This window comes from Epinephelus moara, chromosome 12 (assembly GCF_006386435.1).
Source record: "Epinephelus moara isolate mb chromosome 12, YSFRI_EMoa_1.0, whole genome shotgun sequence".
NCBI classification, from domain to species: Eukaryota; Metazoa; Chordata; class Actinopteri; order Perciformes; family Serranidae; genus Epinephelus; species Epinephelus moara.
Window position 1 is genome coordinate 3,927,534 of NC_065517.1, and position 144,179 is coordinate 4,071,712.

A 144,179-nucleotide genomic window follows, 5' to 3' on the forward strand; every position below is an offset into this window, starting at 1 on the left:
CAAGGAATTCTTGAGATATGAAATTCACAAAATGAGATGGAAAATGATGCAGGGTCACAGTGACCTTTGACCACCAAGGTCTAATCAATTCAACATTGAATCCAGATAGATGTTTGTGGCAAATTTGAAGAAATTCCATCCAGGTGTTCTTGAGATGTAAAACAGGTCATCCTTGACTCAAAGTGGATATTTGTGCCAAATTCAAAGAATCTCACAAGAATGAGACAATCGCAAGGTCACAGTGACCTTGGCTTTTGACCTTTGACTTCCAAAATCTAATCAGTTCATACTTGAGTTTAAATGGACTTTTGTGCAAGTTTTAAAGAAATTCCCTCATGGTGTTCTTGACATATTCCCAACTTTGGGACAGACAGGCAGATGGATGGGCAACCTGAAAACATAATGCCTCGACTCCAGCCTGGGGCCCTTTGCTGCATGTCACTCCCTCTCTCTCTCCCCCCTTTCATGATTGATTCAAAGAATCCATTGTATTGTGATAAAACGTGTTATTTACTCCCCTATAAGCTAACAGAATGGTGTTTACTGCGGCAGAATGAGACCACCTTACCTCATAGCCGGTGTAAGACTGTGTGGAGTACTCAAAGTCTGAGTCCGGTCCACCAGGACAGTAGCTGCCAGAGTGAAGAGTGAGAGGTGCTTTAAATATAACAACAATAAAACAATCAACATGTGACTGTGAAAAACAAAGTGTTCTAAAGAAGCAATAACATCTGGAACCCCTCTTAATGGTTTTATCTACATCTCTTACAGGTTTGGTTCTTTGACCTGAACATGTACATGTGCTAATTAACACAGTCATGCTCTGTTCACGTCTACAGTTCAAAATTTTCAAATGTAAAAAATCTGCAGCAAAATCGGGTATTCCCTAAATCTGTGAGTGTTTAGATTGGAGGACACTTACACACAGATATTTCCTGTGAAGCTGATGTGTGGACATCGATGTGGTTTGCACATCACAGCCACCACTGCGATCTGAAGAGAAGACAGAAGTATTGACTTGATTTACTGAATATAATCTGTATGAAAATAACTCTGACAATCACAACCACTGTCAGTGTGTTGTAGCTTTCATGACTTTCTTTACACTGTTTCATATTCCCAGAAAACAAAACCTTCATGTAATTTCAAAGCTGAACTCCATCACCTGAGCTGACTGAATACATATTTGCAGCATCTCATCCGTTTGAATATTTATTAATCAAGAATGTGAAACAACTCTGCAATTTAGCACCAGATTCATAAGCAAATCACTCTACACACATCGCAGGGATGTTGCAGTGTCTATGAGAAGTTACTGTATTATTTAGTCTGAAGTTAATTCAAACAACTAATCCAAACAGCACCCTATGCATAAACTTAAACTGATTACAACTTTACAGAGCTCAGGATTTAACTGCAGACCCCAGGTCATAGTGATAGACAGGGACTTCATATGAGGACTACATACCCCACTGGCAGTCCGGATAGGTTTGGCCTTCAGTTTGGGCACCAGAGCACGACGGTACTGTGGTGGAACAGCAGCAATGATGTCTACCAATCGAGGCTGGGCTTCAAGTCCATATTTAGCTGAAGTCTTAGTCTTCACTCTTTCAGACAAACAGAATCATAAAAATAGTCTAGTGCATAATATAGGAGGTGAGCATCTTTTTCATTATTTGTAATCCTCCCATTGACATTAACAGACATACAAAGGCAATTTAAAAAAACTTAACACAAACTCTGCATCTGTGCACTATGCTGGGTTCTTGAGAGAATTCATCCAGCATCACTGCTAGTTTATAATTCTCCTTCACTGCATTCAAATCACTGTAAGAAGTGGATGATTTAATAAAAAAAAATACTGTTTTATTTCTAATGTAATCTGTGCAGAACATAGTTTTCCATCTTGCATGCAACTGTTATAAAAGGCTTGTGTGGTGTGTAGCTAGAACTTAAAGGGGAACACCACCTAAATTAGGAATTCCTGGGAGAGTTCAATCAATATTTGGGAACATGAGCTACTCTCACTCAAAACTAGAGGGAAGGAAGTTTTGAACCTGCGATGTCATAGGTCATGTGATGTCATACAAAGTCTTGAGCTGTTCCATAGACAATGAACAGGAGCCTGATTTTGCGAACTTACAGAATGTTTGTTTTCTTTTTCCATACCAAAATGAGCTTTATTCTTTTGTACTGTTCTCAGCTCTGAAACAGAAAATGTAGGGTGCATTCATAAATCCAATGTGATGCTCTACACTAAAATGAGAGCCCTGTTGTTCTATGAAACAGAGCGTTCTATTTCTACATGAATTAAAGAACAGTTAATTTGGTCACACATTCACTCCACTTGGTGCTGTGCTGCTCCATCTCCCCAGACACAGAGCTCTGCTGCTCCGAGAGTCTGGTTTTCTGGATAAACAAACGCTACATTCCAACAGTGCTCTGAATTTATCAACAGTCCAGGTTTTGCCAGAGTGTGCTCTAGCACTTGGAGTGAGTATTTCTGAACGAACCCACAAGTGTTTGCTCAGAACATTACCCTGGGCAGTCTCAGTATCATCTAGAACACCTTTCCCCACTCATTATCTATGAAACAGCTCCAGACTGGATACCCTATCACAACACAAATGTATGTTTTAGTACTCTAGCTTTTGAGTTTTTGGATTTGGGAGAGGGATGTTCATTATTGCTAATATTTTTGGACTGTCTTAAACCATAGGAATAACATGTACGAACTTAGAAAATGGGTGAAGTTACCCTTTAAATAAACAGGTTATCATGGGCTGAATAAGTACACTGGCGAAGACTTACTTGTTAAGATTGATGTCTTTGCCTTCTTCATGGGCTTCAACCAACTGCTTGATGACATCAGCAATGGTCATCATCATCAGCTCAGCTCGGCTGAGATCACCTAACAAAGATAATCAATATAGTCACATTACTTTTTCTTTAGTAACGTTACTTCAGTGCAGATACGTGGAGTTCAAAATACTGAAACTACTAGCTAGCTAGACAATACATTACAGATCATTACAGGTTATCAAAATATATTGTCGGTAACTGGATGAATTCAGACTTTACCACAGAGGATTTTCAAAATACGTACGACTCGCTTTTAAAATTGAAAGTTATACACAACAGCATTACGTTATTACATCATGTCATGGGATTAAAAAACTTGCAGTTAGCATTAGCAACAAGCTAAAGCCAGACTTGCCGGTTTAGAGAGTCATTTCAGACATTCTTAAGACATTGTCACACACTCACTTTTTTTCTTTGGCTTCCCCATTTCTTCCTTTAGGCACACAGTTCAAATTCCAACGGGTGGACGCTGGTTTGCGGGATTACATCTGTTTTTAACCCGGGAGGACTGTCAGAGAGAGTAAACAACTCCACGTTGCGTCCAAACACGGCTTCTGTCGTACGGCAGTTAAAACTGTCGTAAAATATCGTAAATGCGCCTTTACCCGTATTATTTAAGTCTCTAAAAGGTTCCGATGGCAAAACATTGCGACAGTTTTACCGCTGTTGAATCCATTTAAAATAAAATCGGCTGATGATATTTTACTAATATTTTTCTTAGGGACTGTTGTCTACTTAACAGAACATAGGGTTGGCTGGAGTGTGACTTCGTTTTTTATGGGGTATGATTCTCCCTTAAAGACCAAAGTCAACTTACTGTAAAATTTAAAAAATATTTGGATATGATTTTATCATTTGCAGGATGATGAACCAACACACTGTTGAGAAAAATAAATTGGTGCAGTAGTACATTTTGTTGCCATAGCACAAAAATGAAAATGTTGTAAAGGCCCCTGTCTGGGGCAAGAGGGCTCTGCACTACAAAATGAGCTGTGTGTTTGCCCCCTCTCTGAGAGGGGCGTCTTGCCCCAAAGGGTCTAACTTAACATTTTTACTATAAAGGTTTTTTCTTGTTAATTAATAAATTGAATTACTTTCCCCACAAATCCCCCATCATCATGTATTTATATCAAAGCTTTTCATATGCACCTTAATATAAATACAAAGATCACAATTTTTCAGTGATTAAAAGTTAGTTATTGGTTTACCCTAACACGTTTCTGGTGGAATAATTAATCAATCAATCAATCTTTATTTATAGAGCACTTTTCATACAATAAAATGCAGAACAAAGTGCTTTACATGTTAAAAGCAGAGCCCCCCCATCCCTAACAAATCCCCCACAGACCCCCTCACCTCCCTCCCCCCCCCTCCCAATGTGATAAAAAAGAGGAAAAATAGAGGAAATATAAGATGAAAAAATAAGGCTAAGCACGGAAGAACGAGAGAGGAAACACCATCACATGGAGCCGTCCGCTGCAAACTGGCTGCCAACAGGAATCCGCTTCCCGGCTCAGGCAGGGGAAGAGCCCAGCGTCACTGCCAAAAAGCGATGGTCTGAACCCTCCACCCCACCAGGGGAGAGCAGACCCCAAGCCAGCACCACAGCAGCCAGAACCAGCGGAAAAAAGCATGGGGCCTAGGACTGAGCCTTGGGGCACACCGCATTTTATTTCATGGACCCCTGAGGAGTATGTAACCATCCTTACCATAAATTTTCTATCAGTGAGATAGAAGTTGAACCATTTGAAAGCAGTGCCAGAGAGGCCAACCAGGTGTCTAAGTATGTTTAAAAGAATAGGGTGATCTACTGCATCATAGGCTGCACTTAGATCCAGTAGCACCAGGACTGAAATCTCGTGTGAGTCCAAACTGCACCTGAGATCATTTACAATCAAAGGCTGTCTCTGTACTGTAGTTCATCCTAAAACCAGATTGATATTTCTCAAAAATGTTGCTTTTAGTTAGAAAGTAATTCAATTGAATAAAAACAAGCTTCTCTAAAATTTTGCTTAAGAATGGCAGGTTGGATACTGGTCTGTAGTTATTAAAAATATCACAATCCAAATTGCTCTCCTTCAGGAGGGGCTTCACAGCTGCCGTTTTAAAGGCTGCAGGAAAGGTGCCTGTCTGAAGAGAGCAATTCACAATGTTTAAAAGCTCACTTTCAAAGGATCCATAAAATGTTTTAAAAAGTGATGTTGGGATTGGATCTAAGAAAATCTAAGAATGGAGCAATTAAGATAAATTATCACCATTCACCATAACATAGCCATTTGATGAATGTGTTGAGAGTAGACTTAGTGCCATATATTGGTTAGGAGAGGAATTAAGGGGGTAGGGGCGTCTTACCCTATATTTTTACATTTTTCCCAAAGCCTCCCTGAGTGACTGGCAGAACATGCATGAAACTCCCTTTACCATAGATTAGTTGTTAGATTTTTAAAACTTACACTTTAATGTTTGAAAGGTAAAAGTTGAACACAAAATGCTTGAGTTGAAAAAAGCCTAGGTTTTTCACTCTTGTTGTGACTGTTGGTTAGCAAGGAAGGATTACTGACCAAGCCTACCAGGCACAGGCCCAGGGGCCTCCTGGCCCTCACCTGCTAAATGTCTCTCAAATAAACACGTACTGACCAGAAAAAAATATTTAAAAAATCACCTGACAGAGATGCAAAGGAACTGCAAAGAGACACAAAATAACTACAAAAGGTGAAAAACAATCACTATGTCTCTTAGTGGTTGTTTTGCACCTTTTATTTTGTGTCTCTTTGCAAAATGACAAAAAACACACTAAATTACCTCTTAGAGACACATAATTACCTCTTAGAGACACACAACGACTAACAAGAGATGACTACAAAGAGATGCAAAATAGCACAAGAAGAGGCTATAAAAGCCACTATAATTTTGTGTGTCTTGCCTCTATGTAGGAGAGGTGGGGGTCCTTTTGCATATCTTTGCCCAGGGGCCCACTGTCTGCTAATACACATTGGTAACTTTGTGCAAATGTCTATTTTGTCTATTTGTCAAATTCTATTTTGCCCCAGATTTTAAATGAGACGTACATTAAAGTGATTTTGATGACAAACCACTAGTTTAACCTCAGACGTGGTTGGTTTTTTTTTTTTTTTTCAGGTTGACAGTGTTCTTCCGAAATGTCAAAATCCAGAGATAATTTCTGCTTTCCTTTGCATGTTTTTTTTGAAAATCTATGGTAAGATCAATATAAAATACAACCATTTAAATTTGTATGCCCCTCCCCTAAGCCAAAATAAAAAACATTTCCACCAGCCTCTCCCCGCTCACAAGTAACGAACGGTCCCTTAACACCTCCGGGACAAATCTCCTTGAACGAAAAGCGCAGACTTGTAATGCATGCGGATCCACACCGTGGCGCTGAATTCCCTCTTAAACCAACCTTGCAAGTGTGTGCAGAGCTGCAGAGCGCGACTGAAGGCTCCCTAAATCTCACAGCAAATCCCTTTAGCTGCGAGCTGACATGGCTTGACTGGTCTCTGAGGGAAGTTTCAGGAAATGCAACAGGTGGAACAGCCGAGGGAATGAACTGTGTACTGTCGTAAGTGACTTACAAATAGAAACCAGAGTTTACAATACACTGTACTGGGGTCACTTGCATTTATCAGCGGTCATTATGAAAACATTTGCTTTGACCCCTCTTTGTATGTTCTCTCGTTAGCGTCCCAGGCTAGCTGCTGTGTTTAACGTTCCTTAGAGGTGCCTGTGGGAGTCCGACAGAGAAACAACTGCGCACTCTTCCACACGGTTAGTTCGCTTCTTTTGACAATATACGTCGTACTTTAGCTTGTTTTGTCTTCGTGGAGGTTTTTACAAGCTGCTTGGAGTTAGGTTGAAGTATAAATAGTGTTAAAATAAGCAGGAGTTAGTAGCTTACTGCGTTTATTTATAGATATTTGTATCTCACGCACTGAAGCTGTGTTCAGGTGTAAAACGAATGTAAGATTTTGTTTCAAGAACATGCAAAGTGTACTGGTTTCACAGGTGTCCATTCATTCCTTTGGCACAGGTCAGGTGGCATAATGGATGATAACAGCCTCAATGACTCCAATGTAAAGGTCGCTGTTCGTGTGCGACCTATGAACAGGAGAGGTGAGTATATTAAATGTCAGAGAACCTTGTGATACATTTAGCAGTTATGAGTTGGACCATGCAGCCGCTATTAGCCTGTTTTTCAAGGGTCAAACAAAGGCATTTTTGAACAACTCTGCCCAGCTCCAAAGGGGCTCTGTCAGTTTGTACAGCCAGGGTTAATTTGTAGTTTTAGACAAACAATAGCAGCTTAATTTCTGTCTTTTACAGAATGTTTCTCCCGGTCAGGCTCTGAAAAGGTATTGTCTACCCCTCTCTGACAAAGTTTTGGCTCGGGTGCTGTGGGAGTAGAAATGGAAAAATATGGAAGGGACTATAATGCATACAGTGTCATGTTTAATGCTGAGGAGGACTGGAAGATATCGCCTTTCCAGTAAGGTTTTCAAAAGGTTTTTAAAACGACAAATGTGCCTAATTAAGCATAACAGTGGAAAACCTAACAACACACTTGCCCTAATTCCTGCTCCGACAGGAAGTTCCAGCACTGTCCCCGCCTTTAAAACCTTGTACAAGAGTTAGGAATGAGGAAGAGTAGCTGTGACCCTGCTTTTCCTTATAGTCTGCTCAGAGAGTAGTGAAGCGGTTGTAATGTTTGCACAGGCAAGTCCTGGATGAATCACCATCAATAAAACAATTTCCTGCCTCTCCATGTTGTGCTGTTTGTGTTCCGATCACGAGGAGCTGGCACACACACAGTGTATGCCACCTGTTATTCTGTGATGACAGTTGTGTCAGTGACTACCAAGTAAAGTTATGATGACCAGTGCATACAGTACATGCTCTTTAAACTGTTCAAATAGTACATTAAAATAATGGGAGAGCCTTTTTGCCAAAACAACTTGGTCCACTCTACATTTCACAGTTGTTTTTGTAGGTCCAGAAATTACTACATTAGACCAGTTAACCTTACAACAGTCTGGTGCCAACTGCAGGGAAAAGCACATTATTCATGTTTTTAAAAAACAAAAAACAAAAAAAACAACAACATTCATTTACTCAGTGACTTCTGTTTCAATCCAGAAAAAGACCTAAAGACAAAATGTGTGGTGGAGATGGAGGGGAACCAGACAATTCTACATCCGGCTGTTGCCAGCGTGAACAAAGGAGACCCTCGGTAAGCTGCAGTTTCACACGCTAGTCACACACGTACCATCAGCTTAATGCAAAATAAGAATAAGAATAATAATAAGAAAGCTGGGTCATTTTGTAGTTTACTTTTTTAAATTTATTTATTTTTTCCCGCTGTAGCAGGTGCTAATCTTTTTTTGGTCCTGGGCTACCCACAATGAGTCACCAGGGGTGCCACATTTTGGTTTGCTTTACCTCTTACTCATGAGACATTTTTCAAAGATTATGCCAGAAGTTTGGTCTTGAGTCGCATGACTAGGACTCATATCAGACTCAGTCAAAATTAAGAAAACCTAATTCTGGTGAGGGGCACATAATCACTTGTTAATGTCTTAAGACAATGGCTTGTTGGTCTTGGCTGGGCACTTGATTTAGAACTTGGTCTTTGCCTGGTACTTGACTCTGTACATGTTGGTCTCTTGACTTGGGATTTTACTTGGGACTTGGTCTTTACTCTGGACTTGATTCAGGAATAGTTGGTCTTGACTTGGAATTTTACTTGAGACTTGGTCTTTACTCTGGACCTGACTCAGGACTTGCTGGTCTTTTCAGGACTTGTTAATATTAACTTGAGATTTTATTTGAGACTAGGTCTTTACTTGGGACTTGACTCAGGACTTGTTGGTCTTTACTTGGGACATGACTCAGGACTTGTTGGTCTTGACTTGGGATTTTACTTGAGACTTGGTCTTCACTTGGGACTTGACTCAGGACTTGTTGGTCTTTACTTGGGACTTGACTCAGGTTTTGTTGGTCTTCACTCCGCACTTGGCTTGGGACTGACAGGTGAACATAGAATTGGAGGTTTCTGCTGGACGCTGTCTTTAATTCATTTATTTGAAGTTTGACAAAAGAGTGCCAGTCAGGGTCTTTGTTTTGTCTTGAAAGTTAAGCAAACTGGTTTCGTTTTTTTCCACCAAAAGTAGTACGTACATGGGGTTTTTGAAATGCAAGAAAACCCACAAAACATAAGCAATAGACTCCTTTTCCATTTTGCCAGTAGACCAGAGCAGTGTATGAGGCCATTTTCTTTTTTTTCTTTTTTTACTGGTGTGTCATATTGGACACAAACACACTGGAAAACAGTGTTAGTAAACAGTAGAAAGCAACATGGAGGCCCTTCAAAATGTTATAGTGGTTACTTCTTTTTTATATGTGTTACTTATTCAGTGTCTCTTTCAAACTCTGTATGGACTAATTTGGAATGGTGTGTGAGTACTGCTTGGACAGAGACAGACAGAGTTCTTGAAAAGTTACATAAATTTTAAGTCGATATAACTGTGGTTGGAGCAGCTACATGACCTGTCCACCAACTACATGACTCGCCCACCATACCTACATGTCAGTTCATGATCAGCTCCCTTTGCCCCTTGGTCTGGAAGCAGAAACCCTGAAGAAAAATGCTAAGTTAGCATGTAGCAAGCTATAAAGTGTTAGGTTAAAAGAGAGGCGGTTGAGGTTAGGGTTAGGGTAAGGGTTACATTTTGTTTTTGGTAAGGTGAATCCCACCTTCATACATTGATTACAGTGTAGGATTGCAGGCAGAAGAGACTCTAACCAGCCTGTCTAGTTAGCACCCAGTTGCTTGGAAGAAGCTCTGCTCCAACCCTCACCCCGCCCATCCTCCTTCTATTGCTCCTTTCCATTCTTCCTCCTCCCTCTGTGTCCTTCCTGCATCGTTGCTCTCTTTACAAAGGGCGTATCTGTTCCAGCTCAGTCCTGCTCAGGTAGACAAGCCATGATTTAAAGGAATAACAACAAAAGAGCAGTCACTGTCAGGATTTAAGACTCAGAATTTAAGTTACAATTTATACATCCAGTCAGTGTAAACATTTGTATTTAGCTTGATATATAATATCAGAACTCACATCAGTATAATGCATTAGAATAGTAACAAAATGATGGATGTTGTGGCTGCAAAATGTGCATTGATTGTGTTTAGTTGAAAATGTGCCACTGGCATAGACTGGATGTAGTCACTGTGTTGTCACCCATTTGTGGACTCCTATTTTGAAGCAAGGAGTTAAGCATTTTAGCTGTCACTAGCTGACATTTGTAAAAACATTTTTATTTGTTTCTCAGAGAGCAAAAAAGCCATGTGAATAAAAAATTCTATTTATGAGTGGTAAACAAATGCAGTGGCTAGAAATATGACATTTAAACTTTAATTAGGTGTCATTATTGATCACAAACAGCAGCCAATCAGAGAGTGGTAATTTTGCACTGATGCCAAAAAAAGAAGCATTCCTATGAACTGTTGCAAAGAAATATGGAGAGCAGTCTACCAAGGTAAAAGTCTGAGGCTACTGGAAGCAAAGCAGAATGATATGTTGGCTATACATATGAAGTGGGGAGGTCTGGGGGCCCTCCCCCAGGAAACTTTTGAGTGTCAAACACTTCTTTTCCTGCGTTCTGGTGGATTTTAATGCAATTCTAATGGAAATGTCTTTTTTTTATGTAAAGGAAAACACCAAGTAGTAATTCAAAATATAATGGAATAGAGTGCATTAAGGCTCTCAGACATTCTGTACTGCTTTCAAATATGTATTCTCACTTATTGTTTTCTCTGCTGAGTCAGCACACATGTAGGCACGATTATCTCATCAGTCCTTATTTGTGTCTTTTGTTTGGGAAGGTAACTTATTTAAATGTTCATGTGGGGCCTTTCCTCATCAATGATAAATTAATTCATTTTAATTCAGTTTTAAACCCTTGGACTTTAGCTTGTGTTTAAACAAGATTTCTGCTCATGTTCAAAGCTTTCTGCACATTCAAAATGTATCCCACTTATCTGTGTTCTCTGATAAGTCCAGAATAAAGTCGTTATATTGTGAGGAAAAAAAGTCCTGACCCTTAATCTGTTGTATATTATGTTATCACTCTGTGCTTTAATATCCCATCCAGACTGTCTGACAAACACAGGGCCCCCTTCGGGACTCTATGGGTAAGACAAAGTTTAGGGCAGTGGTCGTGCACTGCTCTTCATCAGAGGAGCAGTTCACGGAGCAAGGAGAGCTGCAACACCACCCTTTCACAAATATTCCGGAGGGGCAGTACCACCCCCGTTGAGAAACGCGTCCATTTACAGCCATAGTAAATAGAGATAATGCTAATGCTATTTTTTGCCATCAAAAAACAGGCTTAAAACCATCCATCCATCCATTTTCATAACCGCTTCATCCTCTTGAGGGTCGCGGGGGGGCTGGAGCCTATTCCAGCTGACATTGGACGAGAGGCAGGGTACACCCTGGACAGGGCGCCAGACTATCACAGGGCTGACACATAGAGACAGACAACCATTCACACTCACATTCACACCTACGGAGAATTTAGAGTCACAAGTTAACCTATCCCCAACCTGCATGTCTTTGGACTGTGGGAGGAAGCCGGAGTACCCGGAGAAAACCCACGCTAACACAGGGAGAACATGCAAACTTAAATGGAATGGCTTAAAAAAAACATTCAAACAAAATGTACTTACCGTTCAAATCTGAATGTCCGACTCCTCAGGGAGTCTTTTAGTTCAACCAAATACTGAACATTTTTAGGCAACCAAAATGTAATAATTACCTTTCATGAACTGAAAACACTGAAATAGTGACAGCTACGGCTACACTGATACTTTGCAAATCCAGGGTTACGTCATGGTTAAGTTACCAAACCGACATTGTCATTGTTGCTTCGCTCAAAGCAGCTACAACCTAAGGGACCGTACACATACCATGTTATTTGCGCCCTCAAATTTATTGCTTTCAGTGTAAAAGCATGGCAGGTGCGCTCAAACGCCAGAGCAGCGCCATTGCGGCGCACACGCGTTCTCGAGCACCTGCCATGCTTTTACACTGAAAGCAGTTAATTTCAGGGCACAAAAAATGCAGCATGTGTATGGCCCCTAAAGTCGTAGCTGCTTTGAGTGACAAGTAGGTACTATTTGGTAACTTAACCATGACGTAACCCTGGATTCGCAAAGTATATGTGTAGCTGTCACTAAAGGTAATTGTTTATTAGGATATGATGGCTGCGCTCTGAGATAAACAAACTTCAAGTTTCTGTGCCAATTTTCAAGAGTGCAGAGGCAGGCTGTGTCTGAGGTTGCTAAGCAACCTTAATAAGTACGATATCATAGCCTAGTGACCTGAAATCCTGAGTGCAGAGCTGATCCTCTCCCAGGCGCTGTTTGTGTGTAGACCGATTGTCAGGGACAGATGTAAATCTCTGGACAGCCCTGCACTAAAATGATCAACATCTCCATATTTATCACAGACTGATATTTACAGAAGAAGAGAAAGATGTCAGTCAGCTGTGATTGGTTGTCCCTCATCACATGACGTGATGTGCGCTGCTGCGTTACAAAAGTCAGTCTATCTCAGGGCACAGCCGTTGAGCCCTGAAAAATAGGCACTCAGGAATGTGTGTGTGTCGCAACAGCGCCACTCTGGCGTTTGAGCGCACCTGCCTTGCATCTACTTTAAAAACTATGGATTAGAGGGTGCAAAAAATGAGGCATGCATATGGCCCCCAATACACACTTACAAAACAATGCCTGGAGGAAGATCAGCTCTGCACTCAGGATTTCTGGTAAGCAGGCTATGACTCAGTGCTGGTTATGGCTACTTAGTAACTTCAGACTCAACCTAACTCCATGCCCTTCAAAGTTGGCACAGAGCAGGCACAAGAGAAGTGCCAGCGCTCAACCTCATGTTTTCCACGAGGTTAAAGATGCGGCATGTGTACGGCCCCTTAATTTTGTGTAACTTTAAGCCTTTTAACATTTAAACAGGGGAGTTATGTAAAAATTCACCCCCCATACAGTTGTCATGAATGTTGAAATTAGCTCTACAGACCAAACATGTTTTTTGTACCAGGCCTAAACAAGTTTATTTCTGCTGTATGGTTGGACATTTTAACATGGGGGTCTATGGGGATTGACTCACTTTTGGAACCAGCCTCAAGTGGCCATTAGAGGAACTGCAGTTTTTGGCATGACTTCATTGCCTTCAATTTTCAGCCTCAGAGGCTGCCGCTTGGCCACTGGTCATGTGTGTACCTCTCCAGTGTTTGCGATTGACAAAGCAGCCCAGTCCTGTTCTCTCCTCTACTCAGTCAGCCAGGCAGTGAGTCAGAGCAGTGCAAGTAGATGCTCCCTGGAGGTTTTGTCCCACTCTCAGGTTACATTGTTCAGTAAATATGCCTGAGGGCAACCCTGTCCAGCAAGACAGAATAGGAATCTTTGTCTTTGTAAGTAGGGGAGAGAGTTTCTTATTTCCTAGTTATGCTATGAATTTTTGTGTGTGTATGTATCTGTTTGTGTCTGTTCTGCCCTGACATGCTTCAGCTGCGGTATGCTTCCCCTTTGGGGCTCAATGTGAACAGGTTTTACAGGCTCAGTGCAACACAGACTTCTATGATCCCAGAGCAGCCTGAGGGTCACAGAGAAGCACAAGAGGAAGAGGTAAACAGATTTTGAGCAGCCAGTGAGGAAGTATTTTCAACTGGAAAGCACCAATTTCTGCATTAAGGCACTCTTGATTAGTTTCCCAGCAGACTGTATTCTATTATGAGCATAATATGTGTTACAGAAAAGCTTTGTTTGCTGGGGGAGTCAGTCACCAGCCAATTCCACAAGGTTTGTGCTTAGTCAGCTCACTGCCTGACAGGTTTAACTGAATTGCTGCATGAGCCTCAGGGGCTGTTAATATGTTACGGTACCCTTGGTAGCTGCAACCAGGAATACAGCAGGAGCTGTCAGACCCTCAAGATGGTAGAGATTAATAAAGCCTCGGGCTTGCTTTCATAAATTTGGAGCCCACCAATAGTCAGCAGGCGTGTAAAACAATAGTTTCATGGATCCCATTTTACTGCACATGCTGTAAACAGACCTTGAATTGTTGTTGGGATATTTATCAGCCCCTGCAGAATAATGTTTAGAAAATGAAAGAGAAATTGTGAGCCTTTCTTATCTGAACTTGGCTTTGATAAGAGCCCCACTTTGAAGAGGTTTTTTATCTGTTTATGACATCACAAATGTTTGCTTATTATTTATCCTTGGGAACGTCTGAGTACAGAATCTGTAATGCAGAATCTACCCAGAAGGGCTGTGTGTTATCAAAGCGCTTAAATGTGTAATAGTCTAGTTGTGTAGGCCTGTATGTTGTTGGTCATAGACTTGCTGACCCACCGTCCTCCTCCCTCTCCTTTAGTGACTCCTTGGAGCTGTGAGGCTCTGCCAGTTATCTCAGGAATGTCCTTGCCAGCCCAGGAGAGGACAGGACTTAATGTTGCTCTTTCATGGACCAGCCAAGTCTCACATAGGGAGGCCTTGTTTCATTACAACCCCCCACCACCCCCCTGTTTGGCCATGACTAAATTTGCAACCTTTTTTTTTAAACCCCAAAATTGATATTTCTGCCTGAGTGAAGGCTGTGTGTTTTGAATTATGTATGGTAATCCCCGAAGATTGACAATTAGTGTTTCTCACGTTTTCACATTTGGGGTAGCCAACTTTAATAGATTTGCCAAAAAGATTTTTTTTGTAGTTAGCATTTCATCCTGTTAAATGGTTGTGGGGAAATAAGTTTGAAAACGCAGTTTGCATCCCTAACATTGCTCACTGGGCATCCACCGCAAATACATTTTCATCTTGTAGAAACATGGATTAAAGAACTTTGTAATCCTTAATCCTTTTGCAGTGCAATATTTGTCTTTACTTTAGTTTAGCCAGCTTTCAGCTCATCTCTCTGAGGCAGTTTTAAAATACTATGTAGTGGTTAGATGTCCTTGCTCAGCAGTCTGTGAGGAGTGAGGACTGTTGCAGACTGAACTAGCATCACCCTGAATGCTTGACAGCCTCTGCAAGCAATTTGCCAGAGCACAGCTTGCAGAAAAACAATTAATTTAATGAGCAGAAAAGAAGTAAAGAGCTAAATGCAGACTTAAGGATGATATAAGTTTTTTTTGGGCCACTTGGGGGCAGTGGAAACAAGCTGTAAACACAACATTGCTTTTTACTACCTTTTTAGGTTTATATTGCAAACTTGCAAATATAGTTGCCTATTTACACATCCAGCTGACACAGAGATCAACATTATCATTCAATTTGTTTCTGACATAGACTGTATGAAATAACAGATGTACCCAGCATGAGATCACCTTTTGGTTTGTGGACTTCGGTTTTGAAGCCCCGAGTTTGGCATTTGGGCTGCCGCCATCTTGGTTTCTTTTAGCCAGAACTGACCATATTTGGATCAAAGGATAGACCTTACTGTAATGCCAGCTGCTAGCTTGGTTATCACATTGCATTTACAGCTATGGTTATTTTTTACGACTCTTTTCTGAATCTTTTAAGTTCAACCAAATGCTGAACAAGACTTTTTTAGACCGCCAAAACTTTATGATGAACTCTCACAAACTAAAAACACACTGTTATAGTGACAGCTATGGCTATGCTTAAACTCTGTTAATCTGGGGTTGATTCATGATTACGTTACCTAACCAACAATGTTGCCATGTAGCAACTTGTAAACGGACGATACCCTGTCACTCTGAAGGCTAAAGCACCCCAGTGGCGAATGCCGTGTGTCAAATATATGCCCTATTTCTCTCAATGTACAGCCCCACACTGGTGGCTAGACGTGCATCAGCACTGCTGAAAGTGTCGTCCCACAGCGATCTATGCCACTATCCTATTTCCAGCCTCGTCACCCCCTGAATTTCATGCATTTTTTCCCCACCTGCTCTCTGCTTGTACATACCAGCTCCCGTAGCAGCTCTTCTTCTCTGCTCCTCTGGTAGCTCGACTCCTCTCCTCACCATGGATGCATAAACACACCTCTGTTGCTGTTGCTGTGTCTCGTGTGACAAAGACTGGATGACGAGAGATTTGTTGTTGAGGTTGAAAAATATCCTGAGCTAAACGAGGCACAGTCCTGTCATTATGAAATCAATGGCCAAAAAGACATTGCTGGCGAATTATAGCTCTGGATAATGGCTCTTCGGGTGAGAAATCAAGGGCCTTTCCACATATGATTTTAAGATAACGTAGAGGTGAAAGAGGTACAGAAGTAGGAAGAACTTTGTGTGGTCATCTGTGTTAACGCGCTGCAGTGTGACACGTCCGGTGTGTGCTAGGGGCGGCACTACTTGACGTTACATGATGCGCCACGCTGCACATAGATGGGGAAATTAGCTATAGAGACCAAAATAAGTTTTTGTACCAGGCTGTAAACATGTTTATATCTGCTGTAAGCAGAGCTGGTCATTTTCACATGGAGGTCTGTAAGGATTGACTCGGTCTTGGAGTCAGCCTCAAGTGGCCATTAGAGACACTGTAGTTTTTGGCACTTGTGTGTTGACTTAATTTTTCCTCCTGGAGGTTGCTGCTTGGTTTCTGGTCTCCTGTTGAAAGAAATTTCAATTTTCACTCTATTTTTTTTCTCTTTTGTTGGTTTCAACCAACTTCATGTAGAAACTATTGAGCTCATAGCGGCTAAATGCTTCACTATGTTCACAAAGAAACTTAACTAGTTGCTAAGTTTTGTCTGTCTGCTATAGTGTCATATGGTGCTGGACAGTTGTATTTTTTTTAATACTATATATATAAAAAATAATGCATGAGAAATAGGGGATCATCTCATTCCACCTATCTACATATATGGAAAATACTTATGCAGATATTTATACAGGTATAGGCAAGGGGGAAAAAAACGAAACTTCGTTAGCACAAGATAACACTACGTGACAATGAGATTGCAATGCATTAGCAAATAGATCATTATAAAGACTGTGTGAGGATTGTGATCATAGGGGTTTTTTTGTTTGTTTTTTTCCTTTTCTAATTTTTATTCAGATAATTAATCCATTTTCCCCACTTTCTTTCAAATGCTGTCCTATCCAGTCTCAAATTTAAAGTTAGTTTTTCCATTTCAAAGATTTCAGAAACTATTTTAAACCAGTTATATATAGAGGGGGGGTCAGAGTTGTATCTTTTTTTGTTGTTACAAACAGCTGCCTGGTTCGGCCAATAAGAACAATAATAACAGTGTTGTAAGTGAACCAAAACAGAAAAGATGTGGGCCGGAAAACCAAAACAATGAGCTTAAAGAGACTAAACCACTCTGTAGGGTTCAGGGGAACTGCAGAGCTGGGTGATAATTCTCTATGGGTTCATCACCAGGAGGGACCTTTTCTACATACAGGTAGTCACGTGATCTGTCGTTAATATGGAAATATTAATTATAGCTGCTTTTAACACCACTTACAAGTACAACAGATCCTATTTTTAACTGACACATGACTAGTGCTGGTTTCATTAATGTCGCTTTGCTGATGGAGGACACCATGAAGCTGCATTGAAACATAGAACATCTTTGATAATTAAATTTGACATTTGCTTGTTGGAATGTGGTGATGTTTTGCTGACTGATGCATGGGATACTATTGTTGGCTGTGCTGGGATGAACTAAAAATGCAGTCTAGTGTGTTTTAAGTGTGCAATCTGGTAAGATTGCAGAGATCTAGGCTTGGCCTGTGTCTCAGGGACACTGGAAGGCTCTAATGTTAATAGTGGTGTGTCACGTTCTCTCCTTCATTCACAATAAGCCAAAGAGGATTAGTCACCTTAACAGATTTTCAAGCTTCTCTACGATTACAACACCTTTTACCTTTTATTCTTTAAACTCTCCCTTTTTACTCCACTGACTTTGACCTGGGGTTGTGTCAGATCTCCAGTATTTGCTAGCACTGCTCCTCCTGCACTGTAGTGTTGCTTGCTCTACTTTTATGAAGTGCCACAGTTAGTGAACGTCAAGTATCTGTTAAATCACAGCAGGTGACTGTGTTGATATACTATTCATTTTAATTATAGAATGAGTTAGAACTTGTCCAGGGAGACATACAGTAGTTAGGATCATAGTTGGACTATTAGGTAATGCATCCATGCAGCTAAGAGCTAATTTTTCTGTGCATTTGCTGGCCTGATGTAAACTTTATTTTTCTGTTTTTTTATGCCTACGCGCTGGCAATAGCCGTGGCCAGAGGCATTATGTTTTCAGGTTGTCCGTCTCTCCATACGTCCGTCCGTCCGTCCCATTCATGTGAACACGATATCTTAAGAACGCCTGGAAATTTCTTCAAATTTGGCACAAATGTTTACTTGGACTCTACGATGGATTGATTAGATTTTGGTGTTCAAAAGTCAAGTCTATGTGACCTCATCTGTCTTATTCTTGTGAACGTGATTTCTCAAGAATACTTTGAAGGAATATCTTTATATTTGGTACAAACTTTTCACTTGGACTGAACAATGAACTGATTGGATTTCAGTGGTCAAAGGTCAAAGTCAATGTGACCTTGCATCGGTCTCATTCTCGTGAACATGGCATGTCAAAAACACCTTAACGTAATTTCTTTAAATTTGACAATAACATCCTCTTGGACTGATGATGTGTTTAACACCGGGAGCAAGTGAATTACATGTAAAGGCAACGTAAAGACATGATTAGATGAAAATTCCTGCTGGGCAGCGTGATGAATGCAAAGTCATGATGCGAATGATGTGGAAAACGCAAATCAAGTGGCGAGCATTAAGTGAGCAGTGTGATTTTGCTGTATATGCTTATTCAATAGATCTGGAAAATCGGAACGTCAGCGACCAATGCGTGCAGCAATAACCAATCAGCACTGAGATCCTTTGTATGACGTAGGACGTATGATGCAGAAGACGTACCGGTGGAAAATGTATTCATGGATTCTGCGATTTCACACCCGTATGATGTGAGTTATTTGCGTGTATGAAGCAAGTCACCACAATATATTCTAGTGTTCAAATTTGCATTGCGTTTGTTGTGAACACAACATGAAGAATAGACTTCAACCTTGTGGTCGCAGGTCAAAGTCATTGTGACCTCACAAAATATGTTTTTGTTTATAACACAAGAATTCATACTTTAATTATGAGATATGTAGGAGGGTGACTGGTGGCTCTAGTGGGTAGAGCAGGTGTCCAATATACAAAGACAGTGTCCTTGCTGCAGCGGCCACTGGCTCGATTCCAGCCTGTGGCCCTTTGCTGCGTGTCATCCCCTCTCTCCCTCCCCTCTTCACGTTTAGACTGTCCTATCCAATTAAGACAAAAAGCCAAAAAAAAACAAAAAAACCTTAAAAACCCCCCAAATGTCTAATAGGATAAAATAATGAAATGATGACATTTTGTATCCAAAAGGTCAAAGGTCAGCTTCACTGTGACATCATAATGTTCTGAAATAACACTTTTCTGGCCATTAGTCAATGTCATATCTCAGAAACAGAAGGGGAGACATTTGGTCAGATACTGAATTGTTGACTAATGTTGAAACTGTACTGATTGTATAGATGTTCTGTGCTGTCAGGGGGACAATGGGTGTGAAGCATCCATGTTTTCACAGACATGGATGTAAACTGCAAGAGAAACTCGACTAGTGCTCGGAGGCTCACAACCGCAGGGCGGTAATTCTAGTTTTTTTTTTTTTTTTCTTAATTCATGATCTATGAATAGTGATGCCTACTCATAACTCTCGTGACAGAGTGCTAAACAGTTCAACCAGTTTTTCTCCTCTTACTTTGAGTCATTTAATGAATTACAAGATGATGCTTTGAGGCGGGCAACAGTAAGTATTTCACAAGAAAAACAAAAACAAAGTAGTTATGACTCTGAAAAGTAGACATTATAATACATTTGTAAATGTTTTTTTTCTGCTAATCCCCGAGACATCTAACAACCAGCTAAAATTAGCTTGTGACCTAAAGGTTGGGAACCACTCACTTACAGGTTAGAGAAGCAGTCTTGTGAGCAAAGGGTAAATGGGCCAGGACTCCCCAGACTGTCTGGGAAAATGTTGGTGGGAAAAAAGAAGAAGTAATGCGGACTCTAGCTTTAACAGCTACAGTGCTACGGGGGCAGCAGGACTCTGCTTTGCTTTGAATCTTACAAAGTTCTTCCTAAGGACCATCATTTCAGATGAAGAAATGTTGTTAGTGTTGATGGTGTTGCCAATATGAATAATAATATTTGCACATGTTCTTGTCTCTGGTGTGTAAATCCACAGGTCTGTGTTAGACTGACAGTAAGATTTAAAGCAGTTTTGAGGTTGGGTGACATATTCATGTACTTAAACACCAATAATTAACTGATATCTTTATTTCTTCTCTCTGTTGCTCTCAGGAATCAGGCCAAGGTGAGTACTCAGTTTAACTCTGAATTAGATTTTACAGTGGAAACTACTTATAGTGATCACAGTTTAAGTGATCAACCACTTACATGCATCAAATATATTGGGACAGCGTTATTCCTGTATAATTGCTGTTTCTATAATTTGCTTAAAATAATCAAATAGTTTGCTTACAGTATTCATTTCTATACCCAACAACATATGGATATGGTTCGTCCATCTGTCCAGCCCATTCTTGTGAACTGAATATCTTAAGAGGGCCATGAGGGAATTTCTTCAAATTTGGCACAAATATCCACTTGGACTCAGCGATGAACTGATTAAATTTTGATGGTCATATGTTTAGGTCAAGGTCACTTTGACTTGGGCTGTCGCATTCTCATGAACGAGATATCTTGAACACCTTAAAGGAATTATTTCAAATTTGGCACAAACGTCCACTTGGACTTAAGAAAGAAATGATTAGATTTACTGCAAAGGTTCAAAAGTCAAAGTCAGTGTGACCTCATGAAACATGTTCTAGCCATAACTCAAAAAGTCATACACTACTTAGGACACAGTTTTACACAAATGTCTAACAGGATAATTTGATGAATTTTATATCCAAATGTCAAAGATCAGCTTCACTGTGACATCATAATGTTTTGCAAAAACACTTTTCTGGCCATTAGTCAACGTCATATCTCAGGAACAGAAGGGGAGACATTTGGTCAGATACTGAGTTGGTGACACTCATCTTGGGTGCCCACCTTGAAACTGTGCTTATTGTGTAGATCTTATGTGCATCTTATGGGGTAAGATGTGTGTGATGCATCCATGATTTCAGAGACATGGGCATAAACTGTAGCTGCAACTTGAGTGGTTCGAGGAGGCATACAACCGTGAGGTGGTAACGCTAGTTTTACTTTACTCTTATGATACTTTTCCTTGCAGTAACCTGTATGCTTCCAGCTGGCTACCTGAGGCTGGTGCTGCACACACATTGAAGTTAAAGACAGTAAAAAGAGTCATTTTCTCTCATGAGTAACATAGTCTCCTCAAAACTTGCCAGAAATGAGATGAAGCGGCAAAACATGGTCTTCCTCAGGCTACCTTGTGTAGTCTTAAGCCGCCCTCATCATGTGGGTTGATAATGCTTGGTCACCCTTGAATGAGCTTTTTGTAGCAAAGCTGTTGGTTTCATTACTTTATATTCATGTAATAAATATGCACATACCACTTAGATGGTAATCTGCATGAGAAATTTTGAAATAATGCTCTTAGTGATCATTTTAACTGGGTCAGACTCGATCATTATAAGAAGTATCCACTGTATTTAATATTAAAGTAATACAATGTAATTTGCATTGCAGAGATTCAGTCTGTGACTATATTTCCATTGCAAACATTTGTTGATTGAATGCTTAAAATTAGTTGTTTTTAATTAAAATCCACCCTCTTGTATTTTGTGTGTTCTCATCAGGTTTTTGCTTATGACCACTGCTTCTGGTCAATGGATGAATCTCAAAAAGACAAGTTTGCAGGTTGGTATATTCCCACATTGTCTCTTTGTTTTGAACTCTATTTTGGTCCCGTTTTTAGCTTGTGTGTAACTTCACTGCTCGATGACTCATTTCTCAAACTTAGCTCCTGACAGAATGTTTCCTGACATTCTGAACTATTTATAGAGTTGAAGAAAGGGACTGTTGAGGGGGTTCAGATGAAGAGTTACACATTGTTTACCTCTAGATGTATTCTGTGGTCCTATATGTTGTAAAGGGATAGAACAAAACCATTGCCAGGGGGTTTCTTAACTATGTGAAGGGTATTAATAATTCAGCAGTGTCAGATGTATTGAATCTGAACAAAATGCCAACCATGTCTATTCTGGGCTGTAAGTCTTGTCTTGTGTAGAACGAGAGAGAACTCTAAGTCATGTCTGTATGAAGAAAGTGTCTCTGTATTTTTGTTTCCCTTTAGGATCTCCTCAGCTTTGCTTTGTTCCTAAAGTTATCTTGTAAAAAGAAAGTTTAGTTTATGTTGCAGTCTGCACTGTGAAAAGTTGAAGTATGTTGTGTGATGTTTGTGCAGGTCAGGATGTAGTGTTCCAATGCCTTGGGGAGAGTCTGCTGGACAACGCCTTCATGGGCTACAATGCCTGCATCTTTGCTTACGGACAGACAGGTAACATTTAAACATGCAAACATTCAAACATCACACTTATGGGTCCTTGGTAATATTGATAATGGTCCTGTTATAGAAGATATGTTGAGTTTTATTCATGGTAACTTGTTTGGGGGAAAAAGGCAAATTGGATCGCCTGGCATTACTGCTGCTAAACTAAAGGAATTACTTCTGTGGAAAAAGACATTTGGCTTAATTTATCAAGACAAAGGTTTAGGTAATGAGCTTTTGCATTAGCAGTTAAATGCAACTTTGGTATTTTTAAACCTGGACACTATTTTCCCATGTTTTGTCTAAGTGGCTAATTACAACAACATTTTTCAAATTTGGTCAGTATTAAGGTAGACCGCTTCAGCTGGTAGTGGCGAAGCAGGCTGAAATGTAACCACTCAGGGCATGTTCTCACCATCAATAAAAAATGTAGATTTTAAAATATATGTTTATAGACTCTCACACAATTTGTGCAGCATAATCCAAGTCTCATTTATCCAGTCACATGCTCAGTACTTCCCAAACAGACAGACCATTCTGACAGGGAACTGAAATGAAAGCAAAACTTACCTATGCTCTCTTCTAAGTCAGACTCCATTGACAAAAACAGTAATTTTACCTCCCTGAACACAGTATCTCCTGGTTTATGGCTGCTTTAATCAGTTAGTTACCTTGTGTTATTGTGTGACTTGCATCCGAACTAACAGCAGCCACTGACCAGCAGCTTTTGTACTCAGCGAGGTAAAATTATTGTTTTTGTTAATACAGTCTATCTTTGAAGAGAGCATAGGTAAGTTTCACTTTCAGTTCAGATTTCTGGTGGAAAGGGCCATACTGAGCATATGACTGGATAAACGAGACTGTATTGGTATACTTTGCAAGTTGTGTGAGAGTATATTGAACAGATGTCTTGATATAGTTTTGCTGCCGTTACACACAGTCCCCTTTTACTTAAATTCATCTGGAATTTTCTCCTGTATGGATTCTTCGTTTACTGTGGAGGCGTACAAGAGAAAAAAGTTTTCTTCACTAATTCACATATTCCTTTAACACTTGTGCTTTTCCTGCTATGACAAGTCAAAATGCTTTGAGTAAGGTCTATTAATCCACAAGCTTTAGAACCAAGCAGGACCTCTATTGCGTTATTTAAGGCAGTTACACTGATAAGGTTGACAAGGTATGTTGACCTTTCCAGGTGCCTTATTCAAGATGTAAGTCATTTCCAGTTAGGGTAAGGCCTTCTCTAGCAAAATACACAATACAGCATGAATATTTCCTGTCTATCTCTGACAACATCTGTATCTTTAAGTCCATTAACTTTGGGAACTTCTGAGAACATTTTCTGACTTCGGTTTGAATCACCTTTGCTCCTTAACAGACCACACTGCCATCCACTTGGAGACTGTAAATGTGAATGTCATCACATTTTCAGACTGTCTCAACAAGCTGTTTAATTAGCTCTTTATTTGAGGGTGTCTCACTTTGCAGTGCTAACTCATCAGAACCTCTGCCTGTCAGACACGTATTTTTCCATCTCATCCTGGAGTGTTAACTCATCTGTATTGAATTTGCATAAAGGCTTAAGAAGTGTTGTGGTACATCTGTTTATTCAGAGTCAGGCGTACAGCTTTTTTTCAGAATCATTAGGAGCACTCTCCAGATCTGCATTAATTTACTATATGATTGAGTCTTTTTCATCTTTCACTTGCTTCCATGCCTCCAAATCTCTGAAATCTGTCATGTCTTGACAGAGAAGCATGGACATAAAGACCATATCTCTAAATTGCCTTTTTCCTTTTTTATTATGTGTTACACTTTTTTATGATAATGGGACCTATGTGAGCAGCTTATGAAGCTGTATTCATTATGCTGTGTTGATGGACTTCTTTAACCAATAACACAGAACCTGACTCTCTGTCCTCCTTTCTTCTTATTCCCTCTTTAACATTACTTGGCTCTTTTTCAGCTTGACATTTGGATTAGTAAACTCTAGCTGTGTGTCTCCAGGCTCTGGGAAGTCATACACCATGATGGGCTCGGCAGAGCAGCCAGGTCTGATCCCTCGGCTCTGCAGCTCCCTGTTCAGCAGGACTTTGCAGGAGGCCCAGGAGGGAGAGAGCTTCACAGTGGAGGTGTCCTACATGGAGATTTACAACGAGAAGGTCCGAGACCTGCTTGACCCCAAAGGGTGAGGAACTGTTTGGGCCAGTTAACTTTGAAACAGGGAGTCGTGCGATAAATGTTTTATTTTCATGATCCTGCATTCTTACTAGTGTATTTGGGATTCTATGCTGGGAACTGTAAAATGTTGTAGTTTTGCAATCATTTGAGTCTTCATATTTCTGTCTTACCTTCTGATACAGTTCTATGAACATAGCATATAGCTGTACATCGTGATCTTAAAGGGAAACTTTGGTATTCTTTTCAATGTGGACCCTATTTTCCAATGTTTTTGTGTCTAATTGACTCATGGTAACAGCAATATTTGTCTGGACAGAGAGGCGAGGCCAGCCCTATAAATGCAGAAGTTTTTCTGTGAGTGACTGAGTGAGTTATGAGATTATACCACTGGTCCAAGTGAGTGATGACGTGAGAGTTAGTGTTTCACCATTGGTCATTGCGCTTTTGAAATAAACTCCAATCCAAACTGACAGATTGTTTAACAGATGCTATGTATAACACAAACCTTAAATTTATTTAAACGCTGTTGAATATTACATGTTACAATATCGGAACATACAGTATGCTGCCACCATTATGAGGAGAAGGTGGTATCTCCAGAGAAAGCAGCTCCCTTCAGCTGTGTGACTGTGTCTAAGTGTGCTGTTCTTTATTTTAACATGGATTTACATTAGTTTTTGGGCTGGACTGTAACAGCAGGACCAGCTCTGTAAAGCATAAGTCAAAGTAAATGAAAGTCTGGAGAGGTATATGCGGACCACCTCCTCTTTCAAATTTAAAGTTCTCCTTTATAGTCCAGCCATATACTAGGTTTTGACCCAATATTGTTGAAATTGGTCCAGTATTGATTGAGGCTGCTGCTGTTTGGTGGTAAAACAGGCTGCAATGTAATCTCTGCGGGTAAATGAGCACCATCAATTTATGTCCACTAAAAGTGTTTGGTTTTGCCATTGACAGGCTCAGATTATTATTCTTAGTGTCTGACAACATTGTTGCATAGATCCCTACAGAAATAGACATCTTTGGTAAGGAGCAAGATCCTTTTTGTTTAACCAGAAGCAGCCCCAGTATTGCTATCATCAAACCCACTAGACTCCATTTAAATACACAGTAATTTTCTCATTGTAAAACACTCTTCTGTCAAAGTCAAGAAAAATAAAACTCAAAAAAGGTGTCTTGGTTTCTCTTTCCACTTTTCCATCACCAACTCTGATTTGGTTGAAAAAAATAACATATTTATCCAGTTATATGTGAAAATATGCTAGCTTTACACACACTAAAGTTAATGTTTATTTATATGATAGGTTTGGCAATGGTAATATCGGGGTTAAACAAAAAGGATCTTACTCCCTAACAAATAGGTCTGTCTCTGTAGGGATCCTTTCTATAATGTTAAACACTTAAAATAACAATCTGAGCCTGTCGGTGGCAAAAACAAATACTCAAGTGGATGTTAATTGATGGGACCTAATTGCCTGCAGGGATTACTTTGCAGCTGATTTCACTGCTGCTGCAGCGCTTTCTCTCAGTACTGGACCAATTTAAAAAATTGTTGATCCCATTAGTCACTTCCGCACAAAAACTTAAAAATAATCCAAGTTGAAAAATAGCAAATTTACCCTTTGTACCCTTTTCATTCTTTCTTTCTTTGGTGGGGGATGAACACAGCCGTGTTCCTCATCCTCATGTTTGCAGTTTGGTGAGATAGAATAGGACTGAAGGATACAGGATTAATAACTGTCTCTTTTCTGTAGAAATCGACAGGCGCTCAGAGTGAGAGAACACAAAGTTTTGGGGCCTTATGTTGATGGCCTGTCTCGCCTGGCCGTAGCCTGCTACAAGGTACTTTATGAACTGCATCTAATTTCTGCTCTCATTTTCTTTAGCTTTTATGACAATGCGTTGCCAAGGGAAACAAGTCATTTCATAAAGTACGGGTACAGACAGGACGTGTGTTTGTTTGTGTCTCTGACAGGACATAGAGTCTCTGATGTCAGAGGGAAATAAATCTCGCACAGTGGCAGCCACAAATATGAACGAAGAGAGCAGCAGATCTCACGCTGTGTTCAACATCATCCTCACACACACACTCATGGACCTGCAGTCTAAGGTAAGAAACATCCACACACACACACACACACACACACACACACACACAGACACCAAACAGGTTATAACTTTTATTTTTCCAAAATAAGCCTTTTACATATGATGTCCTCTGACACCCTCTATTATCAACACACCTGTATAAATGATATTGTATGTTGCTTGGCATTATTTTTTCTGATCACTTGATTTCGCTGGCAAACAAATTCCTGTTTCCAGAGAACCAGGTTATAAGGCAAGGTGCTTGTTTTATCCAAAAAATAATACAGCACCCAAAGACATTCAATATACTACGATAGAAATCTGAGAAAATCAGAAAATTTTCACAAATGTGAACCTACAAAAAAATAATGTTTGCCATTTCTGCTTGTAGTTTAAACAACATATATAATAATTGTTGTTGATTAATTTTTGTTGAGTCAATTAATCTACTAGCCTGGAAATCCAGACCCAAATCTAGAAAGATTTAGGGTCTGGCCATGAGTAATGAAAATGGCCCAACTCGAGGGGCGGCACCAAGCATGCATTTGAAAATATCACTGCACGCAATTGGATAACACTACGACCAATCAGAACAACACACGGGGTGACATATCCAGAGTTTAGCTACCAGCGGAACTAACTGGTAGATTAGACTCTTGCCGTATCCGGTCAGCAAAACAGCAAAAACGTCCTTCTTGCAATCCGGTCAGCAAAACAGCAAAAACGTCCTTCTTGCAAAAAAGCCAAGTCTAACTCGGTCATTGTAGCGGCCAAAGCCGTTTCAAACAACTGGTGTTCATCTGTAGCCATCTTGCAATGTTTACTGACTGATTCCGGACTTCGTCATCGCAGCGATGTCGTCATCTGTTTAGCTCGCCTCTGGCCCGCCTATATCAGATACACCGATGTGATTGGTGCAGCTCGGCTCCAACGGCATGGGTAATGACCATCATTACTGATTGCCAGAGTGACTCGCTGAGCAAATTCAAATTGTGCTCTTGCGAGAACTCTGGATTTCCAGGGTATTAATCTATAGCTTTGATTCCCAAAAGTGTTAGGCTATGTAAAACATAAATAAAAACAGAATTAAATAATTTTGAAATCCTTTTTGACTTATTTTCAACTATAGTACAAAGACAAGGTATTTAATGTTCAAACTAATAAACTGTATTGTTTATGAAAATATACACTCATTCTGAATTTGATGCCTGCAACATGTTTCAAAAAAAGTTGTGACAGGATCATGTTTACCAGAGTGTGGCATCACCTTTTCTTTGAACAACACTAAGTCAGTGTGTTTGGGAATTGTTGAAGTGCAATTCTTTCGCATTCATGCATACTGCATAATGTGCCACACATGTTCAACAGGAGTCGTGTCTGGACTGCAGGCAGGTCAGTCTAGTACCTGCACTTTTTAGTCTTTAAGCCACGTTGTTGGAACATGTGCAAAATGTGTCTCGTTGTTTTGCTGTAATAAGCAGGGACGTTTCTGAAAAAAAGTCTTCTGGATGGCAGCATATGTTGCTCTAAAACCTGTATGTATCTTTGAGCATTAATGGTGATTTCACAGATGTAAAGTTACCCATGATGCCATGGGCATTAACACACCCCCTGATACCATCAAAGATACTAGCTTTGAACTTTGAGCTGGTAACAAACTGGACGGTCCTTTTCCTCTTTAGACTGGAGGACACGACGTCCATGATTTCCAAAAAAAAATCTGAAATGTGGACTTGTCAGACCACAGCACACTTTTTCACTTTGTGTCAGTCCATCTCAGATGAGCTTGGGTCCAGAGAAGTTGGCGGTGTTTCTGGATGTTGTTGATATATGGCTTTCACATGACAGGACATTCACATGAGCCTGAACGTTGTTTACTGACAATGGTTTTCCAGAGTGTTCCTGAGCCCACGTAGTGAAAGCCTTTATGCATTTGGATTACTGTAAATGTATTATGTTGATCTGTTCTGTACGACATCTATTGCACGTCTGTCCGTCCTGGAAGAGGGATCCCTCCTCAGTTGTTCTTCCTGAGGTTTCTACCATTTTATTTCCCCGTTAAAGTTTTTTTTTGGGGCAGTTTTTCCTTATCCGCTGTGAGGGTCCAAAGGACAGAGGGATTTCGTATGCTGTAAAGCCCTGTGAGGCAAATTAAATTGAATTGAATTGAATTGAATCGAATCATGTTGGTTTTTAATGCAGTGCAGCCTGAGGGGTCAGAGGTCACCAGCATTCATTGCTGGTTTTCAGCCTCGCCCCTTACATGCAGAGATTTCCTCAGATTTTCCAAATACTTTGATGATATTATTGATATTGTAGATGTGAAATCCCTAAATTGTTTTTGATTGTGTGTTGAGAAACATTGTTCTTAAACTGTTGGACGGTTTGCCAATGCAGTTTTTCACAAAGTGGTGAACCTCGTGCTGTTCTTGCCTGTGAACAGCTGAGCCTTTCAAGGACGGCCATCTCATGCCCAGTCATGATAAATTTTGAGATTTGCAACTTGCCCTCAGCAAAGTTTCTCTCTGCAATGGACGAAAAGATGGAGGGATTTTAGAATAAAGTCTAACATCATATCCATTTCTGTGTGTCGGCTCCAGACAAGTGGAGAGAAAGTGAGCAAGCTGAGTCTGGTGGATCTGGCTGGCAGCGAGCGGGCAGCCAAGACTGGAGCAGCGGGGGAGCGTCTGAAAGAAGGAAGCAACATCAATAAGTGAGTCAACAGAAAATAGATATTTGGCTGGACACTAAAGACTTGTAAGATTGTTCTTCCAAGAACTAAATTAAGTGACCGAGCTGCATTCCTCAGAGGAGATTGCTGGCTGGGATTGTGTTTGTTTTCTGTCTACGTACACTCACTTTTGATTTTGGTCATTGTGGATCCTTACTGCTGGACAGGAGGTTATTTCCCTCAAATAATACTGTCACAACATAAAAAGTATTTCACTTATTTATACTATACCCCTGTGAGCTTGACTGAAATCCAAAATTGCCTTGATGATTTTTGGTCTGTTTTCTTCTGTTATATTCTGTCCTGTAAATACTTCCCTTCTTCCCTCTTAATTCTCCCCATCCTTCCCCTCTCTGTGTCCCTCCCTCCAGGTCCCTCAGTACTCTGGGTTTAGTTATCTCTGCCTTGGCTGATCAGGGAGCAGGGAAGAACAAAAGCAAGTTTGTTCCTTACAGAGACTCTGTGCTCACCTGGCTGCTTAAGGTACACCAAGAAATCAACAGACTTACAGAATTACAGATTCCACCACAGACAAACATTTTCAGCTTCAGTTCCTTTTGCACTTTATACCCACTTTAATACATCATAGCGTGCTAGCACAATATGCATTTTTAAAACCTAAAGAACTGGACTTTAAAGTACAGTAATTAATTTTTTGGTGTGCTTTTTGTTATTTTGTGCATTAAGTTTCAAGGCTCTGTTGGTTGTTTTCATTAGCTCTGCTCTGTTGGAGAAATGCTCCTTTTGCCAGCTCTGAGTCTTTAATTTGGGGTTTTAAATTAGTCTTAAATTAGTCTCCTTGTAGAATTGTAATTGTGTTAAATGTAGCTTTCTAAAACTTGCATAAAGCCTAATGACCCTCAAACAGAGCATGCCCATAAATCATATGCTTTTCACACATTTAGTAATCCTGTCTCTGGATCAAAGCAATGGATTTTCTTTATTTTGCACAGTGCAGTCTGAGACTTAAAGGTTTTTTTTTTTGTTTGTTTGTTTTTTTAAACCCGCAGGACAGCCTTGGAGGGAACAGCCGCACAGCCATGGTGGCCACCATCAGCCCGGCTGCAGACAACTACGACGAGACGCTGTCCACCCTGCGTTACGCCGACAGGGCCAAGAGCATCATCAACCATGCTGTGGTCAACGAAGACCCCAATGCCAGAATCATCCGAGAGCTCAGAGAGGAAGTGGAGAAACTGAAGGAGCAGCTCTCTGAGGCAGAGGTTCATATAACTTCAGCCCATACCAGTATTGTGATTCTTGAATATTAAATGAATAACACAGAAATATGTGGAGTGTAATGCAGCTTCTGTCACTGTCAGTCTATGAAGGCCCCCGAGCTGAAGGACAGGCTAGAGGAGTCTGAGAAACTGATCCAAGAAATGACAGTCACCTGGGAGGACAAACTCAGGAAGACTGAGGCTGTTGCACAGGTAACACACACACACACACACACACACACACACACACACACACACACACACACACACACAAATTCACTCTCCACATCAGTTTGCCCTTGTAGAGATCAGTAGGAAAAAACGTCATCTTATTCTTGTTATGCTTAAACTGAACTTGGTTAACATTTCGGTCAATTCCTTGCACTCAAATAAGCGCAACAGACACATTTAATCAAACTGAGGAGATAAAATTAAAATGTGAGTCAGTGCCAATTGATTTGTTTTCTGTTCATTCAGTGTGCCTTAATTTAACTTTAACTCAAGTTTATTCACTGAGTTTTCTTCAATATGGGGGTTATTTTTAGCTCAGCTCTTCTCTTTTCACTCTGGCATTTCTTTCATAGAGCAGCTAAAGAATAGAATAATCAGCTAATCAATGCATGTATTAAATATGTTTCCTGCAGGAGCGTCAGAGGCAGCTGGAGAGTCTGGGCATTTCCCTCCAGTCTTCTGGAATCAGAGTCGTGGATGACAAGTGTTTCCTGGTCAACCTTAACGCTGACCCTGCCCTCAACGAGCTGCTGGTCTACTACCTAAAGGTATTGGATACACACATACAGTCGAGAGCTGCGTACTATACATATAGAGGCGCACAAATTAATACATGCACACATCATGTTCTGCAACAGTGTATTTTGTCTATGACCATGTCTCCTCTGTGTCCCGTGTTCAGGAGCACACACGTGTGGGCTCAGCCAACTCGCAGGACATCCAGCTTTGTGGGATGGCCATCCAAGCTGAGCACTGCGTCATTGACATCACTGAGAACAACGGCGTGGTGCTCAGTCCTCACCGCAACGCTCGGTATGTACTCAACCTGAATCAGCAGTACCGCAAGTCTTGTTTGATTGATGGCTGTGACTTCACAGAGGACCTCTCTGTGCACTGCTCATTTGCTTTCTTATATTTATGAGTATATATTATACACTGCTACATGTCCCATCAGTACTAAGAAATCTTTTTTTTTTCCTCAGAACGCCAAGTAGATGATAAAAATACATTGTTTAGCACCAGCAAGCCTCTTAAATGAAAACACTAAGGGGAGTTTTCAAGGTTGATTTTAAAGCTCTGCTCATGGATATGTTAGGTTAATACACAGCTGTGCAGGGTTCCCACAGTCATGAAGTTCTGGAAAATTGTTTTCCAGGTCTGGAAATAGTTTGGAATTAACAGAATGAGTTGGATACGTTTTTAAAAAACAGTATTTTAGCTGTTGTTTAAAATCTGTTCATAAAAATCTCAAAACATGTCAATATTATGCAATTCAATATTATGTGAAACATGTTCCTTGTATTACTTATTTAAATTCTAGTGCTGCTCTGCATGACAGTTGAAACATCACAAATATTACGTGATACATAGACCAGACTAGCAGTGCATCATCCCCAAGGCCATACACCCTGTAGGGGGAAAGAAACATGATGTTACTAAAAGAGAGAAATGCAAAAAAGCTGTTGTGAAGCTGGTTAACCAAGGCTTTCACACAGAATACTGAGGATTTACTGTCAGTGAGGCAAATGGTTAAGTGATCCAGGTGACAGTTACTACTGATGGATAGCTAACTTGAATGAGAGGCTGCTGCAGTCAGTCATACAGTATAGCAGCACCAGGATGTCACCTTCAACTAAATCTCAGCCTATAGATGATACCTGTTGATTAAATCAAATATGTATAGATGAGCAGATGTTGGGTTTTGGATGGAACAGATTGACAGGAAATGATGGCAGTCAGCCTTCGTTTATCTCGGGAATGCTCAGGTTCAGGCAATGTTGCAAAACAATTATCAGACATGTCCATAAAACAAACGTTGGTGTAACAAGAAATAAATGCATACAGGAGTGTCAAAATTAATCAGGTTTTCACTCAAGGGTGTGTTTTCACGTCATTTGTGGCACAACATCATGCGGTCAGGACCAAGATGCTTGCACTAAGGTCCGTAAGCATCACTGAAGTGACATTAAAACACACCCTCAAGTGTAATATAGCAATGCTACAACTATTACCAGCAAAGTAAAGTATTTAATCAAAATATATTCATGTTCAGGGGCAATTAGCTCTCAGACCATTGTCTCCAAGCTGGTATAGCACTGTGTCAGCGGCACAGCTGATGGAGGATGCCAGATGACGCTAAACATTTCCAATATCTCAAGAGCATTGTAATGTCCAAAAGTCAAAATTAACTGAAAAAACACATACATACACACATACATATACAACATATTTTTATCTAATGAAATATTTAACTTCAATCCATATCTGATGGCATTCAGCCTCTCATAAGGCAACTTTTTCACTGCCGTGGTGTTCCGGCCTGCCTCACTTCATTGAGGCACACACCTGCACTGACGAACAGCGCCATCAATTATTTTCATTTAAGAAAGCTGATTAAATAAAAAGTAGACTGACTTATTTAATCCAATGAATCTTAGCCTTTAGCCTTTATAAGTATGTTGGAGAACTTCTGCAAACCCAGTAGTTAAGTTCAAGGTATGAAATTGTTTTAATTAAGTTAATTATTCTACAAATGTTCTATAACAGCTGCAAGAAACAGGCTATCATGAGCATTTGTTAGATCATTATAGGATGTCTTAACAACCCATTTTTAGGTGGCTTTTTGTTAATCCACTTTTCAGCTCATTTGGAATAAAGAACAAAATTTTTTTAGATTTATTAATTTAATAATTGGTGGCTTCCAGTGAGTTTATTAACATTTATTTACATATTAGGCTATATATTTTCAGGATTGTGGTGAGTTTTTCTTTAGACTTTTAGCCCAGGTACACGGACATGTGTGTGTCCAGTGGCAGTTACAACAGTATCATGGAAATGACAATATTTTTAGTGATGAGCCATGTGTGCTGTTATGCTGTTTGAGCACATTCTAAATGTCTTGTTGACCAATCAGATTGCTTGGTCAGAACTGATTGTATAATTATAATGCAAACACACATCAAATTGCCTTGACACCTACAGGATCTTTGGTTGAAATTGAGTAAATATTATGGAAAAGTTTTGAAAATTCATAACATGTAACAATGTGTGGGAAACTTTGGCTGTAAAATGGTTCACTTCTTACCTTACAGGAAGATGTCTGGGATGTTGAAAGGGTTATATCAGAACCTCAGGATATTACAGTACATGTGGGTGCCACAAGTTTCTATTCTAGGGCCTCTTTTGTTTATTATGGATATAAATAATATGTCAGCAGCTTTAAAATACAAGCTCTTGTTGTAGGCTGATGTTTCTGCATTACTGGTATGTGGGAATGATGTCAGTGAAATTGATAACGCTCTCAGTGATGAACTGGAATGTGTAAGAGAATGGCTCATACATAAGCTTTCGATACATTTTGGTAAAACCAAGTCAGTCCTGTTGGGAATGAAGAGTAAGCTGTCAAGAATAAATATGTTTAAAGTCTTTTGTTATGGAGCTGAAATTGCATCTCTGACAAGTGTCTCATATTTAGCAGTAATATTGGAACAGTCACTCTCCTCTGATTCTACTGCTGCTAAAATGTTACCTAAGGGTGCCAGCAAACACAGGTTCCTGTTTCATAGAACAGGACCTCCACTTTTAGGTAAAAATCACCTTGTGTCATCATTGATACAGTATCATCTTGATTATGCATGTTCTGCTTGGTGCAGTTGTTTGTGAGCTAAATTCAGGAACAAAGTACAGGTGATACAAAATACTATTGTTCGGTGTTAATTAAATGCATCCCCTCAAACTCATGTTAGTAGTGATAAATTCAGAAGGATGGGACTGCTGCTAGTACAGCTCAGAGTAGAATAACAGAAGGTGAATTATATGTACAATATTTACAATGGTTATGCCCCTCAATATTGGTATTGTCAGATAACAATGGTCCATACCCAGTGTAACTATAATACCAGGGCCAGTGTGTGTTCATGTTAGGTGCCTCAAGTCAATAATGTAGCCAGTGGTGCCATACTGTGGAGCAGCCTTCTGCTTCACATCAAGGGGGGTCATAAGGACAGAGGGGTGTGAGGGTCATAAGGACAGAGGGATGTCGTATGCTGTAAAGCCCTGTGAGGCAAATTGTGATTTGTGATATTGGGCTTTATAAATAAAATTGATTGATTGATTGAACTCTTTAAATATGAGAGGGGCTGACAGGAGTCAGGTCAGGGGTTTTTTATGGAACAGGGTAAAAGATTTATAATGACATTTTACAATGACATTGTTACTTTAGTTGTCCTTGTTTTTATGATGTGGGAGTTTTTAAATTTTCTTTAATTGTGGTAGTGTGTTTTTTGAATCTTTGGTTTAAATTAGGCACAAACGCCCACTTAGACTTGTTTTTGCCTCATTCTTGTGAACACGATATGTCAAGAAGGCCTTTGAGGGAATTTCTTCAAGTTTGGCACAAACATGCGCTTGGACTTAAGAATGAACTTATAAGAATATGGTGGTCAAAGGAGAAGGTTGCTGTGTCCTCATAAAACATACGTTTAGTCATAACTCCAGAATTTCCTTACTATTTATGACAAAATTTCACATAAAAGTCTAGTAGAATAAAATGATTAAGTGGTGACATTTTATATCTAAAAGGTCAAAGGTCAGCGTTATTGTGACATCATAATGTTCTGCAAAAACATGTTAACCTTAAAACTGTGCTGATTATATAGATCTTCTGTGCTACCAGGTAAAAGATGTGTGTGAAGTGTCTATGTATTAGACTATGTAGCTTTTTTGTTGCAACATCCATATTTGAAGCATTGTCCACTGTCATGGCTACATATGAGTCTGGACAGACATGGATGTAAACTGTAACTGAAACATGGCTGGCTTGGTTATATTTCCACTATCACCTTTTCTCATCTCATATGTTGTCTCACGTTGTATGAATGCTTTTTCCACCTGTAGAACATGTGTAAACGGTCCTGCAGTCACCAGTCCAGTTCAGCTTCATCATGGTGACAGAATCCTGTGGGGAAACAACCACTTCTTCAGGTTGGTGTCACCTACAGAGTGCTCACTTCGAATCTGTATCCATGCAGTGTTTAACAGCATTTATTTACATGTCATCACAAACTCTTCATTGTATCTCTTCCTGTTTTCACAATATCACACTTCCTCTTTGTGTCACTCTCTTTGTCACATACATCCATACACTACCACCACCTACTCATGCACACACACAGGATCAACCTGCCCAGGCATATGGTCCATGCAGGAGCTGAGGATGAGGAGGGTGGTGCTGCAATGAAGACGTGTATAAGCACCGACCGGCTGGAGGTAGACTTTGATGCATCCAGTGACGTGTCAAGTGAGCTGAGCTTTGGCTATGAATTTGCTCAGGCCGAAGTCATGATGAAAGGCATGGGCAACAACGGTGAGTCAGGCTGAAATGTCAAACAATGACAAAGTTGCGCTTTGAATTTTGTTTTGTGTTTCTACCATTTTTTTTCCCTGTTAAAGGGTTTTTCTGGGGAGTTTTTCCTTATCCGCTGTGAGGGTCCAAAGGACAGAATGATGCCGTATTCTGTAAAGCCCTCTGAGACAAATTGTTATTTGTGATATTGGGCTTCATAAATAAAATTGAATTGAACTGAATTTGTTGAGAAACAAAATGTACAACTTGTTTATTTAATATTGTACAGTAAAATAAATGTTGATGTGTCTTCGCTAAGGAGCTTCCTCAGAGCATGTTTTTACTGTGGCAGCTGTGGTTAATAAAATGACAGTGTATTACTCATCATTTTTACAGTTAAATAAGAACTCTTACTCTGAAAATGAAGAAGTTTTTCTGTCCTCCTCACCTGATCTTCAAAAGGCATGAAGTTAAAGATGACACATTTCTTTAATATTTTAAGCAAGATTGCATTTTATTTTCAATCTTTTGCAGTTTCAAAATAACAAAAAAGGAAAAGGTCTTGAAGCAAAAGTTTGGGCACCCTGCATGGTCAGTGCTTAGTAGCATCCACTGACACACTGACAAGTATTACAGCTTCTAAACACTTTTTGTAACCAGCTAAGAGTCTTTCAGCTCTTGTTTGGGGGGTTTTCACCCATTCTCCTTGCAAAAGGCTTCTAGCTCTGTGAGATTCTTGGGCCGTCTTGCATGCACTGCGCTTTTGAGGTCTATTCACAGATTTTTAATGATGTTTGGGTCGGGGGACTGTGAGGGCCATGGCAAAACCTTCAGCTTGCACCTCTTAAGGTAGTCCATTGTGGATTTCGCAGTGTGTTTAGGATCATTGTCCTGTTGTAGAAGCTTTTTTTTTTTTTTTTTTTTTTTTTAAACAGATGGGATGTTTGCTTCCAGAATTTGCTGGAAATTAACTTAATCCATTCTTCTCTCTACCTGTGAAATGTTCGCCATGCCACTGGCTGCAACACAAGCCCAAAGCAAGGTCAACATGTTCTGCTAAATCTTTCTGCAGGTCTTTTGCAGTCAAACGGGGGCTTTGATTTGCCTTTTTAATAATCCTTCGAGCAGCTCTCTCAGAACGTTTTCTTGGTCTTCCAGATTTTAACTTGACCTCCACAGTTCCTGTTAACTGCCATTTCTTACATTATGAACTGAGGAAACAGCTACCTGAAAACACTTTTCCATCCTCTTACAGCCTTCTCCTGCTTTGTGGGCATCAATTCAGTTTTCAGAGTGCTAGGCAGCTGTTTGGAGGAGTCCATGGCTGCTGATTGTTGGGACAAAATGCTAAAATGCCAAACTCAAGGCTTAAAAACAAGAGTCCACAAACCAATGGGTGATGGTGGCTACGTCCCTTATTTTATACGGTCCGTGGGTCCACCCCTGCCTCGATCAGTAAGTTTTTTTGTATTACTGCGTGTCTTTGGTGTTTTAAAGGGTTTGTTTGGAATTACCAAAGTCACACAATAACACAAACAAACTAACTGATCGATGCAGCGACAGCCTTTATTTGGTGGCTAAAATCCTTTTTGGTGCTGCTACCATTCACAGCAGTATATTGCTGAGCTTCTGCGGCAGTACTCCTACGTATGTACTTCTCCAAGCTAGGAGCATGCAGACCACCATCTACTGTAGTTAATTCACTGACTATGGAAAAGATCCTCATACAGCCCCACCTAAAAAATCCAAACTATCCCTTTAAGGATAACGGCTGTCAGCGTATTCCAGAAAAAGACCAAACAACTCAATTTGTTCCCTACTCTGTACCCTAGCACTCAGCCCCAAGTCTATTTGTTCCTGAAGATGTAAATCTTAAAAAATGAGTCAGAAATATTATCATTATTTTAAACAAGACTAGGAGTCTAAAACCATGACTCACTGAGGTGCTTTTAATAGCATTTAGACAACAATAGAGCTCAATGGCACAGAGGAACAAGATATATTAGGCTTTGGAAACACAGACAATACTTGTTAACAGCATGGCCTCATTGTTTGTTTTGGTCATTTTCTGACATTAAGAATAAAACAGAAAAGTTGTATGGTTTAAGTTAACCACTCCAGTTTTTAGAGCTTTACCAAAAGCACAGGATTTCCATGAAGTCACTCCAAACAGCTTGTGTGCAGTATAATCCAAATATTTAGACCCCAAATGATTCCACTGTGGGTCCACAGGTTCAATATTTACCCTATAATCTATATTTTCCTGCAGTGCTCTGACAGAAGACTCTGCTTGCCAAATAGAGATAATGAGGTAAATATTGGATTTTTGGACCAGCAGCGAGTCCAGTCATGTGAAGCAGTTCCAACTTATTTGGGGTTGACTAACAATGACAGAGTTTTAGTTTTAGGATGAACAGTTCTTATAGATGCTGATTGCCACTCAATAAGAAATTAAAAACTTACTCCTCCTCTCTGTCTTCCTCTTCCTGTTTTCATCCGTCATCACGTTCCTCCTCCTCAGACCCTTTGCAGTCGGTGTTACAGACCCTGGAGAGGCAGTATGAGGAGGAGAAGCGCTGTGCCCTGGAGCGGCAGAGGCAGATGTACGAGCAGGAGCTGCAGCAGCTCCGCCGCAGGCTCAGTCCTGAGAAACCCTCCAACCTGCTGGACCCAACAGGCCTGCCTCCCAGTGCAGCTGCTGCTGTTGTGATGTCACCCAGCTCCAACAAACGCATGCGGCGCTGGAGCGAGGACAGGTAAGATACAACGAGACAATGTGAAACCTTTACTGACTTCTAATGGCAGTCTTTGAAGGAGAAAAAGATTCCATAGATGCTTTGTTAAACTTGTGTTTTTGTGGGTTCAGAGAAGCAATGATGACCCGCAGCCTGCGGCGCCTGAGGGAGCAGATAGTTCGGGCCAACCTCCTGGCACAGGAGGCTGGCTTCATAGCTGAGGAGCTTAGCAAGAGGACAGAGTACTTGGTCACTCTGCAGATACCTGCTGCCAACCTGGATGCCAACAGGAAGGTAGGGTGTGTGTGTGTGTGTTTGTGTATGTCTATGTGTCTAAGAGAGATTATTAAAACAAAATCCACAGAAATCCAAAGTTAATCAACAGAACAGCCAAGGAACAAAATTTCAAAGTACATAGCATTCTCAGTGATTGACAAATTGTACTTGCAAATTCAGGTACCTGTAGGAAGCAAGTTTAAAAGCTCGTGTTGATTTTCATTCGGTAGTGCAGGAGTTTTCTGTCGAAAAAATTTAAAAGGTTGAGTTATGTAAAAATTTACCCACCATGCAGTTGTCATGTATGTTGAAATTGGCAAAAGACCAAAACGTTTTTTTTGAAAACATGGGTGTCTATGGGGATTGACTCACTTTTGGAGCCAGCCTCAAGTGGCCATTAGAGGAACTGCAGTTTTTGGCATGTTCATGTTGGTTTCTTTTTTCAGCCCTCACTCAGGCCAGTGTTATAGTACTCCAGATCGGTCTTGGTCTTGAGATGAGTCTTGTGCTCACATTTTGAAGGTCTCATAATCGACCACATTGCTCCTTGGTCTTGTCTCAGTCTCGGACAAAGAGAACTAAGGATTTTATTTCAATACCGGTTAAGAACACAGCTGTGGGTATATCAAACTGCCTGTACAAAAAAGAAGCGTTGAATAAAGATTGTTACAGTGATTGCAGCTCCTCAGTAGTTATATTTATATGCTCATAGAAAACAATGGAAAATTCTGGTGCATAAAGTTCACCTCTGCAAAGCCTTTTGATTATTTTTATCAAGACATTTCTCATGGTGCACCTATACATACACACATATATGCAGTATAGGCAAGAAAGGAGGTGGATGAAGAGGAATCTTCATTTGTTTTCTGTGGATGTTTTTTATGGGAATGTGGATTTTTCAGATCAGTTTGAGGAGTACCTATGGTTTGCATGTTTCACATTTTATCATAATTGCGTCATCTATGACCAGAGGCATTATGTGTTTGGGTTGTTTGTATATCCGTCTGTTACAGTACTCTCGATTCATTCTTTTGGATGCGATATCTCAAGAACGTGTTGGAATTCCTTCAAATTTGGCACAAATGTCCACCTGGACTAAACAATGAATTGATTCGATTTTGATGGTCAAAGGTCAACGTTGGTGTGATCTTACATCCGTTTCATTCTCATGAACACGATGTCTCAAGAACATTTTGAGGGAATTTCTTCAAATTTGGCACAAATGTCTACGAGGGCTCTATAATTAACTTATAAGAATTTGACAGTCAAAGGTCACTGTGACCTCACAAAACATGTTTTTGGCTATAACTTAAGACTTCATACACTATTTATGATAAAATATCACAAATATGTCTAACAGGAAATAATGATGAAATGTTGACATTTTATATCCAAAAGTTCAAAGATCAACTTCACTGTGACATCATAACATTCTGCAAAATCACTTTTCTGGCCATTGCTCAGTGTCATAACTCAGGAACAGAAGGGGAGACATTTGGTCAGATACTGAATTGGTGACACTAATCTCGGGTGTCCATCTTGAAACTGTGCTAATTGTATAGATCTTCTGGGTTGCTGGGGGGGAAGATGTGTGTGAATCATCCATGCAACTTGACTGGTCTGCAGAGGCATACAACTGCAAGGCTGTAATTCTAGTTTGATTTGTTTATGATTATTGTATGATGGACATTGGAGATAAGAATGTCCCCAGGTAACGAGGATAGGTAGGAAATTGCACTGTATCTAAAATCTATGTATCATGTCTGTGTGGTCAGATTGGAGTTTTGCCTCTGAGGAATACAGACTGATACAAATTGAAGCAATCAGGCACTGAGGGTTTTAAAGTACTGTACTTGCCTCACAGCCATTGCTGCCACTTCCACTGATGACTGTAATGATTAGTGTGCCAAATCAGCAGCCAAAATACAATAAAAATCAATAGTATGCTCCCAGTGTATGGTTGGGAGAAGGGTTGGCTGTAATATAAGTGATATAACATGTGCCTACTTGGATTTTTCAAGCAAACATGAGTAATCAATCCTCTCTCCCCCTTTTTATAGCGTGATGTAGTATTGAGTGAGCCAGCCATCCAGGTTCGCCGTAAAGGTAAAGGGAAACAGATCTGGGCTCTGGAGAAGATGGAGAACAGGCTTGTGGACATGAGGGAGCTCTACCAGGAGTGGAAGGACTTTGATGAAGACAACCCTGTGAGTGAAGAACCTGTTAAATGCACAGTCCCGAGCCATCAAACTGTACAACTCTGCACTCGGTGGGAGGGGGAGGGGTAGCAGGAGGAGAGGGGATGGGGAAGATGAGGAAGGAGCGTCAAACATGAACATTTAGCTGTAACACTGAGCTGTCTCCCTGTGGGGCGGGAAATCCCGTGCAATTCCTTATGTGCAATTGTTTTTCTTCATTATCACTGTCTTGCTATTGCTTTTTATTATTATATTCTTATTGTTGAAATTGCTTTTTATATTTGAATCTGTGTGCTTTTTTACTGTACTGTCGGTGCTGTGCTGCTGCTGGAACCTCAATTTCCCTGAAGTAACCCTCCCAAGGGATTAATAAAGTACTATCTAATCTAATCTAATCTAATATAATCTAATAAAGTTATAATCTGTAGATCATTTAGTGTTTTATTTAGTTTTGTATGTGCAGATATGACAGCTGATCTGTCAGACTTTATCTGCTTGCTTTCATTTATTCCATTTTGTATCCCTGATTGACAAAAATGTTAAAAGAAGATATACAAAATAAGCACAGTGGGGGAAAAAAGAGCAGACAGGCAGGCAAATATGCTTAAATCAGTTTGTTTAAGGGAAATAATTAGAGGTTTACACCCAAAAGTCTATAGGGATAATTAGATTTCCAACCATGCGTGGTGAAAGGTGCACAAATCTTGAGGAGTTCAGGAAGACCCTGAAGCCAAACAGGTGACTTATTTAGCAGTCTCACTGTGTTCTCACTCTTTCTTCCTAACCCAGGTGATGCGGTCCTATTTCAAACGTGCAGACCCGTTCTTTGATGAACAGGAGAACCATAGTCTGATTGGTGTGGCAAACGTGTTCCTGGCCTGCCTGTTCCACGACGTCAAGCTGCAGTATGCAGTGCCAATCATCAACCAGAAAGGAGAGGTAGGAGCCCGCTGGGAGCAACAGAGGAGTTTGTTCTTAAAACTTGGATGATCAGCTCATTGTTTTGGTTTTCTGGCTGCAAAGTGTACTGTTCTAGGTTACTCTCACTGCCCTCATCAGCAGCTGCTTTGGGGGAAGAAAAGCTCCAAAACCTACTGTGCTTTACCTGTTCAGCACCAATGAGCAGAGAGCCACAGGTAGAGAATAGCTGTAGGGGTGAAAGGAAAAAATCGATTCTTAGATGCATCATGATTCCCTCTTGAAAGATTATGTCTTGATGCAGAAATGTCAGTAACCCGTAATTTAAAACCCAATTCTCAACATTATGATCACCTATAAAAATCTGTAAGACTGGGCTGTAGGTTGGTTATGGCAAGTGTTGTTTACATGCTACTACTATTGTATTAGTAACAGGTAATGGAAAAGATTCCATAGAAGCCCCCCCATCTAAGTGAGGATTAGAATATATGCAGCTCACCCAGTCCGGTAAAAATTATTATATAACTTGAACGCTGGAAGATGCAGTCGTTACTAAAAGTGTATGTCATCCAAGAGAGACAATAAAAACTAATGGAATGGTCAAAGTTGTTATATTGAAAATTAAGGTGTGTTGATGGTTTCACGTCGTCAACTCATACATTGAGTAACATAACGTGTAAACCTTCCACCTTAAAAGTTGCCTGCAGTCGGCCCAGTGAGTTAAGTTATTTTTTTCTCAGTCTACGCCTGCTGCGAGAGGCAGCACAACATCCTTTAATTTTGTAGTTATAGTTTACTTTAGTAAAACTTGCCATGCCATTAACAGTGGTTACATAAGCTTAAAAACCAGCCACAACTCAGCCCTGAGCAAGAGTGACTGTCCGGTATTGACCAATCAACGGACTGCAGTGCTCACAGCTCCACCTTCTAGTGACAATGATAATAACATGAGTCCATCTTTATAGACTCATTGATTAAAAGCCTCACAGACCAAGAAACCTACATTTGACCAAAGAACTCAAAGTTTAGCTGAAATGAAAAATGTTGTTTTAACCATTTTAGATCACATCCCCAGTTTTGGGGGATCATTGTGGTTAACAATGTACCCCCAAAACATACAAAATATCAGTTTCTATATATTCTAATATCAAAATCTAATCATATTGTCATCCTGTTAAACAAAACATTACGTGGGATGTACGTTAATATCGCTACGTCATCAGTATTGGCCGATATGTTTTTTTCTTATTTGTTACAATGAATGAATATTACATACACTGAGAAGTATTGTATTTTATGTCTCCATCTGCTGGTGGACCATTGTGATAAGAGTATACATGCATAATGTGATCTTAATTCCACTACAGAAGAGACCTGATGATCACTAAACTTAGGTGGGAAATAAAGCAGGTATTTCGGTACTGGTATCGTTTATTGGTCAAATGAGTTGTTATGTATCGGCAAAAAATCCTTTACTGAAAATACCCTCATGTAAGCTAATACCAACCAATTTCAATCAATACTACATCCATCTATATCTAGTACTTTACCCCTTACCCATCAATCCCAACTTTTAGCCACACAGAACTAACATCAAATAACTAGCAATAGTGTGCTATGTTGGTGTGTCTTCTTTCCCCAAAACAGTTATTTAAGATATGCTGGCTAGTGACTAATAGAAATGACACTCTACTTCTGTCTGTCAGGTGGCAGGTCGGCTGCATGTGGAGGTGTGGCGGGGTACAGAGGGCTCTGAGGAGGAAGGTCCAGGACAGTCTGACGTTCAGCAGAGCAACACAGATGGAGATCCACAGGAGCGCAGACTGGACTGTGTGGTGAGAACATGCACATGTAGCTTTTTTAACACATGTTCATCAACATGACTTCGTTATAAATGAACCTAACCCAGTTTGATACCTGATTATCTGAATCACTTACGTCCTCTCACTGACATGAGTCAGGATCCTACATGCTGTAGCTGTGCATATAACTGAGTGGTGTCAGTGTTTCAGTCGCCTCTGTTGCCAGTGGGAAAATAGTTCCAGATTAATAATGGATCTGGCAGGCAGTCAGATTGTTGTGTCTTCTCTCTGTTGTGAGTTTCTGCAGCTCACTGTACTGTGAAATGTGACAAGTGTAATTAACTCTGGGTTGGCTTCATATCCCGTCTGTCTGTTGCTTCTGGTTTTTTATGATGGAATAAAAGGAAATCTGTGCCACTAATTCTTCCTTAGTAACCTAAGGCATTTTTCCCTATGTATAAAAAATATTTTTTGCCTTAAAGAGAGAGCCAAACTAAAACTGAACAGACCAACATGTTTCTTAACCAACCTTAAGATACAGAAAAATTCAGTTTATGTCTGTTCTGCATTCTTATGTCTTTTTTATGTAATTTTTATTGTGCATGCGCCCGTCTGTCCGGCCTATTCTCATGAACACGATATCTCAAGAATGCCTTGAGGAAATTTCTTCAAATTTGGCACAAACATTCACTTGGACTCAACAATGAAGTGATACCTTTTTGGTGGTCAAGGGTCTCAGTTCAACATCGCTGTGACCTTGCATCAGTCTCATTCTCGTGAACGCAATATCTCAAGAACAGCTTGAAGGAATTTCTTTGAATTTGGCACAAAATTTACTTGGACTCAGTGATGAACTGATTAGATTTTGTGGTCATAGTTCAAAGGTCAAGTCTATTTGACCTCATCTGTCTCATTCAGCAAGATATCTTGAGAATACCTCTAGAAAATTTCTTCAAATTTGGCACAAAGGTTCACTTGGACTCAGTGATGAGCTGAGGCAATGGGTGTGAAGCGTACCTTTTTTCACAGACATGGATGTAAACTGTAAGACAGGGGTGCCCAACCTTTTTTGAACCAAAATCTACTTTTAAAGTTGTCAGCCTGTCGAGATCTACCAGTTCACATAGGAAGCCGTATCCAATGCCAACAGCCTATCTACGCATTTAATATGCACACAACAAACAGAAAACCCATCCAGATATAATAAAAAGCAGTTTGTGAGTTGCAAAAAAGTTGCATAAATGTATTTCCCTACCTCAGTGGGATCTCTGGCACTGGGAGGAGGCAGCTAGTTTCTCGAAGTCAGGGCAGTAGGAGCTGGTTGCCAGCCTTAGGGAGGCCACAAGGTGGTCATCTGTCATTGTGGATCTGTGCTTCGACTTGATGATTTTCATGTGAGAGAAAGCAGCCTCGCACAAATAAGTTGATCCAAAAAGTGCTGTTAAGTTCAAGGCACATCTTCTGAGGTTGGGATATTTGTTTTCCAGCAGTAGGTTCCAGAAGTCTCCTTTCATGCCAGGTGTCGCCCTGGATTTGATCTCAATGTCATTTTGCAGTGTGAGAATCTCGCTCTCAACAGCAGAGCTATCCAGTTGAAACAGTGATGCTACTTTGGAAGCAATGTAATCCACATCGATACCCTCCCCAAATGGAAAACACAGATAGCTGGCAACAGGCTCAATGGATGTAAAGTCAGTAAAACGCTTCTCAAATTCTGACAAGATGCTCTGAACTTGCTCCTTATAACGTGCACTGTCAAGCTGTGCAGAATCTTTGCCCTGACGCTGAAGTTCTGCTTGCATGTAAGGAAAGTTTCGCAGGTCACAGCGTTGCAGCCTACTTGAAAGCAGTTGCAGCTTGCTTTTAAATGTGTTCACTGAACTAATCATGTTGATCACATGTTTATCCTGACCCTGGAGCTCTAAATTCAAATCATTGAGCATTCCAGTGAGATCTGTCAGGAACGCTAAGTCCAAAAGCCACTGGCAGTCCTCTAGCTGTGCATATTCTGCATGTTTTGAAAGCTTCAGAAAATCTTTGATTTCAGGCAACAACTCACTGAACCTTGCCAAAAATTTACCTCTGCTAAGCCATCTCACATCTGTGTGAAGCAGCAGGTCTGTATGTTCTGCACCTGTCTCCTCCAAGTGAGCCCTGAATAACCTTCTCTGTAGACTCCTGGCCCGAACAGAGCACACTATCTTCATAGCAACATCCATCACTTCTTTCATGTTTAAAATCTTCCCACACAATGCTTGCTGGTGAATTATACAATGATAATTAAGGATGTCCGGGAAAGATTCACTTTTTTTGCACAGTGCAATGAACCCACTAGTGTGGCCTACCATCGCTGGAGCACCATCAGTTGTGATGGAGATGAGCTTGAAGAGAGGCAGTTGGCTCTTGTTAACAAACTCCATGAAAGCGTTGAAAACATCTTCGCCTCTTGTATGTCCTTTCAATGGCAGAATTGTGAGTAGCTCTTCTTTGGCACTCATGTCGTCAAAAACCATTCTAATGAAAACACATAACTGTGCCACATCCACCATATCAGTCGACTCGTCGAACTGGAGGGAGAAACACTCACATGCGTCAATGTCCTTCTTCAATTGCCCCTCAACATCCTCTGTCATTGCCTCACACCGCCGTGTAACAGTATTCCGGGATAACTGCACGTCCTTAATAGCGGCAACGATCTCCGTTTTGTTCTTAAACTCATCAAAAAGTGCACCTGCAGCCTCAGTGAACGCTTCTTTCACAACTTCGCCGTCCTTGAAAGACTTTTTGTGTTTAGATAGAACGTGACTGACTCGATATGATGCTATCGTTGCCGCCTTACCCTTGGTGTTGGGCCTGGTAAAAATAGACGGCTGCGCTGCAAGCTGACTCTTCAATTCCCGCACTTTGCGAGTGCGTAGAGCAGTTTTACCAGGAAAATCCGTCTCGTAGCTTTTGTGCACTGTTTTGAAATGCCGCTCCAGATTGCCCTTCTTCGGTATGGACACGCTGGCATTGCAGATGAGACAGATGGACTTCGAAGTTGAGTAAAGAAAAAAATAATCCTCCTCCCATTCTGAGTGAAAATGGTAGGTTTTCGATTTTTTGGCTTCTGCCATCTTTGTGGGGCTTTTTTAGCCGGATAAACTAGCTAGCTTTGATAACGGCCATACACCTGTCAACCTGGTCTGACTGCGCAAGGGAGTGGAGGGACCTGACACAACGGAAAGGGGCGTGGCTTGAGGCACAAGAGGCCGCAGCGCAGCCAGAGAAATAGTTCTATTTTACAATTCTATTTATTTATTGACTATGTATCTCACGATCGACTGGGAATCAGTCCGAGATCTACTAGTCGATCGCGATCGACTGGTTGGGCACCCTAGCTGTAAGAGAAACTTGACTGGTGCATGGAGGCATCCAACCACAGGGCAGTAATTCACACCAACAGAAACAGAACAAATAACACTGTTTGTATATCATTATCTGTGTAGGTGAGCATATTTTCTTATCTTCTCTCTTAGGTGAAAATCCTCCATGCCAACGGTCTGCCTCGTCATCTGTCCAACTTTGTCTTCTGTCAGTACCACTTCTGGGGGCAGGAGGAGTCAGTGTTTATCGCTCCAGAGATGGAGCCATCCAGCTTGTCCTCTGCCTCCAGAGACCCTCAGTGCACTGTGGTGTTCGACAGCACCATGGTACGCACGCACGCGCGCATCACACTTACGTACTCCCTTCAACAACCACATAACCAAGGGGGTCCACAACATTCACTCTATCAGTATGTTATATGTATCACTTACACAGTTTGGTTTTGATATCCATATTTTCTGTTCTCCACTTTTTTTTTTTTCTCCACTTTTTCCACGTTTTTTGTTGTGTCACATTTCACCACTTTAAGTAAAAGTTTTGGTAAACAGCATCAAAGGAAATGATGAAACAGCAGTGGCGAGATGATCATCAGTATGGACGATGTGAAATCATGTCTTATTTTTATATTGTTTTAGGAGTTCTCTGTGCCAGTGTCAGAGGACTTTGTGGAGTTTTTGGCAGAGGGGGCAGTGGCCATTGAGGTGTACGGCCACAAGCAGTTGAACCATCGCAGGAACCTAGCACTGTGGGACCTCGGAGTGATTCAAGCCAAGACCCGAACCCTCAGAGAAAGGTGCAGTGACACAGCCATGCAGTCATCTGAATGATTCAATAAAAGCACATAAAATACACAACCTTTACCTCTGCAGATGCTCCAGGCTTAATACAATACAGTTCAAGCTCTCCATTGTATAGTTGCACCTTCTTAAACAGGAGGACATAAGACCTTGTAAACCCAGGGGTGGGTTATAATAAATACATGTTGGGTTGCATCTGTTTGTCTTGTATTGAACTTTGAAGTAATGGACTTTGAACTGCTAATTTCAAATGTATTACTGAGTTAGAGGGTGTGATACAGGCTAGTGGTCACAGTCAGATGACTGGAGGAGTGCTGCATGCTCGACATATAGTTTCACAGCCTTTTCCCTTAGGAGCCAGGGTCAAGGAGGATGCCGGCCCCCAACAAGAGAGGCGTCAGCCTGGTTACCTCAATGAGTGTGACCTCACGTTCCCCAGCTTTGTGGCTAAACCCTTAGTACCCTTAGCTCTCAATCTGCTATTGGATGATCAGCGCATGCAGGGACAATCACACTAACACTGCCCGATGCTGCTACCAGCTGGAGATAATTGCTGTCTGCGACCAGTACTTCAGCCGCCACCCTCATGTTTAGTTATTAGTTATCACCAGAGTTTGGGGACTCGAGTCGCAGGTTTGACCCGAGTCCAACTTGAGTCATAAATTTGAGGACTTAAGACTTGCTTAACTAACACTGATGAAAGACTCGACTTGACTTTGACTTGGTATTCATGACTTGAGACTTGACTTTGACTTGAGACAGATGACTTGAAAGTACTTGACTTTTTTAGATAATATTTATATTTTTCTAGATGTCAAGAAGTTACATTTTGGGGAGGACCCACTGGCTAATATTTGTGCCCACGCTATGAGAGTCCTCCTGCCCGCAGCTCTCGTCGGAGGAATGGCACTATGTGCAGCGGCATTATGAGCTTCACCATGAGCTTTTATTCAGTTCTATCTGTGTGATACATGTGAATTGGGTTTTTAGTAACTCATTCAGTATTGAACGTGCCTTAGATAGACTCACTAACTGAATTATCAAATAGACTCAATAATTGACTCAAAGTTCCAGCTGTACTTTTACATTTTCATATACTTCAAGTGCAAAATTCTACTTTGTAAAGTAACTAGTACTAAAGCGGTCAGATAAATGTAGTGGAGTAGATGGTGGCATGAGAAGAACAGACTCCAGATTTGTACCTAAAGTACCTGAGTAAATGGGTTTAGTTACATGCTACCACTGGGTGCAGTTTATGTTGTATTATCTTTTGTGAGAATGACTTGCCTTGTGACTTGCTTGACTTATAGCAAGGACTTGAGTTGACTTGCTTAATTTTCTCCGCAGTGACTTGGGACTTGCTTGAGACTTGAAGGTTATGACTTGAGACTTGCTTATGACTTAGGCGTGAGTGACTTACTCCCACCTCTGATTATTACCATTGGACAGAGCTGGGCCTTTTTTACAATTTACATATAGTGAGTAAAAATCTAAAAATGATTTGCCATTATAGTTCCAAAATAAAACCGTGACCTTATGAGGTAATAATTATTAATTGTTTAAACTAATGACTGATAAAGTTGTATCCTCAATCTCTTTAACTGTAAGGTTATCTGTCCATCTCTAGATGAGTATAGTCTCATGTTATCTGTCAACACAGTGATGCTAAACATGATTTTGTGTCTGTTGACGAATAGTACATACAAAGTTGTCCTAACATATAAATGTGTACGTGCTGTACCTGCAGGTGGAGTGAGGTGACCCGACACCTGGAGTTGTGGGTGCAGCTGATGGAGCTGAATGAGGCAGGAGAGTTCACAGCTGTAGAGGTTCTTCCTGCTAAAGACGTCCGCACAGGAGGAGTGTTCCAGCTCAGACAGGTATCATGGATCAGCGTTTGTTTGTAGAAGTGGAGAGAATTAGTATCATATCATATTTGTATGTGAGCAGATGGATAAAGTGAGATCAGAATATTTTATTTTGTTCTGGAATTCTACCAGCTCCATTTTCTGTGGCATTTTAAGAAGGTGCCAGTTACTATTAAAGCTGAGGTTGGCAGGAATCTGGAAAAGGCAAAGAAAAAAAAAGAAGTCAGAATTAAAAAATGTACCCTTCTCCTGCAGCTCTCCCCTCTCTGTCCTTAGCCCCTCCCATCAGATGACCACGGGCACATACGCGCACTTTATACAGTAACCTAGTGTTTCCTATACTTATACTTAGGCTAATTTAGTCTTATTTCACTGCAGAGTTGTACACAGTGCGCAACTCCCCACTCTCTCTGTCATTGTTTATCAGACCACAAATGATGCCTCGCCAATGCAAACCCATCGGCGCAGGGTGCTACAGCATCAGTGCCAGGTCTAACCTTTGTAATAGCAGCAACAGAAAATGTTTATAAGTCCTTCTTCCTTTTTTGGGTTGCTTTGCAGTGTAGACTGTCATTGGCAATGTTGGAATAGCAACTTTTTTCTGAGAGATTCTCTGCTATTGAATCAGGTTTTCACCATCTCGGGGGACGTGCACATTCACCTGCCCTTGTAGAACAGCCAATAGGAAGGCAGTGTTCTTTCAGACCACTTGAATTACAATATGTCAAAGTTTATTATGGGATTTTTGCCCATTGACGGCAATATAAAACTGGCTACCCCAGCTTTATGATGATCCTACTTGTTGCTTTTTGTCTGGTCCCATGACAATGTGGCTGCCATTTCCATATCTGATTTGATTTTCATGAATCATGAATTTATAGAAGTGTGACTATAACTATCCTCTCGTATAACTCTTTACCTCCAGGGTCAGTCCCGTCGGGTCAAGGTGGAGGTGCGTCCAGTACCAGACTCAGGCACCATGCCTCTCATCACCGCCTCCATCCTCTCTGTGTCCATCGGCGATGTCAAGATTCAACGGACTCATCTCTCCAAAGGCAGTGAACCACAGTGGGTGAGGAAGACATATAATCACAAAATTTTGTTGAAGAGATTTTATGGAAATGAAATGACCTAGATCGTTTGTTTTCATGCTTAATTTGTGTGTAGGAATGAGTGACTCCCCCTATTCTAACTTAATAAGCAATGTTTTTATCTGTTGTTTCACTCTTTGTTGACTCTCTGTTTCGCTCTCAATTTAAATTTCAGGGTGGTGATGAAGAAATGGACAGCTACCAAGTAAGTAGATCACATATAAAGAGCATGATAGTTTGCTCATATCGCCTGAAAGGCTTACAGAAAAAACATGGCAAGTAGCGACTTTGGGAGTGATTCTCTTATGCAGACAGCAACATCAACAGATGTGTATGTGTATCCTTGCCTTTGTCTGTGTGTGTGTCTGTGTGTGTGTGTGTGTGTGTGTGTGTGTGTGTGTGTGTGTGTGTGGGTGTGTGTGTACGTGTGTGTGTGTGTGCGTGTGTCTGTGTGTGCGTGTGTCTGTGTGTGTGTAGGAGGTGGACCTGGAGAGGATGAGGGAACAGTGGCTGGTCACACTTACTCAGAGACAGGAGTATCTGGATCAGCAGCTTCAGAAGATAGTTTGCAAACCAGGTACAACTGTGGAGCATATGAAATGCAAAAAGACATCAACAAAGAAACAAAACAAAACAAATATGAGCATTTTCTGAGCCCAAATCCGGTATGGACACAGAAGTGATTGATAGCGGCAATATTTTCACTCATCTATTTTCTTGTCAGTGTGCACTTTTTGTGGTAAGGTGTCATTTCCTCCCACTGCTCAGTGTAATTCAGCTTTGAAAGATCAGCTGGTACTTAATTTTTCCCTCCTCACATTCAGTGTGTTAAAATGTATTTCCCACTGTATAATTTTCCAGCACAAGTACTACTTTCCATCATTCATTTGTCATAACTCAGTGGCAGTGATGTACAGTTCAAGTCAGCGTTGAAATAAAGCCACAGTGAGGCAAATATAGATTCTTTCTCACATCCTTCCCCATTCACCCACACATATGAATAGTTGGGAGTGCTCAGTGATGACTGATTGATTAGGGTTTTAGCTGACAGTGATCATAAGTGTGGAGCTACTGATGTCTACAGAGGAACACTGACTCTTTCACTAACAGGAGGTTTTCATGGTTTGCAGGGGTCACAGCTCCAGGTTGTGACAACTTGTAAGTAGCTACAGTATACTAGAAACAAGGGGCTGAGCTTAGGAGTAAGGGCCTGTGTCCACACGTTTTTCTTCAGCAGAAAGCACTTCATCTCAACGCTTCAAAATAAATTTGAATGACCTGCTGGTATGTTTCTGTGCCAACAATATCTTGACACTGACGTTAGCTAAGTAGCTAATGTAACACCACATTAACAGTGGTCAACATGAAGCTTACAAAATGAATGGTGATAAAAGCACGAATTTAACCTGCAACATCCAGTGTCCACCGGCCAGTCTGCTACCAAAAAATCAGCTTGGCACCTTTCTGGAAAGTTCAGAGATTTTTAACTTAGAGCATTAAGAGCAGCTGCACAAAAAAGGTGAAGAGCTCCAAAGAAAGATGATGGGCGTGGCACCTTTTCTCTAGGCAGCTGCCTTCGGTCATATCCGTTCTCTCTTCATTGGGAACAATTGAAAAAATTGCTGCTGAGAAAAAAATGCGTTGTGGACACAGGCCCTAATTTAGGATTATTCTTAGAGCAACTTTGAGCAGGGAAGGGACAGAATTTTTTATCTTAGTGAGGAGATGTGGTTTACCTTGTTGCTAGGTATGATACATTCCACTGGACACCCAGTAGTAATACGACCTAGTCTTAACTTTAAGGTGAAATTTAAAGAAAATGTCTTCATTATAAGAATTTCTTATAGAAATTAGACAGACAGATACTTTAATAATCCTTGGCAGGAAATTGCAATATTACAGCAGCATCATACATTCACTCATTCATTGCACACAGAAAAATAGAAACACAGATCTATCTACATAACAGGTTTAGTATAATATAAAATTAAGCTAAAAAAATAGACAATGCCTAAAAAAACTAATTACTACTAAAAGTATAAATAAAAACAAATAAATAAAAAATAATGTACTGATAGATTAAATAAATAGGATAAATGCTAAAGTGCTGGAGTTATTGCACATAGAAGGATCAAGAAGTTATTTCACACTAATTGCACATCAAACACATTGCACATTAAAGAGCTTGATGGCAGCTGGCAGGAAGGACCTACAATACCGTTCAGTCTTACATCTTGGTGGTGACCCTAACGACTCACATGGTGGCCAGGTGGGTCAGTGGCTCACATTATGACCTTAACGACTCTGAAACTAAGAGCTCACATGACCCCTACGACCCTGCAAGGGTTCCCACCCACACAGGGTTTATAGCCTGCAACTCTGTACCAGTCTTTTAGAACTGAAGAAGCTTCTTGGATGAGAGGCAAAACGTCTTCAAGAAACGCAAGCAAATCCAATTGCCTACGATATTAGCACTTAGATTGACTTACTGTTCTTTGTCAAACAAAGCTGAAAGTTGTTGACACTCGTCCTTATGTCTATAATTTTGAAAGTGCGCATTTTGTTTACTGCAATTTATTTTTTGTTGACCAATGTGTAGTTTTTGTCTGTGACCGCAATTATCTTTGGTATGATTTTTGTCCAGCTGGCGCTTTATAACTAAACCTGGGATCTTGGTTTAAAAAAGTGGATCTGGTGAAATAAGTGTTGACTTGCTGGATTGAATAGCATTTACATGAGTTGATCCAAGAAATTAATAGAAGTGAATTAAAATCTGAAACACTTTCGAGAAAACATACTTTTTAATCTTTGGACTTGGAGGAAGGTATCAAGTAAGTAAGTCAAAAGGCTCAAGTCCAAATGAAGTCACAAGTCAAGTTTTTTTTGTTTTTTTTGTTTTTTTTGTTAAGTCCTAAGTTATCAAATTTCTAACTCAAATCTGACTCCAGCCCAAGTCATGTGATTCAAGTCCAAGTAATGTGACTCAAGTCAACATCTCTGCTGCAAACAGTATGAAATTAGTAAGAATATTTTTCTTATAATGATATTGCAGGTTATCAAAATCAAAATGAAACTTAAAATAATGAAGATAATAGTAATCTCTATGATAATATTTGTTAAAAAATCTTTACATGCAAAAGACAGTAAACCCTCCACCTTTAAGATCAGAAAGAGGTAAACAATGTATGTATTTTTATGTGCATTGATAGTGTTTCTGAGGTCTGTACTTCTCTGTGTTTGTTCACCTGTGTACGTGCACATAGATAAGTCGGAGGATGATGTTGAAAGGGAGTCCCAGCTGCTGGAGTGTCGTCTGACGCTCACAGAAGAACGCAATGCTGTTCTGGTGCCGTCAGCTGGCAGTGGCATCCCTGGAGCACCAGTGGAAAGGTGTGTGTGGGTGAAGGGAAATTAATTGTAACAGAATTTTTTTATTAATTTTATATTATTTTCTAGGAGGTGTTGGCTTTAAAACACAATGCTTCCCATTCACCCCCTGGAACTATTTTGCAAATATCTGTGGTTTGAAATTCAGCAGTGGTGGGAATCAATCAACTTTTATTACAATTAACTACATTTTAACTGCAAAGATACTTGTACTTTATTTCCATTTTATACTACTTTACACTTGGACTTCCCCGTTAAAGGGTTTTTTTTGGGGAGTTTTTCCTTATCTGCTGTGAGGGTCCAAAGGACAGAAGGATGTCGTATGCTGTAAAGCCCTGTGAGGCAAATTGTGATTTGTGATATTGGGCTCTATAAATAAAATTGATTGATTGATTGGACACCTTTCTGAGGAGAATATTATAAATGCTGGGAGAGAGTTACTGCCTCAACTAAAGGAGTTCAAGTATCTTGGGGTATCTTGCTCACGAGTGAGGGTAATGGAGTGTGAGATCGATCTGCAGTTCGGTGCAGTGTCAGCAGTGATGCAGGTGCTGCCCCGAACTATTGTGGTGAAGAGAGAGCTGAGCTGAAAGACAAAGCTTTCAATTTACTGGTCCATCTACATCCCAACCTTCACCTATGGTCATGAGCTTTGCATAGTGACCGAAAGAGTGAAATCGCAGATACAAACAGTCAAAATTATTAATTATCTCTGTAGGATGGCTGGGCTCAGCCTTACTCCACCTCGACCAGCTATACCATTCAAATGGAACCACACAGAGTATATTCAATAATATATGTGATATAACACTCTCAATCCACTCTGCGTAATCCGTAATTTTACCTTGAATTCTTGTTAAAGAGGCACTGTAAACTAAATGATGCGACTGTGATGAAACGAAGGTTTGCACACTGTAGCTTCCTTAAATGCAAATTATTAGCACATTCACACGTGACGTTTCAAGCAAATGCTCTTCGTTCATTAATTCATTAATTCATTCATTCATTCATTCATTCATTCATTCATTCATTCATTCATTCATTCATTCTCCAAAACCAGTTGTCCTATTCAAGGTCACGGAGGGCTGGAGCCTATCCCAGCTGACTTTGGACGAGAGGCAGGGTACACCCTGGACAGGTTGCCAGACTATAACAGGACTGACGTATAGAGACAGAAAACCATTTACCAATTCTGACAGAGTTAAGCGGTAGAGACTTTTCTTTGTTGTGGAATTTATGTTACAAAAGAATGTTAACACTGTCTTATGAACTCCTTTCTCACACATCCCCCTCCCCTCCCCACTCTACCTCTCCTCTCAGCCCCCTGCCCACTTTTCATTTAGCATTTTTCAAAATGATGCAGTGGGTAGAGTTAGGCTCAAACCTGAGGGTGAAGTTACGCTTTGAGTACATAAAAGCACTAATGTATTCTTACTTCAGTAAAATTGAAAGCAAGCAAACTTCTCCTACTGAACGAAATCATGTGAATACTACAAAAATTCATGTAGTTTTCCCATCACAACTGATCATAATCCAAACAAACGAACACTACCACACCATCAATACCTCATTAATATCTACACTGAACTGTGCTTGACAGCTTTGTGAACACTGAATCTGTCATATAACTGCTCAAATGACTGCTTATGTTAAAAATGGTTGACAGCTAATTATTAGCAAATTCATGTAAAAGTGTAATGCTCTTATTTTGTTGAGCCCTGGTTAGAGATGTTTGGTGATTAAAGAGAAGCTAGACTTTCTAATGTTTTGTCTTAAACTTCCACTTATCAGATCCACGTAGTTGAATGTTAAGTGCCTGGTGATGTTTGAGACAGCTATTTTGTAACTAAGGATTGAGATATCTGTCTGCCCGTCTGTATCATGGACTAGGTGTTTGGTGAGTATGCTGACGGTGCTGTTTCTCCACAGGGTTCCTGTCCCTGGAATGGAAACACACATTCCTGTCCTGTTCCTGGATCTCAGTGGTATGTCGTTCCTCATCGTCTTTTTCTGTCTTTAATTAGGCAGAATCCTCTGCTGTCTTGATAACTGTTGAGTCTGCTGTCTTTCTGTCTTTCTCTTTATTCTGTCTCTTTTACCTGCAGCTGATGATTTCCAAGCCAGTCTCTCAGCCCCATTGGCCGGTGGGCTTGATGCACTGCTCAGTGGGGAGGAGGACGACGACTTCTTTGACCTTCATATTGTTAAACACTACGATTCAGTGGTAAGGTTACCAACGATATTCTGACTGTGGATCTGTGAGTTTCCCTCTTACATCTTGTCTCTCTATTTTTTCTAGCAAATCCCAAATGTACCACCTAATAGCAGATGGAGGGAATCTTTTAGCCATTTGTTTCCATGTTTTTTAATGTGTTTCAGGTGAAGGTGGAGGCCTCTTGGGACTCTACAGTCCATGAGTGCCCCCAGCTGAGCTGTGTAACGTCGGCTGACCAGAGAGTCTACCTGACAGTCAGGGTAGTGGTTCAGCTGAGCCACCCCGCCCACATGCAGCTGGTACTCAGGAAACGCATCTGCGTGAACGTCACAGGGAGACAGGTGGGTGGCCCCAAGGCATGATGGTTGGAGCAAGCTGACATATTAGCGTGTTTGCTTTCACCCTGATATATTCACATCTGCTAATACAGAGATTTGTTGATTTTAGAAAATGTGGTTGTGTGTTTGTGTTGCAGGGTTTTGCTCAGAGCCTGCTGAAGAGAATGTCTCAGCGCAGCACCATCCCTGGCTGCGGAGTCACCTTTGAAATCGTTTCCAACATCCCAGGGGTAAGTACCAGAGCACAAAGTTAATTGTTTGAAAGAAAATAGAATAAAACAAAAGATGTGACTTGTGCATGCCACTGTCAGTTTACCCATAGTTATAAGTGAAGCATGGTTTTAAAAAAGTTTTTAATTGATAACCTAACCCCCTTTTAAGAACAGGGTGTGCTTATCTTGCAGCCATGGGTTTTTAAGCCTCTGCTTCAGTGATAGCTGTGTCTGAAATCATTGATTCATTCACTACTTCCTACTTTATTATATAGGGAGTTCTATGTAGAGCACTATATAGTGAGCTGATCTGCAACATTAAAAAACACTTTTGGACACTACTCAGGTCATTTCCTCAGCGCTGTTAACTGGGTGTGAATGCGAAAGCATTCACACCCATATGTTCTTCCGAATCTTTGTCATTGTCTTTATATTCCGCTATGTTTTTTGCTGCCTCACTCCTTTCACATTTTTCAACATAGAAACTCCATTAAAACATCAAAATATTCTGCTAAATTAGGACATGCTTGCTTGTATTTTTCTTATTCATAACATTCATGCTTTCCGAAATATTCAGCGTTTTTTTGGGAAATTTTCCCCATTCAAATGAATGTTAGGAATATTCAAACTTGACAAGTTCAAGTTTTTTAAAGCATTTTCAATTCCTATCTTCTCATTCATACATTCACATAGAAACTTCATTTTTCGTGCATTCCGGCATGTATTCAACTTTCAAATCTCCTTCAAACTTTGAAACATTCAGACTTGTTTGGAGCATGGTAAAAATGCCCTCTTCGGGTTTTATAGTGGGTTTCTAAAGGGCAGAATGTTTTAGAGCTGGAGTGTGTGACATCACAGCTAGAGTGCAGAGGGGCTCTAAAATTTTCCTAAAAATTTCTCTCAAACTCCCTGTCCTGCCCACAGTTTTCATTCTACACACACAATTTATACATCAAAACAGAGGAAAATTTGTGCTGGTTGCAGAAATCTTACTAAGGAATCAAAGACACGTACACATTTGGCTCATTAAGCCACCAAGTGAAGGGAGAGTCAAATTTTCCCCTCATTTACTCCTATGTAAACTGAGAAGAGAAATTTCTGGAAAACAGCTTGTGGTACCACTTATCTAACCTGCAACCATTTTGACTCCACAAACCAATTAGATCCCTTTTAACTTTTACAACTATTCCTATCACTTAACCTTCTTCTTATACATTTAAAGCAACACTTACCTTTTTCCGGAAATTTTAGCTTTTCTTTGTTTAAGTTAAAATGCTATTAATAAGCTGATGGCACACTGAAATGTAAGTGAATTCCACCAGAGATAAAAACTCATAATTATACCATTCTCATATAGTTCTAAGAAAACTCTGAGCAATCATTGCATTCGGTCCGAATGCAATGATTGCTCAGAGTTAAAAGGGATCTAATTGGCCGAGCGTCCTGTTGTCTTCCCCACGTGGAGGCCTCCGACTGACGTAACCGCTCGCGTAACCTCTGTATTATCTTCCTTGTTTGTTGGCAGTCACCAGTACTATCTAACGTAAGTGTTTATGTTATATTATAAAACTCATCAGTCATCACGGACCCCAGATAAGTTTCAAAACTCCAGGGTTGCGTTTGACTGTGCAGGACAGGTAACGTTATGCTTAGTTTGCTTCTAATATAACATATAATGTTATATATGACAACACAGCATCCAGTTACTAATGGCTAACATTAGCCTACTGTAGCGTAGCCTCTGAAACATGAACGTTATCTTCCTTATGTGTTTCCACTTACTAGTAATGTTAACGCTGCTATCTAATGTTAGCACTGTAACCTTATTCTAAAACTCATCAGTCATCACTGACTCTGGTTGAGTTTTAAAACTCCGGGGTTGCATTTGACTGTCTTGGTTGTAACGTTACACCCGCTCTCTTCTTCCGTGTATCTAAGGTTGCCTTGCCAACGCCTACGTCTATCATAGACGTAATGAGGACGTAATGGAGGAGGGGGGAGTAGGCCTTTGGAGGGAGATGGAGTTGCAGGAGGAGGGGAATGGGACTTTGTAGGGAGGCGGGAGTTGTGGATGTTCAAATTTTTTTAAGTGCTGTGTAAAATGCAAGAAAGGTAAGAGTAGCTTTAAGCCATCATTGCAGTGTAACGTCAGCCTTTCAAAAACATTGAAATATTCCACAGTATTGGTGTCATTCAACTATTCAATGATATTCATACACATTTACCCAAGAATTGCAGTGTAGTGTCAGCTATTCAGCATGGAGCATTCGCACACTGCAATTGTCCGTCTTCAGACATTGCATTCCCTAGTTACATTATTGCTGTTGTACAGTTTAAGACATGCCATATCAACGTTGGCTGGTGAACCACCCAAAACAAATACTGTCATGCATATTAATGATAAATACATGAAATTATACTGAGCGTATTTTCCCAAATTAATAAACAATATTACAAAGAACTACTGTGTGGCAGTTTGTGTTGTGTTGTGTTGTGATGCGCTGCTCTGCACACATTAAACATAGGCCTATTAATGACGTTACACTGGCAGACAGAGAAGAGGAGAGAGAGCAGTGCGATTGCAACCTGTCCTACTAATGTAAGTAATTTTCAGTTAAACCTTTGTTGATTTAAAGTTTGTTTTATCAGTCAGTCATGTAATAACTTGTGAATTTAATGTATAATGTATGCATTACACCATTACAGCACAAATTAGAGTTAGTAGCGACCCAGCTTGCTATCATTAGCTAGCCCTATCAGCCCTATTCTGTACAGTAACTGTTAAGCACTAGAGAAGATAAGTTGCTGATTTGTTTTGATCTCTATGAGGACTGACAGCTACACATTAAATTGACAGTTTATTACATGGCAGAGAAACTGGTAAAACAAACTTCAACATGTCTTTATAAGTTAAACATGTACAGCAGGTTGTAATCCAGTTGCTCTCTCTCCCGTCGTCCGTCTTGGTGTCCGTCCCATATAGTCTGTCCATTCCTTTGGGGCAGTGCATGATGGGATATATTGCTCGGTGAGTGGCCATTAGTTGTACACTACTTGTTACGGTGCACTGTGGGATACTTTGAGTCCACTATAAAGAGTATGATAATTTCCACTATAAAACTATACAGCATTACAAAATGGCAAACTCACTATATAGTGGACTATGTGGTGAGTAGTGAGTGATATGTTTTCACGTTGTCCATCCCATTCTCGTGAAGGCGGTATCTCAAGAACACCTTAAAGAAATATCCTCAAATTTGGCACAAACGTCCACTTAGACTCAAGAATGCACTGATTAGAATTTAGTAGTCAAGGGTCAATGTCATTGTGACCTTGCACTCTTATAAATGCCATATGACAAGAAGGCCTTGAGGGAATTTCCTCAAATTTGGCACAAACATCTACTTAGACCCAAGGATGACCTGATTGGAATTTGGTGGTAAGAGGTCGAAAGTATAGGTCACTGTGACCTCACAAAACATGTTATTGGCCATAACCCAAGAATTAATTTGCTAATTATGACAAAATTTCACACAAATGTCTAATGGCATAAAAATGTTGAAATGATGATATTTCATATCCAAAAGCTCAAAGGTCAACTTCATTGTGACATCATAATGTTTGGCAAAAAACATTTTCTGGCCATTACTCAACACCATAACGCAGGAACAGAGGGGAAATATTTGGTCAGATACTGAATTAGTGAAACTAATCTTTCGTGTCCACCTTGAAACTGTGCTGATTGTGCTGTGTTGTCCAGGGGAAGATGTCTGTGAAGTTTTCATGTTTTCAAATATGTAGCTTCTTTGCAGGCACATTTATATTTGAAGCATTGTCAGCTGTCAAGGCTACATACAGTATGAATCTGGACAAACATAGATGTTAACTGTAACTGCAACTTGACTGGTTCGCAGAGGCAGTAATTCTGGTTAAATTCATCTACAATAACATGTTTTATGCATGTAGGCCTTTACATTTTTTTTTTACACAGCACTGTTGGATACTTAAAGCTAACTGGCTACCGTCTGTGTTTTCTAAATAATGAACCAGAGAGGAATTCTGTGGCCTGTAATAAAACCTTTGAGCTGTACATTTACATTTTGTCAGGGATGCTAAATGTTATGCTGTGATAGGCAGGATAATGTAAATAACTGAACCCTGAGCAGGGTGAATAAGGAGCTGGCATTAAGTAATACACTGCCCCTCACACTGTCTCCCTGCTCCCACAGGACATCCATGGCCCAGAGGACAGGGAGATGTTGGCCAGGCTGGCTGCCAGCGCTGAGGATGACCAGTCAGCTGACAGTGAGGCAGCCATAGAGAAATACCTCCGCAGCGTCCTGGCTGTGGAGAACATCCTCACGCTGGACAGACTTCGACAGGTCAGGAAATATAGTTGATGAACACCTGAGATGAGAGTCTAATCTTTGTAGATTTTATATGGATCTCCAAACATCAAAACAACATTCAATCACACGGTATTCAGCATCATTTCCTTCACTCAGAATAGCTAAACGTCTGACCAGTCTCTCATTTAACAGTGTTCCTCTGATTGATATTTCTCTGACGCATGAGCACATTAAATCCTCATTGTCTTTTTCGCTCTTTATGCAGTTTTGGAAAATGTCATCCAGAGCCAGAACTGGAACATTTTACCCTGCCAAAAACAGAAACAAATGCATCTAATTAATCCACAGAATACAAAGCATCTAAACAGAGGAACTGATTGATAGTGTCTCCATAAATTACTCTATAATGCTACAAAACACATTTGTGTATGTGTGTGTAGGAGGTGGCTGTGAGGGAACAGCTGGCAGTCAGAGGGAAAGCTCCCAGACGCTGCCTGAGCTCTCCAAACATCAACCAGGTAAGAGAAGTTTCTTCAATGACCCAAACATTGAAGGAATAGTTCAGGCTCTTTTGACATAGGGTGTTTATGGCCTTATTGGATAGTAGCTCAAGATATGGAACCTGTCCAATAACCTCAAAGGCAATAACCTTGTTAGCTTGTGTTGTCATACTCTACTTCTTAGATCACTGACATGAACTTAACTCAATATTTTCTAACCACACTGAACTTCACTGGTGTGTGTTCACAACTTTTCTTAATGCTAACCACAAGATAGAGTCAATTATTTTAGGCTTGTTTATATTCTGGGGTTCAGGTTTTGTTCCTTCATGTCTCCCGAGTGTTATCCTGTCTCACTGGTTTTAAAACGGTCTCTCTGGTTTCTACCTGTCTCACTACCACCGTGGCTCTAACCTTCTAACCCTTTAACCAGCTGTCAGCCAGCAGTCTGGATCTCTACTCCTCCACTCATAGACTCAATGATTTCAAGGTGAGATGCATAAACCCTGTCTACTAATCCTGTCATTTCTATATATATGTTCATCATGTCTCAGTCTTTCAGTTCTGTTTTTCATATGGATTTTGTGTTTTTGTTGTTTTCCTTATCTCAGAAGATTGTCTCCATAATATAAATGACAGATTTAACAGAATGAAGTCAGCCTACATAAATGATGCATGACCATGTTCAGAATTTACATAGATTTTTTATTTTTTATCTTTCTCTGATGCTCTATTTGATTTGTTCAGATAAATTCTTAGGCTTCAAAACCCAACCAAAATTAGCATCTCACCAAAGCCTAAATATTTGTTTTAATTGTGTCATGTCCTGTGGTTAACAACTATAGGACAAGACTCCTCAAGGAGCCAAAATATGAGCCTGAGGGGTTACATGATGATTTGATTTTGATTTGATTTTGTAAAAAGTAGTCATTGACTGACTGCAACTCCAGTTCAATGACTATGCGTAGCCCTTTACAGGCCTCGCTTTTGGTTTACCTTCTTGAGGCTCTGCCTTGGCACCTGGGAAAATTGATAAACTCACCACCCAATCTGGGGGTAGCTTATAGACACTTTTAGGACAGACATCACAATGACTTCATTTTATTAGCTGGAGGTAGGGCTGGGCGGTATATCGGTATGTTACAATATACCAATATATTTTCAAGCAAGATATAGATTTAGACAATACCGTTTATATTGATATAGGGTCAAGTTGCGCCACATAATGCACACCAGTGTGCACCTCTCCTCTCTCACACTCTCCGTACAGCTCCGCCCCTCTCACTCACTTGCAGGTTCTCCATTAACACTCAGAGAGACACAGAGCTGCTCCTCTGTTTAATGTCTGTTCATTAGTCTACAGTGTGACATCAGTCTATATGTTGCATAAGCTACGCTAAATCAGTCTGTGAGATGGATGAAGTTACAGCAGTAGCACACATAATACTGTGGTCCTTTCCCTCCTGTTTGTGCATGTGTGTGTCTTTCAGACCTGTGTGTTAATGACAAAAGAGTGAAAAAATTGAATTTCCCCTCAGGGGGATTAATAAAAGTATATAAAATAAAATAACTTTTTAGCCGCGTCCGGCCAAGCGCAGATTTGTTGTGTTTTGTGTGTAATGTGCTTCCGTTATCAGTTTAGATGCCCAGTGCGAGCTGAGCATCTACTCCTTCTGCGGAATAAATCCAAAAGCTGGGCCGGCCACCATCAAGCGGGTAGCAGTGGCGTCTAGTTGACCACAGCGAACCCCGCTTCTCCCCGCTTCTCCCTGCTCTTCCCCCTCAAACAAGCCGTGTGTTGGGAGACTCTCCTCACCTCTGTCTACAGGAGACCAGAGAGAAATGTTTTTTAAAGTCTCTCTGTGTTCAGCTCTCAGTACTTTTGTAGCTTCTAACTGAATCTCCGTATTAGAAGTTGTGTGAAGTTGCTGCTCGAAAAACTCCATATTTCCTTATTTTGCTGCTTCACAATAAAAGCTTTTACATAACAAAATAACGGGGGACTTTCATTTTTAAGACCTTATAGGAATTAAAATATGTTTATTACAGAATTAGCTGAACTGTATTAGCGGCTTTTCTTAAATTAAGACAAGTCTAATAATACGGCAGGGAGGATGAGTAAAAGCAGTAACAGTGAGATGTGTGATGAAGAGCTGCAGACAACAGGCTCTTACTGTACCTCTGCAAACAGCTCACCTCCAACGGGTAAACTTCTTTTACCTGCCCTGCTGTGGAAAAAAACACATGCAGCAAAAATAACAGGGGACTTTAGTCGTGGATCAGCTTGCAACTGAACATGTAGCCCACTTTGTAGAAAATACCAGGATATATATCGTGTATCACCATTCAGCCTGAAAATACCGGGATATCAATTTTTGTCCATATCGCCCAGCCCTAGCTGGAGGCAAAACAGGACTGGAGACAATCATCAAAAATGCTCGCATGTGCAGCACACACTTCATATGAGGTTAGGGAAAAAGTATTTAATGTTGTAGGGATGAATAACATCATGTGCATGAAGGGTTATCATGTCCACCTAATCAGAAATTGGGGAGGTATTAAGAGGAATATTTACGGAGATTTCTCCATAAAGCTAACCTCTTAGGGCACTAGCTAATGTTAGCTTCAATGGCAAAACAAACTGGAGGAAATTGTTTGATTGTTGTCCTCCTTTGTATAATTGTCATAGTAATCAACCACAAAGCCAGCCATCCCACCTTCAGCAATCCTGTCCACTGAGTGAGAGCATACAGGCCAGCCAATCTGGTCCCGTTGGTCAGGGTTTACTTTTTCAAGTAACACTCGTGGTCCAGGAGAGTGAGTGACCTGAAATGGTGCATTCATAAATTCAGTGTGACGCTCTATACTAAATGAATCCCTATTGGTTGAAGAAATGGAGCGTTATATTTCTGTTTGAATTAATGAATGGTTAAGTTAATCACACAGTCACTCCTTTCAGCGCTCTGTTGCTCCGTCTCCTCAGACAGAGTGCTCAGAGTGCGCTCTGCCACTCCGAGAGTGTAGTGTGCTGAATAACCGAATGGTACATTCCAACAGGGCTCTGAAATTATAAACAGTCCAGTTTGTGCCAGACTGCACTCACATACAATGAGTATTTCAGAATGCACCACTTGCATCGTCTTCCTCCATTGTCGAAAACAAGCTAACCTAACTTGCTAGCTAGTGCTAGCTAATGTCTGTGGAGAATTGTTTTGCCTCCAGCTAAGCTCCCCCCACCAAAAACCATCATACTGTTTACAAACAGTAAAAGGGTCTATACACAGCACCTGCCCCCCTATAAAGCCCCAGTGCATGCATTGTTCATCTTCCTTTGCGACTCAGCAACAACTGCTAGGACTAGCTGGGCTTGTGGCTAGAGGGCCATGCACTGTAGTTACATCCAAGTAACTACTATTTCTATTTATCATGTATTCCACCTTCTGGCTTTGCTATTGGTTAAAGCCTTGACAAAGGCTTTAGGGATGAGTTGACTCCCAGCTAGGCCCGAACCAGCACTAGTCTGAAACCCAAAGAAAGAACGAAAACAGTCCGGCGGCCGAGCATCACCTGCCTGTACCAGACTACAACAGTGCAAGCAAAGCTAGTTGCTATCCAATGCCTAAGTCTGCTCTAGACAAAGAGGTGGGCAAACAGATGTCTTCCACTGAGACATTCCCAAAGAGCACAATGGAGGACGTGATGTCCCTAGTGAAATGTGACCTCAGGCTCCCTGGAGGAGTGAGATCCACTACTTCATAACCCTTGTGGACTGTATTGCAAGACCAGCAAGCGAGTTGCTGCGCAGACAAAGGGGCTTCTTAAGCCCGACTGCTGTGGCTGACAAACAGCTGGTCAGACTGCCTGAAAGCCATCATGCACTCCACATAACAACAAAATGCATGCACAGAGGACAAGGTGTGGAGGCGCTCCTCCTCTATGTCTGCATAAGGAGAGGGGCAGAAAGCCGTTCAGCAGATACCCTCAACCTAAATGAGGAGGTAATGACCGTAACCTGGAATGATGGATTCTGACACAGTTCCACTGACCCTCTGTCGACGCTAGTTGGGTTCCCATCCAAATGTAGCGCAAATTTAAACCAAAACACTGCCACCTTGGCCGTGTTCATAGGGACAGGGGATGCAGTAGTGGCTGAGCAGGGCTAGTTCGAGGGAAGCTTCTTGATAGTCTCTAACGTAGCTAACATATCCTGTATGTTGGGGCAGAAGAGCGACTTAGTGGAGATGGGAGCATTGAAGAAGGAGTGCTACTCCTTGTGCTTCAGGGAGGACAAGCCCAGCCAAAGATGTCTGTGTCCCATCTGAGCAGCAAAAATAGTGAAATTTCCTGGGAAATCCAAAGTAGAGTGTCTGCTGTAGTCTGGGTCTCTGTGATTCCTGCCATGTTAAGCTTGGTCCTTGGTGGGTCAGCCGGTCCAGGAATCCTGCCAGGAAGACCATACTGATTGAGACATGGTCTGGCTTCTGCAACTGTTGTTATTTCAGTAACAACCTAGTGATTGCCACTGGCGTAACAGCAGTTGAAGAATCCAGACCCTGTCTTTCTCAGATGAAAGCAACAGCCGACCTTGGCCGGGCCAGAGGGAGGTGGAGCAGATGAGGCAAACCCTGATCTCATGGGGGAGCACTCCTTTGTCTCACTTTCAGCCCTCGGCAGTGGATTAAGGGCTGTACACCAGGGTTTGGCGCTCAGTGGAGAGGTCCATTCATGCTGCAAATAGTCAAAGATGGATCCAATCCTAGGGAGGAGGACACATGGGCGAGGCCTACCACAGGGCTGGGCAAGGAGGCCCATGGTGAAATCTTGGTTGTCCAGTGGGTAGTGTTGGGCTGCTGGCACTTCGTTGTCTCAGGAGAAGAGAGCAGGGTCCTCTTCCTTACAGAAATGACGGTTAATGTGCTTGTTGTTGTCCACCTGCCACTTGGGCTGAGCCACCGCAAACCTCTACCGCTGTCACTGGGCACTGGGCACTGGGCAGACTCAGCAGAGTGCAGCCGCTGCTTGGGTTTCTCTCAAGAGAGTATGATACAGGTGGTGCTGAGGTCAGCCTAACCCTGATGCACCCCATCCCATGTTCAGGAAACAGGAGTCATAGAGTCTAACAGCAGTAAGAACATTGCAGGTTTAGCAAGATTTGTTAACAGAAATGGTAGAGTAGCTTCTTTGTCACTTTCTTTCTTTGTAACTGGGGCTTTACAGGGGAGTGGGAGCCCTGTTATATGATACCCCCCAGTTGGGCTGTGAGAGCATGAATTTTTTTCTCTTTTTTTTTTATATATAACTTAAAGACAGAAATTACAACCAATAATATAGTATCATCTAAGTATAGTTAGTTAAAAGTAATGGATAAATGGTTGGTTAGCTAAAAGTTATGTATAAAAGGTAGGGATAGTTAGCTAAAGGTAATGGATAGACCATTGAAATAGTTTGATAAAAGTAATAATAAGATATTGATATAGTTAGCTAAAGGTAATGGATAAATGGTTGAAATAGTTAGGAAAAGGTAATGAATAAAAGGTTGAAATAGTTAGCTTAAGGTTATGGATAAATGGTTGAAATATTTAGCTAAACGTAATAGATAAATGGTTGGAATAGTTAGGAAAAGGCAATCAATAAAAGGTTGAAATTGTTAGCTAAAGGTAATGGATAAAAGGTTGAAAGAGTTAGCAAAAAGTAATGGGTAGATGATTGAAATAGTTGGCTAAAGGTAATGGATAAAAGGTTGCAATAGTTAGCTAAAGGTAATAGATAAATGGTTGAAATAGTTAGCTAAAGGCAGTGGATAAATGGTTGAAATAGTTAGCCAAAGGTAATGGATAAATGGTTGAAATAGTTAGCTAAAGGCAATGGATAAAAGGTTGAAATTGTTAGCTAGAGGTAATGGATAAAAGGTTGAAATAGTTGACTAAAGGTAATGGATAAAAGGTTGAAAGAGTTAGCAAAAAGTAATGGGTAGATGACTGAAATAGTTGACTAAAGGTAATGGATAAAAGGTTGCAATAGTTAGCTAAAGCTAATGGATAAATGGTTGAAATAGTTAGCTAAAGGTAATGGATAAATGGTTGAAATAGTTACTTAAAGGTAATGATAAATGGTTTAAAATAGTTAGCTAAAGGTAATGGATAAATGGTTGAAATAGTTACTTAAAGGTAATGATAAATGGTTAAAAATAGTTAGCTAAAGGTAATGGATAAAAGGCAGAAATAGACAGAGAACACTGAGAGAGGACATCTCTCAGTGTGTGCAGTTTTTCTGGTCCCCAACAGAGGCTGCTGAAGGTCACAGAGTACTGAGATGCTCATTAAAGCCACATGTGTATGATCCTCTGGGTTTCTGCCTCTTGTGTGTGCAGGGCTGGGAGAGCCACCAGGACCTTTCTTTTGTGCTGTCTTCATCTAGACGCACACTGCCCAGCTCCATATCCCAGAACCTGAACCCAGAGACAGGTACAACGGATTAAACCTTTATCTTCTAATGGATTCTTTCTGTGGCTTTGAATTATCTTTCCCTTTCTGCTGCTTTTGATGTCATCAGCTCTGTTTTTGCTGTAGCCAGTGGAAAACTATATCTGTCCTTTTGCTATGAATCTTAATTTAGCACATTTTCTTCTTTGCCAACACATCTCTCAATTTCCCTCCTCCCTGCCTCAAAAACATAATCTTTTCCTTCCTTCCTTCTTCCTCCTGCCCTTGTTTTCTCCATCTCTGCTCTTGCAACCTGCTCTTCTTCTCTTCTTTTCTCTGTCCTCTCCATCAGTGCATTCAGGCTTTGCTGCGTCTTATCTCCCTCCAGTGAAGGCCATACCCAAGCTGCTGAAGTCACTGCTTCCTGGTGGGAAGGAAGATAGTAGAGACCAGACAGCTGTCCATCAGCAGGTACACTCATTCAGTCAGCTCACAGCGTTCTGGATTTAAGCTTGTATTCTGCTTGCTGTCTTATCAGGGATTTAAAGTTTATATGCGTCATTGCAGCCTGAATCTAAATATCCCCTCTACTCATAATCAGCTAGTCCTTTTTCTTCTGTTGCCATGGAAACAGAGCTTATGTAGATGGAAACACAAATAATAAACAGATAAAGTGTATAAATGCCTCAGTGCCTACGATGAGTGGTTTTTAGAAGTTTGCAAAAATAGCTGATAAACTGCATCATAAACAAGGAACGAATAAGTGTGCTTTTGTGTAGACCTCATATCATGTTTTAAAAGTTTTGATGCAAAGCTCTTGTCAAGTATACCTTACTATATTTACCAAACCTTTTAATGAATACCAAACATCATTGTGTTTTGGCACTGTCTGGTTTTACAGAAAACACAGTTTAAATGTTCCAGTAAACTTTAAAATGAAGTTTTCTAGGCTCTGTGTTCAGAATTAACTGAGTCATGATATTATGTGTGTTGAATTAAAAGCAGGTTATTTGAGTACCTGGCTTAGGACGAAAACCATCAGCACATACAGTAAAAATGTAGTTGGTGTCTACCAAGTGATTGACGTGCTGTATAATGTCTGTGATCAGAGCAGAAGCTCCACAAACAGCTCCTACTGAGACAGAAGCACACTGTGTGTTGAGGAGGGTTAATTAGGAGCAGGTGAACCTTGTCGCCCTGACGCGTCGCCCCCGCTCCTTCGCCACCTCCGCATCCACTGATCTCCAATCATGTGCCATCGAGACCCAGGAGTCTACAGTTTTTCACTGCAGCCAGACACTACAGCATCTGATTCAACTGATTAGCACCTTACGCCGCAGAGGGAGGCTAATCAGGGAAATCACGTGCCCTGGTGTTTGGTTGGAATAAAAACCCGCTGGGCTTTGTTGGTGCGTTGTTTGAGGCCATCGCTCTAATTAGCGCTTCACTCCACCATGCCTGCCACAGATGTTTGAAAAAGGTCAACACAGAAACAAAAGCTTCGCGTTTTGCAAATAATAGCAGGGGGTGTTCATAAATTGGGTGAGTGGTTGATTGTGACCCTGATCTAAACACCTGGCTGAAAAACAGTCAGCACAGTGGATAGGTCCTCTATAATGACTTGTAATGTGAACATGAACTTGCTCTCAAGGTCTTAAGACCTGATTTGGTTACACCTCAAAAGACTTAAAACTAGGGTTGTAACGATATACCAGTTTCAAGGTATATCGTGATATTAAAATTGATGGTTATCGCACTATGTACATTTGCTTATCTATAATATCGGGGCAAAAAAATACATCTGGACAGAAAATGTCAACTTTGGTTTTACACATACTTTCATTAAAAAATGGCTTCAAGTTTCAAATATAGTAATAAAACCAAACCAAAAATAACCGTTCTGTTTTGATTCCTTTAAGGGTAATTCTGACTGATAATAATTATAATCCTGTGACACCATGGTACCGTAATGCCGTGAAACCGCGATATTTTCTGAGACGTATATATATATACACATATATATATATATATATATATATATATATATATATATATATATATAGATGTATATCATACCGTGAAAGTCTGATACTGTCGCAACCCTACTTTAAACAGATCTGACTGATAGATAAACAGTGTTCTCATGTGCTGGCTACATTTCTTGATCCCTTTTTTTTTTTAAAAATGCCTCCGAGCTGGCAATAGTCGTGGCCAGACGCATTACGTTTTCTGGTTGTCCGTCCATCTGTCCGTATGTCCGCCTGTCTGTCCATCTGTCCATCTGTCCATCCGTGTCAGTCTTGTGAATCCCATGGGTAAGTACCGGACAACAAAGTTATGTATTACAAAGAAACAAAAAGAAAACAAAAGTTTGGAGTTCTCTTTGTCACTGTCATTGTCCAATTTGCCCAAATTAACAAGTGAAACCTGTTTTATTGTTTAACTCATGAATGCAGTATGTCAAGAACGCCTTGAAGGAATTTCTTCAAATGCGCCACAAATGTTCAATGGCACTCAATGATGAACTGATTACATTTGGTGGTCAAAGTTTAAGGTCACTTTGACCTTGGATCTGTCTTAGTTTTGTGAACGTGAGGGAATTTCTTCAAATTTGGCACAAACGTTCACTTTGTGTCAATGATAAACTGATTAGGATTTGGTGGTCAAAGGTCAAGGTTACTTTGACCTTACGTGTGTCTCAATCCTGTGAACACTATATCTTCAAAAGGCTTTGATAGAATTTCCTCTAATTTTGCACAAACATCCATATGGACTCAAGAATAAATTGATCAGAATTTGGTGGTCGAATGTCAAGGTCACTGTGACCTCACAAAATATGTTTTTGGCCAGAACTCAAATAATTTTGACACAATTTCACGCAAATGTCTAATAGGATCAAATGATGAAGTGATGACATTTTATATCCAAAAGGTCACTGTGACATCATAATGTTCTACAAAAACACATTACTCAGTGTCCTATCTTAGGAACAGAAGGGGAGACATTTGGTCAGATGCTGAAGTGGTGACATTAATCATGAAACTGTGCTGATTGTATAGATCTTTTGTGCTGCTGGAGGTGAGATGTGTGTGGAGCATCCATGTTTTCACAGATAGGATTGTAAACTGTAACTGCAATTTGACTGATTTGCAGAGGCATACAATGGCAAGGCAGTAACTCTGGTGATTTCTGTTAAATGAAAACGCAATGTGCATCTGTTACATTCTTGTGAACCTGATGTGTTGTGTTGATTTGCAGGTTTGCTGTTGTGAGCCACAGAGGGATAGAATAGATGTGTTTGACCTGCTCTCTGATGATAGACATAGTGTCCACGTAGGTTGTCGTTCTGCTCAGAGCAAAAGCACAAAGAAACACGAATCAAACCGCCTAATCTTGATCATCAGAGTTTAAAGAATGAAGTGTTAATTCCCTCAGAGTGTGATGTCAGGGGTGCCAGAGAGTCAAACAATCCTCCTGATTAATATCCTGGGACTGTGTCTGCCAAGCACACAGTCAAACAATTGTCTTGATTTATTCAACATCTTAAAATATCTCAAGATATAAGACCCTCTTCAGAAACTAGAAAAAAATGTTGAGAAGCAAATCAAACACAATATTGAATCAGCTGAGGGATCATATCGAGTGTCAAAGAGGGAATTAGAATACTGAATAGGGATAAATGATTCTGGGTGCAATTATAATTATAGTGCAATTATCCTGATTGTTTTAGCAGTTTATCATGATTATCTGTCTGAGTGATCTGATGAACAAATATTTTTATTGCACTTTCTGCATTTCATATCAACATCTTGACTGCTGATCACAACAATAAATGAAATATTTTCTCCTTTCTAATATATTGATGTGCTAAACTGATTATACACAATAATAATGTGTCTGAGTCCTAATATATTATGACAGATGGCCAACTGGCCTAGTTTGTTATCCCAGTTTAGTATTCTGTGATGGTGCCAGAGAAAACAGTACAGCACGATGTTCAGCCTACAGTATCTGTCATCTTTCTACAATTGTAGATTAACTTTTTCCCCACAGGCTCCGTTTCTGTCTTGCCATCATGCTGAAGCCTGAGCTTTATAATTCCCTCACAGCAGCTAATCACCACTTCATGCACACTGTATAATGAACAGGTTTGGAAAACTACAGGCTTATATTAATATCTAATCTCCAGGTGGAACTGCACTGAAATGACACCAACTTGCTCGTGATTACATCTTGAAATCTGCTTGACAAGCCTTAAGCGCCCATTTACAGATTTAAGATTGTTTTGTTTAAATTGCCATTAACTGAACATCTTTTAAATTCTTTTCCTGATGCAGACTTTGCCTCGGATCATGGTGCAGTCAGCAAGTGTTGAAGAGGGCATGAGCAAACAGCCACAACCGGTAAGTTCTCCAACCCCAGATGATGTTAAATAGATATTTATATGTATCAGAAATGCAGAGACATAAACTATGTTGAAATATGGTGTGCCCTTCATTATCTCGCTAAAGAATCCAAAAACACTTTACTTTAATTACAAACACTTTTCTCAATGGTATTACTTCTGATCTGTCTGTTGCAAGTATGGAGGGGAAATCATGCTAGCCTGGCAATTGATAAGACCTTAAGTTAAAGAACTAATATAATTATATTGCTCTTATTGGTATTTTATTGTATTCTTATTTATTAACCCCTTTTACACAGCCTGTACCAGGCACAATGTTGCGCCGTTATTTCTCCTCACCATTCTGTTTTAAAGGTACGGAAATCTCTTTTTGCGTTGGGAAAGCCAGCATGCTAAAATCACGCACTGGTTGGTTCTGTGTAATCTCCATAAACAGATATCTACATGCAGACTCTGTAGGTGACAGAACAAGATTTTGGTGTCAGAAGTAATCTGTAGTTCCATCTGTAGTCCGAGTACTATTGATCAATGACATCTGAGCGGCAGGAAAACAGTCCATTTGGAGAGGTGGAGCACATTGACTGAATGCAATCTCAGAACCCATCAGCTGTAGCCTGATGACGAGTTAGCTTTTTATCAGCTTTCTTAAATGTATCTGCGTTCATATTCAGATATCGGTTTATAAATTTAACTGCTGGCAACACCAGATCAGCCAGAAATATTGCCCCTCACTCCCGGAGGCTTATTGTTGGCAGTGGGTTCCAAGATTAGGTTCAGTGTAAAATAAAAAATAAAAAAAGCAAATAGGTTGTTTTCTTCTTCACAACATTATTGTTGAGTCAAGGTGTAAAAGAGGCTATTATGTTCCTCAGATTTCAGTGAGAGCCTACATTGGGATTTTGGTTCATGGCAGGTTTTGAAATGTTTTGAAATGTTCATCAAAACGTGTGAAAACCCTGTTATAGGAAGGGGATAGTGAGTGGTGTTTTTTGTACTTAAGTGTGTCCGTGCATTATTTTTCCTATTTTTCTTTAGTTTGTGTTTTGTAATGTAATGACTGAGAGAAACAATTGAAACCATCAAGAACAACCAATAAGTTTCCTTAATTAGACTTACTGCAATGTATAGCATTATGCTGTTTTTACAGGTTGGTACAGATTTCTTTAAAGTTAAACAATGGATCAAAAGACCACATGTAATGTGAACCAGGTCACTTATACTGATGAACCCACAAAGGATTATCACTCATTTCTGAACTCTGTTGAGGGTTTGAGCATCTTTCAGCACATTGTTTTGGTTTGACGTCAGACAAATTAATTGGTTTGATTCACTCTTATGGCTCTCATCAACATTGTTGTCAGCTGCAGCAAGCAGGTTTTATCAGAGAAAAAGCTAATAAAACAGACAAAACCAAACAGACAGTCGAAGAAAGCAACTAGCTTGAGGCAGAACAATAAACCCAAGTTTTATCAGTGGTTTTGGTCTAACAGAGAACTACCTGACTTAGAACAACAAACATTAAGAAATAAGCAACAGTCTTCATCAATATACCAATATATTCTATATTCTATTCTATGGAATTAAGAGTAAACTTTGGAAACCGATGCTATCTCAGACAGGGCTGCATTTTGAGTCACTAATACCTTTGTTGCCACGGTTTATCTCTTAGGTTCCCATTGAGGAAATCATTCCTTCCGACCTCCAAACAGAGAGCTCCAGATCTGTGCCCCTTCCACCGCCAATCATCCGAGACATAGAAGACACCAACCCTAGCCCATTGAGCGAAGCATCAAGTGGATACATGTCAACTACCATATCTACAGCAACGTTGTCAGATGTCTACACACTGAGCTGGGACCTACCTCCATTATCCGGCAGCAGAGCTGATGGTTTTGAGGCGGTGCCAGATGAAGAGGAGGAGGACAGTCAAGTGACACAGTCTGACACTTACCCTGATTCTTTAGTCGTGGACCAATCAGAGCCTAAGGGGTCAGTCTTGGTGTTGGACGATAAGGCAGTTGAAGAGGGGACTGACTCGCCACAGTCCAAACCAGATGATACTCCATCAGATGTAAACCTGAGTCACCAAGAACCAAACTGGTCTCCATTAGCCCAGTACAAGGAGCAAGAAGAGCCTGATTCAGCCGCAGAAACAGATTTAATATGCCAGAGCAAACAAAAGCCAGATTCAACAACTGACCATATAGGATCAGAACAATTGGACGATTCAGAGACACTTATAGACTCATTGTTGGTACAGGAGAATGAAACCAAACAGACAGAGCTTTCACAAACAGACCACTCAAAACCAGAAGCCCCTCTGATGGAAGAACTCAAGCCGGCTGCCACAGACAAGACAGAAGCTGAACTGTCACTGTACTGTGAAACACAACCTTCCACACAAGAAGGTCAAAGTCAGTCTCAAACAACTGTCCCTCTGTCACAGCAACCTGAAGAAGACCAGACAACCTTTGAAAGTGCTGAAGATCCAGCTCCAGACCTGCTCCCAGTTATGTCTGAAAGCTTAGTTCCAGCTCCTGCCCCATCTGTAAATTTGGTTCTTTCAGCTTCAACCGAAGAACAAGCCACTTTTGTGGCCTCAGACCCAAGTAGCACCTCCGACCAGACTTTATCCTCAACCACAGATGAAGTCCAACAGGAAGAGCCTGCCAATGGGTCAAAGAACCCTCCCTTAGCACCAGCTCCTCCTCTGTCCAGTGTTCAGCCTTCCAAACCTACTTCCACAGCGGCAAACCCCTTTAAGATACAGAAAGTGAAGTCTTCAGACCTCAAGTCCTTTGAGTGTATTGTGAGTGAGGAGAAGGATAAGCCTGCACAGGTTGACCGGGCCAACAGCCTTGGAGCGGGACTGAACCTCTCTGTGCCAATGGAGAGCCTGGAAATTATCTCTGACACTGAGGATGGAGATGCAACTGCAGTTCTCCCTGACTGGTTGAAAGAAGGGGAGTTCGTGAATGTGGGGAACAATAAGAGCGGCACTGTCCGTTACATTGGACCCACGGACTTTGCAGCGGGTACCTGGGTGGGAGTGGAGCTGGAGGTACCAGCAGGTGAGTAGAGCTGTCCTGTCTCTATCAGATGCATTTTAATTGATCTTACTGCATTCTTCACATACATTATGCTCAGTTCTGTCCCCACTCAGAATCTCAAACAAACCTCTCTTCATCTTTCTCCAGGGAAGAATGACGGTTCAGTGGGTGGCAAACACTACTTCCACTGTAACCCTGGTTACGGCGTGCTGGTAAGGCCAGACAGGGTGAGCCGGGGCGGCAACAAGCGCCGACGCCAGCATCAAAAGCGCCGTAGTGCCAACCTGTCTGGATCCAGCCCCAACCTGGCAGCTCTTACTGCTCTGGCTAAAGGTGAAGGTGGTGGGGCATCAACGGGCCGCAGCAGAGGAGAGAACCGCAAGTCATGGAACACTTGAGAGGCTCAGTATCGGCTAATTCCTGGACACCCGCCTACAGCAGCTGATTGATGTGATTGTAGGGTAAGCTTTCAGAAAGAGAGACAATACGATGTTTTATTTGGCCAGATCGATCATAGGCTCCACTTTATCTGATCCTCTACTGTTAGGTTTTAGCAACACAAGATAACTCAGTCCACGCTCCTGTGTGGGTAGAGGGAGACCTCTCACCCCTCATCATATTAAAGGACTCCATCCTACCTAATGTACTTAGTTTTCGAAAATCACAAAGAAATATAGTTTTACCAGAAAATGTTAATGTTTTTAGGTATATAAATGTATGTAACAACCCCTTTCTCTGTTATTAATTTCATTTGAAATGGTGGTTGTCTCAGTTTGGGATGGATTATTCCAGGGACACTATCAAAGGGCTGTCTCAAAATCAGCACATTTTTCCTTTCAGTATATTCTGCCACTTGCCTGGCAAAAGTATATTTGCATGTACATCAGTCAACCAATCCATTAAAACCACGGCCAGGTGAAGTGAATTATGTTGATTATCCAGTTACAATGCAATGTTCTGTTGGGAAACCTTGGGTCCTGGCGCTTAAGTGGATGATACTTGACATGCACCACCCACCCTGTCATGTGGTGTCTGGTGTCTAGTGGCAGGTTCTTTGAGTCCTGTTGGTAGTGATGTGGGGCACCACCACGTCCCACAGATCCTCAATCGGATTGGGATCTGGGAAATTTGGAGGCCAGGTTGAGGCCTTGAGCTCTTTGTCACATTCCTCAGGCCATTCCTGAGCAGTTCTTGCAGTGTTACAAGATGCATTGTCTTGCTGGCGGGCCACTGCCATCAGGCAGTGCCGTTGCTATAGGGGAGTGAGTGTGTCAGGTGGCATCCACATGAATGTCAAGACCAGAGTTTCCTAGCAGAACATTACATCGAAATGAGATAATCAGTGTTATTCACCTCACCTCTCAGTGGTTTAAATGTTGTCTGATCTGTGTAGAATTAAATGTTAATAGTATCTAAAGTTAACTGGATTACTGTACTGCATACACTTTGATGTGCTCAGAGTTCTAATGTTCAAAATGTGTTATGCAGCTACATGTTTGGATAGACGCCCAAGTATTGCAAATTGTTTTATACCTTTTGTATAATTTTATTCTTGTGCCTTGAAATATCACGACTACTACTCCACAGATGTGCCTTAGTGATACACCACCAAATTCTGTACTGCAGGAAACGGTCTTGACTGAGCTTATTTCAGCTCTTGAATGTGTATTTTTACTGTTTTAGGAAAAATAAACTTGCACTCCTTTTCTGATGAATTCTACTGAAATCTTGCAACATTTTTAATCAATGTTGTCTCAGAGCAAGTGTGTCAAGATTGATTGATAGTGACTTCATTTTAAACAGAGATAAAGTGAGACTGTTTTTTGGGGATTTTTTTTTTTCATTTCCAAGTTTCGAATGACACTGTATGGAATATTTAAGGGGTTTGTCGGTTGGAACGCATTTACTGTAGTATTAATTTTTGTCTGGTAAATGAGATATTTTATACTATGCCTGAATGCTTATTTATTTGAAGATGAAGACATGTATTGATGATGAAAAGCAAAATCAACTTTTTATATTGTTAAATAAATTTCGTTTTGCTCTTGTCAATCAGTGTGTGACAAATCTGTGTCAGGTGTATTTTGTTAGGCCTCAGTAACCTTTGACCACCAAAATCTAATCCCAGTGGACAATTGTGCCAATTTTGAAGACATTCCCTCAAGGTGTTCTTCAGATATGTTCACAAGAATGAGGTTGAGGTCACAGTGAGGTCCTTGAGCCCAACCAGACGTTCATGCCAAATCTGAAGAAACTCCCTGGAGATATGTTTATGAGAGTGGAACAGATGGATGCACAACCTGAAAACAGTGTCCCCAGTCAAAAGTTATTGCTGGTGTGGAGGCATGGCAACAAGATAGTAAATCCAGAAAAGGTCTCATTGATATAGCTTTATTCTCTTGTACATTATATATATATCATACTAAAATAAACACAAGTTAAAAAATGAACAAAGAAACTGTACAAAAAAATGTATATATACTACATCTTAATTACAGAACAGTCTACTGTCCAAAAAAGGCACTAAATTCTGAAATGGGCAATACAGTAATTTTGAACATAACTAGATTTGAGATTGATACAACAGCATTCAGTCCTCTTTATCAGAGCTATATTGGGATGAAGTGGATGGTGTTTTCACTGGGGACACAGAAGGACATGTAGACATGTTGACCCTGACACACCACGAGAGGACACCCCTTCAGAGTAAGCACTACCACTGGAGTACGCACAACACTGGGTGGGGAAAGCCTGTTTCAGATTTCAGTGTGTTAAAAAGATTAATCTGTTTCCAGTTTTCTCTTGGAAAAGCACAGAATCTTCTTGAGCACCTGAGGGTTTTTTCTTCCATCCCATAAACATTTCTGTCAAGCTTGAATGCTCACATAAAATACTGCTGGATTAAAACTTGTACTTGCTAATTGGGCCATGGCATCTCTCAAACACTAAGGCAATTCATTTTTTTTAAAAAGTGTTTTACAGTGAGAGAATAATCTCTAAATGCACTCTTTGTACTCTTTTCCTTCCACACGCAACTTATTTCAAACATACAATATTCTTTGTATGGAGACAGAGCATCACACCAAACTCCAGACACAAATCCTTCAAATAGAAGAAACACTTTGCTTGTTCATTTTAAAAAGTGTTTTATCAGCATATACTCTGCATATACAAGTGAGTAGTACAAGTCAATTCCAATAATAAGTGTGTGCTCCTTTTCAGATCTTTAAATCTCAAGTTTTAAAGGAATAGTTCACTTCAAAGTTTAGTTTTTGGTCAAACATACAGTTGATCAGCCTCCTAGCTCTGTCTTGGCCATTTCTGTTAGTCCCTTTAAACTGTCATACATGGAACACATTTAATCAAACTGCAGCATCCAAACAATTTTCAGTCCCTCCAGGATGGTGTGATGTTGCATTAAAAAAAAAAAAAAAAAAGAACTTAATTGAATGGAATACAGCCAATCCCAGTGAATTCTGTGCAAACTTCCAATTGTGTCCAATCACTGCAACTTTACCGCGATTGTGACTATTTAAAATGAGTAAAATCTCATTTTATTATAGAGCTGCGCACGGGATATTGATTCAGGGAACCCCTCTCTTTCGCTGTTTATCATGAGACTACTTCTGCAGGACCAGAGCTCTGCACCTGAGACAACGGAGTCTCACACACACACACAAACACACACGCAAAGTGACAGTGCTACCTGTTAGCAACTGTTAGTAATGGCTACCGTTACCCAATGGTTACTAACAGGTTTAAAAACAGAGTTGAGCCAAGTATCTACGTTAACGTCTTGGTGGTGGATGTAGACCGCTGCTGCAAAATATGATGAGTGCTGATGACATCATGTTGTCTTGTGTTAGCTTGTGCTAATAGGGCAGAGAAAACACAAGGAAAGCGGATCAAGGAGACAGCCCTTCAGCGCTGCATAGTGATGGCCAAATGAAGCCTCGAAGCACTGTCTTTAATTTCTGAGCCCACTAGATGGCGCTTCTTGCTCAACCAAAGGTTGAAAGCCCACTGAATTACTATTCTTTGAGCCTCTCTCTTTAGACCAAGAGCGGCATCTAGTGGGCTCAGAAAATAAAGACAATGCTTCACATGGCTTCATTTGGCCATCACTAGCGCTGCGCCGATCTCATTAATTTTTTGTCACACAAGAGACACAGCATCAATTTTTCTGTACAACAACGGTGAGGAAAGGAGTCAAGCTTCCAAAGAAGCAGAGAAAAAGAGCTGCTATGGGAGCAGGTATGTACAAGCAGAGAGCAAGTGGGGGAAACACATTTAATTCTTGGAGTGGTGAGACTGGAAATACACATCCAAGAGTGCTGACGTGTATCTAGCTGCCACTGGTGTGGGGTTGTACATTGAAAATAATAGGGGCGTATTTTTGGGGGTGTGGCACTCGTCTCTGGTGTGTTTTGGCCCTAATTCTGCAGGTAACGCTGAATATTCATAGTAAGCAATTTTCAAAAAATGTCTATAAACATTGCAACACGCAATAGGATTTTTTTTTGTTTTGGAAAAGCTGCAGTGAAATCAGACATTGATGGCTGCAACAATCCCAAAAACAGAATTGAAATTCTGGAGGGACTGAATTTTATTGTGTTTTGAATAACATCAGCACTTTATTTTCATACTAACCTTAGTAAAGTGTCTATTGTCTTTATAAATGTTACCATTTCTCAAAGCCATATTGTATGAGTTATGCATTTTGCAAGAATATCACTATTAAGAAACTAAAATCTCACGATGGAGTTTGGTGTGGCGTTCTTGGTGTGGAGATAACAGCACATACTGGGGCTTTGATTTAATATGATATGGTGTGTGTGTGAAGCAGCTGTGCTGAAATGTTTTCCCGCACCGGCCCCGTATCAGTATATTGGACGTTTGCCATTTCAAAGGAAGGCTCAGGGGAGGGAAGGTTACACTTTAACAGCGATTCTTATTTTAAATAAGGTGCATCGTTTTTCATCTTTCACAAAATAGCTTACTACCTCAGACACAAACGGGGAGACTGTTGTTCAGTCAAATAAGGGATGACACAAAAGAAAAACAATTTAAATGATAATAGAAAAGCAAGTGAGGAGAAATTAAAAAGCATGATTAATTTAACAATAAAAGCATGTTTCATTTCAAAACATCTGTCATTCTTTTTTGTACATTACCATAAAAAATGAATATAAATACATATTGTTTTTATCTTTCAACCCTTTCTTTTTCAAACACAGTTCCCAGTACTGAGTCACTGTGTTCGCAGCTTCGTACACACACACCAGCGATAGATTTAAATAGAGCTTTACTAGATTAGAGCCCGAGGCTGGGAGCTATTCTACAAGCAGGATCCAGATTACAGATGATTTCAAACATCATTCATTGCCATATTTGACTTTTTAAAACATGAAGCATTATAGTGATTTCTGGTTAACTACGTTGTTTAATCCTGCTTTGAAGAATATTTCCACAGTTCTCCAAAACCATCACTACTGCCTCATTTACACTGAATGGTTCAACTCAACTCTACTCAGCTCACTTTTAATATCAGTACCTTTCTCCTTTTGTTTTCCACTGCAGATAGTAGGCGGGATTCTCAGTTGATCGCACACCCCATCAAACTGCTGTGACGTCATTGTAGCGCCATCCTTTCGTCAGCAACCGAACAGCAGAACGTTCTTAAACTGACCACAGCGTGGTTTAGTGGGCTGCCATTTTTAAAAATCTGGGTCAAGGGAATAAAAAAAAAAGTGGTTGCTTTTGAAGCTAGCTTGACTATCTTGCAGCTGTAGTTTAAACTAGAGCTGCACGATTATGGCCAAAATGATAATCCTGATTTTCATCAATATTGAGATTGTTATTTCTAACGAACATTAATTATTCATTAATCATTTTTAGGGATGCACAATATTGGACTTTTTGCTGATATTCAATGTGCCGATAACCAATACCAATATCATGGTATCATATCCACTTTTTTTTCCAACTTCAATTTTAGTGATCATTAAGTCTCTTCTGTAGCGTAATTAACACCACATTATGCATGCATACTCTCATCATGATGACCCACCAGCAGATGGAGTCATAAAATACAACGCTTTTCAATATATGTAATATTCATCTATTGTGCTAAATAAGAAAAAGCATGTTGGCTAATTCTGATAGTTCATTTTATAGCTGATATTGGCCTATACCGAAGACGTGCCAATATTATCGTGCAGCCCTAAATGTTTTTGGGGACAAAATATTGTTATTACGCTTTCACATTTAAATCAACAAAGCACTGCTTTTACTTCCATGTTGTGCTACATTCCTGCTATTATTGCATCAAAGTAAGACTTAAAATAAGGTTCTTCATCTGAATTCAGTGCACCTGCTTTCAATACATATCTGCTGCTGTGTTTTGTTCTGTTTGGTTTTTTTATACAGTGGTCACGATACCATGACGTGCTGCAGTGTCGCTGTCATGGATGTCTAAGTTGACACTGGCCAAGGAGGACAGGGATAATGGCAACATTAGCGATGTTATTCTTCCCAGCCTTGATGCATTCATCTTAATGCAGATTGTGGTGTTTTTCAAGCAGTTTAACAAGTTGTTGCTTTGAGGTGCAGACACAAGTCTCATGCACTGTTTGCATGTGATTTGTTTTCTCCTTAATCCAATATACTTCCGAAGAACGGATGATGACGCATGATTTTTGTTTTGCCCGTCTGCGGTCGCAACATTCAGGAATGTTTTTCACAAGCTGCTGTTGCAGGTTACACAAGTAGCAGCACGACAGCTCTTGAGAAGTGGAGGCTGGCTGTTAGTTTAGGAAGCACTGAATGTAAATATGCAGTGGAGTTTTCTATGAGCAAAGCATTTTAAACGTCAATATAGCAGTGGATCATGTTCATTTAATTGTGGGAAGCCAAAATTGTGTTTAATATTCAAATAGATGTCCAGCCCTAGTTTTAACTCCACCTTTTATTATCGGCTTAGCTCGCTTGAAACCTTGACCGAGGAATGTATCAGGTACTATCCACAACAAAAAAGAAAAGTTCTGACTGAGTCAAGCCATACTGTACAGTGGAAATGAGGCCTGAGGCGAGAGTTCCTTGAGAGCAACAGTTTGACATTTCAAGAAATATATTTGCTTTCTCTCTTGCCAACAGTTAGATGGGATCGATACCACTCTCATGTCTCTATGCTAAGTATGATGCTACAAGAAGGAGACAGTTAGCATAGCTTAGCATAGAGGCTGGAAGAGAAAACAGCAAGCCTGACTCTGTCCAAAAGTGAAAATATATTTCTATAAGCCCCTTAAAAGCTCACTGATTAACACATTATATCTCATATATAAAAGAAGGGCACAGGAAGTCACTGAGCCTGGCCAAAAAAAATCAGCACATAACCATCTGTAAAATAACAACTTGTCTTTTTCGAACTTAGTTTTTAGTATGGCTTTAACAAGACAAAATATAAAGGATTAATTACTGAGCTTTAGAGGTGCTAGTGGGCAGACTTCTAATCTTTGGACAGAGCCGGGCTCGCTGTATCTAGCTTTAATGCTAAGCTAAGCTAAGCTAACCATCTCCTGGCTCTAGCCTCATGTTAAGCGTACAGTCATCAAACCTTTCATGTAACTTCCTCAGATATCAGTCTTAGACTGAAAAGGCATTAATACTCGGCAATTAGTAAGCCCCAAGGAACCTTTAAGGAACACAGCAGGACTTTGTCTCTGCTTCTGACATTACCACTATCTCCGCTCAAAGATGGTTTTGGAGAAGTTCCACCGCGGGCAAAAAAAGTGGAAAATTATTTCCAATATCACCACTTAAAATGTCTTTGATTCCCTTCAAAGTGGTGCTTTAATCTTTGAGACTACATAGATGAAATTAAAACAGAGATCACCTCAGTTAGAAGTTCTGATATTCTAAACCATTTCCAGTGTGGATTTCGTCTAATTTGATACCACTGATATTTAAAAAATCTTCTGAAAGCACATTCTTTAGGCTATTATAAAGAGGCAGCGTCACAGAACAAGTAGTAAATAGCTTAGGGGTATTTTATCATTATATGTGTGGCTGCTAATACCTATCATTACCGACACAGGCCTGCTGTAGTGTCCAGCCCGCACGCGATGGCACGCCGGCTCAAGAGGCTTCACTGAGCGGGACAAACAACCTACGGGCGCCAAAGGAGTTAGTATAAATCGCTTTGGATGAACGTCAGTTTCAGATCAGTCTTAGCTTTGCCTCTTAGCTTTATGCTCCGAGCATCTTTTCCTTTGGCATGGATGACATTTAAAACAAAGCACAATTCCCCTTATTAGATAGCTTAAGTTTGCTTGATTATCACATTGACCCTAAATTGATTCTCATAGCCTCAAGTACTTAACGATAGTGTCACTGGGAAGCTAAATACCAAGGCAAAAATGATTGTATATCCAGTCGCCACGTGGGCTAAAACCAGAGGGAAATGCAGGTGAGAGAACTTAAACCACTGCTGCTGCTGGACATAAACCTTCACATTAAGTTTGGCTTTTTTTATGCATACTAAAAAATTCCTGGTCGTTCCCTGTTGTCAGGAAAAAAAACCTGCCATATACTGCAAAAAGTAAAAGTGGAGTTGTCTGTATGAATTTAAGGCTACGTCTTTTTTGAGGTTTTCATCCAACAGCAGGTCTACTGTAAAAAAGCAAAAAGCCACTCCACTGAGGAATAAGAACTATAGAGGATATGAGACAGTGACTGGACAGTTCTGTCTGCTGATATTATCCTTACTGACTGCCTCGGTGCCAGACAGGGCGAGAAGGAAACTCTCACCATCCATCTTTCCCCGCACAAAGGCTGGAGGCTGCTCTTCAGGTGAATTGCACAATGAAGAGGGTGCATTTTGAGGGTTATGTAGGTAGGTAGAGTGTGACTGAGAACCATAAGAACCATATATATATTATATATACAGTACACGTTATTTTTCTGAGGTTGACGCTGAGGTGAGATAGACTGAGGATCGGCTCAGACAACCAGGCTGGAGAGGGAAGGAGAGGGGGAGTAAGGAAGAGGAGAGGGAAGAGAAGAGGTATCCTGTGAGGAGAGAGTGTATTCAGGGAGGAGAGGGGAGTTCCCGGGAGACACAAATCCCAGACGAGGGCCACCGTTTTGGGGGTTAAAGGCCTTGATTGCCCCCTTTTCTTCTTTCTGTGGAACATTTTCATAGGATGTATAGTGACCCATTTCCGCCAGCTGTGTCAATATATTGGGTAGGGTGAGATGGGGGTGGTGGGTAATTACTGTTTACATGGACTCTGTGGGAGGAGGGGAGTGGAGGAGGGAAGCCGAGAGAGGAGGAACAGCTGGCAGGGGGCTGGCTGACGGACAGATTCAGAAGGTTTACTAAGTAGCATTATTTTGGTCTCTCTTTTTTTTGAACTCCTCGTTTCTCTCCCCTCTCGACTCTGTCGTTTCTCTCTTCCGCTTCCTCCATCCCATTTACTGTGCAGTTCATTCATCCTCCAGGGACTCCGTCTTGATGTCGTTGGGGACCCCTCCAGTTCTGGACAGGGCCAGGATGGTGTGGTTGACGGCAGCCATCTCCACAGCCAAAGAGATGGGGTCCTGGTGCTCGCTGTGTGCTGCACTGTCATCCTGAGACAGGGAGGAAGAGTTAGAAGACCAAGAGATCAAACATCTACTTATGTGGTTAAGACTCATTTTCCACCTCTCTGGTTTTGCCCTCATGCTGACTAACTCACCAACTGTCCACTAAAACCCTCCCTTAGATGACAATTGTCCAATTATAGCTCAGCAACCATAACTGGGCCTGGCGCGCCTATCAAGCTTTGGATTTTTGCTTGTTAAAGTGGTGTGTATGAGGTCAGAGTGAGTAGGTCTGTCACGATAATTACACTTACCACACCATGTATGGACATGACCTTGATCATTTTTCTTACCTCAATATGGCCCCTTGTGTTTACTTGCGAGTCTGTTTATATATGAATGTCAGCAACATTTTAGCCAACATGATGCCAGAGTCAACCAACCACTGTAAAGTTTACACCACCCTGCCTGTGTGAGCAGCACATGACGGCTACCTTGCTGAGCTGCTGTGGCTTGCACGCATGTGGTGTTCACACAGACAGCGTTACTGCTACAGAGCTGCCACCTGCTATAACTAGTGTATTTCCACAATTAAAAGTCAATGCTCCACACATTTGTGGAGCTGTGCAGCCAGCAACAGCATGGTCCTGCAAATGTTTCACAATAAAAAGCCTGGTGTTAACAAATGAAGGAGTTCTGCCTACGAAAATGTTGTCACAGGGTTCTTTTTTTTTTTTTCCAAACGAAGATGGAAGTTTTGAGTTGAAAAGAAATATTTATATTTTTCATGTCTGTGATAGACATTAAACTGTAGTGAAACATTGTATGATGTTAATGTGATTATAAAAAGACACACAAAAAAAACGGGCAAGACTCCTGTTCTTTAGATGTTCCCTATCTGTAGCCATGGCGCACCTGAGCAGTGCTGCTCACACAGGCAATGTGGCCCTAGTGTAAAACTTAGGCACAGCAATTCTATCTTTTTTTCTCTCCACCCCGCCTACTTACAAAAGTCTGAAGGAAAATAAAACTACACTTAAAAGATGACACAGTGTAGCTTACTGGCAGCCTACAGCTGCACTTTTTAGAGTGGAAAAGACACAGTTAGCTAGTCATTAGCTTTCCCACCCCCTGGAAAATGAGCCAAAACATTAGTCCTTTGTAATTTTACCCTCCCAACAACTTCAATCTCCACTCCATAAATTCAACAGCAACTCCCTGGGCCAGGTCGTCCATCCAGGGGAGCTGACTACAACACAACAGTGGAATAATGGAGGTAACAGGTTCCCGGAGCTTCGCTAAACTTGTTAGTCTCAGGAGGCATCCTTTGGCTTTGTTGTATATATTATTTTTTTCTGAATGTCTGAATATTCTTTAGAACTAAAAGTTAAATGCTCTTTGAAAAGGTGTACTTGCATTCTTATGCTATTGTCATTGTATTAGTGCTATAAAATGGTCTCAAAAGAACAATACTGTCATATCGCTATTATTTCTGAGACACAATATTGTTCAACAAAAGTAGCTATTGTGACAGGCGGAGTAGTGAGGAGTGGTAGTACCTTTCTTCAGTGTTTCCAAAACCGAAAACAAAAGAGCAAAAGTGCAAGGAGTGATTTAAACAGCTAATGTAAAACAGAATCCTTAGCATACATGGCTAACTAGCTTTCTACCTACAGTAGTAACCCAGTGTAACTTCCAGGCAGGTCAGCGAGCACTTCATGCTACATTATATTGTTGGTAGACTGGCGACATTGATAATCCCTGTTAACAAATAACACTGTGGTATTTCCCCACTGTGTAGGATCTGGTCCTTGATGCCATCAGAATGTAGGATTATGTTAGCCGCTCTGTCCTCTTCTTCGTTAGATGTGTGGAAGTTTACACTACATGAATCTCAGTTAAACTGTTCACCCGAAATAATATTATGTCTGCCAAACTCAACGGTATGTACAGTGGCATGTAAAAGTTTGGCCACCCCTGGTCAAAACTGTATTTATTGTGAATGGCTAAGCAAGTAGAAGCTGAACTGATCTCCAGAAGGCATGAAGTTAAAGATGACACATTTCTTTAATATTTTAAGCAAGATTACTTTATAATTTTAATCTTTTAAAGTTTCAAAATAACAAAAAAGGAAAAGGGCCTGAAGCAAAAGTTTGGGCACCCTGCATGGTCAGTACTTAGTAGCACATCTCTTGGCAAGTATCACAGCTTCAAACACTTTTTGTAACCAGCTAAGAGTCTTTCAATTCTTGTTTGGGGGAATTTCACCCATTTTTCCTGCAAAAGGTGAGATTCTTGGGCATGCACTACTCTTTTGAGGTCAGAGAATGTTAAGACCAGGGAAAAGTGAGGCCCATGGCAATACCTTTAGCTTGTTCCTCTTGAGGTGCTGTGGTTTTACAGATGATGTGATGTTTGTTTCCAGAATTTGCTGGAATTTAATTGAATCCATTCTTCCCTGTACCTGTGAAATGTTCCCCGTGCTACCGGCTGCAACACAAACCTAAAGCATGATCAAACAACCTCTGTGTATAACAGTTGGACAAATGTTAATTTCATCAGTCCACAGGACATGTTTAAAAGAAAATAAATCAGCCATGATTAGTTGTTCTTTGCAAACTTCTGATGATGAATTTTGTGGTGAGAACTAGGGGTGTGCCATATCATCTCATTCACGATAATACCAATATATTTCTAATATCGTGAAAAATTCATATTTTGATATTCTAAATATTTGGACTTGTTGACATATGACATCATACTGTTACCCATGGCAACAACAAACATGGCTGAAAGCGAAATAATTAGCGACTTGCGGTAGTTTTAAAAAGAGGAACAGCTTTAGTAGTGTGGAATAAACTGTGCCGTCATTAGGCCTGGGCATCCTGAATGTTTTATCAACAGCCCTGGACTTCTCAGACTCTTTTAGGAAACTCCTCTCTCACTGTGCGCACATGGGAGTCGGTGTCATCAAGTAATTGAACCTTTAGCAATATAAACCTACGTGATGCTTGCGGCTTGACAAAAACTACATACACGTGAATGTGCAGTAGTTATGGTAACATAACAGCCTGTTGCAGGTTACAGCATGATGATTAGAGGAGAAATGGCAGAGCATAAAGGTCCAGGTGGAAAAAGAAGAACTCAATCGTTAAGGATTTTGCAAAGAGAGAAGGAAATCACCTGTTGATTTATATATACAGATCCCAGGGTACATTTATTTGTATTTGGGAGCTGTTCAAATGTGTCATTAGTGGTAGACTTTATTTTGTTGAACTATTAATATTGTATACAGAATCTGAGTCTCCTACAATAACCCAACAAGCAGCTCTCTGAGAAAGTTTTCTTGGTCTGCCAGACCTCAACTTGACCTCCACAGTTCCTGTTAACTGCCATTTCTTAATTACATTACAAACTGAGTAAACAGCTATCTGAAAACACTTTGCTAGCTTCCTATAGCCTTCTCCTGCTTTGTGGGCATCAGTTATTTTAGTTTTCAGAGTGCTAGGCAGCTGTTTAGAGGAGCCCATGGCTGCTGATTGTTGGTACAAAGTTTAAGGAGTCAGAGTATTTATAAAGTTTTGAAATTTGCATCACCTGGACTTTCCTAACGATGATTGTGAACAAGCCAGAGCCCTAACAAGCTAGTTATGGTCTGAGACACTGGTAAAAGTTGTCTGAGGGCTCAAATGTCTTGGGGAGCCCAGACTTTTATGTGGTGCTCCTTTCATTTTTCTCTCTAAAACTGCTAGCTAAGCAGCCAAATAGGATCATGTTACAGTGGGGTTAGGATGGTGAGACTTCTCGCCTTGGACATGCAGCTTTATTCTCTTTCTTTTAGCAAGATGTAGCCACCAAGTGCATATTTAAGCCCCTTTTAAAAGGATGTTGTTTTGAACCAAGCCAGCTGGAAACATTATACAGCTGAAGACAGCCTCTTTAGCTGATAAAATCTGCCAGCCACAGTTGTCATCAACGAGCAAAACTAACAGTTGCTGGCTACTAATGTGGCTACCATGTTTTAAAATCAAGGACACATGTTTCAAAAGTGACCAACAATTTTAAGTGGTCATTCTGCTACCATGATTACTGTCAATTGCATATGTACTGAGAAGGGAGAGAAGGGTAAGCTTGACAACTGCAGCAACAGTAACAAAGGTGGGGGAGGCTAAGCGAATGGTCAGTTGTGATTTGGTTAGTGACTTTACTGTAGCATTTCAGTTTGTAAAATTTAACAGGCCAACAGAGAAAAGGAATATTCAGTGTGCAGTAAGACCTGCTCATAAAACACAGTTTTAAAATTATTCCTCATAACCAGGAAAGTATATTGTCACATTATATGTTATTCCAACCAGCATACATTTTCTGCCAACAGGAGGGAAAAACCATAATTCTGCAAAATGGCAAACCAACCTTACAATATCTGCTGCCTTGTGTTTTTTTATGACTGAGTTTGAATTTGTGAAAGCAAATTGTTTTGGATGTTAAAAACTGAGGTCACAGGAGCCAGAAAATAGGCGAGCAATGGCACCAAATCAACTTTTAAGCGACATGCCGCCTGATTACTGTATTCTGACAGCTATTTAAAGACATGCAATCAGAGTATAATTGTGTTGAGGGGACTGCTCTTAACCTCTGTGTGATTTGATTGTGAGTTTTCCTTGCCCTCTTTTTGGACTGCACTGGAGAGCTGTGCTCCCTGCAACTACAGCCACAAAGAAATGCAGCAACATAACTGCTAAACTGAGGATCAAAATGGACTGGCATGAAGGCAAAAACTGAGGAAGTATGAGCCAGGTTAAAGAGAACCAGATCCTATTTCCCTGAGAATTAATATGCATTGTTCTGGTTAACATAATGGCATGTTTCAGTGTGGATGTACCTGTGTTGGTGAGGTGGGCTCCAGTCGGTAAAGGCCAAAAGGTCGGCTTAGAGGTCTCTTGTCAAAATAGGGTAGGTCACATGCCTGGAGGTAATAAAAATGGCCATTTAACAATGTACGATTAAAAAACTCAAGTGTAATTAGAGAAACAATTCACAATATTCAGAATAGCTTGTCCTCTTTCATACTTCACTAGTTCAACACTGCTTGACAGATTAAATACACCCTGTGTTCATTACTCTGGAATGGTCAACTGGCTCTTTTCACTTTCAGCAGCCTTGACTTGACAGGAAGCGTTTACATGTTGTGCAATCAAGAGTAAAGCTAGAAGGCTTAAACTGAAACACAATCTTGAATTGTAGGTTTCTACAATATTACAGAGCCTTGATACTTCCTTTGCTCCAGCTCAGTTTCCATTGGTTACAGGAAAAAGAAGAGGGGAGCGAGCTTTTGTTAATTAACATGCCTCGGGCAACAGTTCTTAGCAACATTACTTCACAAAAATAAAAAACTTTATGTGCCTTCTATATTTGGGGAAGGACATATTAAAAGTTCATCTAAAGGAAAACAGCAGCACAAATGTTCTTGTAATTTGTCTCAGTGGCACGGTAATGTGGCATTAAGTCTACATGGTTTAACTCCAAGCAAACCCAACAAGCTGCTAACTTCTATTACTTGCATAACTTTAACAAAAGAGAGGGAAACTAATTAGTTAAGTCAACTGATGCATTTGAAAGACATGTAAAATACACGATCACACCGATTAATGACTAGAAATACAGAGTGCTGTCCAAGAACAGAGTGAGCCTTGGATGTGGACACATGGATGTGAATGGTTGGCAAGAGGTTGATCCAAAAAAAACAAAGGAAAAAATATAAATTGCATCTGCATCTGATAAAAATATCAGACACAGTACAGCACAAAATGAAGATATGAAGCTTTAACACACAGAAAAGTGAACTGTTTCTCTTCGATCAGACAAGTCGTTTACAGTACTGTCTGGAACATAAATCTGGATTTATGTGTCTCTTGAAACTTAATCACTCTCTACCTGCTCTGAGAAGTCGTTCCCATCGATGTCGTCACTGTTGGAGTGTCCCCCTGGACTCTGGACATCTATCCCATGACTCTCCAGGATTGTGGCTTCTTGGAGGAAGAGGATGGATTGTTAGATTTATGATAGATGACTGATAATATCCCTCATAACGTACTGAAGAGCAGTGATTCCCAAACAGGCAACATGGAAAAATTGTGTCGCTGAATTCATCTGAAAAATTACGATCCAGTTTAAAAATATACACTCAGTGACCACTTTATTAGGTACACCCGTAAAATCTATTACAATTCAATACAACAGCTCTGCCATATATTCATTCTTCACACGGCTAGATAAATACTGGATTATCACTTCTATGACTGTCTATGTGTGAGGTATCATAGAAGTAAACTTTATGGCAGAACAGTTGTATTGGATTGCACAAGACTGTACAGGTGTACCTAATAAAGTGGCCACTGAGATTAATGGAGTGCATGTTAAACTAGTTAATCAAAAATATAATTGCAAACAGTTAAAAAGGATAAATGATAATGGATAAACACTTGTAATAATAAGTTAAAGTAATGAATAACTGGTTGAAATAGTTAGCTTCAAGCAGTATTGGAAATTAATTTTTTTTTATTCCACCTTCCACTGTGGCTGGTGGATTCTATTATCTACCAGCCACTCAATAGATTACTGTTGTTTTGTTGGCTGGTGAGGGAGGCAAATCTATCAGCCACTTAACTATTTTAACAGCATTTTGCGGGCGGTTAGTGCTAATTTCAAACCCTGGCTTAAAGTAATGGGTAAATGTTTGACATTTATTTATTTATTTATTTTATTTCATTACTTTATTTGTCAGGGACAGTGCATATTAATAAACATTTCTGTAAATACGCCAGAGTTAGCCCTAAGGCTAGTTTTCATCTGTTGTCCCTGGCCAGATGTGAATTGGCAGCCTAAAATTTAAAAAACAGCAAATTTAAGACATTGATGTGTATGTTACAATAAAACACAGAGAGACACAACAAGGTAACCTAACTGCATAAACAGAGACAGACAAAAAGAAAAACAAGTGAGGAAGCACGACAACAGCAACACCAAGGCAAGTCAAGCAGTAAGACAATTTAACAGCAAACACAAACACAGACCAGAAGCAACAAGCAAAGAAAAACAAAAACAAAAAACAAAAACAAAAAACAAATACAAGCAACAGGACTGCAGGTTTAGCAACAGGGCAATTTGATATAATGATGAGTATATCCAGACTAGTGTTGACAAATTTGGAAATTTATGAACCATTTTTTTTAACTGTGTGGAAAAGGACCTGTATGTAGTCAGGTCCCTGATGTGAGCTGGTACAGCATTCCATTCATGTGCCGCTTTGATTGAAAAGGCAGATTGACTGAAAGCTGATTTTCTCAGTGGGATGATGCAGTTTCCTCTTGTGACTCCTCTTGTGATCTGATTTGAGTTTACTCATTGCTGAATAAAGCTACTGAGTGGAGGAGGAGCTAGACCATGAATTATTTTATAGATGAGGCATACGTTTGCATATTTTATAAAGTTTTCCCAGCTCAAAAGATTATATTTTTCCCATATGTTGCAGTGATGGAAGCTGTTAGGTTTCTTGTCGAGGGTTTTCATGGTTTGATTCTAGTGGCCTAGTGACATAGCGGTAAGTAATGGATAAACAGTTGGAATTGATAGCTAAAAGTAATGGATAAACAGTTGGAATTGATAGCTAAAAGTAATGGATAAACAGTTGAAATACTTAATTTAATGTAATGGATAAATGGTTGACATAGTTATCTTAATGGATAAACAGTTGGAAAAATGGGCTTAAGTAATGAACAAATGGTTGAAATGGCTAAAAGTAATAAATAAATGTGAAATCGTTTGTTGAAAGTAATAAATAAAAGTTGGAATACTTAGTTTAAGTAATGGATAACTGGTTGAAATTAATAACAGAAAGTACTGGATAAACAACTGGAATACCTAATTTGAAGTAATGGATAAGTAGGAAATGGAAAAGTAATACTTTAAGTAATGAAAAATGGTTAACATAGTTTAATGGATAAACAGTTGGACTACTTTAAGTAATGAATAAATGGTTGACAGTTTATTGCGTTACAGCTGTGATACTTAGAGCAACAGATAAATGGTTGAAATTGATAGTTTAATGGAAAAACAGAATAGTGAGCTTTTAGTAATGGCTAAGTGGTTGGCATTAGCTTGATGGATAAAAAGTTTGAAATTGGTTGCTGAAAGTAATAGATACTTAGTTGGAAGAGTTAGCTTGAAGTAATGGGTAAATTGTTGACATATGGATAAACAGCTTAAATAGTCAGCTAAAAGTAATAGATTAATTGTTAGACTAGTTAAATGTAATGAATACATTATTTAAATTGATACCTGAAAGTAATGGATGAACAGTTTACAGTAGTGACCTAAATGCAAATAGTGAAAAAGCTATATATAGCTATCATGGATGAATAGTTGAAACATCCAAATTCTGCTACTCTAAGTGACAGGAGTAAAAATGCTAACTTGACTAAACAACACGAACAGTTAAACTATATGAAAAACATGTATGAATGCCCACTTGTATATAGTTATCACAGATGCATAACATAGAGTTAAATACCAAGTCAAATAAACACATTTGCAAAATGACAGCTCATCTGACCAGGCTTTGAGGGTACATCAGACAAAAAAGGTTGGGAACCACTGCTCTAATTAACACACATTAGCTCAGACTGTGGCCAGACGATACTGAATCTCTCCAACTGCTTCAGTGGTCTTCTCTACTAAGTCCTTTGGCTAGCAAGTAATGGAGGTTATATTTTACAAATCTAATTGGCATCTAGATTAATGCAGGCAGCAAGAGGATTTTTTTTAAATTCCAAAGCAGGTATGGGAATACTTTGCCAGAGGTCATTACAGATATCAGGTGACTGATTAACAATCATCAACCTGCCTAATTATAGTGATGGAATGAATACATTTATGATGAGCCATTCAATGCATAAGATAATTTGTATAATTGCTTTTATTAAATATCAAATAGTCATGTTAACACAAAGGAATGTAATCAAATGTGCAGTGCTCCGCAACCAAAAGTCTCAATAGAGATTTGTGGTCTCTCCCTAAAGCCACATTACCAATGTTAGCCCGTCTCTTGATCTCTTTGCGACGGTTGGCGAACCAGTTGTAAACTTTCAGGGAGGTAACCCTCTCCAGATCAGACAGCTTCTTCCCTGAAACAAATCACATGACAATCTGATCACTCAGTGCACAATTCAAAATGAGAATGTCTTGCTTAAATTATTTTTTATCCAGTCAGTTCTAATCTTTTTTTATTTCATTTTGGGCCCTGTTTTTTCATCCATCTGCTCCCTCAAGCTGTGAATTCCACTTTTATTTGTGCCTTTATGATCTGGATTGTTTCATAACTGATGATGGTAAAATATCTGCTGAAAGGAAATAATTTTATTTGATTGCATAAGGGGCCGATCACACAACACATGCAACACAGATGTTTGGTCTGCAAAGTCCACATCATATCCAAGAAAAATATCCATGCATCAGCAAATATTCACAGTTTAGAAGCTGGAATGAGGAAATTTTAAGGCTTAACTGTTGCAGATACATTTTCTGCTGAACTTAAAAACGAATCAAGTTATTGTTTCAGCTCTTTAGCACTTACGTATGTATGACATACCAAATGTAAAAAGATGTCATGTACAGATTAATGGGTGATTATGGTTGTGTTCAGAGGGGCAATTTCCATGGTAAAATTCAAAATATTCACATAACTTACAGGAATATTCATCACCAGCAAATAAAGCTATTATCCACTACACATAACAAAACACTGAATTATTCTAACAAGGCTGCACACACATTCCTGGTTTCTGTGGTTTACCTGGCTTTTGAATAACAGCATTGCAGGCGTTTGCTATCTCCTCCCGTTTGGCCTCATCTGGGTACTGGTTGTCGTTGAAGTAGCTATATATAGCAGAAGAGTCACACTGATTAAATTAATTTCATTACACAAGGACGATGTCAACAAACTTCCTGCTGTTTGCTATGTGTGCAGTACTACCAAGCCAATATTGAGACTGTATGTCAAGAGTCACAGGCTCATTTTCCAGCCATTTTCTTGCACAGGTTGCAATGTTTCCTCTACTCCATGTGGAAATAAGGCAGATTGATGAAACAAACTCCCATTTATCATCTTTAATCTCCTGCTCTTCTTCCTCTGTTCCCCCACTCACCTCTCCATCACAGCCAGGCACTCTTTTCTCCAAGTGAAGCGACTTCCTCGACGCAGCCGGAAGGTTCCAGGGGCAGTGGTGATGGGGGGCGGGGTTTGCCTCCACTCCATTTCCTCCAGAGGTAACGGAGCTGGCCGCATGTTTAGAGTGGCACCTGGGGCGGGAGGCAGCAGAAACACTGGTAGGTTACAACTGAAGATGGTACATCTGTCAGGGGAAGTCTGGTCACAATGAGCCTTGGGAACATATTGTTTGCAGGTGTCTGTGGCTTGGAAGCACTAACTGTGCCGGTTAGAGTCTTAAAAAAAAGAGAGTAATAATGTGTGTAATGGTTGTCTTGACAGACAAACTGAGTGCAGCGCACAATGGCCAAAAAGCTGATCGCCTCATGAAAATGTATGTGAGAATGTGCATCACCTTTAGCAAATCTCACAATATATTGTGGTTATAAACTGGACTGAATAGTGCTGACAAGGACTGCGCTTCCTCATCTCAAATCATGACCACAGCAGAAAAGATTATAACTCAAAAGGTTTGAACTAAAACTAAAAAATAGCCACAATCAAGCTAACAGCTTAGATGTATTATGGAGGTCACAAGCTCACCCTCAGTATCATAACCTCACCTGACACAGACATTGGGAACAAGACCTAACTGGGTCGCCCAGCAACAGCCCAGGTTATCAGAACAGCATGAATGGGGCATCAGTTTTCTCTGCAGCAGTGATGGAGGCGTGTGTGTGGGGCTGGGCTGAGCTGGGCCGGGCTCAGTCTGGCCATAAATAGCATAGAGCAGTTTCCACTGCTGTCGGTGTTGGCAGGGCTCCACCGAGGAACATGCCGCAGAGGACGAGGCGTGGGATGTCTGCTGCCTGGCTATAGGTTGATACAGCGCACGTAAACGTACATGCACACATGCACATGCACAGTTGGGATCCGAAGCAAGAGGCCTGTTGTTTTTGCTGTTAACCATTTGCAGTGAAATGTAGATTTAAGGTTGTGCAAGCCAACAGACTCATCTTTTAACTGTGTCCTTCTTCAGAGAAGCAAAACTAACATGTACATGTCAACCCTGATTTTTCACAACTTTTTTTATAAAGCAGGACTAAGGTGCAATGAGATTTTAAAGCACTGGACTCAAGACTTGAGAACTGGCCTTAAGTTGGACTTAAAGAAGAATTTCACTGCTGGAAAGGTCGTTTCACAAAATGGGTCGTCTATACAGTGGAAAGACGCAAATACTTTTTAATTGGTGCTATATGACCAGAGAAAAGGGGAAAAGGAAAAGGGCTGTGACATGTGCTTTTGAGGTAGAAAACCTACAACTATCAGAATGCACTCCAGCGCACCTGATCAATAAACGCTCACCACTGGTGAGTGACATAATGTGAGCATGGCCATTTCAACACAGCAAACAATATGGCGGCAGGCTGATAACAAACAATCTCAAATAACCATTAAAAGGTGAACTACAATGGGTTCTGAAATTGTACATATGTTAAATAATGTTATTTGACATTCTTAAAAGAAATAGTTTACGGACTAAATTAATCTATAATCCCCTGAGAATTAGACAGGAAGCTGCAACAAACAGCTAGAACAAACCACAAAGCATGCAGGCTATATGTCGACATTTATAAAGAGGTAAGCTAGCGTAACTTTATCAAGTGCTGGATGGAACATTACTTTAAGATGGCAGCGCAGGTATCTGTGGTAATGCCTGACGAGCAGGAAGGACACAGAGTGAGCGGTTGTGTTCAAACAGACAGTTTGGGGGGTGGGGGTCACATTGAATCTGAGTCTGAACAAGTAAACAGCCTTTTCCACTAACCTTGCAATGGATGAGAACAACACCTGTAACCATGGTAACTACTCACAACAAAAATGGTCACAGGTATTGCCTCAAAATGCTTACATTAAAATAAAAAATGCATGACAAAAATTAGACTAAGAGATCCTCAGCTTTTGTTGAGTAAAATCCAGTTGCTTTAGGCTAAAATTAAATCAAACCCAGGTGCTCATTTAAAACGGAACACAATACATTAATATTCAGCTCCTACAAGCCGCTGCTGTTACTAACCTTATCTTCCTTTGTCTCTACCAGCCTCCAATTCATATAACACTTCAAAAAGCTTCAGCTAACGTATGAGATATTACATGGAATTGAGGCATCATACTGTATATCACATGTCACTGCAGCACATTATACCACAGGGCACTGTCTACTTCTACTCATCTCATTAACAGTCTATCAAGAAACTGCTGGTAGCACAGTGTTTTCCTACTGTGCTTCCTTTCTTTGAAGCCGCCTCCTGCTGCCATTACTGAGGAAAACTCTGCTATCTTTACACCCAACATTAAAACTCAACTTTGCTACAACCACAGCTTTGCTAACTATTCAGAGTGACAAAATGAAACTACATTCTATTATGGCCTTGATGGCTACAGTAACATGACAGTGTCATGCCAGATTCAGATCGGCAGTGATTCATAACTTTTGAAAAACCTGTTTTATTGCCTTTTTATATTGTCACTGTCTGCTGACTCTTTACTCCTCTTAACTGGCCAGTAGGGCTTTAAGTTTTCCACAAATGTCTCAGGTAAAAACAATAAGCCTTACCTATTCAGCTGCAGGCCAAATTTTGGCCTTTGTTGTGGCTCAAAAAGTGACATTCATAGAAAAGTCTGGTCTCACTTTGGACCAGAGCATCTGCAGACAATAGTTCCATCCCCAACATGTTATGATCCACTTAATCAAGATGCCCTGGTTGCAAAACGCAAGGCGCATCGCACTGCCTTTTTTTTTTTTTTAAATGTAAGGAAAAAAACACTTGCTGCGTCTTTTCATTGTTGCCAGGCAACCATCCCATCACTTTCTTACCTTAACCTTCGCATGTAATCAATCTACTGTTTTTTTCTTCAATTCGCAGTAATTAGTAGCTACTTACGAAAATGGACAGGCAGAGGGTACTTGCAAATAGTTTATGGAGCACAGGGAAACAGAGATCTGTGTGGGTACATGAGACCCTAAAAAAGAGGGTGGATCAGAGGGAGAACCACCTGTCCAGGAGTTCCGCCTCAATGATGGCGGTTTCAAGTACTGCTCTAATATGCTTCCACGCCTGCTGTTTCCTATTGAGATTGTGGTAACTGCAGATTGTAAAATCATATTGCTTTGGGTATCCAGCAAGCACTACCACCGGATTCTCCTCCATTGTTTACCAACTGTAGACTTGTTGTTGAGACCACCACAGAAGGCGCGCCACTTGAATCATCTGATTGGACAATGGGAAAAAAGCCTAGATGAAATGGGGCACCTCTCTGCTCTGAGTTAAGTTTTTTCAACTTGAGGAGTTTGAAGCACTCTAGGAAAAACGCCAGATACCTAGAGTGCAGAACCATGAAGTGCGTAGCAATGCAAAAACAGCAAGCAAAAAGCTTCATTCTCATTAAAAACTATTAGAAAAAGACGCCTCCAGTTGCTAAAATGGATTCTGTGTGATCAGGGCCTAAGGGAGCTGGGAGGGACAAATCCACCAACCAGCTGCATCACATGTATTGCCTATAGAGTGGCTGTGAAAAGCTCTAGCAGCCACCTGACAGAGAGCTACACTCTACTGAGTGCACTTTTCTAGTTCTATACATTTTTTCTTATTCTATACAGTAGTGCAGTGGTCGTTCAAACTGTGCTTCTTCAGAATGCACTTGGTCTCCAGTATTGCCGCTGGCAACGCTCTCCAGAACAGCTCATACAAGCATCTTCACACTCAACACTGCATTTCCTTGGGTTCTGAGCAATACACATGCTATGACATAGTTGCATCTCCTAGCAAGCCAAAGCCCAGCTGTTTCCAAAAACAAAAGCGTTCATTCCGAATAATACATAGCTGATGATTGATGCTGATGCATGTTTGATTTTGTTATGATTTTGCTCAAGCCTCTATTTCTTCATTTATTCTTGAATGCACTGGAGCCATTGATGAGAGAGCAAGTTTTACCCAGCATGCCGTTTGTCTGTGTAACAGTTAATAGGGGTCCCCTCTATATATATCCCACAGTATGTACTTCTGGTGGTAGAAATACACTAATAATAAATATGTCTCATAGATCTCAAGAGCTCACACTCAACACTGCACTTCCATGGGTCCTCAGCAATATGCCCGCCAATGAGAAGTTGATCCGATGAATGGTTACTGAGAAAACTGAGGGGCTTATCTACAGACTGACCCTCCTTGAATTTTAGTTAGATTTTTGCCCTCTGTTGGCACCTGCTCTATGCCTCTTCATCCCTCTCTTTGTTAACCACAGCCCTTAAATATATATATATATATATATATATATATATATATATNATATACATATACACATATATATACATATACACATATACACATATATACATACATACATACATACATATACATATATACATAAATACATACACACATATATACATACATACATACATACATATACATATATACATAAATACATATATACATATACACATATACTGTATACATACATATACACATATATACATATATACATATACACATACATACATACATATACACATATATACATATACATATACACATATATACATATATACATATATATATATACACATACATACATACATATGTATATGTATGTGTATGTATGTATATATGTGTGTGTGTGTGTGTGTGTATATATATATATATATATACACACACACACACACACACCTGACCAATACACACAGAGTCAGGACTGAGTGAGTGTAAAGAGTTGAAAGACTGATGTACCTGGTGTAGTTTTCTCCAGCGTGTACCAGCGGTAGAAGGCCCTCTTCTTCTGCTCGCTCAGGTCGGAGCCGTGCTGCAGTAGCCAATGGGAGATCCTGCTCTGGCTGATGCCTGGAAAGCAGCCAGACATCGAATTACAACAGAGTGTTTTGCATCAAGCCCCGGCACATTTTGTAGACAACACTTGCAAGAATTCAAGAGAGACAGAAGGGGATACTAGAAGGGGGGGGGTGTTTTCTCTGTCCTTAGCTCTGAATTTATTTCCTCTCCCATCACTTGTCTCTCCCACAAGCTGTAGCCACAGAAATATTGCTGGCCACTTTCACTCCTTTCTGCTGGGTGCTTGAAATTTTCTTGAGGTGGAAATTAGGATACCAGTAGTATTGATTTTTCAATTTCTATCTTTTTCAAAGAGAAAAATGTTAATTTCTTCCTCTGAATTTCTATCTCTGTCCTGTGAAATATGTAACAAACAGAAATAGTCATAAAAAGATGTTATGCTATTTTTATGCATCCATTCATGACAGAAGCATTAAATTAAATCAAAACAATAATTAAATAAAATGTGCAATGATAATTCAATTCTTTCAGATTTTATAGACACTTTCTTTGACCACATGTGACCACAAATCTGTGAAGTACACCTGACATTTATTACACTGATACATGTAATGTAGAACCAAAGTTCACAAGCATGAGTTCTGCCCAGATACTTTAAACCATTAGCAATAAGTGCTGAGGTTAGCACAACAAGCTGATTGGCGTGTAAGTCAGTTACACTATGACAAGAACAAATGAAATAGCAGAGCGACAGCAGCAATAAAGACACATATGTGTATAAGACGAGGACGGTGTGTCAGTGCTCCTCCACTGCTGTAGGGTCTATAAATGGAAACACATTCAACATGCTAATGCAAATTTGATGGCATTACCCAGATGTGCCAATCACCAGAACAAGGGGAAAAAAACAAACTGAAGCACAAATCCTTCTCCCTGATGCTGTCATGCAGGCTTTTAACACAAAAGCAGAATGGAATATAAAAATAAAAATAACACTGAGGCAACTGGGATTCACACTGTCATATACCCATGGTGGAACTAACCGAAACATTCCTCCTAATACACAAGTTTTATTTTTTGGCTGGACCGCAGAGGCAAGGCCAGCCCTATAAAAGCAAAAGTCTGTCTACGAGTTAGTGAGTGATAAAGTTACACCATTGGTTAGAGTGAGTGATGACATGAATTAGGCTTTTCCCTATTGGCCGTTTCTCTTTTAAAATACATACGACAGAGCAGTGGACACTGAAAGTCATGTGGTACTGTATTCCTCATTTTCTGTAACCAGTGTAGCATGAAAGCACAATAGAATTAGCAAGCTAGCTAGCTAACTAGCCAGCTGCTATACAAGTAAAATGTAACAACTTGCTTCAGCATAGGAAAGCACATTACTGTTATCAGATAAGTGTCAACTTTGATCGGCTCGTTTTCCATAGTCACTGTAACGTGTAACTGTGCTGTGTCTGTATGAGACAAGCCTTAAATTTATTTTTAACATTACTGATTATATTGTGCTACAATGCCAGAACCACAGATGGTCAGAACGGGTTGTGAGAAGAAAAAAAAAAAAAAAAAAGACTGATTGAAACTGAGGTGAATATTGCGTGTTAAAAAGCTGGAACTGTTGCAGCCACAATGACAAAATTCTCCTTTGGTTATCGCTGCCAATAAGAGTTTTTTTACAAATTATCAGCGGAACTTGGTTCTGATAGTGACTGAGGGCTGTGCAGCCTCCTCCCATCATAACCGTGGATTCCCACCATAAGCTTCATGAGCATCATAAGCAGCCGGCCGTCATTCATTTTCAATGCACGCTGACGACAAAGGGCATCAGGGGTGTCGGCTGCAGCGAGCGGCGCAATGCCAGTGACTAGAGCGTCAAGTAGAAGTTGAGAGAAGCTGAACTTTATGCAAATGAGCAGTGCCGCCGCCAAAGCAGCAGCCAATTGCAGACCAGGTTTGCAGGACTCTGTGGACCCAGACGGACCAACGGCTCCGGGCTCTGCGTTTCCTCAGCAAATACGCCAATGCAATACAAAGGAGGCTTCCGAAAGTGCGATCCATGGTGAAAGAGGAAACCGAAGATGTGCATGCTATATATATATATAGGCTACGCTTTTTTCCCTCCAAATAAGCTCCCGCTTATTTACCACCAATTAGCCTACATTTCTCAATGGTCCTACGTGCCAACAGGAAGGTAAAATCATAATAATAAAAGACTCATAAGGGCTATATGACTGTGTTTATTAGCGTTATTTTAATTGTGTAATGAAATATACAATAATACATAGTGAAGACATAAATGATAGTATATTTGTTCATCCTTGTAAAGTGCACAGCCGGTCAGCCCAGATGGACACATCTGCAGCGCCCGGACCCACCCCTTTGGCCGCTGTAAGCGCCTGCTGGAGCTGGCAGTGTGAGCGATGTCAGAGCGACCAGAGTGCCCGCAGGCGACCATGAAGCTTTTGGTGGGAATCCCCAGTAAGGGGACATACGTCCCTGACTGAAGCTGAAGAGGGGAGGGTTGTGTTAAATGATCAGTGGATACAGCTCCAGAGAAAGCAGCTCCCTTCAGCTGCATGGCTGTGTCTAAGTGCACTGTTCTTCACTTTAACATGGATTCACATGAGTTTTTGGGCTGGATGATAACAACTGTGACAGCGCATGCCAGCTCTGTAAAGTGAAAGTCAAAGTGAACAAAAGTCTGACTAGATATATGCCGGCCACTTCCTGTTTCAAATTAAAAGTCCTAAATTCAAATTAAAAGCCCTGTAGCATTGTATACACGATCCAGCCATATACAAGGTTTTGACCTCGTCTTGTTATTACTCATTTTTTTTGTATTTTCAGTATCTTATCATTAAATATCCTTTTCAGTTTTTTAACCTGATGTTACCTGTTGTCTTTTGGGAAAGTATTAAGTGTTTGTACAGTGTAATACAGAAGTGTTTGAAATGTTTGTTGTTGTTTATAATAAAAAACAGTCCAACAAAGTTGCCAGTGAACAAAATGCTTTTAGTCCCCAGTAAGAGCTTTGTATCTGTCTTTGATACTTGCACTACTGTCTCTTCTCCCACTGCACAGAGCCATGACCCCTTAACTGGAATATGAACACAACCCTGGCTTCTGTGTACCCTTATACTGTACCCCTATTTAAAAATTTACTAATGTGTATGGGACCTGACAGAAAGGTAATGTTGAAAATGTAGGATTGCTTCGCCAAAAGGTACGGTATAAAGTTTTTGGTGCAACTACCTGCTGCTTATCATTTTTATGCAGATGATACTGTCATCTGTTGTTCATCCCCTTCAGTAGTTAAAGCTCTGGAATACCTGCAGTCTGCCTTTGATGTTGTTCAGACCCACTTAACTCAACTTAAGCTGGTTTTAAATGCAGAAAAATCCAAATTTATGCTATTTTCAAATGGCAAGGATTTAACAGCTGATCTGCTAAAGATCTTGACTACTCCAGGGATTGAAATTGAAATTGTTACAACATACAAATATTTAGGTATTATCATTGATCAGAACTTGTCTTTCAAAACACATATCGAAAACCTTGTCTCCAAGCTGAAGGTTAAATTGGGAGTCTTCTTTAGAAATAAATCCAACTTCTCGCTTCAGGCAAGGAGACACTTGATATGTGCAACTTTTTTACCACTGCTGCATTATGGTGATCTGCTTTTCATGAATGCCCCTGACCAGTGTCTAAAGAAGTTAGACACTGCGTACCATTGTGCTTTGCGCTTTTTTACTGAAAACTAAAATATGCTGCACCTTTGTCCTGGAATAATCTTCAGAAGGATCTGAAATTGGCAGAGTTGCTCTTTAAGTCAATGTGACTGTTCCTAAATCATTTCAGAAATTGTACTCAAATCAGATTTATTCTTGTCCTGACCTTGTATCTCGTGTTGATTGCATAGTGTGTTTTTTTTAATCATTTGTTGTGTGTGACAGTTGTATGTCTGTTTGCCTTGTAACTTGTAACAATGTTTTATGCTGCTCTCTTTGCCAGCTCACTCTTGAAAAAGAGTGACCTGGCAAAGAGAGCAGCATAAAACATTGTTACAAGGTCACTCTTGAAAAAGAGATTTCTAATCTTAATGAGGCTTTTATCTGGTTAAATAAAGATATATATACATTATGTGCTAGCACACCTAAATGAGAAAAGCTTAGAGCACCAGTGAAACCAATGTAAACAGTTACTCTGCAGCCCTGAAAATTACATTTAGTTTTACCCCCTCGTCAAAACAAAAAGAATCTGGGGCAGAACAGAATCTAATAGTCTAATTATTATAATTCTAATGATACAAATAATATGAAAATATAGTTTATTTCAAAAGTTTAACTACTGGACACTACATGTCTACTACTTCACTGAAAAATCCATTCTAAACTAATTTTGTGTTAAACTGTGATTACACATAAACTTCAAAAGATGAATTTAAAAACTGTATACAATTAGGTTTCCCAAATAAGTCAGTCAACGGTAAATATGGAGAAGTTGATCATTTTAGAGCAGGGCTACCCAGACCTTTACTATCTGTCCCATGAACGATATTTTAAAATATATAAAAAAACAACATCTGGAAGACGAGTCTGTGAACTTGAGTTTTCTAGTTAGTAGGCTTTAATGCTGTGCTGGTTATGGTCACAAGGGGTGGGGGATATGGCCCTAAAATAATATCACGATATTTCAGGCTATTTGATATGATATGACAAATTAAAAAAAATAATAATTCTATTATTAATTTAAGATCATAGAATTGCAACAAAATAAGTGGTATAGTTTTACATGTCAGCCTAACAATTTGCGTTCAAATGTTCAGTAAAAACTAAAAGCTGATCTCTCATTTCTTTAGTTTGTAAACAACAACAGTAACTCAGAGTGAGATTCTGATTATGTATACAATATTAATAGTACAACTAAATAAAATCTAACCCAGATTACACATTTAAACAGCTCCCAAACACAAAAAAAATATACCATGGAATCTCTATATATAAAACAACAGGTGATTTCCTTCTCTTTTGGCAAAATCCTAAATGACTGAGAGATTTTTTCTATCTAATTTTTTGTTGAGCCACGAGTATCATGTAGGTTTACATTACCAAAGGTTTATGACAATATCACTTGACGACACCGACTCCTGTGTGCAAACGGTGAGAGAGGAGAGGGAGAGATGCTGTGCTGCTGCCAGAAGAGCCGCTGAATGAGTTCCCTCTGAGCGGTAAATCGCTAAAAGAGTCTGAGAAGTCTGGGGCTGTTCATAAAACATTCAGGACGCTACAGTTTATTCCACACTATTGAAGCTGCTCTTCTTTTTGGAACCACTGAGAATTCGGTAATAATTTTGCTTTCAGCCACGCTATGACACAGTATGACAACAATATGTCAAAAAGTTGAAATATCTAAAGTATCGCAATATAAATTCTTCATATCATATGAAAAATTATACCCGTATTATCGTGAACAAGATGATATTGCACACCTCTGATGGTCACTTAGCAACTTCCGACGCAACCTGCCTCCGCACCCTGTAAAGTTCGCACAGAGTGAGCACAAGAGTAGCATCCAGCACTCAACCTCACATTTCCCAGGAAGTAAAAGACATGGCATGTGTCCCAGCCCTGAGGAGACATTTTTCACTTTTCTATATAAGAAGCACCCCTCTGATCTTCTTTCTATTGTTTAACACGTAAAGCTTTAAATTTTAACTGAAGAGATGCACATTAGCAAACAACAAAAATACACGATGGACAAAATGACAGTGTGCTTGCAAAAGAAAACACCTTAAATGAAGCACATAGTTTGAGCGTGTCAGTGCTGCTACTAACCGGTAACTTGTGCCACCACTGCCTGAGAGATCCTCCTGTTCCCCAGGAACGCTTTGATCTCCTCTTTCACCATGCTGCTGTCCCTCCTGTAGACATAGACACACACACACACACACACACACACACACACACACACACACACACACACACACACACACACAGCACAAGTCACAACACAGCAAGACCACTTACTACACGTTCAGCAGCACAATCTCAAGAACCAGGCTGCTATTTTAAACAGGGAAACATCAAACAGCATTTCAAAGTATCGCACATCATTTCAATAAATGTAGTAAGGTGAGGTAAAACATACTGATACCAAACAGATATGTAGTAAAGATAGAAAATCAGCTTTCATGTTTTCACTATTTACACGTTAAGTTGTTCAGTTGTTCTGCTGTCTCATTATTTATCCAGCAGCAACAAAAATGTTGCACACATGTTGTATGCTTAGGTGCCGATGCTGTGTCCCTTTCCATATTGTACAATAACTGATGCACATGTCAGATAATCAAATCTATGTTTTTGTATTGTACCTATTCATAGGAAAACTACAGAGCCAAGGCTCCATTTTAATCTAGGGTGCATTTTGACAGCATTATCAATGTATTGTTCTTCTCTTTTATGGCTCTCACATCATCAACGTCGCATTTCAGAGGAACACAAAGGCTTGGACTATGAATTTAAATGAATTGAACCACAATCAAGTAATCTATAATTTCAAAATGTATTTGGCAGACATGTTTCCACTATCTGAGTCCCCAGCGGGGAAAAATAAAACACGCACAGACTTGCAGGAATGGAGCCGTGCCATCACACAGTGTACCCACCCTGCTTTCTGGCTTCAAGCCCAATCCCCTCCCCTATACATACACAATAACATACACATACATACACCCACACACCCACAAGCTTATGACTGTCTTGGCTTAATTCCTCATCCTGGTGCAGACTGTGAACACCTGTCAAATGTGTAAACTGGCTGGTGCATTTATCCATACTAATAGTGCATACCTTTGCATTACCCGTGGGCGCTGCCTACCCCCACCCAACTTTAACAGCACTGGTGCTCCAACTATACAATCACAGCATCCTTTGAACCCGTCAGTATCCCAGATTCACACCGTCAAAATGGAGAATGCATCAAAGTCCTGAGTGCTCTGTTAGCATATTTCTGAAATGAAAATGCGTCACAACTCTTGACATCCAGCATCAATATCCTCCACACCAGCCTCTTGCGGCGCAGCTAAAATTAGAGCTCAAAAACGCTGCTTGTATCGACACCAGCGAATCAATGTAGCACAAGCTGCTGTACAAGACTGAGGAAGAGTGGAAAGTGGAGGAGGGAGGAGGGGGAGGCAGGTTGTGTTGTCGGATGCCAACTCAAAGGCCGAACCCCTGCAGGGACGGAAATGTGCACTTAGAAGAGAGAGAAATGAGAAGGGCACCGTGGGATTGTTGACAAGCTGAAGCGGCGTGTCACGCCCCTGCAGCCCTGCCGAGCGAGACGCTGGAGAGTCCTACAGGCGGAGAGGACGAGGGCTTTTGAACGCTACTTAACTTCTTGGGCTGTCTAAACAGGACATGTAATTTAATGCAGAGGCTGCGTGAATGAGCAACGGGACAGCTAGTGCAGTACTGAGGATAGAGCCTGAGCTCTAAATATCTATTCTTATTCTGACTGTTCATACAGGGCAGCTGGAAGGCAGCAGGAGGACAGGGCTCGTGTGTAAAGTGCTGAGAAGAAGAGAGGAGGTGGCTGACATGAAGACTAGGTTAGATTATCAACACTGACCTGTACCAGTAATGGGCTGTAGAAGAGCATATAATACCTCCTAGTTTTATTTTATATCTGATATTGTTGATTATTATGTAACCTGATACATTTCAATGATAGACTCCGTGGGTGAAACCCTTCAAACTACCCTTAGGAAAGAACTTAGTCTACAGAGTTACCATAAAAAGAACTCAGCCTTAGATGCAGGGTTCCCGCACATTATCCCAGACATAATTTTATATCTTTTCAGTGACTTGTCAACTACCCATGATAACATTTTTTTTTCTTTCCCCAGTTGCTAAGCCTTTTACAAACATCTCAGAATCAAACTCTATCAGACATAATTTCAGTTAGCTGGCATACATAAAGGGAGAGACAGAATGCAAGGAGAAAATGGAGAAACGTAGGTGATGGTAAACTGTCACACACTGACACATATTAAAACTACGTTGTATCGACAGCTATGCAAAGTTAATTTGCTGTTATGTTACATTACATGGAAGGTTATTCACTGAACTGTAACGATATCATTACACGCAACAAATTCCATGGCTTTTCCATAACTTTCAATGATTGTTACTGATTCTAAGGCCTGGCAAATGTGATGGTGAAATTCCATGACTTTTCCAGGTTTTCCATGACTGTGGGAACGCTGTATATAGGAACTTAATTTGTTCCAGAATCCATGCTGATCACAACCACCATTTATCTCAAACTTAGTTAACAGAAAACATTTCTGAACTAAACCTCACATTTCCAGCTCATTAACATGGCTGCTCTGATGACGTCACTTAGGTAAGACAGAGTAAATGACTGTCACAAGAAAGCAAAAAACCTGTAATGCAATAGACTGGCAAACTTATTACACAACAATGTGGGCTTTCTAACATACATTGGTACTCTTTAGTAACCGGAGATAGATACCATGTTGCTGAATGGTTGATACACTTAATTTGTGCTGTAAATCGAGCCAGTCGCTCCCAGTGGCAGACTGATTTGCACAGTGAAAGCAAAGCTTAGAGGGAACCAATCTAAACACAGCAGGTGTCATTATTCTATAGCCATTACACTGTACAGTGAACATTTTATAATCATAAGCTGAGCAAAGACTGTGTTTTTTCCACTTAAGTAAAGATTCTTTTCTTTAATTTGGAACCTAAGTGTAGTTTTCTTCAACAACAGATTCTGCTGCAGGGCCTTAGTCACAGGGGTGAGGGAGAAACTGATACAACATAGTGTTGCTATATTTTGCATTGAGATATTGCATGGATGCATACACTACAGGTATCGATTTTTTAATCAAATAAATTATTAATACTGCATATACAAATCAAACTTTTGGTAGCCTACAATAATAACAAAATCATTTGCTTTTTCAGTCCACTAGATACATTTTGCAGCAATAAAAATGACACAAGTGAGATAAAGAGACTGAAAACCTTATCTTATTAGATAATACAGATGTGACAAAGTTTTCCTCGAGGAAATTGCAATATATTGCAATGTATGTAATCAAAATCACAATAATATTGTATTGTGACCAGAGTCCTGCACTGGGTGGGGTAACCTGCAATCGAGTCACTGGGCACGGGTAAAAATGAATTGCATGCGGGCGGGCAGCGGGTGAGAACAAAAATCTATTTTTACATTTTTTAAGAGTAAAACAAATGAAAAAGATGTGCAGTATATGTGTAATATTTTGACATCTAAATTACTATTATTAAGCCGCAATATATTCTATTTTGAAAGTCAATGACACCAGTCAAACCTATGACCCCGTTGTCACAATTATCAAGGAGGACTTCAGCAATGAAACTTTGCAGCCCTTCTTATGCAATAACACACAGTGATACATATTCTCAACAAGTAACCTTTATGCCTGTCTCTGTTATTTTTACACACCATCACAGGATGTACATATTTTTAAGTAGCGCATGCTGTATAAGACAATTACATGTACATGTGGTCCTGCTGTGCTTAAAACAATGGAGGACTAGCCAGCACTCTTTAAAAGAAAATGCGCCTCTTCTTTCTGTTTCTTCTGTGCATTATTAGTTGTCATTTATCTTGCTAATTGTCTGCATTTTAAAAAACGCACAAGTGCTATTCACTGATTATAATCTCACAAGTGAAATGCCGTAAACCTGTCATTCTAAATCTGCGCAAAGTACAGCTAAAGTGATAAGTTGGTTAATCAATCAGTCAATCAACATAGAGGTGATCGACAATCAACTAAATAATTGACTTTTTCATGAATTAATTTTGGTTTAGTATTTTGCACCCGTATCATGTAAATGTCTAGCTTAGTAATTATCTAGAGGGTCTTGCTGTAGCTCCATCTCCTCAAAAATGTTTGCGCACCATCAGGGCTACATGGAGCCCACAAGAGCTGTGATCAGATGGCCTTAACCGGCTTTTGTCATCTAGCAAAGACACCGATGCAAACCCTCTCCCAGATTTTTTTATCTACAGTTTAACCAGTGCAATACTAAAAAATACACATGAATTAGCAAAAGCAGGGACCTCCAAGCTGAATATCAGCCTTTGAGGGCAGACACTGTCGCTGCCAAAGAGTTGGGAAATGTTTGTGGTCTAACTGACAAACCGACAGAGTGAGCTCTGGAGCTGCTGGTCACAGCTAAAAAGTACAACTGCACCTTGGAGGCAAAGTCTCTCAATTACATGACAACAAGTCTCCTCCGTTTTCTAACTGCATTCGCATTAGTGGCATCAGAGCAACTTAACAAGTAATGATGGCATGGAATGCACCAATGATCAGTGTATTTTAGAGCTGCAGTGATTAGTCAATTGATCAAGTGGTTGATTGACAGAAAATTATTTGGCAAGTATCTTAATAATGAAATAATTGCTTTGATATTTTTTTAACACATGCTAGTTTCATACTTCTTAAATGTGAGAATTTGAAGCATTTCTTTGTCATTGATATTAACAAACTGGGTGGCTTTGGATTTTCTGTTGATCACATAAACCATACCGTCTGAATACGTCACCCCGGGCTCTGGAAAACTACACAAGCCATGTTTCACCATTTTCTCACATTTTATTGACAAAACGACAATAACGAGCAGTAGGGCTGAGAAATATATCAATATCACATCGATATTGTGATGTGAGATTGGATATCTTCTTAGGTTTGGGAAATCATATTATGGTTAGTGTTGCCTTTCCTGATTCCAGAAGCTGCATTACAGTAAAGTGCTGTTATTTGGACTTCTCAGACCATGCCAGTATTTGCCCTTACCCTCTCAGTCATTATATCCACGTTACTGATGACTATCAAAAATCTCATTGCGTAAATATTATGTGAAAGCACCAAAAGTCAACCCAATATTGTCACAATACTGATATCAAGGTACGTGATCAAAAATGTTGTAATTATTGATTTTCTCTATATCACCCAGCCCTAATGGGCAGATTAATCAATAAGGATATTATCATTAGTTGCTGTCCTAGTTCATTTCATTATATGACCATACGTTATTACAGATTGGATAAAAAGCACAAGTGAAACCTCTACTCCCAATCATGATGACTGTAACAAAAAAAAGGATGTCTGACTGATATGACAAAACTATTTTCAAACAGACAAATCCTGAAGCCATGGACAAATTAACTTACACGACCTCAGCAGGTTAACAACCATGGACAAGCTACTATTTTAAGAAATTAAAAAGGTGTATTTCTTCTTAAATATAAAACAGTTTTTTAATTAAATGCTCAACACCTATTAAATGGACTGTTTCTCAACTTTTTGTAACTATGGTCAAGAATAAACTTCGGACCTCAGCTTTTATGCCAGGATGGACGAGAAGAAGAAAAAAATTGTAATTTCGCATAAAAAAAATTCCATGATAAATGGAAAAACTCTATCTGCTGATGGGAATCATGTGATGTGATCAAAAGCTCCAGGCTTAAATTAACTGCATGGTGAGTTTGTTTTCTCAATTGCTGTTTCAAAGGTCAAGAATGAACTCTGAAGCTTAGGTTTTTTTAAACACATATGCATGTGACACAAGCTGTACACAGTGCAGTGTCAGTGGAGCTTCCAGTTGGTGCCATTTAGTTAACTCTTTCTTGTCTCATTGTTAGAGGCAAGGGTGGGAATCTCCAGGCACCTCACGATTCAATTATTATTATTATTATTATTATAGATGCATCTCTATCTTGATCAAATTTTTGATTTCTATACATGATTTATTTCTTTCATCATGTGAATACTTGATACCTTTAAAACATAGCATACTACATTTATAATAATCCTTTACTTGTATACAGTGTGGTTCGTGTACAGGTCCCTTTTCTCTTCAACTTCACTGGAGTCAAAATGCTTCCATACTGTAGCTTTTAAACCAGGGGGTTGCCAGTCAGACTGTATCTGCGGTTGCTCATGCTAATTCAGTACGTGATATTAATGCTGACGTAGTGTCCAGTGTTTGCAGTCTGTAGTATTTCACTGTAAATAGTATGAAATTCACATACTGTTAAATAATAAACGGTCTGCAGCCTTTTTATTTAAAAGCAGCATTAATAAAAGAATTAGTAATTCTAAGAACACCATACAGTTTCCTGCCTGTATGAGACTAACAAAATAAGGGGAGGCTGCGTGCTGCACTGTTTTGTTATCTAGTCTACGTTGTGAGAGCAACCTGTGCTTTATGTTAGCTTTGAAGAAAGCCAAGATGCTGAGCAGGCCAGGCGCAGACTTTTTAAGGTGAAACAGACTGAATATAGAGTTATTTGATTTAAGTTGTTTAAAGCTGCAGCATGTGGATCAGCAAGTCTCGTTTGTTTCTGTTACTGCTGATCGCTGTTCCACTCTGTTAATGTTTGTCTCTGGGTGATGGCTTACAAAGTATTTACAATAAACCTCATGTTAACCTTGCAAATATAATTACTTAGACACTGAATAAAAAACAAGCTTGGAACCCCTGCCTTTTGTGAAGACAAGTTAACTCTAGTGTGTCCATGCTGTAGACTGTCCGGGTGCTGCAACGCCATCGCCATTGAGTTCTGCCTCTTTCGTTCCATCAACATTGTGGTCTTCATAAACAGCTACATAATCAATAATTGACATTTGTGAATCAATGCCAAATTGTCCATGTCTGTATAGTGATGCAACTAAGAATGGATTATTTCCCCAGCCCCTAGTTACAGGTGTTACTGCCAATAAAAACAAAACCCCCAATGCAACCAAGTGTCCACTGTAACGCAAACTGAGCAAAATGGAATTGTACCAGTGAGAAAATATTCGAGGTTGCTTTTAGATGCACCTTTAGTGTTTTCTTGTGCACTTTTAATACCAGAGCATGTGAAAAAGATCATTAGTAATGTAGATATGATGGAGATGTGCTCATTCATTCATTCACTGCTCATTTCATACAGCACAGGCAGTCCACTACGTGCACACTTGAGTGAAAAAGACAACACATTGTAGCTATGTCTCTATAATAAGATAACCACAATCTCTGATGATATCTAATCTAATACCACCACAGCACTCAGTGTTAATATACTGTCCAGATCTACAAGCACCAAACTCAAGTTGAACAAATGGCTATGAGTGGAAAGTTTCCCAAACAAAGTTTTGGAACTCACTTCACCTCCATTTCTACTGACCTCATCAGCTCCTCCACCTTATCGTCAATGTCCAGGTCCTCTTCTGTAGCTTCAAACCCAAATGCTCGCGCTGCAGCCGCACTGTTCACTGGGTATCTTGGAGGAGACAGCTTCCCGTTGGGCGTGGCAGCTAGGCTATCCCGGCCGTTCTGTGACAGAGCCACCAGTGAGACCGGAGAGGGCAAGATGGCAGAAGGCGGCGGCGGGCCTGGAGGCGGGGAGGTGTCATAGCTGTTGCTTGGAGACGGCGAGAGTCCCCCTCCGCTGCCAAACTGCGTCTGCGTGGCAGTGGAGATTTTGGAGGTCGTGGAAGAGGCGGCGGCTGCAGAGTGATCGCCGGAGCCGCCCTCCCCGTTGTTGCCGTTGCATGTCACGGAAGAGGTGGTGGTTGCCGAGGCAGTGCTGTTATTGTTGAATGATGTAGTAGTATTAGAGGCAGAGTTGTTGGTGCAGCTGTTTGCCCCGCCTACTCCGTAGCAGGACGAGGAGGAGGAGGAGGAAGAGGTGCGGCGGCCAAACTTGTCGCCATGCTCCCGGTCCAGCCGGTCCAGAGTTTCAAGCGCGTGCAGGATCTCCTGCTTGTTCATGCCGGTGCGACGCAGCCGCTGCAGCAGATCTATCTGCTCAATAGTGAAGCGCGGCTCCTCGCTGAACTCAGACATCCTGCTGCTGGATGAGAGACAAGACAGACAGGTTGTGAGACAGAGGAGAAAGAAGAGGAGGGGAAAGGAAACAGGAAATGCAGGGGGAAGTTAAGGAAAGGCAAGTAAGTGGATGTTCAAGATCTAGGTGGGGAAACAAGAAGAGACAGAGAGATAGAGAAAAGGAGGCGCAGAGAGGAAAGTCAGGCAGAAATGAGACAGATGAAGGGATGGTGGAGGCAATGTGAGGATTAAGTAGGAAAGAGTGAAAAGGAACGCAGTTGCAGATGGGGAGAAAAATGAGAATGATTGGAAAGGAGGAGTGAGGCAGAGAAAGGTAGAGGAGGAGAGTTAGAGGGGGAAAGTAGGAAGAGAGGGGTGGGAAAGGAGAAAAAACTGCAAGAAGAAAATAAAGAGGCAGCAAATAAGAAAAGGAAGACAAGAGCGAGAGATAGAGTGTGAAAGAAAAAGGGAGGGAGGGGCAGGGCATAAAAATCAGCTATTTTTGGGAACCAGCAGGCAACACACGCAGAGTGCCAGAGTCACCTTGACAGCTGATGCTATCTTAACATTCTGACTGCCATTCTTTAAGAGCTACAATATATCCCTGGCTCTGCACACCACCCACGCTGTATGTTTTTCATAAGCAATTTGCTGTGCTCAAAATCAATGCAACTGGAATCAGACTGCGGCAGATTTTCCATCTTCTGTGCCAGCCCGACCTATGCTGATATGATAAACGGTTTAAAAGGGGTCACTGGCATTTTTCTACATCTGTGTTAGTCTACGCTGTGCAGAGGACAGGGGGAAAAAAACTAAATGACTCGAGAGAGTCTGTTGTGTTTTGAAGTTACCATGAAGGAAACTAATATGACCATGGTGGATATAAGCCTTTAGAGGTCTGTAACACCAAGCTTTAAAAGGAAAAGAACAATAGCCAACATTTCAGACACATACTGGGCAAAATCACTTTGAGTGGGCACTGAAATCCATTACTCCTGTACCACAGGATCGCTTAGTAGCACTGGAGAACAGTAACTAGTTTCTTGAGTTATCATAAAGAATTCATAAGGAGGGCTACTAAAGCTGTAAATCATTGTCAGACACAGTTACACTGCAAAAAATGTCTCATCTCAGGAGGGGTGAGCGAGACTGAATTAAAACTGTCAGACTGGTTGCTTTAATTCTTTAACATGCAAATGGATGCACTAACAACAACTCCGACAGCGTAAGAGATTCTGAGAGCAGACAAAGCTGGGCATTTGAAATCATTAGCCATCCTGGTCAAGTATAAACAAAGTTAACTATTCACTTTGGCTCAAGTTGGTTTAACTGGTTGAAACAAACAACAAACCCAGCCCCTGCAGGGGGGGGGCAAAGTTTCAACCTCTTCTATGTCCTACATGTCCTTTTTTCTGTAGGTCACCTATAACAGACCAGTCACAGTTTATGACTGATTGTACTTTTACTATCTAAGTAACAGTCTGTCTTTGACAGATGGTAAACCAAACTGTCTTTTGTTGACATCCCTAACAGACTTCATAATCGCTAACCCTAACAGTTAAACCAAGTTCAAGAACTCTCCGAAGCTCAAAAAGAAAATCACAGATTCACAGAGACTGTTCGTTGTGTTTGGGCAGCGGGGGTGGTGCAAAAAGGTTTTAGGGGAGTGGTACACACATTTCAAAGGCTGTATTTTAAATGTATTTTATCACTTTTTTTTTCCTTTTTTTTTTAGAAAACATGCATGTTTTCTTCAAAACTTCCAAAAACTAATCCATTTATGACAGCCAGAAACTGTCCTTGGATTTTCAAATTTCTGACAATTTTTTTTAAATCTGAGCTTTATGAAGTGACATTTCCTCAAAGTCACTTTATTTTACATCTCATTTCAAATTTGGCCAAAAATAAACTGTTTGCACAACCTAACCAACATGCACAACAAGAGGGAAAAACTGAATTTTTCAACTAGGCCTACAGGATTTCATCTTCAACTTTAAACTTTCAAACATCAAAAGGTGAGTTTTAAATATAACTAATTTAAGGTGGCGGGAGGGTCATGCATTGTCCGCCAGTCACTCAGGAATGCTCAAAGTTAAATATTTGTAGCTTCGAGGAGGGACAAATTAAAAAAACAAAAAAAGTCATCATCCCCAGCCAACCCCCTCCTCTGATAAGTAAGAAACAGTCCCTAAGAACAACCGATAAATCACGCTCAAGTTTGTTTGTTTTTTTTTAACCTAAGTACAGGTCGCAAGCATGATGCATCAGATATCCCCGGTGTAACGCCAAATCAAACTCGTCTCATTGGCAGTGCACTTTTTTTTAAATTGTCCCAACAGTGTCCACAATTCGTAGAGTCTTTTTCCTCCATGTGTTTTTGTTTTGCTGACTATGGGGCCTGCAGTGAAAGCACTAATCTGTCGCTCGTCTCAGCGCTGCAGGCAAACCGCTGGCGATGCCAGCTTTCACGCCCTTTGCCCAAAAGCTAACGTTAGCAAATGTTTCTGTGGCAGACGGACAATGCCCAATGTAATGTTTCATTATCCAGCTCGCAACCCTCTAACCCTGAATGATTCAATCATTTCCAGCACCGCTGCCGCTGAATTTATCCTGACAACAGTTCATTGGCATCACAGAGGACGGCTAACAACTTAACGTATGCTATTTTGGTAGCACGGGGTATATGGAATGATTAGCATAACATGCTAACCATGCCAACGCTGATACTAGCTGACGTTAGCCGCTGTCGCTTGCTAGCGAGCGTTTGATATTAATAACATCACTTTCAGTGTTGTAGATAGCTAAGTACATGACTTACCTCGGTTCAAATCGTCCACTTAACCATTTAACTTTAGAACTTGAGCAAAGACCCGCTGTGCCTTTTACTGCAGCCGAACAATAATGCAATATGATTACAGTGCCCTGTCCGACCCCTTTCCAAGGATTTAATCAGAGGCGAATTATTTGCCTCTCTGCTTTGTCTGTCTGACAACAGCCATATTGACAACTAACACCTCCGAGTAGCTCTGAGGGAACTGTAGTTTTACTCTCACAAAGGCCTCTACCGAGCGGCGGCGTCCTTTACACTAAAAACTACAAGTCCCTGAGAGGAGAGCGGGGAAGGAGCTGATGGCTCACTGATCTACAGTTGTCACAAAAGGCGATGCAGTTTTTAATGTGACCACAGCGGCGGCACCCCTCAACCCCTACAGCTGCTGCTGCCGCTGGGGTGGGCTGTGTGAATGGTGTATGGCTCCATGGCCACTTGCACCACCTTAGCAGCCACCAACAGGCAGACGTAGGTAGCAGATTACATGTGTCACTGCGTTACATTTGCAGATCTCTTCAGACGTGTAGCAAAAATGTAACCATACTCTGGAGACAAATTAATTGTTATAGTTAGAAACAAGATACAAGCCATTTATAATTCTTGTAAGTGAAAAAAATTACTCCATGATGACCCTGACTCTGCAAGTAACCTACCTCAGTAGTCACAATATTAATAACTGCAATCCACAAATATTTAGGGGAGAGCAGGGTCAGTTGGAACACTTTGTTAATTTTACTTTTGAAAGGCTGACACCCATTAACCGGTAACTAACTGATTCATTTTTTAAGAAAAAAAACAATATAGGAAACAAAGTATACTTGCTGCACGAAACGCTTGCGCGTGCACTTTTCATGCAAGTTTGGCTGTCAGGGTCGTTTGGCACATAGACCGCACACTTTTCACTATCAGATATTAATATATACTTTCAACATATTGTACCACAGTAGCCAGAATTATAATTATAATATTATTACTTTCATTAATGTTGTTGTAAGTTACTGTCATTACCGTCTGTCCTGCATCTCTCTGTCTCTGTCTCTCTCTCTCTCTCATTGTGTCATGCGGATTACTGTAATTTATCATGTTGATCTGTTCTGTACGACATCTATTGCACATCTGTCCGTCCTGGAAGAGGGATCCCTCCTCAGCTGCTCTTCCTGAGGTTTCTACCGTTTTTTCCCCCGTTAAAGGGTTTTTTCGGGGGAGTTTTTCCTTATCCGCTGCGAGGGTCATAAGGACAGAGGGATGTCGTATGCTATAAAGCCCTGTGAGGCAAACTGTGATTTGTGATATTGGGCTTTATAAATAAAATTGATTGATTGATTGATTTGTTGTGAGGTAGCGTGACGCGTACGCGAGATGCAATATTGACATGAACACTAGAGGCGCTCGTGCGAAGTATACCTAGAGACTGTGAACGTGAGGTCAGAGGTGGACTGGTGAAAAGGATATAATGGAATGAAAGATGTAGTAGCAAGGTAGACCCAGAAGATGGCGGTAATGTAACGTAACGGATGCCTCTTCATCCAGAGTGTCCATGTTTGTGTTTATCTGAAAATACACTGTCACCGCCTTCTTCGCTTTTCGCGACCTCTGTGTCTGAGTGCTGTGGTCTGCCCCTAGCGGAGACCACCAGTATCAAGCGTTTTGGCTGCATCGACGAACGTCCGTGCTGCAGCAAGTATTAGTATGTAGTACAGGTGCAGCACACCATGTACGCGTACGTTTGGCCACGCAGGAAGTATACTTCTCGCTTGTGAGTGGAGATTTCTTCTACTCATATGAAACCAGGAACAACAGCAATATTTAAAAAAAGGTAGCATTACAAAGTTCGGCTCCATTACAACTCCACAAGGTTCACCAACAAAACAACTGTCTTATACTAAACACGTTTTCTTGCATAGTACTTAAACAGTTATGAAAATAATTTGATCCCTGAAAAGATGCAGGTGCTGCTAACAACTTAACAAGTTTTTTACAGCCCACCCCAAACCTGAAAGGCATGATTTTGTTAAATGTGCAAGAAGCACATTTTCCCCAAATTCTACCTCCTACATAAACCTATAGGTTTATTAAGTCTATTGAGTTTATTTTGCAAAATAAAAGTCAATGAAAACTTGAGGGTAAAACAAAAACAAAAAAGCTAATAGTATAACACTGCACATTCAAAATATGCTCAGTGGTTTAACTGTAGGCATATATGAAGTTAATGCAGTAAAGATTCACTAACAGACTTCACTTTGGGTCTTGTTTAATTAGGAAAAGCCTTTGTCTTATCTGTATCTACTTTTTGTTGGTCTGTAACACAATATGAACTATAAACAACACTGCCCCCTGGGTAACTGTCCTAACTGTCCCAGGAAGAGTAGACACAATTTGAACTCCTGTGGTAGCTACCAACAAACATTCAGATTGCTAACACTAATATCAACTGATAGGCCATAAAATCAGCTTTCCAGCAATATGTTTTTTTGTTTGTAGCACAAACACTATTGTTAAAGAAAAATAACAATGGAGCCAAAAATGTTTTTAAAACTGGGAATAAAATGTAAGAAATAGTTAGAAGGTCTCCACTTTGAAGTTTAAAGTGAAGAAGATGTTGCTGAGTAAGAGCATGGTTGCTTTCAAACTTGCTAAAATGGCACTGTCCCTCTGTCCCAACTGACCCTGCTCTCCCCTATTAATTCAAAGAAACAGTAAAAAGAGGTCATGAAAATGAACAGCTTTGGATCTGTGCATAGTGGACAACTGTCATTGGACACTAGCCCCTCACCAGTTTATTTCAGAGAGTTAATCTGGCCCTGGATATTAATAATCTTTATGTTCATTCTCATAACCAGGCTAAGATTAAGTTACAAAACTTGCAAACATATAGACCTATTTACATATTTTTAGTGTTTAATGTCTCAGATGTGCAGGGGCCGATGTGTTTACTCAGCTAGTTTAGGAAGAAGAAGGTCAGCAATGAGGAGAAATTAAAAGAGGCTTAATTCTGGAGGGGAAATGGATCCAGGTGGCTAACTTAGCATGCGCATCAATTAGACATTTCGACTGAAAAACACAGCCCATTTAAGTTAACCATTAATATTTTTTGCTGTGCTGTTGCTGCCTCATTCTAGCCTGCACCTGCTTTGCCTCTGCAGAGTTATTGCAGTTGGACTCTTCATATCATTCTCTGTACTCTCCAAAAAGCTGGTGACACCATGAGTTTTAATCAAAGAAATAGCTCAAATATATGCTTATTTTGAAAAGAACGGTCACAGCCGATAGGGAGAACATTTAGTGTAAGGTAAAACCCTATGGATGGTATTCATCTAATGCATAGTTTGATACAGAGGTCATGCTGTGAAAATCCAGGCAGGTCAAAGCAAATGACAAGTGCTCTGCTCTCCTTTAACAGTCACTTTGCCTTTGAATGAGACAGGTAGACCCAATCTGCCACGGTGGAGGTGTTAAGTAGTCAGATGCATTTTGAAACATTTGCATTGCACAATAGAATATGATGAATATTAATGCAGTTAAAGCAGTTGTCTATGACCTAACATGCATGAATTATTCATAATGGACTCATAGTGCTCATATAAGATGCTTTTGATGCCATATTTACAGACAGCTATATGAGACACATTATAGCTTTCACTTAGAATGGAGCACCACAGCTTTTGCAAATGAGGTGTGAATGCTGCTATGCAGAAACTGTGCAATTTACAGTGTGGTAGTCATACTGCCCCCATGTGACAACTGTTGTCCAAAATTTTCCTGGAGAATAAATGAGTTGGTTTACAGAGGGTTACATACACAGGTCCCAGAGTTAATTACCTTTTCTGTTATGGATAAAGCACATATACTAAGTTTAAGGCAATTTATAGGATTCATCCAACGAAAGTGTTTCTTAAAAAAAGGTTTTAATCTGAGTTTGACCCTTGACCCTTTGACCTCGTTAGCACCTTTTTATGCCCTGTGTCTCAAAGATTCTGGTCCAACATAAAAAAAAAATTGGTTATCGCTGAAGATTATTCACATTCCAACATTTGATATCTCTGACATTGCTTTTTACATGGATAATTTGAATTAATTTGTCTCTGACATAATAATCTTACTTATAGGTAAATAACACATTCATTGTAGCAAGCAGAGGAATGGTAGGCCCTCCTTTAACGGGTTTATAAATGACTTTAAGTTGATTTTCTTCATTCATTCATTCATCTTCTGTAATGGCTTATCCTGTCATGGGGTGGTTGGAGCCACTGGGTGAGAGGTGGGGTACACACTGGACAGGTTGCCAGACTATCACAGGGCTGACACATATATAGACAGACAACCATTCACACCTAGGGCCAATTTCACCAATTAACCTAGCTTGCATGTCTTTGGACTGTGGGAGGTAGACGGAGTACCTGGAGAAAACCCACACTGACACTGGGAGAACATAGAAACTCCATAAAGAAGGGCTTCCCCACCCCAGGTTAAAACCAGCAACCGTCTTGCTGTGAGGCAACAATGCGAACCACTACACTGTTCCAATTTTCTTGTCCCTGAAAAAACAAAACAAAAAAAAAACACTCTAGCAGGACTGCAAGAAAGATACGTGTTGACTTTTCTCAATCCTTGTTGTTTTGGATTATGAGCCTTGTTTTGGATCTTGCTCCATTTTGTTAATTTTTGTATGCCTGGTGCTTTAATTAATTAACTTACCTTTAATAATTCCGATTTATTTATGAATACATTTCCCCATGGTCTATTTTATTTTGTTAATGTATTTTTTTCCTTGTCTTCATCAGGGTTGACTGTAGAAGGACCATCCCCTATGAGATGTATGTTTTTGCATATTCTACAAATGTTCCATCAGTTTTACACATGGATGTTTTGGAGCCCTGCTTTTCTGTAAATTCAGTAAAAGAATAGTTTAAGTCTGGATTGTATTTCTTTTTATAATTCAAACTTTTATTTATCTATTCAGTCAAATCTGAGCAAACCAACAGTATTGATATTGGAACTCAGCATATCCACAGGCCCCTGGTAGTCACACATTCTAAGACCCAAAATACCCAACCACTTCCTTATGTGATCTACAACTTTTTCCCAAAATGGGTTAACGAATTTACATTCTCAGATTGCATGTAGAAATGTTCCTGTTTCCGTCTGACATTTCCAACATAAATTATTATCCAGTAGACCCATCCTGTTGAGCTTAGCAAGAGTAAAGTAAAACCTATGAATTAATCTATACTGAGTAAATTTATATATTTCCGAATATTTGACATTTTCAACCATCCCTCATTGCTTAATTCAAACCATAGTTCCTTCTGCCAAACGATCCTCAGAATTTTACAAATATCTTTTTTTAACCCACTGAAGATTTTGTAGAACATAGCTGCCCTAGACTGGATTGTATTTTACATATTGTTGTATCTTCAATGCAAACTCTAAATGTCCACAAAGTTTAAATAATTAATGAGTTGGGTTTTTTTGTTATTTCATTTTTAGACATGCTCATGGTAATCACTTTGTGCCTTAAATTGTTAAGAGAAACATCACTGTTAAAAATATATTGCTATGTTTAATCCAACATCAAACTCCAACTGAACAATTTATAATTCTAGTTATCTGAGCAAAGAGTCTTTCTACTGGGAAAAAAAGTAATTTCTTTATGTCTGAAGAAAAAAACCAATACACTCATAAATGTCAAAGTATGGCTCCTAGCACTGATGCTAGAAAATAAAACTAGGTTGCAACCACCATGAATTCGAAGCATAGCGACGTGTCCAGTTTGAGAAAGCAAGAGCATTTCAAACAAATGTCACCTACAGAAACATCAGTGTCATTCGAATTTATATATGTATAAGGTTGTAATGTTGTTGCTGTAGCCCGTCAGGCTCATTTATCTGTTTTTCTTCAGGCATTAGACATCCCTTTGTAATATTCATCTCTCTGTTATTACTTCAGTAAAACTATTACTATCTAAGATGATCATCTCTATGATAATGTAGCCTAATAATCTGTACACAGCTGTGGAACACAATCTGAATAAGGCATCAGATGTTGGAGCAAATCTAATTACGTTGAAGTCAAAGCATCAAGCAGGCAGTGAGAGTGAAAGGTATTTATGAGTTGACCCTGATGTACTGTCATGTAATGGACTTTTGAACAGCAGAGGGAATCTACAACCATCTTAATGGCTTTTAATTCCTTAGAGTACTTTGATTTTGCCACTTCCTTCCTCTTTTAGCTATTCTTCTTGGCTTCCATCTCCCTCTACCTCCTCCAGTCTCCTGCTCATTTTATTGTAGGCGGCAAACAGCTTGTCATCACTGTCATAACTGTGGTTACTTGACTTAAGACTTAAATGACAAACCAAAATATTACTTGTGATAAGAATATATATATATTTGATTTTACCTTCTGCCATTGAGCCATTCATAGTTATTATATATGCATATATATATATCGGGGTCAGTTGTCAGACATGATGGGGTTGGTTGTCCCCATATTATTTTACTGGAGAAAACATGCTGTATCAAGAGATCATAAGCAGGTAAATCATGAGGGATGAAAGCACATTCAGGTGACTGTACTTTTTATGGGCAGCTGTAGTACATACTAAAAGTTAAAAGAAAAAGTATGCAATTTGGAATGCACCATTGAACTGTATTTATCTCAGGTCTCGGCCGTTGTGCCCTGAAAAATAGATTGGGAACGCATGGTTTCCACAACGGCGTTGCTCTGGCATTTGAGCGCGCCTGCTGCATGTCTACATTGAAAAAACATTCACCATGTGTATGGCCCTGTACAGATGCTGAGCACAGCTGACAGTGGAGTGACCAACATCTGCCAGCCAGGCAGCTGACTTCTGGTTTAGCACTCTGCTAACTTGAAGGGTGGTGAACTTATTTAATCTTGTGGCTCTTCTAGACTGTACAAATATTATCATGCCAAATGGATCAATCCTGATATTAAAACAAGAAATTTTGTGGGGGTTGTGATGCTCAAAAAATGTATCCACTGATTTACATCTTTGTGGGCCCAATGGCATCACATGACTGACCCCAGAAATTGCAGTTACACTGTTTTGCCACTATAAAAATCATCTTTGAAGCCCAGCACGCTCCCTGAGGGGCCTGGATATAACCCTGTAGGTGATCTCTGAGCTTCTTTCCGAAAATTTCAGTACCAACATTTTTTAACAGCGCCCTCTGGGGATCCGTGATCCAGGAATGTGACGACCAACCCATGTGACAACCATTAAAGCTGATCTATACTGCACTATATTTTCATACCTAGCCACAAATGTATCATATGTTCTTATTTTTTACTAACTTATCCAGACCCTTAAAAGAACAACACTGCAAAATTATAGGCTCCTAATACAATTACCAGAAAAACTACAATACAGTCGTGTAATGTTGTAACAACGGGCCTCAGTGCATGCTATTTTTAACGACCCTAGTGTCAGTGCTAAAAACCTAATGTATACCGTACTGTATCATGTCAGTACATGGTCAAACAGAGACTTTACACTGGACAACATCAACATACATAGTATCCAGCAATCATTTTTGCATATCTGTACCAAGCAGAATAATTAAGCCAAAGGAGAACTGCTGAAAGCTGCAGTTCCTCTAACGTCCACTTGAGGCTGGCTCCAAGAGTGGGTCAATGCCCATAGACCCCTATGTTAAAATGCCCAAATTTACAGCATAAATAAACTTGTGTACAGCCTGGTACAAAAAAAAACAAAAAACATTTTTGGTGTCTTTAGCCCTGTTCGACATGACTTTATGGGACATGAGTTTTGATATGTAACTTACCTGTTTAAATTTGATCAAGTCTTAAAGTTACGCATAAATAAGGGCAGGTGCTTTCAATGCCCTCAGCTTCTCAGACGTATCCACCCCTTGCTCCTCCACAGCTCTACCCTCTCACCCAAATATGGTTAAACCAGGAGACCATGGGGCTTAGTGGATAGAGCAGGAGCCTCATGTAGGCTACAAGGCTGTTGCTGCAGCGGCTGGGGTTCGAGTCCAGCCTGTGGCCCTTTGCTGCATGTCATCCCCCCCCCCCTTTCACACTTAACTGTCCTGTCCATTAAAGGCAAAAAAATATCTTAATAAAAACAAACAAACAAACAAACAAACAAACAAAATGGGAGTCCACAAACCAAAGGGTGACATCATGGTACCTATGTCTATTATTTTTACAGTCTATTATCTGTACATGACAAAATACTAGTGATGGCTGAATGAAGCCTCATGAGCCATTTTCTTTTTTTCTGAGCCCACCGCTTTTTGTTCAAAGGTTGAAAGCACACTGAATGGCTATTCTTTGAGCATCTCTCTTTAAACCATCTAGTGGGCTCATAAAATAAAGAAAATGCTTCATGAGGCTTCATGAGGCCATCACTACAAAATACCACAGGAAGTATATTATTTGCTTCATTTATTTATTTATTTTTGTTTATTTATAGTTTTTTTTTAAATAGTTTATGTAGAATAAGCATATATAGTTGTTGTGGAAAAAAGAAAGAAAAAGAAAAAAAAGTTTGCCTTTTTAATGCATGAATAGCAAATGTCACTACTATTAATTTATTGTGAGTTCTTATTTGATCAAAGCTGTATTTCTTAGGTGGCAGTATGAAACACTTGCAAGTGCCTGTTCTTCTTTCAACTTTTCTGCATGGGCCCCAGCGCAACCGCACTGCCTGCACTATATTTACGCCCCTGCTACAATATTTACCACTACTACTACTACTACTACTACTACCAAATACCACTACTACTAAATAGACTACTAGGGGGTAAGAGTTTATGGCACATTGCTTCCTCCTAGTGCCCTTAGAAGTTCCCTACATTTTCCAAGACATCTCCTGATGGCTCTGAAGTGCAAACAAGAACTCAGTGCGCAGCTGCTCAGCCAACATGGTTTGATGCTTGGATAGTGGATTCATCAGCATCCGGCAAAAACTAAAGTAGAGGAGCAGGAATACTTTTCTTATCACACATTAGTGCTCAGCGTGTGGTTTACTCTCAGACGGGTGGGTGCCCAGGTGAGTGCGCAGCTTGGTTGTGAGAGAATCCCCAGAGAAGCCGCTGTTTAGCCAGCTGTTTTGGTCAGCGAGGTTAACGTTAGCTGGCAGAGGCTAGCAGCGTCACTCAGCTAACATGAACTTAGCTAGCTTGGCGAGGGTAAACCTCAGTGTTGGATTGTTTTGGTGGTAAAATTAAGATAAGTATGGTCGGTGATGATGAGACAGTGTGTCCTGAGGTTTCGGCTTCTCACAGTGAAGCTTTGGCATTAAAGGTAACGCTAGCAGGGCTGATAGAGTCTGCTGTGATTTGACATAACGTTAAGGCCGAAGCTATAATGATAACGTCATCCGTACTGACACAGCCTCCTGCCTCAAACTAATGTTAAAACCTCCAACCCAACACTTTGAATTTAGTTCGTATGCGAACGTGTGGCTAGTTTGAGCTGCAACTACACTGAGTAGTGCTAATGTAAACTATAACATTTCAATTTGCGCATTATTAGTTTGCTTAGACATGTCTGAAACAGCATCTTATGGATATCAATATTAGGGCAATTGTATTTCTCGTCGGAAATGTAGAAACTACCATCGTGCAGAACATTGCTGTGCTCTACTCTCCTGCTGTTTGGTTGTATTGTTTGAGAAAATCTCAGCTCACTGTCAACAGAGATTGGTCCAGCTCACTGTTTTTGAAAAGGAGTTGCTCAACTCTTTTATTTGAACACCTGCATGTGTTCACAGGGAAGGGTAGTCCAATTTCAGTGTCAATCAACTCTATGTGACTTATACAATTACTTGTCTAATTCAGATAATCTAGAAGAAGACAAAGAAATATTTTAATAGGTACTACATGAGGAGAAATCTTTTTTTTTCACTCTGTTGTCATATAGGCTACACACAGGCCCAAAATACACACACAGAAACAGGACCTATACATGCATTAAATGGAGAGATGTCAGAACGAGGGGGCTTCCTTGGACAGGCACCTCGAGCAGTTGGGGGTTCAGTGGCACCTCAGTAGTACCCAGGGTGTGGACTAACAGCTATCAGTCTACACTCCATACTTCATCTGTATGGGGTCTTGAGCTGGCGGCCCTCCGCCTCCCAAGCCAAGTCCCTATGGGCTTTAAAAAAATTTAAACGCAGCACTTTTGTTCTTGCTCACATTTTTCACAAGTGTGATCTGAGACTTTTATTATGCACTCAATAGATGTATTTCTCTAAAATTTTGGTTGCAAATTTGTTGAAATTGGTTTAAGTGAGCATTTATCCTTTCCTAAGATAATTCATCCATCTGACTGGTGTGGCATATCAAGATGCTGGGTCACTTTAAAATGTGCAGTTTGATCACACAACAGAATGCCACATATGTCACAAGTTCTGAGGGAGTGTGCCATTGGCATGCTGACTGCAGGAATGTCCAACAAAACTGTTGCACGTCAACTGACAGTTCATTTCACTAACATGCGCCGTCTCCAATGTTGTTTCTGTTAATTTGGCAATACATCCAACCAGCCTCACAACCGCAGACCACATGTAACCACACCAGCTCAGGACCTTCACATCCAGCATCTTCACCGGTAAGATTGTCTGGGACCAGCTATGGGAACAGCTGATGCAACCATTTATTTGTACAATTGAAGAATTTCTGCACAAATTGTCAGAAACCTGACAGGAGTTTTTCATCATAACCCACTTAGTTGTGAGGCTGGCTGGATGTACTGCCAAATTAACAGAAACAACACTGGAGACGGCGCATGGTACCACACCTCTCAGTTGGATGGATTATCGGATACACGGATTTTAACAAATTTCTGAGCAAAATTTGAGAGAAACATATCTACTGAGTGCCTGAAAACAGTCGTAGATTTTAAACTTAAAACCTGTAAAAAAAGGGAGCAAAAAGAAGAGTGCTGAGTATAATTTTTGTTAAGTGCATAACAGCTTACCTAAACCCATAGGCTCTTATATTATTCAGCTTCCCTACTGTCTCTCCAGTCTCTTAACAGAAAATAGCTGTCTTGACTTCTTCTCTTTTGTCTAATACCTAAAGGCAGTTTAAATTAGTTTTTTCACGAATTCAACTTTTCTTGTTTTTATTCCATTATTTTTTTTTTCTTTTGTGTAGTCACATCCCTGAAACAAGTCTCTAAATAATACAATTTCAAACTTTCTAGTAGATACGGTGTTATAACATTTAGATATTCCCAGGCTTCTAGGGGAGTTATATTGCAAACATTGAAGTCAGTTTTTGTGATCCCAACAGTGATCTCTTTGAATACGCCCCATGACCTTTATGCAATTGAATAAACCCTTTATTCTCATTTTACAACGCAATAATGTACATCAACGTTAAACAAATGCCTACCTCATTGAGTTAATGGTAGTAAACAGTCAAGTTAGCCTCAGAGTTTAGTCAAAAAGATGTTTAATGCTATGTGCATATGGACTTATTCCTAAGCTCTGGGTCAGTTTGTTGTGAGAGTTTCTCTCACGAGCATTAGCAAGCTAATCCTCGTCTTATAGCTTCTCAGCATCATATGAACGTGACCAGCTGCTGTTGATCTGTATAGCTATTTAGAAACAGAAGTGAAGAATGAAAGGCAAAGAGCACTGGGTCAGTGGGTTGAACTGTAGGAAAATATTTGGCCTCAACACAGCTTCAGCTCTGAAACTTTAGGAGCGTGAGGAGTTTTGCTGCAGCTTTTCTTTGCCTCATCTGAACCCCAACAAGAATCCTGCTAGCCCACACAGTCTTGATTAACCCATAGTTATTGGTTTTATTTGTATTATATAAAGATAAGTGGACACATCAATAGTTATAGCCACAATTCAGCAACTCACCAAGTAAAGCGAACTAACATTGTAGTTTACCTCACTCCTATTTGGACTTATATTTGCCAGATAACATTATCATTTTAACAGGATATCTGTACAAGCACTGGGTGCAAAATAACTAATTTTACTTTTCCAGACAGTTCGATTAGTATGAAAGTAAAGCGAAATGTCATTGTGGCTAATATGTCTGTATCTCACTCAATTTCCTTGATAAAGATGCTAATGTGACAATGTGATGTAGGTGTGCAGTGATATACTGATTTTAAGGTATAACTGTGATATGTAAGTTGATGGTTATCATACCATGTACATTTGCTTATCTACAATATCGCAAAAAAAGCAACTAGGTGTTGAATCTCATCTTTATTTTAGTTATTTTCTAAGGGGAGACTTTTTACACATACTTCCATTAAAAAAATGGTCTCAGGTTTCCGTTATAGTAATTAAACATTTGTTCAACCAACAATAACCCTTCCCTTTTCATTCCTTTAAGGGTCATTCTGACTGAAAAGATAAATTCTTTAATATTGTTATACCATGAAACAGCATTATTTTTTAGGCGGATATCGTACCATGAAAATCTCATACTGTTGCAGCTCTAGCGTGATGTTTAGCCCATGTCCACCCACATTCTACAAATGCAAGTGACTCGATATACTTGTTAGCATTCAGTATCCTGAAAGTGTAGAATTTCATACAGGCCTATTCAAAATGTTTTATTGTGAAATGTTTTGTTATCCCAAGGCCCTGTTTAAGAAAGCGGGTTTAAGCCCTGATCACACAGAAAGCGTTTTAGCAGCTGGAGGCGGCTTTTTCTAATTGTTTTTAATGAGAATGAAGCTTTTTGCTTGCTGTTTTTGTGTTGCTACGTGCCTCACGCTTCTGCGCTCTAGGCGTCTGGTGTTTTTGCTGGAGTGCTCTGAGCTCCTTGAGTTGAAAAAACTGTCCCACGTCACCTCCTTATTTTTCCCATTGTCCAGTTGAATGATTTGAGGGCGGGCCTTCTGTGGTGGACACAACAACAAGTTTACAGTTGGTAAACAATGAAGGAGAAACTGCTGGTGCTCAGTTGCTCGGCAGGACCAATGGACTCCCTGTATTCATTTTTTTTTATTTTTTATAACAGGCCAGACGAAAGACAGCAGGTTGTCAAACTGGCCCCGAATCATCCTAGAATATGCCTGTAAACGGATGAGGGAAACTCTGGGTTTTCTGTTTCAGAAAGAGGTACCCTAAACTCTGGGTCAGTTACCATGGTAACTGACTCTGGGTCAGTTACCATGGTAACTGACTCTGTGAATCTAACCTGTTTACTGGCAGGTTTTCTTCAACAAATCCTGTTCTCCCTGCCTCCTCCCTCTGACAGAGCCTGACATACTGTTTCATGTCCTCATTGAGTCAGTCCGTGTCAAAGTGTGTATCGAAGCGCATTAAGCAGTGGAGGTTTATTGGGTGTCAGAATCAAAATCCTGGTTGGATATTAATTTGTTACTCAGGACGATCTGTAGTTTCCACTTTTATGTGCTGTCAGTCATTTCTTTGAACAGCAGTTTTCGCCCTCATATTAAAATATCACACAGCATCAAGCCAGCCCTAATCTCTATACACAGATATCTGCATATGCATGCTTTGACTTCCTTTTTTTATATGGAACACTGTGACTCTTTACACAAGACAGCTGTCAGTTTGTTAGAGCAGCTCCACTAAAATGTTTGTTGCACATAATGTGTAATCTCAGTTTTAATCATAGAAATAATATGATTTGAAAGAAAAAAATATCTGTGGTTTAAATTGTAGAAATCAGTAGGTCTCTGCAGGAATAATTATCTCTATCACCCATAATGTGATTGGTTGCATTAATGGAACATAATTCCTATAAAATTGGAGATTATTTATGATAAGCAGGATCGTGGTGCAGCTACAGAATGAAAGTGTTTTTTTTTTTGATAGGCTGCATATAGTCTGAACGTGTTTTAACAGTATTTCAGTGGCTGTGTTTAAATGTACAACATCTGTTTATATTGTTGAAATAAAGCTATTGAACACCGTTGGACCAAAGATTCAAATAGAAGTCTGAAATTTAATTGATTATATTTTTGATATTTTATATTATTGATTATATTTTAAATCTTCAATTGTAGGCTGTTTATCTTCAGTTGCTGGCCCCTGTGACTTGTCCCCACCAGGTTAAAGCTGTACAAATAGATTTAAAACGTAGTGTAGGCTATGACCTAAAGCTAAAGCTAAAACTTTTTGTCTTAACTGTTTCATGGATTCACAGAGAATTTTTTTAAGGAACTTTGAAAGATTATTCTGGCAAAACCTTATTTTATTTTTTTAACCTGTTCTAAGGTCATAAACACTGGAAAGATAACAATTTAGATCAGACTTAGAAAATAGATTACATGAACTGGTTTTTCCCTCACTTGCTTCTCAGGGCTTCCATACAAATTGCAACTTTTTCAGTGTTTTTCAGTGATTTGTTAATGTTTTTTCTCTTATCAGAGTTCCTTGGAGGCTGGCAGGTGAGCTGTCAGGAACGAGCAAACACAAACCGAGTTCATCCAAAGAATTAACAGTAAGTTAATTCACACACAAAATTACACATCAATGACACTTAATTCCTTTTTTTTCCAAAATGACTGAGAGCATTAGAATATCACACATCAGCAAAATACTGTATGCATTTGTCAGTTTAAACACAAGTAAATTACTGCCACCCATCTGTACTTACATTGAAGCTGGGCTATTTGTGATCCTCCTCTAGTTGCATGTATTAGTTGCATGTATTTAAAAAGCCACTAGGGGGCAGTCCTGTGCTTTTTATTCCCACCATCAGCCCCACTAGTCCACACTGAGCAGACACTTCTGTGGGACATCCTGGTGTGATTGCATGTTTGGTATGGAATAACTGTGTAGACTTATAATTGCCTTCAACAACACAAGATAGGTGCACTCCATCTGTATTAAGACTAAAACAGCTCTGTTGTTACCTTAGAAAATGCACAGAAGCCCATCGTCTGTTGAATGAAATTAGCATTAACAGATGATATTTTGTGGCCAAAGCCTCCTTCGAAAGTAATTTTAGTCTTTTAGCCATTATGGAAGTGTTAGAACTTGTTTTTAGAGCAATTTACAACTGCGATGAATAATTGGTTAGTTGTCAACTATTAAATTAACTATTAATTGGTTTAAGTGATTTTGTTTAGGAAAAAAAATTAAAATTCTCAGATTTTAGTTTCTTAAATGTGAAAATTTAACTCTTTCTTTACTCCTCTATGACAGTAAACTGGATATGTTTGGGTTGTGGACAAAAGAAGAAATTTTAGAGAGTCGTCTTGAGCTGTGGGAAACACCAATTGACATTTTTCATCATTTTCTGACATTTTATAGTCCAAACAACCAATTGATCAATTTGAAAATAATCGTTAGTCGCAGCCCTAGAGCAGTTGTCAGTACAATTTCTGCAATTTAAAGAGAAACTGCAAGTCTGGCCTACTGATTTTGACAGATAAATGTGTCCCACTCCAAAATCTACTTCTTGAGATTGCTGTAGTGAAAACTATTTTCACTTTCCTCCCTCCCTGTCAACCCTCACCATCTCTGTCTTCTTGTTATAACCCCCCGCCCCAACATACACACACTCAAAACCCTGCACACCCCTTTCCGAAATGTCTCTGAATCCCTCCATCCTGGCCTCCCAGACCTCATGAACAACTGGCCTGGACAGCTGGCTTTAACAGCTGCTCGCCGTCTCATTTTTTGGCCTATCTCCATCTGGGCAACTTTTTCCATTGCGCTGTCTTTTTGCAAGCCAGCCTTTCTGTTTCTAAATCGGTCTTTATGCTGTCTTTTTGCCATTCAGCAAAAACTAAGTTGAAAACAAAATCCAGAGTTTTATGTAGTATTGATGCAGGAAGCATTTATGATGCCTCTATTTACCATTTACTGGTAGCCTTGATTTGTCTGCTAGAATACATCCCCTTTGGAAAAAGCTGTCCTTTTTTGTGTTGGATTTTGCCATTAACAATTAACAAAACATGTTATTTTCCATATACGCATCTGTTATCAGTGTTTCTTTGTTTTCCTTTGATCTATTTACCACCATTACCTTCTGCTGACGACACCAGTGTTCATCTCAGAATGAATCCCATGTGTCATCTGCACTCTAATAGCCTGGTCTGAATCGTCTTTTGTCCATCTGTTGATAATGTGCCATAATCTTTCCCCATTGTAACCATTGGCATTTAGTTGAGGGAAATGTTCCCTGAGCAATAGCAGTAAAGGAGTGAAGTGTTGCACGAAAAGTCTTTTTTTTTTTTTTTTTTTTTTTGTTAGAGTCACAAAGAGAGATAAAAAATGTTAGACCTGTCTGAAAAGCTAAACCTGTTTGCACCTGCATTTGTACTATCAAACATTGATCAGCCTCACAGATGAAAATGAAAAAGGCGCAACCCCATAGTAATAAGTCTTATCTTACTATAAATGATAAGCAGTGTTTCCCACATAATTAGAGTGAATGTGTGGCAGTAGCCACATGTTCACATTTTTTTCTTTGAAATGCCTGTTTGTCCCTATGTATCAGTCTGTGTCCCTTCTCTAAATTTGGAGGTTTTGTAGGCCCATGAATGCAGCACTGGTGGAGGTCTCCATGAGTTATTTTTTTTCCTCATCAGCAGTTTGAGACTTGGCGGATAATTGATCTGTCAAGCCATTCAGAGCTGATCAGATCAGAGAGGAGCAGCTGCGAGGAAACGAAAACTTTTAGACTCAGCAGAATGAACTGACAGTGTAGTGCTATAAATAACCAAATGTATATGTGTTCCAGTAGTGCACCTTAAGGAACGGTCCAGCTTCAAAAACAGAAAGTCTATTTGTGGTGGCAGATGTTTTAATCGTGGCATGCTGCCACAAATAAATGACTGTGTTGGAAACCCTGTTAATGAGACAGACAGAGAGAGACATGAGTCACTTTCTCTCTCTGTCTCCCTCTCTCTTAGCGTATCATTTTGTCATATGGATCACTTTACATCTATTATGTTGATTTGTTCTCTACACACGACATCTATTGCATGTATGTCCATCCTGAAAGAGGGATCCCTCCTCAATTGCTCTTTCTGAGGTTTCTCCCATTTTTCCCGTTTTTTTTGGGGGAGTTTTTCCTTATCCGCTGCGAGGGTCCTAAGCACAGAGGGATAATGTATGCTGTAAAGCCCTGTAAGGCAAATTGTGATTTGTGATATTGGGCTTTATGAATAAAATTGAATTGAATAGAGCTGAAAAGAAAGACATTTAGTTCCATTTCAATCTAAATTACTAATAGAAGCACAAATGATGGGCAGAGGTTAAACAAACTGAATAAACTCCAATGACCTGTTGACCTGATGGACCTTTTGTGTGCAGTTGTTGGTACTGTAATTTATACCGCCTTGCAGTGAGCTGTATCCTGTGCTTTCTCTCCTCGGGGTGGCACAGGGGTTAATCGGGCCAGGAGCTTGTTGCCATCGGAGGCCTGACTGCACACTTGCTGTCTATAATTCAAACTGTTGCACTGCATTCTTTGATGTTGAGCTGAAGGATGGAGACGCTGGTGGATCTCGCGGACCCTGTGGCACCAGCATGCCTAATCTCTGTCTGTCTTTGTAGAGACTTCAGGCTGCTACACAGTATGGATTTGTAACTTCTGGTGTTGACAGGCTGGCTGGCTCGATGCACTATAGATCTCTGAGAGAAGGAGATGTTCTCCCAGCTCTGAGGAGACAGAGCCTGTCACTATCTGGCCTGTCAGGGACATGGATTAAGATTAGTCTGAGATAAATATTTTGCTCTCAGTGGGGATGAAATCCAACCTGAGACTCAAATTTCAAAGTTTTTGTCTTTTCATGGGAGAGCAGTCCAACTATTCTGTGAGAAGATCCGTCAAAAATAGGCTATCAACCTCTTTGGTGTTGGGCCTGTGTTATTTTATGCCCTCAAATCCATTGTTGTTGTCACACGGACAGTGTGCTCAAAAGCGCCATCACAGCGCGTGTGTGTTTTTGTGTTTACAAAGCATTTTTTTTAGGGGTGCGACGGCTGTGCCCTGATATAAAGGGCTGGTACACATGCCGCACAATTAACCGCTTGGAAAACACGAGGTCGAGCGCTGGCTGCTTCTCGTGTGCCTACTCACAGCTAGTGCTTCTTAAAGTCAAGGATACCTCCTTGGTAGGACAGGTTCTTCCAAGTAGGGTCCTACAGAGGCTAGGCAAGACTCCTTACCTGTATTCAGTAAACACACATTGAAACAGGTTAGCAAGTGCCCAGGTGTGCATCACTGAAGAGGTTCCACCTTCAATTCCAGCAAATCATCTTAATCATCATCTTAATCATCTCAAAGAATTTGAATTTGTACTTCATGCCCGTTGAGGATACACACATGTATTCTTGAAAATTCTCTGAAGGAAGGACTCGGTCCTCGGTAGAATTAAAAGGATCCTTGACACTGGAACAGTCCTTGGGCAGGACTTGATGATGCAGCCTCCTTGGAATTCAGCCATTTAAGGATCCTTCCTTGACTTTAAGAAGAAGGGGTGTTGAGGCAGGATGTGTCTTAAATAAGCTAAGTGAGTTTTTAAAGATTATTTTTTTGGGCTTTTTGCCTTTAATATACAGGACAGTGTGAAATGGGGAGACAGAGAGAGTGGGGGGACGACATGCAGCAAAGGGTTGCAAGCCGGAGTCGAACTCGCCACCGCTGCAGCGAGGCATCACCTCTATACATGGGGCGCCGGCACTATCCACTAAGCTACCAACGCCCCAAAGCTGATCTTCTTTCAGGCATTATTTTTGAAGTGTGCATTAGGCCTAAAATATCAACAGATGTTAAGCTTTAGGTAATCTTGCAATAAAAATCAAATGATCAACTTCTTCATTTTATCAGGAACTGATAGAAAAGGTAACAAATCTACAGGCTATGTAAGTCTGTTCCCTGTCACATGACATGCGGTGCGAGTTACTGCGTTTTAAAAAGTTAAACTATGTTCATCCCAGGGTGCAGTTGTCACATACAAAAACTATGTCTACATTGAAAACAATGGATTTGATGGCACAAAAAGCACAGCATGTGAATGGCCCAAATAAGGTACAACTTTTGGAACGCAACAGCAAACAGTGCATGTCAGGTGATAAGGAAATACCAATGGCAGGTGGGATATAACTTCCCTTACTTTCGTAAATATCAGTCTATTGTAAATATGGAGAAGCTGATATTTTAGTGCAGGGCTACCCGGAGTTTTATAAGCTTATTTTGGTATACATTTAAAAACAACACCTGGAAGAATCTCAGCTACACTCTCAGAATTTCTGGTAAGTAGGCTATGATACTTTGCTGGGTATGGTCACTTAGCAACGTCAGGTGCAACCTGCCTCCGAACCCTTGAAAGTTGGCACAAGAGTAGTACTTAGCACACGACTTTTCCAAGTGAAATGAAATAAAATATGTGTCGTGTGTATGGTGAATGGACACCCGTTCACTCTCACATTTATATACTGGTGGCCGAGGCTGCACAAGATGCCTACTCAGTTTTGAAAAATCACATGCACTCCCACACTGATTTGAGGTTCAGTATCTTGCCTGAGGATACTTCATGACGAAACGGGGGAGCTGGGGATTAAACTGCTAATCTGCAGATTGGTGGACAACCCGCTCTACCTTCTGAGCCACAGCTGCCCTCTGTTCGAGCCTTAAGTCCATATTTGAACCCTACAATAACCACATGGTCACTTGGGGGCAGTGGAAACAAGTTGTAAACACAACATTAACACAGTATTTGAGTTGATATGTTGCATGTTAGCAAACCAGTGGTTGTGTTTCTGGGCAGGTGATGAGTGTACCTCCAATATTCACTCTCTTTAGCACTGTTTTTTGTCTCTACCAACTCCTGAGGGGAAATATCTGTCTCTTTAGCTGCAAAATGCTCCGCTGTGTTCACCAGCTATTCTGTCTGTTTTTTTATTTGTTTTTTTTTTACTGCTGTTTGGTTTACAGAGCACCTGCTTTGTTCAAAAAACAGTTTCACCATAAGGTCCGTTCAGTGGTAATTCTGGAGCTTTCGATTGTATTTGGAGTCCTTTTAGTCTCAGCCTTGACCTAGAACCAAGTAACATGCTACTTTTTTGCTGAATTCACCTTCAGCCTAAAGTTTTATACAGTGGACTTTGGGATGTATTTGACTGTAATTTTAGATACTCACTTAACCTTGAAATTCGGTTCACTTTACATAAAAATGCTACCTGTAAATAATTGAAGTTATGATATTGTAATTGCTACTGAAATTAAATTTAATTTACTGAGAAATTGGATATTATAACACTAAATGTTATATTACTGCAATTCAAATTTGGTGCAGCCTGTCCTGTTTTGAATTATATCTTTCAGTTCTGAAATGCAGAACAAACAAGCAGAGTTCAGATGGAGATGCCAAAACCGTAAATCAAAAAAGAAGGGGAAAAGAGCAGTGTTGAAAGGTTGACCTTAAATAGCTGCACTTTGTGTGCCCTTGCATGTCACATTTCTTCAAACCCAGGAGGTGGAGAGGACAAATAAACCAATTACTAAGGCAAAAAATATGGTGTGTAAGTGAGTTTCACATCGTCTGTAATCTGAAAAGCTAAAGCTAAGTGTCTGAATCACCGGATGAATGTTGTTTTGACTCCTGACTGCTGATACTAGATTTGTCTACTAACTTCCTTCATGACACACACACACACACACACACACACACACACACACAAGCATACAGTGTAGTTTAGTGGAAATTTAGAGGAAATCCAGCGTGCAAGATCTAGCTGTCATAAAGTCCATTTTTTTAGCCCCTAGCATAAGAATTATCTCTGGGGATGCAACATTTGTGAAATTCTGATACTGATACCAGTTTTTTAAAATAACAATTTGGCCGATGGCCAATACCAATCCCAATGTTATACTGCTTTAAAGTCATTCAGCCCTTCATTACACTGCGTTTGAATGAGCACAAATTCAGTCACAAATGTATTAAAGTTTAATTTAACCTTTCACATGTAAAACATCTTTTTTTTTTTTTTTAAATAAAAACTGTTTCTAAGCCTTTTTACTATTCATTCATTTTCAATAACCGCTTATCCCGTAATGCCTGGTACACGCTACATGATATCAGCCTGATTTTAGCCCAACGCTGCGGCGTACAGTGTTGGCATGGATCGTGAACAACAAAGAGTGTCGTACACGATAATCCATCGTTTCATCTCATGTAGTGTGTCATAGTAGACGGCAACCGACGGCACGTCAGAGACGCCTTACAACATTCCAACAGAAAGTCTAGCATATTTGATTTTCTTTTTGTCGTTCACGACTGCTCCCGTCACAGCAGTCACTTTGATCATTAGGAGCACAGAGCAATCTGCTGCCGTGGACAACTGTATGACAATAACACCCCAAGGTTTTAGATATTTCCTCTAAGGACGTTACCACACAAAAATTATGGTGTGGAACAGCAGAACCACTTAAGCAACCCGGTGAGTACTGCCATTAGCATCAAGCTAGCAAAGAATGTTATTTCTTTATAATGGAGAAGGACATAAAGTAAGAAAATAAAAAAATAGTGGCGAGGCTTTTACTTACCACAACTGCAGAGGCTACAGCTTCATTTGAAAAAGGCTACATTGTAAACGGGCCATTATTTATCATTCCCTCTGTATTTAATATTTTTACTTTTGATCCACTCCGGTTTGCCTTGATAAAGTTAATGCATTGCGCCGTCATTTCAAACTCAACACTTCCTGTCGTTGTGTCAAATTAAAAGCCCCTCATAACTTTGGTTGAGAGAATCCCCTTCATTTTCTAAATAGGCTTTTATTGTGAAACATTTGCAGGAACTTGTTATGGAGGATTCGGTGACTTTCATGTTTGCGTACAGTACTTGAAATGTAGCTCCTGCCATCTGGTGGTGCTTTTTTACATTACTACAACATTTCAGCTGGCACATGAACAGACACAGTGAGTGAAATAATAGTAATAATAATAAAAATAGGACAAGAATAACCCGATCACATCACACATGTCGTGAAAGATGGGGGATAATTGGTGTGGACCATCGTGTAGTGTGTCATGTCTGTCGGCCAAGTCATGGCACGATTTTATGATTACACAATTGTGTAATCTGACATATTGACTGTCAGAACGGACAGGAGTGTCACGTAGTGCGAATCAGGCATAAAGGGATGCGGGGGGCATGGAGCCTATCCCAGCTGGCATTGGGCGAGAGGAGGGGTACACCCTGGACAGGCTGCCAGACTATCACAGGGCTAATATATAGAGACAGGCAACCATTCACACTCACATTCACATGGACGGGCAATTTAAGGTCACCAAGTAACCTAACTTGTATGTCTTTGGATTGTGGGAGGAAGCCGGAGTACCTGGAGAAAACCCCCCGCTGACACAAGGAGAACATGCAAACTCCGCATGCAAACTTGAACCCCCCACCATGGGTTCGAACCAGGAACCCTTTTGCAAACCCTCTTGTGAAGCTACAAGTTAGCTTCATACAAGAAGTTTCTCCCTAAAAAAAGTCATATCTCATATCTATAGGCATATCATATCTCAGGAACAGAAGGGGAGACATTTGGTCTGATACTGAATCTGTGACACTAATCTTGGGCTCCCACCTTGAAACTTCGCTGATTGTATAGATCTTCTGTACTGCTCAGGGAAAGATGTGTATGATGCATCTATGTTTTCAGAGACGTGAACTTAATCAGTAACTGCAACTTCACTGGTTTGCTGAAACATACTACTGGGAGGTGGCAGTTCTAGTTTTAAATCAGTTATGATGCCACCCAGGTATGAAGAAGTGTACAGGCAAATAGTAAATGCTCAAGCCAGATCCCTCTAATAACTCCTTGATTACGGCCAATCTTTGATTGTAGCTAGACTTAAGTCTGGGGTGCGTCTCTGGCATGTTGCTGATCCCACCAGGCAAACTTGAGCCTCAGCAGACAGAGGCATGGATCCTATCATGGCATGCCATCCATCACATCAACTCCTATCTCAGTGTCTTTATGGAGCTCTTAATTGAAAGCAGGCTGCCTGATAGGCCCTTTGCCTTTGGTTCCCGGGCTTTAGATTAAAGACATTGATAGTGCCTGGTGCTCCTCAAAAAGCATATGTGAAATATTACAGGCTCTGGCCACTACACTCTGCTTTCAGCTATTTGACCTAGAGAGGGCCCTGTGTAGGAAGAGGGGCTTGAGAAACAAGCCCTGTCTCTGTGTTTTGCATCACACAGGTCTAGAGCCTTACCATATCACTGCCTGCACCACAGCTGTCACTGTTTGTATATTTGATATAGTGACGGATGCCGAAAAGGAACAGGTGTTGCATATTAGTGCCACTCTTTTATTCAACTCCCCCCACCACCACCACCCTCGCAAAAAAGTGGACTGTGGTCAATAGAGTTGTCAGAGTGTATCATTGTAATATATGGCAATCTGACTTTTAAACTAAGCTTTGTTACAAAGCATTACCTTCCCAGTTTTCCTGAGGAAGAGGCACAGAAAGGGAAAATGAATTAATGTGGTTCAGGTGGACTGACCCCCAAAAACAAATCAGAAACCTGGGAATGTGTTTGAACATTGACCTTTTTTTGTCCTGTCATCTCTTCTCACTAAGTTATATTGGCCTGTATTGAGTTTGTAGGAATATCAACCCCAGATGGAAACTTCCATATTTGATTTTGACATTTATGTCCAATTTTTATGCCTCTGTGCCAACAATAGCCGTGGTCAGAGGCATTATGTTTTCGGGTTTGCTGTCCATCCATCCCATTCTCCTGAATGCAATATCTCAAGAACACCTTCAGGAAATTTCTTCAAATTTGGCACCAGTGTCCACTTGGATTGAATGATGACCTGTTAAATTTTTTTTATTTAGATTATATTTTGGGCTTTATTGGATAGGACAGTGGGAGCGTGAAGGGGGAGAGAGCGAGGGGATGACATGCAATGAAGGGCTGCAGGTTGGAATTGAACCTGTGGCTGCTGAGCCATGGACGCAGCCATTGTACATGGGGCACCTGCTCTACCAGGTGAGCTACTTGGCGCCCCACCTGTTTAGATTTTTGTGATCAGTGTGACCTCGTCTGTCTCATTCTTGTAAATGCAATATCTCGAGAACACCTTTGGAGAATATTTTTTTCAAATTTAGCACAAACGTTCACTTGGACTCAACAATAAACTGATTAGAATTTGGTAGTCAAAGCTCAAGGTCACCATGACCTTTCTCGTTAACAGACAACAACACCAAGACGGAATTTCCTCAAATCTGGCACTAACGTCCACTTGGACTCAAGGATGAATTAATTAGGATATGCTGGTCAGAGGTCAAGGTTACTGTGACCTCAGAAAACATGTTTTTGACTGTAACTCAAGAATTCATACTCTAATTATGGCTAAATTTCACACAAATATCCATTGGGATATAATAATGTAGTGATGACATTTAATATTCACAGAGTCAAAGGTCAACTTCACTGTGACATCATGAAGTTCTGCATATAACTCTTTTCTGGCCATTACTCAACGTCATATCACAGGAACAGAAGGGGAGACGTTTGGTCAGGCACTGAAAGTGACACGGATCTTGGGTGCCCAACTTGAAACTGTGCTTATTGTGTAGATTTTCTTTGCTGCTGTGGTGAAGATGTGTGTGAAGCATCCATGTTTTTCACAGTCACAGTAAACTGTAAGTGCAACTTGATGGGTTCGTGGAGGCATACATTCACAAAGCAGTAATATTGTTTTTTGTCAGAAATGATATTATTCCACTTAGAGTTATTTTCTTCTTTTCTACATTGCAAGGCTCAGCCTATTTGTTGTTTCAGCAGTAAAATTCAAGTAATTTGATCTGCACATGAATTACTGCCCGAACCGCAGGCTTACATTGTGGATTACCTGACTATTTGAGTGGACTTGTGCTTTCCTAACCTACTGCCAGTAGCTTAACCAAATATACATTTTGTCATGGGCTATCATTCAGCCTGTATTTTCTGGTTGATATTTTCTGCCTTAATTTTCTGGGTGGACACATTTTTAATCCCTTGCCATGCCTCAGCCTGCAGAACACCATTTGGCTTCCCTCACCTCATCAGTCTTGGTTTGTGTGTGTGAGACAGAGAGTGAGAGTGTAAGCGAGTGAGCTGCTTCACTGAATCTTTCCTCGTTTGTATAGCTCTTCAGACAAATCCCCACAGACAGGGCCCTGGTTCCCCCCCACAGAGAACAGCCTCATTAGGATTTGTTGCACAAACTGGAGAATTTTGACCGGCTGAGGGAGCAACGAGGCCTTCCCTCCTAGGGACACGTGTTCGTTGCTGTGGCCTGACCCTGAAGCTCTGGGCCTTGTCGAATCATATTTGGCTCATGTGGCTTCCAGTCAGGGGCTCAGTTACCCCTGAATCAACCTTATTCTTCCTCACTGAGGCCTGTATGCAAAACGGACGTCAAGGTTTTAATAAATGGACAGCTTGTTGAGGCAACACGGAGGGCTGAAGTTGCCATCACGAGGTATGGAGTTCTGCGAATCTTGCACCCTGTACTGTTACTCTATGGGTGCTAATTTAGTGATCAAGGCTCAGAGAGCAACTCCACTCAAGCGCACAGTGCATAGTGTGCAGAGAGTCGAGTGGCACACTGGGTTTTTACATGGCTGTTGTCACACTGTGCACCTGGGATGCAAATTAAAACTTTGAAGGATTAGTAAATAACCTTTTGGCATAGATTATCAGTAGGAATGCCAGGTGGATATAGTAATCATGACCAGTCACACTGACTCCTGTGATCCTGTTTAAAACATAGTTGGTGTTATTTTTGTGGACATATGGACTTAATCTAAGTGTTTCTGGCTGTAATGATGCATGACTTTATTTGAAATCACAATGATTCATACAACAGCAACATTTGCAGTTATTTAGTACAGCAAATAAAAATCAAATGAAATAGTGGTTTCTTGTTTAGCTGATGGTCTATTATTTTTTTAAACTTGCTAGTGATATGGCTCCGATAGTGCTGGTCAGCCCAACACTTTTGTCCACACTGAAATAGTTTTTATCCACATTAAGGTTTCTATTTATCCATCCAAACATCCCAACATCTACTGGATGGACATGCACAAAACTTTGTATAGACATTGGCTTCCAGACGATGAATCCAGATGACAACATGATGACTTCCCCCCGGAAATGCAACACGCTTTAAAGCAAATTTTCGTAGTAGCCAAACAGTGGAATTAGAGTCGTCACATTATGCCATGTGGCTCAAAAATAATTTTTTTTAAATGTACATGGCAGAAGAGACGTATGTAAACCAGCAGCCTGTCCTCATACAACAGTTCATATGATATTTAACAAATAAGCGACCAACAAATAAGCCCTTGTAGGAGCAATACCTTTAGAAAATGTTTGCACTCGTCATAAATTTAGGGGCACCACCCTCTGATGGAGGGAAGTGACTAATCAAATTAATAACTCCGGGAACCAATTATTAATTCGTCAGTACACTTATCAATCATGAATCAATCTCAATACCTGGGTGATGAATTCTCTATACAGTGATCTTAGTTCCTGATCAAAAGAAATATCCACAGACAACAACTTTTTTATATATATATATATATGTATACTTTATTAATCCCCGAGGGGAGATTAAATTTTTCACTCTATTGTCAATTACACACAGGT

The 144,179-nt window shown here is 40.3% G+C and overlaps 4 protein-coding genes across 10 annotated transcripts in view; 2 read left to right on the top strand and 2 right to left on the bottom strand.

Moving 5' to 3' along the window:
• Positions 1 to 3,419, bottom strand: part of elp3 (elongator acetyltransferase complex subunit 3) — a 39,722-nt gene extending 36,303 nt beyond the window's left edge. The window contains exons 1-5 of the mRNA XM_050058551.1: positions 3,268 to 3,419; positions 2,812 to 2,911; positions 1,469 to 1,607; positions 923 to 993; positions 569 to 632 (exon numbers count right to left, since the gene is read on the bottom strand). Coding sequence (XP_049914508.1) covers positions 569 to 632; positions 923 to 993; positions 1,469 to 1,607; positions 2,812 to 2,911; positions 3,268 to 3,289 — 396 coding nt within the window. The 5' untranslated portion in view covers positions 3,290 to 3,419. The remainder of the gene's footprint in view (positions 1 to 568; positions 633 to 922; positions 994 to 1,468; positions 1,608 to 2,811; positions 2,912 to 3,267) is intronic.
• A 2,813-nt stretch (positions 3,420 to 6,232) lies between these two features.
• LOC126398424 (kinesin-like protein KIF13B) lies at positions 6,233 to 78,254 on the top strand. Of its 4 annotated transcripts, none has more exons than XM_050057753.1 (42): positions 6,233 to 6,442; positions 6,563 to 6,648; positions 6,911 to 6,993; positions 8,014 to 8,107; positions 20,318 to 20,330; positions 21,787 to 21,847; positions 22,395 to 22,487; positions 24,486 to 24,666; positions 26,414 to 26,501; positions 26,635 to 26,769; positions 29,348 to 29,460; positions 29,850 to 29,961; positions 30,489 to 30,701; positions 30,801 to 30,911; positions 31,343 to 31,477; positions 31,612 to 31,742; positions 35,826 to 35,912; positions 36,104 to 36,294; positions 38,795 to 39,029; positions 39,140 to 39,302; positions 41,345 to 41,491; positions 42,272 to 42,421; positions 44,107 to 44,235; positions 47,721 to 47,894; positions 48,204 to 48,361; positions 50,113 to 50,245; positions 51,159 to 51,305; positions 51,500 to 51,529; positions 51,802 to 51,901; positions 54,588 to 54,714; positions 56,641 to 56,696; positions 56,817 to 56,935; positions 57,091 to 57,267; positions 57,402 to 57,494; positions 61,706 to 61,858; positions 62,266 to 62,343; positions 62,759 to 62,815; positions 68,696 to 68,789; positions 69,100 to 69,218; positions 73,085 to 73,150; positions 74,822 to 76,223; positions 76,350 to 78,254. In XM_050057753.1, exons 3-42 carry the CDS (start codon positions 6,924 to 6,926, stop codon positions 76,598 to 76,600), a joined length of 6,186 nt encoding a protein of 2,061 aa, XP_049913710.1. In that variant the 5' UTR covers positions 6,233 to 6,442; positions 6,563 to 6,648; positions 6,911 to 6,923; the 3' UTR covers positions 76,601 to 78,254. The 4 variants fall into 4 exon arrangements, with proteins under 4 accessions (XP_049913710.1, XP_049913711.1, XP_049913712.1 ...); XM_050057754.1 differs by having other exon boundaries at positions 6,263 to 6,442; positions 69,136 to 69,218; XM_050057755.1 differs by lacking the exon at positions 62,759 to 62,815 and having other exon boundaries at positions 6,263 to 6,442.
• Positions 78,255 to 85,557: 7,303 nt separating this feature from the next.
• hmbox1b (homeobox containing 1 b) lies at positions 85,558 to 117,849 on the bottom strand. 3 transcript variants are annotated; one of them, XM_050057758.1, is made up of 10 exons: positions 117,552 to 117,849; positions 114,090 to 114,755; positions 106,676 to 106,761; positions 100,779 to 100,889; positions 95,987 to 96,140; positions 95,635 to 95,717; positions 94,871 to 94,966; positions 91,719 to 91,813; positions 90,667 to 90,750; positions 85,558 to 85,832 (listed from the first exon to the last, which is right to left on the bottom strand). In XM_050057758.1, exons 2-10 carry the CDS (start codon positions 114,749 to 114,751, stop codon positions 85,689 to 85,691), a joined length of 1,515 nt encoding a protein of 504 aa, XP_049913715.1. In that variant the 5' UTR covers positions 114,752 to 114,755; positions 117,552 to 117,849; the 3' UTR covers positions 85,558 to 85,688. The 3 variants fall into 3 exon arrangements, with proteins under 3 accessions (XP_049913715.1, XP_049913714.1, XP_049913716.1); XM_050057757.1 differs by having other exon boundaries at positions 114,090 to 114,758; positions 117,552 to 117,848; XM_050057759.1 differs by having other exon boundaries at positions 91,719 to 91,810; positions 114,090 to 114,758; positions 117,552 to 117,847.
• An 8,587-nt stretch (positions 117,850 to 126,436) lies between these two features.
• Positions 126,437 to 144,179, top strand: part of disp1 (dispatched homolog 1 (Drosophila)) — a 154,224-nt gene continuing 136,481 nt past the window's right edge. The window contains exons 1-2 of one of the 2 annotated variants that reach the window (XM_050058049.1): positions 126,437 to 126,606; positions 131,932 to 132,004. The gene's annotated coding sequence lies outside the window, so the exon portion shown is untranslated. The remainder of the gene's footprint in view (positions 126,607 to 131,931; positions 132,005 to 144,179) is intronic. The other variant, XM_050058051.1, reaches the window with a different exon arrangement.

What these genes read in the sequence shown, in the direction of transcription:
- LOC126398424 (XM_050057753.1), top strand. Translation starts at nt 6,924, where the DNA reads ATGGATGATAACAGCCTCAATGACTCCAATGTAAAGGTCGCTGTTCGT. An exon ending in TCATGGACCTGCAGTCTAAG is followed by an intron (nt 26,770 to 29,347) that starts GTAAGAAACATC and finishes TGTCGGCTCCAG; the next exon opens with ACAAGTGGAGAGAAAGTGAG. An exon ending in GAAAGGCATGGGCAACAACG is followed by an intron (nt 36,295 to 38,794) that starts GTGAGTCAGGCT and finishes CCTCCTCCTCAG; the next exon opens with ACCCTTTGCAGTCGGTGTTA.
- hmbox1b (XM_050057758.1), bottom strand. Translation starts at nt 114,751, where the DNA reads ATGTCTGAGTTCAGCGAGGAGCCGCGCTTCACTATTGAGCAGATAGAT. An exon ending in AAGGTGGAGGAGCTGATGAG is followed by an intron (nt 106,762 to 114,089) that starts GTCAGTAGAAAT and finishes CTATGTCTACAG; the next exon opens with GAGGGACAGCAGCATGGTGA. An exon ending in TGCTGTTATTCAAAAGCCAG is followed by an intron (nt 94,967 to 95,634) that starts GTAAACCACAGA and finishes GATTTGTTTCAG; the next exon opens with GGAAGAAGCTGTCTGATCTG.